This window comes from Podarcis cretensis (genome assembly GCF_951804945.1).
Source record: "Podarcis cretensis genome assembly, chromosome: 9".
In the NCBI taxonomy this organism is placed as follows: Eukaryota; Metazoa; Chordata; class Lepidosauria; order Squamata; family Lacertidae; genus Podarcis; species Podarcis cretensis.
The window spans coordinates 23,963,646-24,107,824 of record NC_137178.1 but is presented as its reverse complement, the minus strand read 5'-3'; the positions used below and the strand labels follow the sequence as shown (position 1 = coordinate 24,107,824).

General features: G+C 41.4%; 3 protein-coding genes across 8 annotated transcripts; 2 read left to right on the top strand and 1 right to left on the bottom strand.

The window, feature by feature from the left end:
- Positions 1 to 6,841: 6,841 nt before the first annotated feature.
- GIMD1 (GIMAP family P-loop NTPase domain containing 1) lies at positions 6,842 to 17,138 on the top strand. 2 transcript variants are annotated; one of them, XM_079990393.1, is made up of 3 exons: positions 6,842 to 6,911; positions 11,965 to 12,379; positions 16,851 to 17,138. In XM_079990393.1, the coding sequence occupies exons 2-3, from the start codon at positions 11,987 to 11,989 to the stop codon at positions 17,118 to 17,120; spliced, it is 663 nt and encodes a 220-aa protein (XP_079846519.1). In that variant the 5' UTR covers positions 6,842 to 6,911; positions 11,965 to 11,986; the 3' UTR covers positions 17,121 to 17,138. The 2 variants fall into 2 exon arrangements, with proteins under 2 accessions (XP_079846519.1, XP_079846518.1); XM_079990392.1 differs by lacking the exon at positions 6,842 to 6,911 and adding an exon at positions 10,685 to 10,789.
- A 2,439-nt stretch (positions 17,139 to 19,577) lies between these two features.
- AIMP1 (aminoacyl tRNA synthetase complex interacting multifunctional protein 1) lies at positions 19,578 to 56,931 on the bottom strand. 5 transcript variants are annotated; one of them, XM_079990305.1, is made up of 8 exons: positions 56,840 to 56,923; positions 54,719 to 54,817; positions 42,180 to 42,313; positions 38,775 to 38,888; positions 37,041 to 37,205; positions 35,323 to 35,531; positions 31,737 to 31,905; positions 19,578 to 19,833 (listed from the first exon to the last, which is right to left on the bottom strand). In XM_079990305.1, coding segments are annotated over exons 2-8 (960 nt in total). In that variant the 5' UTR covers positions 54,721 to 54,817; positions 56,840 to 56,923; the 3' UTR covers positions 19,578 to 19,666. The 5 variants fall into 5 exon arrangements, with proteins under 5 accessions (XP_079846431.1, XP_079846433.1, XP_079846432.1 ...); XM_079990307.1 differs by lacking the exon at positions 54,719 to 54,817 and having other exon boundaries at positions 56,840 to 56,931; XM_079990306.1 differs by lacking the exons at positions 54,719 to 54,817; positions 56,840 to 56,923 and adding an exon at positions 56,324 to 56,462.
- Positions 56,932 to 63,325: 6,394 nt separating this feature from the next.
- On the top strand, positions 63,326 to 143,359 carry TBCK (TBC1 domain containing kinase). Its single transcript, XM_079990203.1, has 25 exons — positions 63,326 to 63,547; positions 68,857 to 68,929; positions 83,994 to 84,108; positions 87,170 to 87,243; positions 87,878 to 88,019; positions 89,378 to 89,438; positions 91,545 to 91,606; positions 92,797 to 92,858; positions 95,149 to 95,297; positions 97,215 to 97,353; positions 98,736 to 98,835; positions 101,942 to 101,991; positions 102,672 to 102,801; positions 103,090 to 103,188; positions 104,082 to 104,144; positions 105,001 to 105,127; positions 105,768 to 105,818; positions 107,193 to 107,276; positions 111,145 to 111,230; positions 114,755 to 114,791; positions 118,616 to 118,777; positions 122,749 to 122,924; positions 127,338 to 127,513; positions 131,876 to 132,035; positions 142,335 to 143,359. The coding sequence occupies exons 1-25, from the start codon at positions 63,355 to 63,357 to the stop codon at positions 142,443 to 142,445; spliced, it is 2,682 nt and encodes an 893-aa protein (XP_079846329.1). The 5' UTR covers positions 63,326 to 63,354; the 3' UTR covers positions 142,446 to 143,359.
- The last annotated feature ends 820 nt before the right edge of the window (positions 143,360 to 144,179 follow it).

The window sequence follows — 144,179 nt, the reverse complement described above, 5'->3', positions numbered from 1 at the left end:
AGGTTGCCTCATCCTTAATAACAGTTCCTCGCCAGCCTGGAAAAAAGTGGGGCGCTGCAGGATTCTGTCCTGGGCCTATGGTTGTTCAACATCTTTATAAATGATTTGGATGAAGGAATTGAGGGGATGCTCGTCAAATTTGCAGATGACACCAAACTGGGAGGGGTAGCTAATGCCGCAGATGATACTCAGAATTCAAGATGACCTTAACAGATTGAAGAATTGGACCAAAACTAACAAATTGAATTTCAATAGGGACAAATGTTAGGTTCTACACTTAGGCAGGAAGCAGCAGCTGCACAAATATAAGATGGGGAACACCTGGCTTACTAGTAGTACATGTGAAAAGGATCTGGGGGTCTTAGTAGACCACAAGCTTAACACGAGTCAACGATGCAGCAGCAAAAGCAAAACAAAACCACTAATTCTATTCTAGGCTGCATCAAGGGAAGTCATAGTCCCGGTCTATTCTTCCTTGATCAGAACACGCCTAAAGCACAGTGTCCAGTTCTGGGTGCCACAATTTAAGAAGGATATTGACAAGCTGGAATGTGTGCAGAAGAAGGTGAGCAAGATGATCAAAGGTCTGGAAACCAAACCATAAGAGGAATGGTTGAAGGAGTGGGGGGTGTTTAGCCTGGAAAAGAGGAGACTGAGACAAGATATGAAAACCATCTTCAAATATCTCAAGGGCTATCACATGAAAGATGGAGCAAGCTTTCCTTCTGCTCTGGAAGCTAGAACCTGAACCAGTGGCTTCAAGTTACAAGAAAGGAGAATCTAACTAAACATTAGGAAGAACTTTCTGAGACTAAGAGCTGTTCGACAATGGAACAGACTCCTTTGGAAGGAGATGGACTCTCCTTCCTTGAGCAGAGTTTAGAGGGCCATCTGTCATGGATGCTTTAGTTGGAATTTCTGCATTGCAGGAGGTTGGATTTCTCCCCTGACCGCATTTCAGGAAAGCTTCAAGTGGACTGTAAAAACTTCAACAGTCAACAGAAAGTAGGACAATGAAGTTTAGTTTCTTCATGAACCAGAGCCATTAGTGTCGTGGCACCAGTAATTTGGAAAGCTTATTGAAATCAGACAGGCACATATCATTCTGATATTTTTGTCACCTGCTGAAAACTGTTTTGCTTCAAAAAAAGGGGGGGAGAGAAAATAGTTTTGCTTCACCAAGTGTTTTTAGTTAATTAATTGGATTCAGTCCTCGTCTTTTGTTCTGTATTTTACAATTTTAGCATTTTACGATTGTTTCATGATTTTATTGTACACCCCACTGTGTTTTTATAAGTTAAGTTTTATAAGTTAAGTATAATTATTCTTACAAATATATTAAAAATAAAAACCCTCAGCTTCCCATTAGGAGGCTTCTCAACAATAAAGAGTTCTTCCATTCACCCAAACTCTTCAAGTTTGTTTCTTGAAGCAGCAAGCTACCATGGTACTTATGACTTGAAAGATACATATTCATATAAACCAATGAAGAATGTCCCTTGGGGGCGCCAGTCCTCCCATTAGGCAGAGAGAAGAAGCAGGCAACTGATTTTCAGTGTCCTAGAAAGGCAGCACTTTAATTCATTATAACTGTATTTTTACTTCCAGGGAAAGGATTTTGAAGATTTTCTGCTTCAACTGTCAAAATAGCTGGACTGGTATTGGATAGTTACAGGTAGGTAGCCGTGTTGGTCTGCTATAGTCGAAACAAAATAAAAAATTTCCTTCCAGTAGCACCTTAGAGACCAACTAAGTTTGTTCTTGGTATGAGCTTTTATGTGCATTCATGAAGAAGTGTATCTGAAGAAGTGTGCATGCACACAAAAGCTCGTACCAATAACAAACTTAGGTGCTACTGGAAGGATTTTTTTAATGGTATTGGTATGGTCTTTGACTTGTGGGGAGCAATCTGCTGTTTCTACATTCAGCAGCAAAATATCTTCGGCCATTCCTGTTGAAGAAGTCCTCCATTGTGGCTCTCAGGGAGTAGAGTATTTTATTGTATTTAACAAAACATTTTCATCACAGACAGCACTTCCAGTTTGTCACTATTTTCAATTCAATCGCATACCAGCAAATTCAAGTTGTTTGGGAGCTCTTCCACAAGAAACCTGCTTCCATAAATGATCCAACTTTTGCAACATGGAAAATGATGGAGAAATATGGGACAATGCTTGATGCCATTTTTACCTCCCCACAAACAAATCAGAAAGGCTGCTCACATAATAGCCAATGTCACCTAGCATCCTTGCTGACGAATGCTCAATAAACAGGCCTGGAAGCCCCCACAGTATGTCACTGAGAGCACGATCCTATGCATGTTTACTAAGAAGTAAGTAACTGAGTGGCACCTACTTCAGGTTACTTGCATTTAGAATTGCAGCCCAAGTCCCTGAGGGGGGGGGGGGAAATCATCTTAGCCAGTGCTTGGAAGGTCCCTGTACTATGTTACTGCCTAGAATGATGTCTGAGCTAACTCATTCCATGGCAGAAAGTGGTCCATTGACATTTGGATGCCATTGATGGAGCCTGATGAAAAGCATCAAGTGAGGAAGAACTGTTATCCTACTCTTCATCATTAAGTAAAACAAAATGAGGAAAGCTGTCATTCCAGTGAGTCCCATCTAGAAAATCATCCCAATCAGTCTGTCTCACTGTCTCGTGAGCGGTGCCAAAAGTAGATTGGCAGATAATTTTGTTTATAAAATTATAAAAAGATTTACTTGATTTGGACTCCTTATGTCTGAACCAGGTCAAAAACTTTAGGTTTTTTTTTTAAAAAAAAATATTATTCATTCAGTTCTCTGTGTTTCAGTAATGGGAAGAAGCTCTTGGTTCTTTTCCAAATCCTGGAGTTGACAGATCAGTCAAAAGCCATACTTTTCAAGTCATGCACCTCAGAAGACTCCATGACCTTCAAAAGGCTGCAAGGGAAAAGAAGGAATGCAGGACACTGTTCCACATTCAGCGACAGAGGCAAAGAAGTCATCCTGGTTGGCTTATCTTTGGTAATTTGGGTAGAAGATGACAGACATGCTCATTGGATTTTTGGAAGTTGCTGTGCATTTGGACATCATAAAGTGCTCTTACAATGTCAGCGCCATGTGGTAAAACTATTTGAATGTGCCTTTGCATGGTGAAAAACTGTTCTGATGCTCACTGGGCTACTGGGTTTGCTTTAGAATGATGATAAATACCAGCTTCCTCTAAGGGATTTGAACAATTTATTCCCCCATGAGGAACTGAATGGTAAAGTCATCCAGTGTTGTGTATATCATGTAACACATCAGGCCTGTCCAGGCTTCAAGTTCTGATATGGTTCTGCTGAAATGGAGTAAAACAAGCATCTTGAGATTTCACTCGTAACCACAAGTGTTATTTCTGATTTTTTCAATTTCATAGCCCAAGAACAGAAGATCAACGACAGTCTATTCTTATCTCTAGCCTCAAGCTATCCCTTGAGCTCCATGGCGGAGCAGTGATTAGACCCTGGCCGTAATATCCTGTCAACTGCACCACAATACAATGGAGTTTGCATTCAGCCAAGCGGTGCTACGATTGCACAGCCCTGGATTTCAAGCTTGCCCATAGCTACATGTTGTTAAATCCAGGAATAAAACTTGTTCTGCCTTCAGGGAAACAACTATCTCAACGAATAACTTGCTGCTCAATTTATCAGCCTACCCAAACACAGAAGACCAGGTTGAACATACTGGGATTTAGACATGTGTTCTCAAGGAGTTTTGAACTCCAAAACTTGCACTTGGATCACTAATCCACCCACTCCAATTTACATGCATTGTGTAGGATTTTTACATTCCAGTTATAGCAATTGCAGGCCTTCCAAACAATTGCATTGCCAAAGAAATCCACATTGGTTTGTAAAGTAATTTCCATGTTTTATTCTTTTTCAACGTTGCATTTGCAATGGCTTGGAACTGTATAATGTATAGGGAAAACATCCTCATACTGGGGTCATTAGAAAGCTTTAAATATTTTTTTAACATATCTGGGTCAAATATTATGATCTAAACCTCCAGTGAGTATTGGAATATAGGGAAGTCAAGAATTTACAGCGGATATTAGTGTTTACTCTACATTACTGTTTATTTTGGGTGAATGTCCGCAAACATATATCCGATAGAACAACTCAATATGAACTCAAAAAGGTGATCCTAGAGCTTTAATGGACCCTTTGGTTTAAAAAAATATGCAATATACAGACTTAATACAAATAATGCTGATTCCACAGGATGTAAGCCCAGTGGCCTCATACATAAGAAAAATGGGAAACTGTCTTATATTGAGTCAGTTTACTGGTCTATCTAGTTCAGTATTTCCTATGCTGAGTGACAATGGCTCTGGAGGGTTTTTTCAGATAGGTGTCTCTCCCAGCCCTTCGAAGCAAGAGATTTTTCTAGTCTGTATCTGGAAGACAGGGAATTAAGGTGGAACATTCTACTTGCAAAGCAGCTGATCTCCCACTGAACCACAGTCCTTTCCTGCTATAACGGTCCCTCATACCAAGCGTAAAGGAAGCTGCTGGTTCATCTAACTCTAGAAGGTGTTTCCCAGACCTCCGTGAAAATGCCAGTGATTGCCCTTCTGCCTCAAAGCTGTGTCCCTTCCCTAATTGTGTATGGGCCCCTCCTTTTTATTGCACATTCATGGTGATTTGTGTTCATAATGCTATTGGGGCAGAGACATGTGATCCCGCTTTCGATGTAATTTGTGCCTGCAAAAGGTTTGGGGGGGTCACATTACTTCTCTTCTGATCAGTGCATATCCCATAACGTCCTGGTGAAATCCCATAACTTTTAATACCACAAATGTTCTGGCTTATTTTCGCCCTGCTTTTGTTGCACTATAGCCTCTCTGGACATCAATAATGTGGTAGCATCGGGGAAGCATCATGGAGCAAACTAAAGCAGAACAAAATCTACCCCATCCACCATTATTGTATCAAGGATATGCTGCGGAATACACCCACAATAAAATACAGCCCAGAAGAGCCCTGCACAAAAACTTAACAGTGAAAGAAGGGAAGGTGGCTGAGATTAGGCAGAATGGCTAGGTAGAAAGAATTCACCAAAGGGGTTCAAGTGAGATTCTTCATTGAAATCAGTGACTGCTTATTTTAAGTCATGCCAAAGGTGCTTAAGAAGAAGAGTTTGGATTTGATAACCTGCTTTATCACTACCCGAAGGAGTCTCAAAGTGGCTAACATTCTCTTTTCCCTTCCTCCCCCACAACAAACACTCTCGTGAGGTGAGTGGGGCTGAGAGACTTCAGAAAAGTGTGACTAGCCCAAGGTCACCCAGCAGCTGCATGTGGAGGAGCGGAGACGTGAACCTGGTTCCCCAGATTACGAGATTACCACTCTTAACCACTACACCACACTGGCTCTCTTAAGGTCATTGCCTGGTACAGAGTTGTTGAACTTTGGGTCTCCAAATGTTGCTAGACTACAACTTACATCATCCCCAGCTGGTAATCTAACTCCTCGGACATGAAGGGAGTTGTAGTCCAAAAACATTTGGGGACCAAAGGTTGAACAACTCTGGCCTAGCAAAGCCAGTTTGCTTGGTTGACAATCCACTTGCAACCACTAAATTCCTTTGCTCAAACTGAGCAGGGAATAAAAGAAATGGAAAAGCATAACCAGTCATTATTTTCCAGAGATCTATGGCAAAACCAGAGTGGAAGCTTCCCAGATCACACACAAGGAAGTTTAAAGAGAAACTTAGCATTGAAGATAGTAAAATAAATAAACAAAATCGCAAGGCATGTCAGAAAATAAGAAAATATACTGAGGACAAGGTGGCATTACTGGCTGCTAAACTTTGCGGTCAGCAAATATCTCAAATTTTCTGGAGGGTTAGCTACAAGGGGAAAAAACAAGATCAGTTCTCATGTAGTGTTTGTACAATTGCCTTCCATATTTGTGAACCAAAATCATGACTCACTAACCATATTACAAAGAATAATGTTTACAACTTACCTCGAACATAACACATGGAAGATGCATTGACTTCAGTAGACCCTACTTGTATATAATGGCTGGGATCAAAGGTGCTACTTTGAGTGGGCTCAAAGCCTTGGCATTGACCAGAAGAATGTTTGGTTTCTCTGTCCTCCTTATATAGCAGACCACCATGCTATGCTGCAGACTTTTTTTGGAAACTCTCCTTGGTTTGAAAAGTAATTTGCCATGTAGAATGGAGAAATGCTGATTGAAAAACACATGGTTGTAGGAAAGTAGTTGTGCAGTTCTTTTGGATCTAGGCCAATGTTTTTAGGGTATTAGATTTCTGCTCCCTTCCTCCTAGCAAGCTTTGAATTGCATTCATTTCCTATTGTGTAGCAGAAGTGGAACTTTGATTTCAAAAGGAGTGCACAGTCTACATTCTGTTTCCATTATCGGATGCTATCAGTGCTTCCCATAATTTTATGAAACAAAGGGGTAAGCATCTGCAAATGGCCCTACATCAATTGATGTCATTTTGTTTCCCACCAGAGAGTGTGAAATGCACGAGGGCACATCTTAAATTGTTTATTGTGGCATTATCTCTGGCTATATCAGAGTGCCTGTATGCAATGAAGTTCTAAAGAGCTGGAATGCATGGGAACCAAGAATCAAAGAGAGTGAAGATATGGGCGGCAACACAGCTTATCTAGAAGATATATCCCACAGTCAAAAAGGTACAGTTCTTCTGGACATATTTCTATTTCCCAATTAAACATTAACTATAACAACCATTGTGACATAGTTTCCTATATACATAGAAACGTAAGGCTGTCATCATAGTGCAGTTTGTATGGCTGCCAATAGGGGTCTATGGAAAGGCCAGCATGAGAGCAGTATGGCAGGCAGGTGCATGAGTAAATGGCACAAGTGACAGGCCACCTAGGTAAGTGTCTAACAGACATAGAAGGTGCTTCAGGGAGCAGTTTGGCAAGCCATTTTCTGAAGTGCCTTCTCCTTTAAAACAGATGGGGCTTGGGGGGAGCTGTGGGGGGGGAGCAAGCTTTAGGGTAGGTGAAGGGGTGGGTAAGATGTAAAGGGAGGGGAGTTTAGTCAGGTGTAAAGCGACGAGATGGTGACAGCAGTCACGAAATTAAAAGATGCCTGCTTCTTGGGAGAAAGCAATGAAAACCTGGACAGCATCTTAAAAAGCAGAGACATCACCTTGCCAACAAAGGTCCGTATAGTTAAAGCTATGGTTTCCCCAGTAGTGATGTATGGAAGTGAGAGCTGGACCATAAAGAAGGTTGATTGCTGAAGAATTGATGCTTTTGAATTATGGTGCTGGAGGAGACTCTTGAGAGTCCCATGGACTGCAAGAAGATCAAACCGATCCATTCTGAAGGAAATCAGCCCTGAGTGCTCACTGGAAGGACAGATCGTGAAGCTGAGGCTCCAATACTTTGGCCACCTCATGAGAAGAGAAGACTCCCTGGAAAAGACCCTGAGGTTGGGAAAGATGGAGAAGGAGAAGGGGACGACAGAGGATGAGATGGTTGGGCAGTGTTCTCGAAGCTACGAGCATGAGTTTGACCAAGCTGCGGGAGGCAGTGGAAGACAGGAGTGCCTGGCGTGCTCTGGTCCATGGGGTCACGAAGAGTCGGACACGACTAAACGGCTAAACAACAACAACAACAAAGCGACAGGGGGTTGGCCAGGTGTCGGGGAAAGTGGGTTGGCAAAGGTGGGCAGGTGGGGTTGATGAGCAGAGCAAGCAGGGGTGGCAGCCCTTAGTAATACTGTAGATATGTAAGAAAACATTTTCGAGATGTTGACTGGGTACAACTATATTAACATGCCAATCCACTCAGTGTATTTTGACTATATTCATCCTCACTTTTGACTTTCAGGCATCTCTTGAAGACTTTTTTTTTAATGCCACCAGGCCTATGCAGTTGTTTTAAGTGTTCTTGACTGGCCAGTCCTTTAAATGATTGTTTTGTACTGCTTTTATTAGTGGTTTATATTGTATTGTTCACATATTGTTGGGGGCAAGCCTTAAGTTTTTTAATATGGTGGCACACAGTGCCATATTTCTAGAAAAAGAGGTGCTGGAACTCACCATGAATGCCTCCCATGTTCTCTTATAATGGCAATGGTGCTCACCTGAGAGGCTCCAGAATTGAGTTCCTGTGAGCTCCAGCTGAAAGAAAGCCTTGGTAGCACAGAATATAAATACATTTATAAAGAAGTAAATGAAATGGAAGCAGTAGCAGTGGAGGGCAGCAATCAAGAAGATGGCTTCACTTGCTGAAGCATCAAATAAGTCCTTGGTCAGGGTGAACCCTGCCCCAAGTATCTACAAGCACTGCTAGTTGGGTTAAAGAGTTTCCCCAGTGTTTCGCTCATTTCCTTGAGCAGCCCTCTTCCCCCAATAATCAGCTGAATGTTAAAACAAAATTCTTAATTGTCCTTAACTTGCTGTGAATGGGAGAAAAGAAGTTTTCAGCTAGTTGCATCAGTACCTGTGAAACAGGCATATGCTGCCACCTTGGGGAAGACTCCTTCCCTGAAGTTGAAGAAGCCTTGAGTGTCGTCACATAAATCAACTTCAGGTTTTCCTTGTCATATCCCCACAGGAAGAAAGGTTTCTTAAATCCTTCTACTCATGCGGTCATAAGATCTTCCAGATGTCTCCCGGCATCATGCACATTACGATGCTCATTGTGGAGAACTGCCATTGTTCTGAGTTGGAGAAGCACAGTCTAATAATGCGTCATTTCACCATGCCTGCTTTTTGCATGCCTGCATTGCAAGCTAATAAAATGGAACAGTCCAAGGGTCTATGCTAACCTTCCCCAACCTGGTGCCCTCCAGATGTTTGGGGCTACAGTTGCCATCATCTCTGACTATTGGCTATACTGGCTGAGGATGATGTGAGCTTGTAGTCCAAAACACATGAAGTGCATCATAACAGGGGAGTCTGCTGTTTTCTATAAGACAGAGAACCAAATTCAAAGATTCATAGGATAGTTTTATCTAGCTTTTCTCTCTGAACTTAGCTGCTCTTGGGGGTTTCAGACCATGTTTTCTAGAAGGCATGCACAACAACCTACGGGACCACCTCTCCTGGTATGCCCCATGGAGGAACTTAAGGTCCACAAATAACAACACTTTGGAGGTCCAGAGCCGCAAGGTGGTTAGATTGGTCTCAACTAGGGCCAGGGCCTTTTCAGTACTGGCGCCGACTTGGTGGAACGCTCTGTCATAAGAGACCAGGGCCCTGCAGGATTTGACATCTTTCTGCAGGGCCTGCAAGACGGAGCTGTTCCGCCTGGCCTTTGGTTTGGACTCAGTCTGGCCCTTTTGTTTCCCTCCCCTTATGGTTTTGATTTATGGGCTACTACTAAAATGAGGCTGCATTTTACACTGTATTTTAACCTGTATTTTAACCCGTATTTTAATTAACTGTTTTTTTCTTTCTTTTATGTTTTATTGTAATTTTATTGGTGTTAGCCGCCCTGAGCCTGATTCAGGCCGGGGAGGGCGAGGTATAAATAAAATATTATTATTATTATTATTATTATTATTATTATTACACTCATGCTCATGTAACAGCGCACTGAACATCCCAATTTTGCAGAAATAACTCAACTAGGAAGGCAATAGAAATTCAGAGATTACTGTTAACTGGTAATTATTAATACACTAGCAAATGCTCATTATGATGATGGCTGGACTGCTTAGATGGAGGGTTTGAATACTGCAAATACCACAGCAGATGGTGCGAACACTCTTGTGAAAACCCTCAAAGTGAGAAACCAAGAGGTTTTTGCCTTACTGCAGCACTGGTCCCAAGTACAGTGTTTTCCTTTTAATTATAGGAATTCATGGCAGCCATTCAGTTAACCCCTCAGCTGACACAACTGGAGTTGAGCCTGCTCACTGTCCATGATGATCCCAGCCATCGAGCCAGTCCATTCCTGCATTCTCTTCCATGGTCAGAGAAGAGCCCGAAATAATTTTAGGAAAGGAAGATGAAATATTGACAAGTGACTATTGTACAGGTAGACAAAGAACAAGTAGTTAGACGAGGGTGTACAATAAAATGTTGTTGTGTGGAATACTCTTGTTGAAAGTTTCAGCAGCAAATGATCCATGGCCTTTTCTAGTATACTCCATTGCATCCTCCTTCCTCCTTAGTTTTCCATCCAATAGTCAGTGTTCTGTGGCTATCGAGCATCCTCAGTCTCTATTGAGCTGGTTTGTTATTGTAAAAACACTTTTGTGCTTCTGTAAATCTTGGAGTGCCCATCTCTGCTTCTTGTGAGTGGATGGTGTTGTTTGGGCTACATTAGGACCCACTCTTGGAAACTGAATTCACTAGAGCTTGCCACTGCATGTTTATGATGCTTAGAAACTACCCAAGGTATAATGGCAGAAAGAAAAAGGGAGATAGAGGAAGTGTAAAAGGAACAACAACCGCCTTATACAACGTAGTAGCCATTCCAAACAATAAAGCAATTGAACAAAGTATTTTTTCATGACAAACCTCTTCTTATGAGCTTTGGGTGAAAGCAAACAGAAAATTGCAATCCTACTGAACAACTAGAAGGAAGTAAAGTGCCAAGGCAGATTATTGGGGCATTTCTTATCAGCTATAAATGAGGATCATTCTGTAACCGATTAACCTGAGTAAAGAGTCGGTGTCAGTCTCACTGTGGTACAATAGCAAGATCTGCTTCAAAGTACAAGCTGCCCATCAAAGACAAAGGCTCTTAAAGAGAGAAAGTGGCCAGGGAAAGACCTTCAGGACACAGTAAGGTAAGTAAAAACTGGAGCACTGCCTGAAGCTCCGAATGTTGTTTGATGCAGTTAGATGGAGGTAGAAATTGTGCTATATATAAACAAACGCTAATATACAAGACTCAGCAACCATGGATTGCGGCAGCAATCTCCACTCACAGGTAGCTCATGCTATATTTTTGTTTTAAATCCAGGGCAGAGTACTTCTATTCTGCAGACCAAATGTGGCTTCCAGGCCCCTCTACCGAATCCCCAGGAGTTTCCCTAGGTCATGTTCCTTACCGGATCTGCTACACACCCTCACTGAGTTCTTTTGCCTGGCTGGAATGTGTATTTGAACCATAATAAGAACTTTTACCTGCTGGGATGGATAGATGTGTGTCTATGGGGAAGGGATTCAGGAACTGCAGGCTTTTAAATAATACTGGTAACAACAGTGGCGTAGCATGGGTTGTCAGCACCCAGGGCAAGGCAAGTAATTTGCGCCCCTTAACCCGTGGATTTTAGCACTCGAGTGCGAGTGCGCCCCGCACCCCCGATGGTGCGCCCAGTGCGGCCGGCCCCCCTGCACCCCCACGCTATGCCACTGGGTAACAACAATAATTTTCATGTTATTAACAAACAAAATAAGCCATAAAGAGCAACTCCTGTGCAAAACAGTTGTTGCCTATATAAAACTACGGCTGTTTTCATTCCTAACAGAAGGAGCAGTTTCTGAAAGAGACATTTCTTCTACAGGTACTTACATATGAATGTAAGAAGAACCTGCTGAATCAAGACCAACATCCTTTTCTCACAGTAGTCAAACAGATGCTTCTGAAAAATCATCAAAGCAAATTTTAGTGCAACAGCACTCTGCCCACTTGTGAGTCCCAGCAACTGAAATACCTCAAACCTTCCTTTGCCTGGCCACCTGAACTGTGCCCAGACAATACTTACAGTAGTTATTGCAGGAGAGCATTGCTGCTTTTGATGGAACAGCATTTGCCTCACATGCCCATTCAGGGATAGGAATTTGCAAGAAAGAATCCAGTCCTACAGGGTTCCATCCCTGGGATCTCCAGGAAGGGCTAGAAATGCCCCCTGTCTGAAACCAGTCAGTGTGGACAGCACTAGACGTATCAATGGTCTGGCTCACTACAAGGCAGCTTCCTATTTTGCCAAGCATTATTAATTCTCTTTCCTGTTTCCAGGGATTTGTAGGAGGAAAGCACAATGTCCGACGACAGCAAGATGACGCTCAACCTCCTCTTGCTTGGAAAGACACAGAGTGGCAAAAGTGCTACAGGAAACACCCTTCTAGGCAGCAGAGACTTTGCCAGTTTTCTTTCCCCGTCCTCCATGACCACATCTTGCAGTCTAGGCCGCAGCTGTCCCATTTTGGGCTTTGCGCGTCGCCGAGGCAGTGAGCTCACTGTGCAGGTCCAAGTGCTGGACACTCCCGGCTACCCTCACAGCAGCCTGAGCAGAGAGCAAGTGAAGACCGAGGTGAGAAGTGCTTTGGTCCGGCACTTTGGAGAGAAAGGCCTTCACTTGGCCTTGTTGGTCCTGAGGGCAGATGTTCCACTGTGTGAGGAGGAAGAGGACCCTACAATCCAGCTAGCCCAGGTAAACTGTGTACCAGTAAGCATATCCAGTAGAATGGCATATCAAGATTTAACTGAAAGAGCAACGTCACATTTCCATGCAATTCTCTGCGTTCAGGAAACATGAGCTTCAAAGTATTACCCAAATGTGCATAGTTACAGGTAGGTAGCTGTGTTGGTCTGTTGTAGTTAAAACAAACAAACAAATAAACAAAAATTCCTTCCAGTAGCACCTTAGAGACCAACTAAGTTTGTTATTGGTATGAGCTTTCGTGTGCATGCATGAAGAAGTGTATCTGAAGAAGTGTGCATGCACACTAAAGCTCATACCAATAACAAACTTAGTTGGTCTCTAAGGTGCTACTGGTGGGACGCAGGTGGCGCTGTGGGTTAAAGCCTCAGCGCCTAGCACCTCCGGGTGCAAGTAGATAAATAGGGACCGCTTACCAGCGGGAAGGTAAACGGCGTTTCCGTGTGCGGCTCTGGCTCTGGCTCTGGCCAGAGCAGCGATGTCACGCTGGCCACGTGACCCGGAAGTGTCTCCGGACAGCGCTGGCCCCTGGCCTCTTAAGTGAGATGGGCGCACAACCCCAGAGTCTGTCAAGACTGGCCCGTACGGGCAGGGGTACCTTTACCTTTACCTTTACCTTTAAGGTGCTACTGGAAGGAATTTTTGTTTGTTTGTTTGTTCCAGATGTGCATGTTAAGACACTGGGAAAGAACTTTAAACCAACAAGGTTGGTGTGCAATGATGCTTTGCTGATTCACCAGATGACAGATGGCTCAGTGACAAGTGCCCAGGCTGCAGGCTGCAGGTCTCCTTCCTGGTATCTTCAGTTAAAAGAAACAGGTAGAAGATACTGGGAAGACCTCTTCCCAAGAACCTAGTGAGCGGCTGCCAGTTAGAGACAACAACAACAACAACAATTTCTTATTTATACCCCACCCATCTGGCTGGGTTTCCGAAGCCACTCTGGGCGGCTCCCAACAGTACAAACAGTATTCTTACAGCTTTTCATGTGTTTTGTGTTGCCTGATAAGCCATTGATGGGACAATCCTATATTGGGACAATCAAGCATTCGGGTGTGAATATATGCATTCAATCCTAAATTAGGACACAGGCCAACTCATCACTTGGATGTTAAGGTGGGAGAAGCAAATAGGAAGCTAATTTTAGTAAAAAGGCAGGGAGCATTAGTGCCTTCTGTTCCTCTTCCATCATAATAATTATGGTCCATAGTTAATGTAATATTTGGCTAATTATTCATTTTCCTAAAAGTCCAGATGCTATGATTTCATTGTTCATAAAATAAATGGGGCAAGAATGCTGATGTCGTCCTAGGGAAATAAGTGTATCCCTAAGAACATTGTTTATACATCACAGTGAGTGTTCCTCAATAACCTTATAGCTATGACCGCTCAGTAACCACAGAATGGAGTTCCTGAGATATATAGAATATAGAATCCAACCACAAACTGTTCCCATTATGCCAGGATTTGATGATTAGTTAGTCCAACCCCATTGCATTGCTTGCTTTTTATTGTGTTTTATGTTGTTGGTCTTTGTAACATTATTGTTTTTCTACATGTCAGAAGCTTCCCTAATTTCGTAGAAGGATGGCACAGAAATTCATATACAGAATAAGCCACATCTTTCCTCAGTGCAGGACCAAGGAGGCATGCAACTACAGCATCCCTGTAGCCATTCAGCCTCTGCGTAAATACCTCCGGGGGCTGAAAACCAGCATTCAGTCAATGCACAGTTAATTTAAAATTGCACCCAAAACATCAGGGCTAAAAATCATATTCCTTGGAAACGGCTATTTAAATGCACTGCATGCTGTTGTTCTTCTCCCTTCCTCCTGTTTCTCTAAGGGCTCTTTCAGACATCCCTTGCATTGTGCATTCCCGATGATTTGTGCTCCTAATGCCATCATTGGGACAAGCCAGCTTTAATACAGTTTTCCACTTGCAAAGGTTTTGGGGTGGCCACATTGCTTCACTTCCAGTCAATGCATAGCCTATAAAACCCTGCAACTCCTTAAAGATCACAAATGTTCTGGGTTTCATCCCAATATTGTTCCACTCTAGCAGCTGATAGCAATAACATGGGCGCATTGGGTCAGCATTGCAGAACAAAGTAAAGCTGAATAAATCCACCACTGATGCACTATTATGGTGAAATGTACAGGGAGAAATGTAAAGTATTGCACTTGGGCAAAAAAAATGAGAGGCACAAATACAAGATGGGTGACACCTGGCTTGAGAGCAGTACATGTGAAAAGGATCTAGGAGTCTTGGTTGACCACAAACTTGACATGAGCCAACAGTGTGACGCGGCAGCTAAAAAAGCCAATGCAATTCTGGGCTGCATCAATAGGAGTATAGCATCTAGATCAAGGGAAGTAATAGTGCCACTGTATTCTGCTCTGGTCAGACCTCACCTGGAGTACTGTGTCCAGTTCTGGGCACCACAGTTCAAGAAGGACACTGACAAACTGGAACGTGTCCAGAGGAGGGCAACCAAAATGGTCAAAGGCCTGGAAACGATGCCTTATGAGGAACGGCTAAAGGAGCTGGGCATGTTTAGCCTGGAGAAGAGGAGGTTAAGGGGCGATATGATAGCCATGTTCAAATATATAAAAGGATGTCACATAGAGGAGGGAGAAAGGTTGTTTTCTGCTGCTCCAGAGAAGCGGACACGGAGCAATGGTTCCAAACCACAAGAAAAAAGATTCCACCTAAACATTAGAAGGAACTTCCTGACAGTGAGAGCTGTTCGACAGTGGAATTTGCTGCCAAGGAGTGTGGTGGAGTCTCCTTCTTTGGAGGTCTTTAAGCAGAGGCTTGACAACCATATGTCAGGAGTTCTCTGATGGTGTTTCCTGCTTGGCAGGGGGTTGGACTCGATGGCCCTTGTGGTCTCTTCCAACTCTATGATTCTATGATTCTATGATTCTATGACAATGCTGCAGAATACACCCAAAAGAATCTCGAGGAACACCACGACAAGATCTCCCCCCTCCTATGGCCATGGGTTGCCCAAGCAAGTTAAAGGATGTTCAAAGCAGGAGACTGTCTGCAGAACGAGGCAGTTGTAAAAGTTGTTCGGGATGCATTTAAATCATGTTTACTAGGCTTGCAAATCTGTTCAGAACTGGGTATGGGGCCCCAGCAAGGCACCTGCAGAAAAAGAAATTTATGGTACCCAGCCTGTCTCTGATTCTGGGTACTACACACGTTGACCTTGGGACAGTGCCACTTAGGAACAGGACCGCCTCTCCTGGTATGTCCCATGGAGGACCTTATGGTCTTCAAATAAAAACATCTTGGAGATCCTGGGCCACAGGGAGGTTAGGCTGGCCTCGACCAGGGCCTGGGCTTTTTTGGCCGTGGCCCCGATCTGGTGGAACGCTCTGTCACAAGAACTAGGGCCTAGGACTTGACATCTTTCTGCAGGGCCTGTAAGACGGAGCTGTTCCGCCAGGCCTTTGGCCAAGGCACAGTCTGACCCCCTCTCTCCTTCTGTAATCCTCATAGAACTCTAGCCCAATTGTTGCCATTAATTTGATTCTGAATTGATTTTAGAATGTATTTTAATTAATTGACTGTGTGATTTTATGTACACTATGCTATTTTTACTTGTTGTTAGCCGCTCTGAGCCCGGCTTTGGTCGGGGAGGGTGGGATATAAATAAAATTATTATTATTATTATTATTATTATTATTATTATTATTATTATTATAGCATCAAGGAGTTTCATTAATTCAGGCTCTGAAAGTTTTAAAACCTTTGGGCATCATCTTCCAATTAGGTCCAGTCATGACAGACTCTGGGGTTGCGGCGCTTATCTCGCTCTATGGGCCGAGGGAGCCGGCGTTTGTCCGCAGCTTCCGGGTCATGTGGCCAGCATGACTAAGCTGCTTCTGGTGAACCAGAGCAGCACACGGAAACGCCGTTTACCTTCCCGCCGGAAGTATTTATCTACTTGCACTATGACGTGCTTTCGAACTGCTAGGTTGGCAGGATGGTGAGCTCTAGGAGCTGACAATTCTAACACGGTACACAGTCCTTGAGCTGGGATGATTCTGGCAATTGTTACTGAATTGCAACCTTCAATTCAGCCACAAGATGGCAAATTGACTGCCACTCCTCAGCAGGTCCTGTTGTAAAAGGACAAGATGGATGCCATTGAAACAAGTGATTCCCCCAAAGTCTATGCATCATATTTATTCATTTATTCCAAGGAGCTCAAGCCTACCCTTCTCAACATTTAAGCCATTCAGGCAACTGGCAACCCACTATAAATTCATCTTTTATATAGACCGAATGAACTGAAGTTAACTTCCAAAGGAAGATTGCTCATAAGGACTTCCCAACTATAGGAAAGAAAAGCCTCATTGCAGAGCCAAGCCAATGCATTGCTGTTTGATGAAATAATGTATGAAATAAATGTATTAAGGAACTTTCTCTCTCTCTCTCTCTCTTTTAGGAACTCTTGGGTCCTAACTGGAAAAGTTATACTGTCATCTGTCTTACTCATTCTGACCAGATTGAAAAGGCCAGATTCACTACAGAACAGTATTTGCATTCTGCCACAGACACACTTCATAAACTCCTGCAGTCAGTGGAGCAAAAGTACATTTTTGTAGGCAATCACGAGCAGCCTCTGAAACAGGAACACCTAGAAGTTTTAAGGAAAATTATGGAGTTTTTGAAGCAAAACAGTTACCAGACCCTTGTATTTAAACAAATGATATAAACTTAAGCAGCTGATTTACTTTCAGCTTGCTTTTGTGTCTTGTCTTTTAACTTTAAAGCTCATTAGGCATCTCGTGAACTGCCCTGAGACCTGAGGGAATAGGGCGGTATACAGATTTAATAAATAATAAATATTACTTTTTGTATCTTTATTTTTAGATCTTATTTTGATTTATGTGGAAATTGTTTCAGTTTGTGTGCTTTTTGATGCATTTTATTAGGTTTGTAATTATGTAAATCTTGCCGAGCTGTAAACCAGCTTGAGCATGGGTTTTAACTATGGAAAGGAAGAATACAAATAAAATTATGCTGCTGCTTGTATAACTACTCAGAAACTTCCATGCTGCTCCTTACCCACTCCTGCTGTACCAGTCAAAACAAGCCAGAGTAGCTCTTGACATACTTTTTGTTTCATCCCAAAAAAACCATGAGTAATATTCCCAGAACTAACCATAGGGTAGAATTCAACACTATACCTACTCAGAGTAGACCCGCTGAAATTATTGAACATGACTAATTTGTCGCTTAATTTTAGAGGGTCTACTCTGAGTAATAGTTGAATTCCACTCATAGCTACTGCTCACAATTTGGCCCAAATCTGGATGAAATGGCATGAATAGCCAATTTGTTTGTGGTGGTGACAGGAACAGTAAAGGACCATCATGGGAACTTTTGAGCAGCGTGCACTAGTGCGCTGATCAATCAGATTAAGTGTCTGTTTTAAATGATGTTTTAATGTGATGTCTAAACAGACCAATGTCTCGATTTACCGATTAAGGATAGTTTACAACGAAGTAGCTAGCGCATCAAACTAGAGGCCTCTTTTCAACTGTGTATCAGCTTCTCCCAACTCAGTTGGCTCCAGCTCCTCCTCAAGTAGCCAGGGAGAAGAGGCCTGCCAGACAATCTGGTCATCGTTTGCTAACCCATCAGCATTTACATAAATTGTGTTATAAAGTAATTAGTAATGGTGCACAACCTCAGTGAAAATGCCACTGAATCCAAAGAAATGGTTGAACTCAGTAACACTGCTGAGAAAGAAGATGTAGGGAAAGGTAGCTATGCCTAAGCAAGCATACTGTTAAATACTTAAATCTTGTTCATCCAAAGGAACTTTGGGACACTTAATCTCTCTAGATTTTGACCAGTAACTTTAATACTAGACTACTTAAGCCTATGGGGGAAAAAAAACAGGGCTTGTTTCCACACCATATGTCCAGGATCAAATCAGTCTCCTGCACTCAACCCAAGAATTTTCTTAACCGCTCATTTTCACCTCTCTCATTGGCTGAACACTTCCTATGAATGCTCTACTTCCCTGACTCACAGGGAAGTAAATCATTAGCTTGGTTTGCACACATTAAAGTCAGAGTTTAAAACAAACAGTGGTCTGCTCCTGATTCTGCCAGAACTCAGAGTCTGGCTTCTATGCAAACCTCTGGTGCACTCTAAACCATTGTTTAGTTCAAGCTATCAGGTATATGGACCAGGCTTTAAGTTATAGGGCCTTCTCCCTCCCATCACAGACACCCCCAACCTTCTCCCAGCCCATTTGTAATTAATTTAGATTAACCAGCCCTGCTCTTTTAGTTAAATTGCAATGCAAAATTCCATAATTTCCACATCTGTGCTCCATTCCGTCTCTTGTTCATAAATGCATTTATACCATTTTGGAAGAAACAGAACTGTTATCTTCAATACCCCGTGAAAGAATGCCAGATATAATTTTACAGCACAATGGTATGATATATACAAGTCAGTTTTATTATTATTTTGTTTTAGCTTTAAATTACTTACTGGGATTGCTTGTGATGAAAGGCTAGAAATGTTTTTAAAAATAAAAAAAATATGCAATGTGTGACATAAAATTTCATTACAGCATTTTTTATTTTATTTTTTTAAAACCAGCTTTTAGATTTCCTGGTATCAGGTCATATCTAATTGAGTCATATCTAGTCTTCATCTTAGCCTACTTCTCAAATTCAATTTAGGCAGGAACTTGTAGGTAAAATTTGTATGCCAAATTTAACTCAACTGGTGATTTCGGTTATTAAGTGATCAGTAACTACAGCTGTAGTTTTTCCAATATGATTTAATATAAAGTAATTATAGTATGGCACAGTCACCAGCCTTAGCATGCAAAGTCAACTTGCACATCCATCCAAACACACATACCATTTATCTACCAACTGTTGTTGTTTAGATGTTTCCGACCCTTCCTCCACCAAATAATAATTATCCCAGTTCCTCTGACTTAAACTATTTCCCACTTCACAAATATTGAACCTCCTTTTGCCCTTTTAGAAGCCATTTGCCCTGAAAGCAAGAGTTACGCTCCACCTAATGAATGCCTATATTCAGATTCCAGAAAGCAGGAAGCGATGAAAGAGAAATATGAAGTTGTTAGCCATGGAAACTCATTATTTGGTAACAGGTGTACAAAAATGAATGAGAATAGTTTCGGGTGAGGCAATTATTTGTTTTTAATTGTGTTTGCATTCCTTTCCATTAAAAATGACCTAAAGCGCTTGCAGAACCGATAAATGTTTATTTGATTCCACTGTTGGCCATGGTAGCAGCTCTGCAGACTCCTTTCCCCCTCACTTCAAATGGTACTCCTTTGTATGTAGCAACACACTGGCCATCAGTATGAAGGTCAGGCTGGATCTGCTCCCATATTTTCTTCTTAGGGTTAAGTTCTCGTTCAGGGTCACCTATAAAACAGACAGACATGAAAGCAGGATAAATCATTTTAAAGACTGTTTCTTTTCAAAATGTATTGGAAATGGCATGAGCTGCTAGAAATCAACGTATTAAGTACATTTTTTTTTGGGGGGGGGAGTTCTTTTTCTGATCCATATAAAATAGTTTACCCGCCAAGTAAAGGGTTTAACTGTAACAGATCTAGCGGGCTAAAAGGAAGAACTCTTGGCTGCCACAGTCATAAGAACCTTTATTTTAAACCGAAGGTTAAGGAAAGTGTGCCATGAAATTGCAAATTCCCCTCCCTCATCCATCTTCCCTCCCACATGCCAATTCCTTTCACCCTGCACCATGGTTAGCTATGCACCATGGTTAGACTGCATCATTACTATTAGCCATCCCTAACACTCACCATATGGGACGCAGGTGGCGCTGTGGGTTAAAGCCTCAGCGCCTAGGGCTTGCCGATCGAAAGGTCGGCGGTTCGAATCCCTGCGGCGGGGTGCGCTCCCGCTGCTCGGTCCCAGCGCCTGCCAACCTAGCAGTTCGAAAGCACCTCCGGGTGCAAGTAGATAAATAGGGACCGCTTACCAGCGGGAAGGTAAACAGCGTTTCCGTGTGTGGCTCTGGCTCGCCAGATGCAGCTTTGTCACGCTGGCCACGTGACCCGGAAGTGTCTCCGGACAGCGCTGGCCCCTGGCCTCTTAAGTGAGATGGGCGCACAACCCCAGAGTCTGTCAAGACTGGCCCGTACGGGCAGGGGTACCTTTACCTTTACCTTTAACACTCACCATGGTTTGCTTCTAACCTGAATATGAAACCAGTTATAAAGCCATGACTTCAAATTCTGGTTAGAAGCAGACTCTGGTTATTAATAGCAATGCTTAACATTTGTTCCAATAGCTATCCACAAGTAGATTAGATATGAAGCAGCTCTCTGAGAGCAACTGGAATGCAAAGACAAACAAAATATTTTAAACAAAATAAAAAAAATCCTTCCAGTAGCACCTTAAAGACCAACTAAATTAGTTATTGGTAATTTAGTTGGTCTTTAAGGTGCTACTGGAAGGAATTTTTTTATTTTGTTTTGACTATGGCAGACCAACACGGCTACCTATCTGTAACTGAAAATATTTTAACTCCACTAATTATTATTATTTTTAATCACTCAGACATGTTCAAAACAAGGAAGCACACAAGGATTACCAATTCTGTGGAAAGCTGGAGCTCTTTTCCTACTACTTTTTGAAACTGCTGTGAATGGTTAAGGGAGTCACAATAGTGGAATAATGCAAAGCCCAAGAGTAAGATCATCAAAACTATTTAAGTGAGCTAGGTGTTCTGCTTCCCATCATAAACATGAGAGGCCATTCCGAGCAGCAGTAATGCTTTACTCCTTATTCCCCTAGTGCAAAATTCATACAGCAATTAGTGTCCACATTAATACATTCGCTAGGTACACGTGCTTGCTGAAAGAATTCTTGGTTTCAGAAAGCTCATGGAGCTGCTGTATTGCAAAATCAGGTACACAATATTAGGACCAACATCAAATGACACCAACCTATTCTTAAATAAAAATAATAACTAAAAACTTCAAAGGAATTCACAAGTAGAATAAAGAAAGCAAACCAAAATACATCATAGAAACCAGCTGCACGAGCAAGAAAAACAGAGCTAGAGAAAGAATTAATAATAATAATAATAATAATAATAATAATAATAATAAATAGGGTCACAACTTTGGGGAAGACTCTGCCCATAGGATCTGATGGCATAAAGAGGTGACTTTTGGCAACCCACTTTTTCCTGCAGCCCTCAGTACCATTTCCACACAGTTTAGATGAATTTAGGGGGCCTTCCAGGACAGTGTGGAAGATTATACGTTGGGGGCTGCAGGGGACGTGGGAAATCATAAAAAGTCTCACCCACCCATGCCCAAACACCACTGTCATTGCTCCTCTAGATCAAAACCCTTCTGTTCATAGAAGGTGAAGCCTGGGTCTAACCCTATATGGTTCTGAATGACGTATGCATACCAACAATGGAAAGAAAATGTGCAAAATGTATTATTTATTCCGGCTTGTAAGAACAAGCGGGTTTCAGTTCATAATTTAATGCTGATAAAACAAGGATTTAAATTGTCCCGCCAGAATGGCCTGGGATATCTTATCCTCTTTTGTACAATTCCTTCTAGTAAATACAACAAACTGTAACAATGGTGAGCCTCAATAACAATCATTTTCATTATCAGCCTTTCTGCCAACTAGGAGCCTCATTTAACATCCTAGAACGGGCTGAATAGACTTTGTATTTTGGCTACCCATTCCTTTTGATGAAGCCTTTCAAAACTCAAGCCCACAAGGCAGAAAGAACCCAAGATTATTTAAAAGGCAACAAAAGCAACTTGCAGAATTTACCCAAAGCTCCCTGGGGAGCACAGAGCTAGTTGCTTACTTATCTGGATCCCTGTCCATGACATTTCTTAAATTACCATATTTTTCCGTGTATAAGACTAGGTTTTTTTCCCTAAAAAATAATGTCAAAAATTAGGGGGCGTCTTATACATGGATAGTGTCTCCCCCATTTTCTTAAATCTGGGTCCACCAAAATAGGGGGCATCTTAAACATGGGGGCGTCTTATAGACAGAAAAATACAGTAATCCCCCCTCCAATCTGCTTTTATTTCATAATCTCATACTGAAGATTGACTTACAATTAAGATTGGAAATGGGCTCAAACCAGAGGCAACTATCAATTTATGATATTTCTGGGTGCTTGGAAATATCCAAATGCCTTATCGTTTAGCGACAGCTGTATGCCTGTCAATTCTACTCCTTTGTGGCAATAAGGGGTGTGGTGGGGACAGAAACTCTTTGCTTCCATTCAAACTCTGTGTTAACTATTGAAAGGGAACAGAAAAACAACAACCACTAACTGATTTCATCCTGAGCATACTAGATGCTTACAGGTGCAACTGCCCCATAAGCCACCTTTGATTAATTTTGGCCACAAATGTATTAATAGTACATCAGGTTTGTATGTCGGAGAAGCTGAGCGCAGAAATGGCCACAGCATTTCCTCGTGGAGCTTTCTTGAGTTTGGTGCAACCCAATTATACTACCAGATGGCTGGGGATCAGCTTTCCACCTCAGCAACAGCCATAGAGTTAATTATAATTAACCTGCTACAACTCTGTTAAATAGATTGGCTTGTGACGAAGAGAAGCTTCAGTGCATCAGCCATAGGCAGCGAGTGATTTATAGAGAAACAGTTCACCTTTTAGAGAAACAATAAGGTACCCAGAATAGGGTGGCTAACCTGTGGTCCTCCAGATGCTGCTGGTTCTTGACACCCATTAGCCCCAGCTAGCATGCCCAATGGGACGCAGGTGGCGCTGTGGGTTAAAGCCTCAGCGCCTAGGGCTTGCCGATCGAAAGGTCGGCGGTTCGAATCCCTGCGGCGGGGTGCGCTCCCGCTGCTCAGTCCCAGCGCCTGCCAACCTAGCAGTTCGAAAGCACCTCCGGGTGCAAGTAGATAAATAGGGACCGCTTACCAGCGGGAAGGTAAACGGCGTTTCCGTGTGCGGCTCTGGCTCGCCAGAGCAGCGATGTCACGCTGGCCACGTGACCCGGAAGTGTCTCCGGACAGCGCTGGCCCCTGGCCTCTTAAGTGAGATGGGGGCACAACCCCAGAGTCTGTCAAGACTGGCCCGTACAGCAGGGGTACCTTTACCTTTACCTTTAGCATGCCCAATGGTCAGTGATTATGGGGGTTGTCAAACAACATTGGGAGGACCACAGGTTAGCCGGCCCTGCCCTAGATGATCTGCCCCATAGTAAACAAACAAGCAAACAAATCATTGCCCAACCCCATCCCAACTTTTGGAGTAAGCTAGATACTTGGGGGGGGGAGGGGAGAATTCTACGCAAAGCAAAAATTATATCACCCCAAAGGTAAAGTCAATCCTTTTCAAATGCAAACATTATAAAAGCCAATTTAGTTTTCAAGAATAAATTAAAATCTGGCTTTTATTACACAAACACCTTCTGGATCTTATTAAAACTTGCTTTGGAATACCCAGGCAAGCTCCCCTGGGATCTGTGGTGGGCTTGTATTAGATTAGCACAGGCACCACTTTTAAACATTACCAGAGCACTGTGTTGTGCGTTCCACAGTAAACCTCCCCTCTGCATCCCCTTCTCGCAAGAGAAACAACCACTGTGAAGGACAGCTAAAAATAAGATGGGAGAAAACTCATGATTCCTACTCTTTGGGGAGAGCAGTTAGCTTTCTTTAAATTTGCAGAAAAGCTAACTGACAGGCGTTATACTGCTCTGCTGCGCTGGCTCGTCCAAGCACTGAAAACATAACAGAAGTTGGAACAGAACAGGCATGGGATGCTTGAGTGAAAGGCCCAAAGGTAAGTAAAGAGATATTTTCCTCCAGTAAGTGAGGAACTCGAGACCCAGAAAAGCCTCTCTTCAGAATTGTTACAGTACACTAAGGTAGTGTACACATTAATGCTTATTCTGGGTCCAGTGGGCTCCCACTGCTAGTGTTTGGCGCAGAGTACACAACGTTCGCCACAATCCACAGGTATCTTGTAGCTTCTCGATAAATACTCCCATTTGATGGGCTTTCCATCAAAGAAGTTTCCACCCGATTTGAAAACGGAAGCTGCAGTTAAGTTGAGATGTGTACATTTTAGGCAACCGTTGTGCATGCAAATGAATCAGACAATGGGCGTAGGTTGAAGACATCCCTGCCCGATCTCTGGTATGTGCAGCAACTTGAAATGCAACAGAGTGGATGAGTTCACTGGGTTTCAAGCCATTAATGTGTACATGCTTCCAAGTGAAAAAGTCCAACCAGAGATGGGGAATCTGTGGCCCCTTTTCAGATATCGTCGGGACTCCTGATTCCCATCAGATCCAACAAACATGGTCAATGGTCAAGGATGTTGGGAGTTGCAGTCCAGCTATCTCTATAGACACATTCCCCATCCCCAGTCTAAACTGAGTATTAAATAAAGCTACAGTAAGTTCGTATTTAATTAGAATTTTGAAATTTGCTGTTGAGTAAACTATCCTGTTCATGTTAAAGGAAGATGAGAAAGATAGTATCTTTAAATGTGCTTTTCCAGAGAGGCCCTATGTGATCAGAATTCGAAACCTGTGAAAGCAGTGACGACTCATATGACTCATTACTGCCTCCAAGAGGCATCCACACATCAATTACTTGGGGCAAATGACCTTGAAGGACAATGAGCTCCTAGGTGCCAAAATCCCAAGGAAGCAGAAAAGACTATGTATGAGACCACAGCTGCACGCATGTTACAGAGATGGAAAGAAGATAAAGTTCCTACCAGATAAGAATGGCAGATGAAGTTGATGGACTATGCCAAAATGGCTAAAATGACCAGAAGAATCAGAAATCAGGAAGACCAACATTTTAATAAAAAATGGGGAAAATTTATATCTTAAAAGACCATTGCAAACAGTTAAACTCGTTAGTGGGATTGGAATATCACTTGTAGTTTAAGGGTGAATTCTGGACACAATGGAGATGTAAAAGATTTGAATCATCATAAATGATGCGAGGAGGAAATGATTAATAATAGGACCCACAAAGAGGAGGATGGAAGTCCAGGAGATTTCTCAGAACCTTGTTTTTATTATTTATGTATGATATATCTCTGTAAAATGTTAATTTGAAAAACCAAATAAATTATTATTATTATTTTTAAAAAGACAATGAGCTCCCAAACTGAATCCAGAGATTGCTGCGCACAGCTCCTGTCTTTGCATGAATGCAAGTAAATGATATGCGCAAATATGTCAGAGCAAATTTCCTGGGAGAACTACTTCTAGGCTGCCATGTGGCAAAGCAGAGCGCTACACTTGAGTATTTCTGCTCCTCTGGTAAAAGCAAGTGGCTGGACCCAAATTCACTGGGAATTAACAACAGGGCTTCACAGGCCCTGGATCACGTTTAAGCTTCAGCAGCGCGAGCCACTAATGGCTAAACCAGCAGGTTGTGGTTTCAGAAGGAATTTTACAGAATGCGATGTGTCCTTACTCAAACTTTCCAGATGTCGTGGGTTATTATGTAAATAAAAGTATGTTCCAATCGCCAGCGAGGAGCCATGGTATACACCAACGGTTAAAAAGAGAAAGCGATCCAATGTGCAGTTCGAAAATATAAACTGCACTTCCTTGCTTTGGACATCAAAGTTGCTTTTGCAGTTGATGCCCCCTTTCCCTCTTCAAGATAGCTAAGACCAATTGCTAGGTGGGAATTAAGAGGAGAGGGAGAGAGAGATGGAAGCAGGCAAAGACCACATCAGGCACCTGCTCCAGCTGGGTTGGTCTTGCTTAGTTTTAAGTATCTGGCTTTTCATGCATGCCTTGCATTAATTCATGATGTGAGTTGCTCTGTGGGCTTCAATCAAAAAGCACAATATAAATCTACTAATAAACAAAGAAATAAAGTTGGGACACTCTCTTTAAGCCGGTTGGTTCAATTAAAAAAGTGAGGCAGCTCCAACAGTTCTACATCATTCGTCTTTTCTCCATCACCTTTGCCTTTTTTTCTTTTTCTTTTTCTGCAAATTAGTCATCTTCCAATAGAGACCTTCCCCCCATTCATATATTTATTTACCCTATACCACAGTATCAGGAGAACTAATACAAAATAAAAATGGGCTGTGGTGTCAGAATGAGACTCTTGCACTATTCGGTACAGCATATTCTCAGAGAATATACTGCCTTTATTTTGCAGCTACCAGATTTGTGAGCAGTTCTTTTCCTTTGGTGCTTTAGGGAGCACTGTTTTATTCTGCAGCTAAGATATATAGCCTCAGAAGACCAAACTTACTTAAAATGGGTTATAAATCCTTCACTTGGAACTATTAAAACTCCTGAGTTATCTCTGGTTTCCTATCAGAAAGGAAGCAGTAGTAAAGTTCACAAAGTCTTCTCTCACGCAACACTGGCTAGTTCCTCAGTGCAACCTTTGAATCATGTATGTAATACGGATTGGGGTGGGGAAAGACGAGACTCTTTCATAATCAATTTATATGGGGGGGGGGAGAGAGAGTTTACTCCAACTCTCCTTTCCTTGAGAAAGTAAGATGGGACTGCAGAATCAGGCCAATGACCCATCTAGTTCAGCATCCTGTTATCTTGGTTGGGAAGCCCACAAAGCAGGACCTGAGCACTCTGCCCGCCTGCAATTTCCAGCAACTGGTATCCAGAGGCATATTCAATTCTTCTCTTAATGATCTGAAGCAGGGAATTCGTTTTTTTCAAAGCTGACGCATGTTGGGTCAATATCTCCATCCAGCTGTCTACTGTGACCTCAAGGTTCCTGGGTTTGTTCACAGCCCATGACAATATATGTAAAACTAAGATGTTTTTGCCTCAATGTGCATCACTTGACACTTGCTTCAATTCGCTTAATTTGCCATTTTATTGCCCATGCACTTGGTTTGGAGAGGTCCTTCTGGAGCTCTTCAGAATCTATTCGTTTTAATGACCCTGAACAATTTAGTACAGTAAGCCTGCAACTTGCGCTCACTTTACTTATGCGATCACCTTATATGGGTGTGTGTGTGGGGGGGGGAATAAATAAATGGAGAGTCAGGGAGAACTGACCCAGTAGTGATGTATGGAAGTGAGAGCTGGACCATAAAGAAGGCTGATCGCCGAAGAATTGATGCTTTTGAATTATGGTGCTGGAGGAGACTCTTGAGAGTCCCATGGACCGCAAGAAGATCAAACTGATCCATTCTGAAGGAAATCAGCCCTGAGTGCTCACTGGAAGGACAGATCGTGAAGCTGAGGCACCAGTACTTTGGCCACCTCATGAGAAGAGAAGACTCCCTGGAAAAGATCCTGAGGTTGGGAAAGATGGAGGGCACAAGGAGAAGGGGACGACAGAGGACGAGATGGTTGGGCAGTGTTCTTGAAGCTACCAGCATGAGTTTGACCAAGCTGCGAGAGGCAGTGGAAGACAGGAGTGCCTGGCGTGCTCTGGTCCATGGGGTCACGAAGAGTCGGACACGACTAAACGGCTAAACAACAACAACAACAACAAAGCGACAGGGGGTTGGCCAGGTGTCAGGGAAAGTGGGCTGGCAAAGGTGGGCAGGTGGGGTTGATGAGCAGAGCAAGCAGGGCTGGCAGCCCTTAGTAATACTGTAGATATGTAAGCTGCGGGAGGCAGTGGAAGACAGGAGTGCCTGGAGTGCTCTGGTCCATGGGGTCACGAAGAGTCGAGCACGACTAAACAACAACAACAACAGGGAGAACCACCACTCTCAGCTTTCCATTTACTTATCGTTTCGCCACCCATGCTTCCAGCGAGCTTTTTCCTCGCTTACTGGGCTTTGGGAAGGCAGTGCAAGGTCTCTGCCAGCAAACAGGCTCCCGGAACCAAACCCTTGCATAAGGGGGGGGGGGGGCACTTTCTCATCATTGGCTCACCCCCAGTTCTAGATCTTTTATGAACAAGCTAAAAAGCACAGGTCCCAATACCATTCCTTGGGGGACTCCACTTTCTATATCTCTCCATTCGGAGAACTGTTCATTTATTCCTACTCCCTGCTTCCTGCAACTTTACCAATTCCTGATCCAAAAGAGGACCTCTGCTCTTCTTATATGACTGCAAAGTTTACACAGAGGTCTTTGGTGAAGTACTTTGTCAAAAGCAGACTATAAATCAATAAGATGCAACAATAAAATCCAGTTAAAAATAAAACTACAACCCACAATAAAGCCATATCCAGTTACAACTGGACCCTAAGCATCCCCAAAAGGAAACAACAACTGGAGCTTCAACGGCTTTTCTCAAAGTGTAATGGGGTTATTTTTAATACGGACAAAAGCACATTAAAATAAAAACTCTCATTTAACAATGATTTAGAACACTTGTAGGGGCATGTTTTTTGTTTTGTTTTGTTTTACTTTTTTTGGGGGGGGGGGGTGATGGCAATTGAACATTCCTTTGCTTTCCGAATACAAAGTTCTAAACGGAAATAGATGAGCAGTAAGCTTTTAACAGAATCATTTACAAGCATTTAGGCAAGTGTGAGAGAAGGAAATGATGTTAGGATTAAGAAGACAGTCAACTCACAAGAATACATGCAATGATGCTCTTTCAGAAGTACTACTATGGTTTATGCCAGGCTTCCCCAACCTGCTGTCCTCCAGATGTTTTAGCCTACAACTCCCATGATCCCTAGCTAACAGGACCAGTGATCAGGGATGATGGGAATTGTAGTCCAAAACATCTGGAGGGCCTGGTTTATGCTATAGTTTGATATGCAGGTCAAAGTAGAAAAATGTTTCCACTGACACTTTAAAAAGGCATATATTTATGGATCATGCCCCTGTTTTGTTTAGAAATAACAGACAACAACTCTTAATTTATCAGAACTAGGTAGAAAATAAATTAAACTATGACTGATGACACTTCTCTCCTTTAAAAAATAAACGTCATATTGGAAACTTTAAAAGGACTTGTAAAAGAACAATTCATCAATCAAATACTGTTTACATGTTTAGTAAACTCTCTCTCTCTCTCTCACACACACACACAACTTGAAAGGAGGAACGCCCAAGAAACTATAATATGGTGGGTTATAATCATGTGATTTCCACACATAAATCTAATTTTATGCAAGCAAACAAAAAACCGTGTCTGTAGAATTTTAGAATTTAACTTCTGGGAATGAAAACATTTGTTTGGTTGACATTTAGGGATAATAGGCCCTAGGGAAAAGAAACATTAACTGCAGTTTTTCTTCCCCCAGACATTTTTATTTTAAAAGCGGTGATGTAATTTGGTATAATCTATCACTCTTTTCAATTCTGATAGCTAAATGGGCAGTGTGCACACTTTGCAATTATGCATAAACAGTACTTTTAGTGCAGTTGTTAACTGTCCTAGAAGCCACTATAGCCCTTGCTAATAAAAAAATATTTATTGCAACCATGAACCTGCATTTTAAGCCATTTGACAACATCTAAAGGCATATGCTCTCAGTTCAATAAATGTCAGAGCAGAGCCACACATGGAATCTCTACATTTAGAAGCAGTGCAAATCTAATCTAATCATCCTCTAATGTGGACAAACAGCGGACACACATATCCATTAAGCCAATTCCGCTGGGAGGCATATGGCCGTTCATTGCCGGGATACAGAATGTTTGACAAGATGTGTTTTTTGGCAACACAATTTCGGCTTCAACTGAAAAGCTGGTTTGTTATTGACTGCAGAGTCCGTTGGGCAATGCCTTCTTTGATTTTATGTTTGTGGTATTAAGCCTATCATATTATATTGCCAGATCAATGGGAAACAGCCAATTTGATTGCTCTTGGATAATATACGGGCTGGGTCCAGAAGTTGCAACTGGTGGAGAATGCTGTACTGACACTGCATGACACCTATGTACCGGTCTTGTTTTTGGCATATAAACTCTAAACTTGGCACCAGGTTACCTCCAAGAACTCCTTATTATATACCCTTGCCCAGCCTCTTAGATCCTCAGGAATGACACTTTTGGTAATGTTGTAAGCTCTGGAAGTTTGTCTTATGTCTACCAAGGGAAGAGCCTTTTTAGTGTGGTGGCAGCTGTGCTGCAGAATTCACTTCCAAAGAGCATCAGGCAGGCACAGGATTACCATTTAGGCATGGGCTCAAAACTCACCAGTTACAAATCTACAACCAATGGACCATCAACTCATGTTGTAAAGTCACTAGAAATCCAAGAAAAATTAGCCCTGGGTTGCACTAAAAGATGCCCTTGCACAAGTGGGACAAATTTATGCCCCAGCAACAGCATTTCCCCTTCCTCTCCTTTTCCCTCTGTGCCCTCCTTCAAATAAAAATAAAAATCTGGTCTGTACATTTGTGGGATTCTCCAGAGCACACAGGGGGTTAAGTGGCACAGGAGGAACACAGGAGGAAGAGAAAGTCCACTCATATCAAATAAAATAAAATAAAATAAAATAAAATAAAATAAAATAAAATAAAATAAAATAAAATAAAATAATAATAATAATAATAATAATAATAATAATAATAATAATAATTTATTTATACCCTGCCCATCTGGCTGGTTTTCCCCAGCCACTCTGGGAGGCTCCCAACAGAATATAAAAAACATGATAAAACATTAAACATTAAAAACTTCACTAAACAAGACTGCCCTCAGATGTCTTCTAAAAAATAATAATAAAAGAGTTGGATACAACTCTCTATTCTTAACATTTTATCTGAACCAAGACCATTTTATTGGAACCATTTCCTTTTCTTTCCTATGCACCAGTTCTTTCCCTACAATCTCTCAGTAAAAATATACCACTGGTACACCCTCTACGCCATCATTTACACCTCCTAATTGGTGCTGCTCTTTCATACTTTTTCAATATGAACATTTTGTACTTCATTAAAGCACTAACTTCCTGGGCAATTCTCAAGTATTCCCCAGCCTGTCTAGTTCCTTCAAATACAGGACAGCTTTATCCCTTTTTAAAAAAATAAAGTTTATCTTGTGCAAACCGATCCATTTGTCAGACACTGCTTAACAAGTTCTACTAGTCTCTGCAAGTTGATAGTGACATATTCCTCCTCCTCCTCCTCTTTGCAAGTACCAACAACCTCACACACAATTCACAAATGCATTTCAAAGTTCCTTCATGTGGGGTGTAGGTGGGTGCAGAGAAAAAGTGAAATTATTTTCAGCAAATTTTGCATGCACTGGGCTACACTCACAGGGAAGAATTATTTCATTCATTAGCGTTAATGATAAAAGTACTGGATAATGTCGTTTCTGTACATGTTGATATATATATATATTTCTTCAGCAATTTCTGCTGATATCCCCATCTCCAAGATGCTTTTGCTTACCAGGGAAACCTTCAAATGTAATTCTGTCTCCAGGAACAACCCCACTAGGAGGGATTAGAATCTCCACCTTCTCTGGCGTGCTAGCACACATCAGCATGGCTTGGGACAAAACTCCTCTCATTTTCACTGGCTTCAGGTTACAGAGAAATATCGCCATCCGGTTTTGCATCTGTACATGGGACATAAGTTAAAACAAAAATGAAATTTAGCTAGGCTTCTCTGCATTTCTTTCACAATGAGGAAACAAGGGGAAAAATTAATGCATGCAACTGCACAGTAAAACACGCAAAAACACCAAGTATGCAGATACAAATATGTTAGCAACAATTAACATTCTTTCAAGACTAATTCAGTAGTAAAAGCCAGGAAACAATTAAGGATAACTGTCTTCTAATACAGACACACAAGAGGGTGCAATAAAGACAACATTGTGTCCTGGTGCTTGGATATAATGGCTGAAAAAATGTTTTACTGACTTTCCATTCTTTGTGGTCCTGGGTTCCAACTTTTAACAGTTACTTAATGAATTTTTGTAAAAACATCCTTCTAAACTAATCAGAGAAAGCATGCCCAGGTGGTTTACCATTCAGGATGTAATTAATCCAAAGACAGGAGGACATTTTTGAAGCATATTTTATCAAAACAGTTGTCCATAATGTGCACTGCAATTCGTTTATTTAAAACTACAAATGCTTCTGGGTTTTTTCCTCCCCCCCCCCCCCACTAGGGAAGACTACAATGAATAAGCAGAACAATGAGGCCTCATTAGTGAACATTGCAACTAACAACTTGGTCAAGAAAACAGATTGTTGTTCTTTTAATAGACATAAATCAAAAAAGATCTTTGACAATAAAGTTACTGATGATATTCAAAAACCTACCAGGCATACAAACCAATGTTCGTGTTTCCACACAAATTGTAATTTAAGCAGCAGTTTTTAATTAATACATTTGCCAAGTTGAGGAGAAAGAGACTAAAAATGGTTATTAGACATTAATAAGTTTAGGTTGGAAGCTGCAGCCCATTTCTAACCACCTTATGTATTAAAATATGCAACAGTCTGCCTTAAAATCATTGGGATTTCATTGATTACAATGAACTGTTGGATAAATTTAAGGCAGTCCCAGCTGTCTTAAACTGAGGTACCAAATGGATGTTTGGAACGCCAGGAACTGTCAGAACAAGGAACAGAATTCCTTCTCCTTTCCTGAATATTATATTGGATAAATATTGCTTAAAATTCAGGATCTGGCTTATTTCAATATGTTCAGCCAGAAAGGATGTTTTCCTTACTGCAGTTCCGTATAGTGTGGGTGTCCTTCAAGCTGTCTGGGTTGTGGAGATTCCACTGTATTTTATGTAAGAGGCAAAACACAATGCCCTGGATGCTTCAAAACATATTGGGACACAGATGAAGCCAACAACAAACAGTCTCTCATATTTTTATTGCAATTGCTGGTATAATATAACTACCAAAACACACACAGAGCTGACTATGGGGGTGGAATGTCCTTTTTATATTTCTTAGGAAAGAGAAAAAGTGAGCAGTAGATCCTAATGAGTGCTCTATGCAAACACAACTATCCATGGGACTAATTATGCAGGTCTAGGGGAATTCTGCGCCCATGTTTACTGAGCTACAACCCTTGCTCATGGCAAACCTCTTCTGAAACTTAGGTGAGTGTTTCAAACATTCCTGAACTTTGGGGGGAGGCTGAAAAGGAGGACAATGCCAAAAAAGGGCAAAGAAGAAGAACTGCACTCCTCAATCTTTAGGCATGCCTTAAGAAGCTGTATTGATGCGGATGGCGCTGTGGGTTAAACCACAGAGCCTAGGGCTTGCCGATCAGAAGGTCGGCGGTTCGAATCCCCGCGACACGGTGAGCTCCTGTTGCTCGGTCCTTGCTCCTGCCAACCTAGCAGTTTGAAAGCACGCCAAAAAGTGCAAGTAGATAAGTAGGTACCGCTCCGGTGGGAAGGTAAATGGCATTTCAGTGCACTGCTCTGGTTCGCCAGAAGCGGCTTAGTCATGGCCACATGACCCAGAAGCTGTATGTCAGCTCCCCCGGCCAATAAAGTGAGATGAGCGCTGCAACCCCAAAGTCGTCTGCGACTGGACCTAATGGTCAGGGGTCCCTTTACCTTTACTAAGTAGCTGCACAGATCCTACCTAATGAGTCTGGAGATTAAGACTTGAAACAATGGATTCAAGTTGCAAGAAAGGAGATACCAACTAAACATCAGGAAGAACTTTCTGACGGTAAGAGCTGTTCGACAGTGGAATGGACTCCCTTGCGAGGTGGTGGACTCTCTTTCTTTGGAGGTTCCTAAGCAAAGGCTGGATGGCCATCTGCCATCAATGCCTTATTTGAGATTCCTGCATCGCAGGGGGTTGGACTAGATGACCCTTCTAACTCTAAAATTCTATGATTCTATAATTCAAGTGATAGTGTACATGGGCGCTTCTGATTTCCTTCAAGCTTTGTCTCCATCTTTCAAAATGGAAAAAGGACAGAACAGATGCATATGTGAAAGTTGAGCATTTTCCAGCCGTAAGTTAAGAAGAGAAGTTTACATTCAAAATATTTTTTTTTGTTTCCTCCACCAGTATTACAAGAAATAATTTCAAATTACACATTTACTCAAAATTACCCAGAACGTTAGAAGGTGTGTTTTGCTATGAAATAGCAGAATTACGGACTCAGCTACATTCACAAAGATAAAGCGCTTTATAGGGGTTATAACACTATGATCCCAGATGGCGCTGTTGAGTCCCGTTTTTTGCCAACGGGATTTCCCTGTATGAAGTTGACAATGCATTTAAGTGAATCACTTCTCTGATGTGTCTAGATCCAGCCTAAAGATCCAGCCTAGAATACTATTTCATATTTCCTCCCTGCTAGGGGCTTCTTAAATCCCAAGAGAAGAAAACTGCATATGCTTCTGAGAAATATGGCTATGCCTTACACATGGATGAAAGGCATTCATAGTGCATCCTCTGCTTGACAGACAGGCTGCAATATCTCAAGTGACATTTCTACTTGGTTAAAGATGAAGAGACATCATACCTTGACCCACCTGCTGCAGCATCCTATATTTGGCAACAAGAGCAGAAGAGCACATTCCACTGAAATATGCCTAGAACAGAGGTGGAGAGCCTGTGGTCCTGCAGATGTTGGGTTCAAACTCCCATTAGCCATAGCCACAATGATCAGGAATGATGGGAACTGTAGTCTAGCAACATCTGCTGGGCCACAGACCTCCCACCCTTGGCCAGGAAGATGCAGACGAGAAGTTATTACTGGCTACTCCAGGTGTGCTGCATACAGGAAGAGGACCACCAAGGTTCATTGAGTTGTTGTGGGAGTCAGATTCTGACACTGGCAGAAGCTAGATTTGTTTTGGCTCCCCTCTATTTAATTTGTTTCTTAAGTAATAAGTTTGTGAACTTGAGATTATTTCAGTATCCATCTGCTGCATAACTTTAAGTGCCAAAACTAAAACTAACCAATTTTAAATATTTAAAACAAACTTTATTTAGCAAAGAATAATTCAAAGGAAGTATCAAATGAATTCTTTATGTACCTCTTCTAAAGGAACATGTTTCACTAGACCACTGACGACAGTTCTAGGGTTTGTTTCTCCCACGTCAACTTCCTCAACATACAGAGTATCAGCATCTGGGTGTTTCTTTGCTGCTGTGATGCAACCAATTCGAAAATCAAGTCGGGAAACATCTAAAGGCTTTGAGTCATCATTCGCAGCTGACTGCTGCTTTTTCTCCTTCTTTTCTGCTAAAACAAAATCGGAAGCCATTTAATTACACAGGCACACACATCCCCGGGAATGCAATTCAAGCAAGTTTTCTTTTTCCCTGTCTGAAAAGAAATCCCGCGGTACTTTTTAACATTCTTTGATTTCAAAACAGAGACCCAAAATATTACAACTGTGTGACAACAGGCTTCCTTAAACATAGATAACTAGATAGAATTATGGTACCATTTCCTTTAATGTTTTGCTTAGAAGCACCTACCCAAAAATAAGCTTACAGTTTCTGCATACCTGACAGGATTCCTAGAATCACAGAAACATATTAACTTGTAAATATAGCTTTAAAAAACAAAGATTCATAATGGACCTAACCAACTTGGGTCCATTAATTTCAATCTACTGCAAGTAGGCTAGAACCTTCACAATTGGCTTGCTGAGGACTTGTTCTTCAAGGACTGTGGAATGTTGAGGACACTTAAACCACAGACCACTCCCAAGATTAAGGGTATCAGTTGTGAAAAAGGGGAACGAAGTGGCAATGAAAGGAATCTTGTCTGCTTGGGCTTATACTTAGTGAACAGTATTAGGATTAAGGAAGAAGGAAGCTGGGAAAGATATCCCCCCCCCCCCATTCCCATTGACCAGGAACTTTTCTGGATCAACTGCACCTACATGGAAATAAATCACTTAGGTTCAGGACATCCTCCACTCGATTCCCCCTGCCCGCCACCCTCGGAGTGGCTGCCGAGATCATATTAACACCTGTCCTGAAAGACCTACATTGGTTCCCAGTATGTCTCTGAGCATAATTTAAAGTGTTGGTACTGACCTTTAAAGCCTTAAACGGCCTTGGCCCAGTATACCTGAAGAAGCGTCCCCACCCCCATTGTCCGAGGGCCTTCTGGCAGTTCCCTCCCTGCAAGAAGTGAGGTTGCAGGGAACCAGGCAGAGGGCCTTCTCAGTAGTGGCGCCCACCCCATAACTATCTGAGTTTTAGAAGACACCTGAAGGCAACCCTGTTTAGGGAGGTTTTTAATGTTTGATGTTTTGTTGTGCTTTTAATTCTGTTGGGAGCCACCCAGAGTGGCTGGGCAAACCCAGCCAGATGGGCGGGGAATAAATAATATATTATTATTATTATTATTATTATTATTATTATTATTATTATTATTAACCCACCCCGGACTATATGGCTCCTGTTCCAAGATGGCTGGAGCACTGAACAAGAAGTGGGGATATCATACAACAGGTTTGTTTCGTGTCCCCACTTGTTTCCTCCAATTCTAACAATTCTCTTTTCATTTCTAAGGATATTGTATTACTTTGGAAATTTTGGAGCATTTTTAAATGGAAATCATTAGTTACTTCCGAGCTTTTATTTCACATAAGCCACACAGACATTCACTTACCACTTTGCCTAACCTAGTCCAGAATAATTTTCCTGAAAAAGTTCTACATTGATAACATTCCTTTTTGGTGTATATTAATGAAACTAAACTTCAAACATTTCCAAGTAGCATATGTAAAATCACCTTTCTTTTCCGTCTTGTCCTTTTTCTTCTTTTCTTCATTTGTTCCTTTAATTTGGTCTTTAGGACCAGATGGGGCCGCTGCAGCAGCGGCGGGCTGAGAGACTTCTTCTGAAAAGGATGCTGTTGCAGAAGGTGTTTCACTGGGCGGCAGAGAGACTTGTTTCACTACATTAAACACAAAGAAAGATTCAAAACATTGAGAAGATATATTTAATGCAGGAATATTACACATTTATTTAATAAAATGTATAAAATGCTAAAATTCAATCCATTAATCAAAAATGAGAGTTCTGTAGGTTTCAAAGGTTTTGTGAAATATTAGTAGTAATAAAATGCAGGGATAAATTTCAATATTGGGATTCTGTCATCTCCAAATGTCTGGGTTCACTTACACATATTAAATTTAATCCTTCTGGCTTTTATGGGTAAGCATCATGAGAGTTAATAGGCAATCAGACTGTTGATAGCAGCAAGAATTAATTGTGCCAATCATGTTAATTAGAATAAATTCTGATTGAACTGAGACTTGCTTCCAAGTTAGATTGCAGCCTTAGCTAAATGTGGCATTTTAGTCAGAAGATTAAAATAGATTAAAAACAATAGGGATGAAATACAATGAAATATAAAAATCAATAGGTTAAAGTTATTGCTTTGGACAATAGCTTCATACCAAGCTAGAAGACAAGCACATCATAAAATTAATATAAGATTACTAACATAGTACATAAAATGAGTATGTTACTAACGTATGCTTTTGACCTGGTTTACAGTTGAGTGTTCCCCTAACACAAGGATTGGACAGGGCTAAAATATTTATCTTCTCCACCCATTCCAATGAGACAAGTTTTTTACTTGCAGAGTGCACCACACACACTCTTTAGGTGATAACACCACCTATCCTTTGGATGATATCATCTCATTTGGCTGCATGTATACGGTAGCCAAAGTCCCAAGTATACAAAGTTCATAGTACACTATGGCAAGCATAAAATTAAGTTTGTAAGTTACAAACTTAGGCAATTTCTATGTACTTAAACTCAGAGGCTCGCAGAAAATATTTCTGTATGCACAATTTTGAAAGAAGCAAAATGTGGATAACGGCTTCCAATATCATGCAATCGGATTTCTGCTTGTGCAACAGGATTTCCTCTTCGTCTCCTGTCCCCTGGGACAGCTCCCCTCATTCTTTAGAATTAAGAAGAAAATGTCACTTATAAGGGTTGTATGTATTTTGCATGCACACACAAATAAAATTCCAGTTTATCCCTTCTTCCCCTCCACCACCAGTTTTCAACCAAAACAGCTTAGAATTTGCATATTTGAGAAAAGGAGCACCCAAGATTGATTCTCGATGCTCCAGTTTGTCTGCTGGCTCAGCCTCGCCTCTCACAACATTCCAGATCCTAAAGGCATGTAGAGTAACATTTCAGAAAGTGTAGCATGCACCTTCTGAAATGTTACTATGGTTTGCTATGATGCAGTAGAACAAAATGTATAGGTGGTGTCAGACAGGTAGTGAATACTACCCAGACAAGTAGCTTACCACCAATATTTTTCTTCATAAATCTAAGAATTGGGGTAAATATCCCTCTACACCCCAAAATACACTTTGTCCCTTCAGTGCCTCCCTAATATTTCTCTCCTTGTTATGGGAAATGAGTGTTCTGCAGACTGAAGAAGCCACACTTGCCTAAGACGACGTTGCTCTCCCACCCCCAACCCCATTTCAGTCACCTCCATTCCGAATTTCAGCCTGGATCAATTCTTGTTTCAGCACATCAATTTCTTTCTTCAGTTTGGCATTTTCTACACGAAGCTTCTTTTCTTCCCTCAGAGATGCCTGCAAGACTACAGGAGACAAATTCTCCATTAGGAATCACATACACAATAATGTCATAAAGGGAAAGCTTAATTTCACAACTATGAAATTCAGGGTTTAAGGGTTTAAAATTGACTTAAGACCCACTTATTCTTAAAACTTCAAAAAACAGAAGAATCACAATTCGTGCATTAGTGCTCTTCTTTATGCTTCCCCCTCTAAATCCTTTCCTATTAAAAAAAAACCTAGGGCAATAATCAAATTAAGACCAAAAAAAACGGGAGTACAGAGCACATTAGGAGTTTCTTGCAGTGCTCAAATTTCAGATTGATTCTGTTGTAGGGGGGAAATCGGAAACTATCAGCTTTTTTTAAAAAAGCAAACGGGGGGGGGGAGTCGTGACAACAGAGAAAGTCTCAACATAGCAACTAAAAGGAAAGATGTTTTTTCCATTAAGGTTCTGGAAATGAGAGCAGGAGATGTGAGTTCTAGCCCTTGCTTTTTCCACAGAATGCCCATATATAGCTACTTAACACCTCAGTTTTCTCAGTTATTAAAGATATTTTACCATCCCACACAAATGTCAAAATGACACACTAATATCTGTTATTACTGCTGAGCCTTAGGTATTTTTTCAATTAATTCCACGGCATAGCCAGAATTGGACTTTTTAATCACATTGGGCGCCTCCCCCCCCCCAATTCCCCTTTTCCTTGGCACCTGCTCTGAGAAACGAGCTGTTGCTCTAAGGTTCTTGCGGGAATACAATTTGGAACTGTATTGTATGCCTATTACAATGGAATGCATAGCCAAACTGTTTATTCTTTAGTTTAAAAGTCTTCCTTATAACTACATCAGGAAAGCGGGGGGGGGGGGGAGAGAGAAGATGACAGAGCATTTCTCTGTAAACTATGGTGAAATGAACTCTAGAGGCACTACCTGAGGGCAATGCAGAAACTGTTGAAAAGTTTGATCTTTTATATTTATAAGCAGAACATTTGTCTGTTGATTCTAGGCCAAAATGACTCCTTTGGAATTTTTATTTTTTAATGTGAGGCTTTGGTTCAGACACATTGAACAATATGCTGAAAACCCTGGACCTGGAGACAATATGATCAAAAAGGTGGCAGACACTTATTTTTTGCTTTGTGCTATAGTCCACAAATGTTAACACAGCCTTTGTCAGCTTGTAGTGCCCCCCCAGATGTTTTGGACTCCAAATCCCATCAGTCCCAAGCAGCATGCGGTATGTCTGGGCCTGATGGGAGTTGAAGTCCAAAAATCTTTATAGAGTGCTAGAGGTCAGTAAAGCCTGCTTTAAACCACTGGAATATATAATAGCTTTGTACACAAGTACATAAGCATAACAAAAGGTAAAAATATGCTTAAAGAGCTTCAGCTATGGCTCTAGATCATTATATAACACAGATTGGGGCTTTGTGGTTTTTTAATCTTGACCTAGTCAAAGAATTTCATAGGTATCACAACAAACTCTTGGACAAATCAATGCTGAAAGTAGACAATTAAGAATCCATGCAGACGAATTGTTGAAGGGTTATTAAAGTCACAATAAACTGCACAAAGTTATTAATCAGCACTATCACAGCATGGGCTAAAAGCTTAGTTATCAATCACATGATCTACATGTATAAAGTTGTATGTCCATTTCCAGAATCTCTTGTTAAAGGACCATGGGTTTAGGGGTGGGATAACCTATAACCAAGACCTTAGAGAGATTCTTTCAATCAAGCGTAGAGATAGATCAATCATCTGATTTCTGTAAGGTGGTTTTATATGGTGGGCTTTTAACAATGCTAGAGAAGCAAACTGTAAATTCTCCAGAGTCTGGTGGCTTACATTTACACAGCTCTCATGCAATATTTTTTCTTCAAGAGGAGGATGCCACCATTCAGTACAGTCAGCTCTAGTTATAGCAGAATTCTCTGCACCTTGAGAAGGACTGGACTTGGCCCTTTTCTGGTATCACACACATGAGGAAGAGTTTGCTATCTTGCTCTTTAAAGAGGGCTTAATATTTCTGCACCCTGTGGATTTTAACTCTCCTCTCCCCATGAACAGGAATTACATTTTTGTTCATCTAACACAGGGATGGGGGGCCAATGACCCTCAAGATGCTGTTGGATTCCAACTCCCATCAGCGCAAGCCAACATAGTGAAGAATGAGAGGAATTATAGTCCAACAAAATCCAGAGGGACACAGATCTGATTTAATAGGCCTGAACTGAGCTCTCAAGACAGTTTACACACTAATATACAAAAATTCAAACTAGCACCACAACTCTAAAACTTTAAAATTAAAATCTATGGGAACCAGCAGAATAAATAAAAACTACCCAAACACTTCTAGAAACAAGCAGATTTGAACCATGTGTCTTCACCGTATTATTAAATTGAAGGAACTGTGTATGAAAATATCCAGTGAGTGAGTATTCTCAAGATACACACATCTTTTGGAAGGCATTAAAATATACATGCTATACTTCAAATCCATTTTGTGGTTGGGAGCTACAAATGTGCACACCATCTCCTACATTTCTGCAGCACCTACTATTTAAATAAGTTCAAGATTGGGACACCTATCTTACGTTTGTTTGGAAGGAACAGGAGAAGATCAATTCCAGCATGCCACAATGCACAGAACTGTAAAAATCCTCCATTTCCAGGGTTGCTACAACGTGCTGGCATTATCTTTAAAACATTGGCATGCTTTTACTCCTGGCACTCTACCTGGATGTCCAGAAGATAATAGTTGCTAGAAATGTTTTATTAACTGAATTTTATGCACTGGCTCCTATTCCTTGTTAAATCACAAAGGTACTGGCCTCCCAGTTTAGACTACTGAATGCGCTCTACAGAGGATGTTCTTGAAAACAGCATGGACATTTGCAGTGGCTGACAATTATTTTCTCTATATAATTCAATGTGTTTATTATTGTCCATAAAGCCCGACATGGCCTGGCATACCTTTTTCCATATGCACCTTCCCTGAGAAGACCTTGTGCCATCAAGTATAAAAGTTAATTCAGGAGTTGTTCATTTTACAGCCATGACAATATTTAAGGTTGGGGGCCTGCCAAGTATCAAAACTGTTTTGACACCTGGTAATTCCTTTGCTTTTTAAAATGATAGGAAACTTAGCACGTTTATTGCTTGCTGCAGGGAAGGTATAACCTAAATTCTGGGGTTTACATACTGGGCTAGATTCACAGTAAGAAATTCTCAACTCTGCTCACAGATTTTGCATGCAAGTTTTATGACAAAGCACATTTAAATGATAAGGTCAAAGACTGATGCCTTACTGGCTTTTTCCTTTAAAAGAGCCACTTGCTGCTTAAGGTATTCGATAACTTGATCTGCTTCTGCGCCCTTCTGCTCCAGCCTGTTCAAAACTGCGTTGTTGGCTGCCATTTTCATCAAGGAACGGACGAAAAACCTAAATAAAAGGAAACAGGATGATGTGAATGTTTTATTAATGCAATTATCTGCAGCTCTGTTTTGAATTGACTAAGAACCAGTCACTGCCAGCGCCGTAGAACATCTAACAATAGAGCCTATTGGGTTTGCCCTGTCTAACTTAAAACACTCAGATTAAAAGGAATTGTCAAGCTGATTTTGCTGTGTGACATTATTTTCCAGTATTCTTGAAGAAAAGTGATTATGGTCTACCATCTGTAACAAACATATTTCTTAATTCTACTTTTTATATAATGCAAGGCTGAGTCTGCTAAAGTTAGGTCGTTTTAACCACTACTGATTTCCAAAAGAGCATTGAGGTGTAGGGCAGGGGTGGGAAACCTGTGCTCCTCCTGAGATAGCTGGACTCCAGCTCCCATCATCCCTGACCATTGGGCCATGATGGCTGGAGCTGATGGGAGTTGGGTGTCCAACCACATCTGGAGGCCCATGGGTATAAGGGTTTTGTGTGGCACTGCCAACTTATAAATAAAAAAACAACCCTTTGCTAACTGTCAACACTGGAAGGGCTATGGAAGTTAAAGGGCAACATCCAGTGATCTTCACCCATGTGTTCATGGATATCAATTTCTGCTATAGAACTTTCTCTCTCCCCCCCCCCTTGCCTCGACCCTGACACACCTCCAATATTTGCTCTGGAAGGTTCTCTAACCCCTCCGGAACATATTTGGGAGCAGGAGGTAGAGGGGGAAGGAAGATGTAAAAGTGCCATTACACAAGCAGACGTTTGCTCTTGCTACTTTGGGTTTTACCCAGTGTAGTTATTCATAATATTTTTTTTTGAAAATATATTATACAATGATATTATACCTTTTAAAAAAAAGAGCACATAGTTAATAATGATCTCTACTTCTGAACAAACCTAAAACAGCAAGCCTAAAACAGCAGCAGCATGTATCCAGGAAGTGATATAAAGGAAGAATTTTGTATAATCAAAATTGACTGAAGCCGCCATATATAAGAGGAAAATTCACAGCGCAAGTATAAACTTCAAGGCAGTAAGCTGTAGTTTATTTCTATGAGCATGAAGATCCAGAGCAAAAAGACAAAGAAACATCTTGTGTAATCTGCACAAAAAAGCAATTCACCTTGTGCATCGTGCAATTCCTGGTTTTTAAAAATTCCCCTGTTTCTTTTCGTACCAAAAGAACCTAGCAATTAAAGCTTAAGGACTGATGTTCAAAGAAAAAAGGCCTCAAGTAGGTTTTAGATTCCAGTCCTGATTCCAGGGAGATTTTTAAATTAATGCAGGATTAAATGTATGTTCTATGTTACTAGACAAACACAGCCAAATGTTGTTTTCTATTCTTCCCTCTGTTTGCTACAGCAGCACTAGAAATGAGAAGGGTAGAGTACTTTTCCTGAAGTACTCTACGAAATCTAGAATGCTGTAGACAGCAGAAAATGTATGACTGCTGAAACATGGATCTACAGCATAGCTGCCTTGTCTGAAATATCAAATTCTAAATTGTGTCCTTTGCTATTGCCCCATTCATCAGATCACTTCAATTGTACTTTATATAAAAAAACTAGTTTCTGAAAAATACATTGTCTAAGAATACTATTCAGAATACTTATGGGCTATCCAAGTCACTATATACAAAACATGCTACCATACAACATAATTATAAAAGCAATAAAATATCCAGTTTTCATTGGGATAAAGACTTCTCAACTTCTTATAATTTGTAGAAGATAAAATTGGAGGATTATTACAGGGATTATTCTAATTATTCTAATACATTGTAATTACAGGAATGTCATGGAAAAAACCACAGCTATAAATCAAACTAATTTCTGATGCAGATTGGAGGGCAATAACTTGCTTCAGTGACACGATTATCTGGTTATTTCCTTAATGCTGAGAGAAACACTGGGTTCTTTTTGCTAATCTGAGAACAATTCTAGCTGATAAAATAATTATGAACCAAGAGATCTCACAACAAAGAAGACATTGTGATATTCACAAGTTGTGCTTTTGGTTCTATCTAGCCTAGTATTATTCTTTAAATTTGTTTCTGAAGCATCTGCTTTCAATATACAAGTCTTAACACTTTAGACACAGCATTTAAACAAAGAAATAGAGGCTTCTTACTAGCAAACTGTGTTTTAAGGATCCAAAAATATACCCTGACAATTTAAGAAAGCATGCAAGTTACATAAAATCAGTATTAAATGCAATCCTGGGCTTTATAGACCAAAATAATGAGGACAGTAACAATAAAGGAATCCCCCAAATGACTGCACTTAATTATGTGTCAAAGAAACAGAAAACATAATCACTTTACCCAGTGTCATTCTTTTACACCCGCAGTTCACTATGCCATGCACTGTTAAATCAAGTAGAAAGAAAAGAAATCTATCTTATTAAGCCCAAATAACTGGAATGGTTAAAAAAGAGGGGACAACCCTTATTATTCTGCTAGTTTCTGTATTACCTGAATATTAATATTTGGTCCAGTGCTGAAACTGAAAGCATAAACCAGATTCAAAAGCACCCAGCCACACTGTGTGGCAGCAACTGGTCCTGGTCAGCTATTTATAAACACACCACTTCAACAAGATATTAGGATGGTATTTCAGTCATATATTTGGACCAGTGCTTAGGTTTAGAAAATATTCTGCAGATGATATGCATGTAGAAATGTACTAGTTTCAGAGTTATCATACTGAAAGCCTGGAAAGACCACTTGAATTTGGCCACAGTAAGTGCTGGATTGATGAGTTTTATGGCTACACGGCAGAATTTTTGAAACTAACACCTCTGGCTTTCCCCCTTTTTCACTTGGGAAGCTCTCTGGTCATTCAAGATAATAGATTTTCTATTTTCTATTCAAATAATAACTTATGGGTTCATCTATAAGACAATTACTGCTTCAAAGCTGCAGTGATTGAAAAGTAACCTATCTGTGCTTTACAAATATTTCACAATTTGTTTAATTTGTGTTCCGAAACAACAGTGAGAGAGCCTAGCAGTGTAACAGTATAGATTGTCATTTTCTGCCAGAGTGACACTAGTACAGGACTGTGGAATGGCACAAATATAGTTAACCATGGTTTAATGATCAAGCAGGAATGGCCCAGTTCACATGTATCACTAAGCCAAACCATGGCTTAGTGAGAATGCGTGAGGGTTCCTAGACAAGAGATGACAGGTGCTGAGAATAGCCACAGTTTCACACAGGGTGTCATCCAAACCCAAGTTTGCAGTTTGTCCTCTCCAGACAAATCACAAGCCGTGGACACTGTTTCATAGCTTGTGGTTTATCTGGAGTGCAACAACCCACAAGCTCAGGTTCACATGGCAGGTTCAGCCAAACCAAGGTCAGCTCATGGCAGGGCAACAGCAGGAGTAACAAGGGAGGAATGTAGTGGCCGTGATCTCTACTCTGGAACCAGCACACTCACGATTTCACATTGAGCCATAGTTTGGCTTAGAGCTACATGCAAGCCAGGTCACAGTGTGTGATATCCTACAGCCGATGACTTAATTATTCCATAAATCACAAATGCTTTTTTAAAAAAGAGAGAGAGAATGCAAGCAAAAGTCCTTAGATTTTGTATTCCAGCCACACTGACACAAGGCAGATCAAGCATTTTCCCCCCTGTTTGGATTAAGCAAGGGAAACAAATGTCAGCATTTAAACAAACATACAGAAATATAAACTTTGCTGCAAACTGTTTTTTCAAAAAACCTAACACAGCTGTTTTGGTAGAACATGGGAACTTCAGTAGGTTAAGTTCAGCTGCGGGACTCTTGAACGAGTCAAATCATGATCCTACTCAATTCACACTGCGGAAGCTTAGTTGAGAGCTCTTTAGTAGCACTTAGCAGATTTCAGTTGAATCACTTCATAAACTTTTTACTGCTGCTTAAACCTACCAATTTCAGCCTACCTGTGCAACAGCTTTCTTAAATAAATAAATAAATGTGTGATCTGTAAGATAGTATACTTCCACTTAAACTTTCTTGTATTAAACTGCACTTACTGGGAGTAAGCCCCACAAAACTCACAAGAAATTTACTTCTGAGTAAGCATGTACAGGACAGCGATGTTACTCAAAGAAAGCAATGAAACTAAGAGTACAAGGTTAAGCACTTCCTCAGTAGCACTATATGTAAGATAATACCGATAACAGCTGAAAATAGATCACCAGGGAATTTTTTTAACAGGCTCTGTTACAACAGAGAAGTCTCCCTATGACTAGTGTATCTATTTTGAACTGCTAGGATTTCAATCTCTGTTGTCTAGTTCAGGCAGTGCACTGATATTCTACACAATTTCTACACTGAGCAGAATACAGCCATAAAAGGTAAAGGTAAAGGTACCCCTGCCCGTACGGGCCAGTCTTGACAGACTCTGGGGTTGTGCGCCCATCTCACTTAAGAGGCCAGGGGCCAGCGCTGTCCGGAGACACTTCCGGGTCACGTGGCCAGCGTGACATCGCTGCTCTGGCCAGAGCCAGAGCCAGAGCCAGAGCCGCACACGGAAACACCGTTTACCTTCCCGCTGGTAAGCGGTCCCTATTTATCTACTTGCACCCGGGGGTGCTTTTGAACTGCTAGGTTGGCAGGCGCTGGGACCGAGCAGCGGGAGCGCACCCCGCCGCAGGGATTCGAACCGCCGACCTTTCGATCAGCAAGTCCTAGGCGCTGAGGCTTTAACCCACAGCACCACCTGCGTCCCAATACAGCCATACAAGAACCCTAAGTAAAACTGCTCAACATCTACAATTCTAAAGATAGTCATTGCACAAGAAGTATGCCAACAGCGGTACGGAGACAGATTTTACCACTGCCAAACAGGCAAGTTGCATTTCTATTTAAAACCAGAATGCCTTTTCAGCTACAGATTTTTTTATTCTTTTTAATCTCTGGATACACTCTTCTCTTTTGCCTGTGCTGTAGCTGTTTAGGACAGTAGCCCTAGTTTCTAACTCTCAGAGTCCCACATCTCTTTGTCATTTTGGCAGAACATTTTACTGTATGGTAATTGGAATAATTAAGCCATCCCAAGTACATTTTTAATATCATTCTAATAGGAATACAAACCCATTCAGACCACAAAGTCGTCCCCCCTCTAAATACAGTCTATAAAGTATGTTGAGTTATGTGGGAACAATCACACTTGCTGGTTTAGCAAATGTTTCTGGCCACCCATTCAAGACTGAGCTAACGATTCCACTTCTGCTCTCTGGATACTAAAATAAGGATGCTATAACAAAGATGTGTACAATAACTTCTCTTTCTCACAGGCTACAATGGTGCATTTGCCAGCTAGCTAATCTTATCACAAACATACCCACACCATGTTATACAGTGGTGCCTTGCAAGACGAAAAGAATCCGTTCCGCGAGTCTCTTCATCTTGCGGTTTTTTCTTCTTGCGAAGCAACCCTATTATCGGCTTAGCGGCTATTAGCGGCAAAGCGGCTATTAGCGGCTTAGGAAAAGGGGGGGGGAGCGAAAAAAATCGCAAGACTCGCAAGACGTTTTCGTCTTGCGAAGCAAGCCCATAGGGAAATTCGTCTTGTGAAGCGCCTCGAAAAACGGAAAACCCTTTCGTCTAGCGGGTTTTTCGTCTTGCGAGGCATTCGTCTAGCGGGGCACCACTGTATATTGATTTGAGTTCTAAGCAGCGTTCAAAATTTGCAGCTGCATTTTGTACCTGGCTACTGGCCACAAGCCTGGGAACCCTTGGATCTTGACTGTTTTCACACACTAGTAACACATTCTGTAGAATTCTATCCGTTCTATTTTATCTATGCAATCAGAATGAATTTCAGAAACCAAAAAGTCATACAGTCGTACCTTGGTTCTCGAATGGGATCCATTCTGGAAGTCCATTCACCTTCCGAAAATGTTCAAAAACCAAGGTGCACCTTCCGATTGGCTGCAGGAGCTTCCTGCATTCAATCAGAAGCTGCAGAAGCCGTGTCGGACGCTTGGCTTCCAAAAAAAGTAAACAAAAAACACTTCCGGGTTTGCGGCGTTCGGGAGCCAAAACGTTCGAGTCACAAGGCGTTTGAGAACCAAGGTACAACTGTATTCAAAATATGACTTTCCAGACGTCTGCCCCCAAAATGGCAACTAGGCATTCTGTTTTGGTGACTGTAACCCTGGTTTAAGAAGCGATTTGGTGCCTAGCTTATATAGCTGAGTTTTTAATACTGGTTCTAAGCTACCACGCACCCATGTTACTCGCCCTTACAAGTTCTCTGTGGAAGCTTTCATGTTTTACAAAAATAGAAAGATAAAAGTATTATGCCTAACTGTGGAAGTAAAAAAAAAAAAAATACAACAAAAGCCTGAATATGAATTTGTACAGAAGCATTACCTTTGGAAAAAAATGGGAAAATGCAATATTTTTCTTTTAAAAAATCTTATTACATTGGTTCACCGACACATAATCATATAGTTAATTCTACAGCCCTGAATGGGCAAGGGAGTTAGCTTTCTTAAAATTGAAGTCACACAGGAGAACAATTTAAATTGCAAATTGGCTCTGCTTGGCAAGCAGGTCTTTTCTCCTTCCAGGTGCTGAACAAAGATGATCCCACAGCAGTCTCGACCAAAATAAAGCCTCAACCAACACTTCTACCTCTTTTCTCATCTTCATACAACTGTTCTTAGTCTAACTTGGGTGGAATGGAACAGTCACTTGAATTTAGACTCCCAAATGACAGCTGCACTGACAAGATAGAAATCACATTCCTTGATCATCTGCCTATTTACTCAGAATCAAGTCTCCCTAAGTACAAAGTATGGTATCCAATGAAGTAATTTGCTTAGTGCAAGGACTTCTGGCTGTGCAACATAACTTCCGGTTCCACTGATTGCACCCCACTAGATCTGTTCTGGAGGTTCCTCCAACCCTGTGGAGCAAATCTCGGGAAGAAGGGGGGCGGGCAAGGAAGTTCCATTGCACATACAGAAATATATGTGCTAAATGGAACTACTTCATTGGACACTATCTAGTGAAACTAAGGATCCCCGGGCTGCAATGGATGCCTAGGATTGCAGCGTAAACAATTTCAGCTAAAACTGCAGGCTGTTATCAGCATGGATATACAGTGGTGCCCCGCAAGACGAATGCCTCGCAAGACGGAAAACTCGCTAGACGAAAGAGTTTTCCGTTTTGGAGGTGCTTCGCAAAACGAATTTCCTATGGGCTTGCTTCGCAAGACGAAAATGTCTTGCGAGTTCCTGCGGGGTTTTTTTCCCTCCCCCCCCCTTTTTCTAAGCCGCTAAGACGCTTATCCGCTTAGCCGATAAGCCGCTAAAAGCCGCTAAACCGCTAATAGCGCTAGTCCGCTAAGCCGTCAATGGGCTTGCTTCGCAAGACGAAAAAACCGCTAGGCGAAGAGACTCGCGGAACGGATTCTTTTCGTCTTGCGAGGCACCACTGTAGTTCACTTCAATCCAAATGAACCCAATTCCTTCGCAAAAAAAAAAAAAGTAGTAAGCAGTGAAGTTGAGAGAATTAATCAGCAAATTTTCAATTAACTTTAGTACATACTGAAAAATAGGTATTTGGTCTATTTAGACTGGGATCTTAGGTGTTTGCTGACAGAAGGGGTTTTTAACAAGGAAGGGTTCCTCCCATGAAGGAATTCTTCCTCCGTGAACAGAAGCTTCTCCTGATCACAAATAAAAACTTAGGACCCAAGCCACTAATAATTTATTTTTCGAACACCTTATGCCTGAATGGCTTGAACCTCCTCCTATAGCTAATGGCAATCTTCCTGCTACACAAGGGATAGTTTGAAGTCCCATATACAGTACTGTTGGATATACATGAAACGCTGTCTGGTGTTCCACCCAGAAACAACACTTACACAATAGACATGTTTAATAGCCTCCACATGGCTCTGGTACAGCCACAGTTTTCTGATCCATTACCTGCTTCTGGCCTTTTAAATTCCAGACCAGAGCTGCAACTAGCAAATTATCAACCACTGACCAGAGGATTGGCTGTATGCATAAGAGCCAATTTACACTCCTACTCAGCCAAAGCTCACTGGAGGGCCATGGGCGGTCACCCTCTCTCATTCCTTAGGCCAAGCCTGCTTTGAGATCATCTGCATTCAGCACCTGGAGGGAGAAGGGACCTGCTTGCCAAGCAGAGCCAATTTGCAGTTTAAATTGTTTTCATGTGTGACTTGAATTTTAAGAAAGCATGCTATCCAAGCAGTTGCTAAGTTCCACTTAAACATTTGCACAAATAAAATCTCAAGGAAAGCGCAGAGCATTGGAATGCTTTTGGAAAGGCAAGGCTTAATGTGTGACTGAAGAAAGCATCATTGGATGAGGAAATCTCAGTACGGGTTCAGAACGGGACCAGTGTGGAAACAGAAGGCAAGATGGCGCAACTTTCATGTTAAGGAGAAAGGGTTGGGAAGAAAGAAGGTCTATGGATAGCCATCTCCTTTCACAAAACCCAAAATTATCTTCATTGTTGGGAAGTTATTGCTAGTTACAATACTATGATGATCTGGATAAGAGTTAACAAAATTGAATGCTGGCAAGACAAAAAAAATTATGATTAGCAAGCTGGAGCTGGGGAAAGTGTGCATCTTGGGTGTGCTCCAACACATGACTTTGATGCTTGACTCCTAAAGCCACAGCTCTGGTTAGAAATACATTTTACCAGATTTAGATGGTCAAAGAGGCAGCTATAACTTGTCCTCTAGCCAAGTTCTCACCACTGTTATTCATCCAATGGCAAGGTCTTACTTAGATTACAAAAACATGCTCGACGTTGGGCTCTCCTTAGAAAGTTAGTAAGCTTAACCAGTTTAAAATGCAGTGGCCCGCTTTTTGGAAATAGTTCCAATCCGGAGTCCATTTTAACTGGCTGATATCCTATGGAATATTCTCCCTAGAGAACTTCTGAGGACTTCCTTTTGCATCCACCATCAGCAGCTTAAGATACTTCCCCCACCCAAGCATTTATGTTGAATAGATTTATGGTTGATCTGTTATTAGTCTTGTTTTGAGCAGCTGTTTCAGCTGTTGTCTGATATTTTCATGGGCTTTTAAATTCATTAATGGTTTTTAAAAAAACTTTTTACATGTTGGTTTGAATGCCCATTTGGCTGGAAAGGTGATTAAGTAGTTGTATAAATAAACTTGCACCACAGGCCATATTACTATGGCACAAACATACAATTATTCCTTTCATTTATGTTACTACCCACAATTAAATTTACATTCTCCTCTCCCAGGTTCCAAAATGCCTAGTCCCTGCACTCATTTTAAAGCACAGTTACCAGAGCTTCATACGAAAGCTTCTGCTATGGGCCAAAGAGTGCAATCCTATACATGTTTTATTGCTGGTTTGGAAACAAGTGTTATGTTGTCATAGTGAACTGCATTTTATTATAAATTCTTTTTTGGCTATTTTTTAACAGATGGGCTTTCTGCTGGAATGAGATATACTTCCAGGTAAGTGACTAGGGAACAAGCCCCACTGAAGACAATAAAATTAATTTCATCGATCATAGAATTTTAAACTTGGAATGCACCACAAGGTCATCTAGTCCAACTCTCCTGCAATGCAGGAATGTTTCACCCAATGTGGAACTCAAACCTATGATCCTGAGATTAAGAGCTGAGATTAAGAGTCTCATGTTCTTCTGACTGAGCTATCTCAGTAAACGAGCAGACAACCAAGCTGTGAAGCACATTAATTCTAAGTGATATATTTAATGAGTTAAATATTTTTGAAGTGATATATTGGACAATAGCACAAAATGCATTTTGAAGATCCACGTTTCATTGCATGCAGATATTTCCACTTAAACATATGCAAGCAGGGAACAAAACTTAACAGAAGTTTTCAATTGAGATCTTAATGCTTATACATTTTATCTTTTCCATGCAAGGCATTTTAACCGAATTATACGGAAACATCCATTGTTGATATTCATCTGATATCTTTTCGAGCTAATCATTGTGCTATGTTTTAAAGAGCGTTTCCATTATAACTGTAACCTGTGCTATATATGCAAACACTGAGTAAATACATTATGTGTGAAGCAGCATAGAAGCTGCCAGAGTTGAAAATAACTCCAGTACTAAAAGAAGAAAAAAATCTCTTAACTATCTCTTGGGAGGCCACGATGAAATATGGAAACAGATGTTCAGTTTATTTAAGACATTTATATCCCACCTTTTGCATAAGCCTCAAGGCAGTTAACAAAACCACATATAAACAATAAAACACAAAAGACATAAAATAAAGTCATGGTGAGCTAGTACAAAAACTATTAAACAGCAACCTATACAATTTTAAAAGGGGTGATCAGATAATATGTAAAAATAAAAGGCTTGGGATTGGGGTGGACTTTACCTGCTGCCTAAAGAACAGTAAAAAAAAGGGGGGGTACTAAGTGAACATACTTATGGAATAAATTTATCCATAGAGAAGGTCCTCCAGTTCTTTAGATCAGCATGATCACTGTTCTGTATTACAGTAATAAATGCTATTAAAAATAAAGGATACCACATTAGACATTTTAATAAAAGGTCACAGCTAAATAAATGGTTGGAAATATGGTCTGTATTTGAAGATGTCAACCACAATATATTTACAGAATTATTTGGCAACACCACTCAAAGATGTAACAAAATGCCCTGGTATATCTTGTAGCATTTAACTTATTTAATTTGTATCATTTAACTTATTTAACTTACTGCAGTCATTTGCAGGTTTTTCCATACTCCTCAAAGATCAAGGCACTCTGACTATACACTCTTGTTGTTTATTGGGCAATCACTGCAGCTAAACAAGTTAGGTGGACTCAACATCAGTTACATATTTGAAAGTCAATGTCAGCTTGTCTCCTTGGAAGTGAGAAAATCTGCAGCAGAGAAAGCTCCAGCTGCACACTTGTTTCAATTATTGTGCAAGACAAAAAGATCTCCACTTTTAGCATTGCCTGGATATGTATAACGCTCAAAACCTAAACAGGACTGCTTCTTCAGCAATATTCTTTGATTCCTGGTTATTGTAACGGGAGTCTCAAAACTTTCCTCCTCACCTCTACAAATGTATAGAAAAATCATGCCTTGAAAACCAATTCAAAACATTTTTACTATGTTTGTCCTTCATGCCTGAGACATAGGTTGCAGTATTCCCAAATGTAGAAAGGCACTCACTTTTACGGTAGCTTGCCTAATCTCAGAGAACAATGCATTACAGAAAATTAGTCAACATATATAATGAGGGAGTCTGGTTTTTATAAAGGGAGAGGTAGTCTCAGACAACTTACAGTGAAATCCTATAACGTCTATTCAGAGGTAAATCCAACTGAGTTCACTGGGATTTACTACTAGGTAGGAGAGAAAAGGACTTCAGCCTAAGAAGCAAACAGAACACCCCAACAGGCACTGAGTGCCGTGTAACAATAAGATTTTTAAAAATTCAGGGGTATAAGCCACAAAACATGTGGGATTTCAGCAGCATCACAATGCAGGAAATAAGCAAAGTTTTAATTAGGAAGAAGTTAAGGAAAAGTGAAGTGAGAGAAGGAAAAAGGGAGATTGAATGGGCAAGAAGAGACTCAAACTGCAGGAGGAGATATCAAAGAAAACAGTTTCTGGTGAATTTCCTCCACTTTGAAGAAAGTTTACAACTTTAGCGGCTCAGAAAAAAGTCAAGTGGGGAAACTGAGTAAGAAATGCACACACACATTGAAGCTAGAGGGTTGGAGACTCAAGACAGAAGAAAGCAAGTACTTGCTCACAAAGTGCTAGTGCAATTTGCTCCCACTATATGCAATGGCGGATGCCAACTTGACCAGCTTTAAAATATCAAATTTGTGGAGGATAAGGCCATTGAGAGAAGGCCAGATGGCAAACCTTGCCTAACCAATGACAGAATTAAGAGTCCCCACCACCCTCTTCACTGCAGCAGGTTGTTCAACTCTCATAGCAAGCAAGATTAGGGAGAGCCTAGACAACTGGGCTACTGAGGGGATTCTAAGCAACTGGAAGAGTGATTTGCCAACTGTGAGCCAGCTGCCATTTCAAAATGCTTTTTGCCAATGTGCACAGAGCAGAAGCATAAAAGAATAAAGGAATGGAAGCTACTTGAGGCCTCAGGACAAGCTTATAGGAAGAACTGTACCTGCCAGTTCTCTCACACAAACAATCCCTCAATCCTCAACTACAGAATAAAAATGTCCTCTTCTCGTTCCTAGTCTAAGGAAAAGCAGTTTTAAAAATGAAGCGCTATGGGGGCAGAACACAAGACTCAGAACCCCACTTTTGCTCTTTAACATGATCCACTCACTGCCAATGCCTACATTTTGCTTCCCCTTAATTCAATGTTACATAAATAGATGTTAGCACAACTCACATTTAACAAGCACAGTCAGCGCAGAGATCCACGCTGCAAAATTCAGCAGAAGACAGGACCGCAAATCTGCTTCCTCTTCCCTGCCAAATCTGTAAGCACCTGATATCAGGAGAGGCAGTATTAAGCACACAAATATCTCTGGAGAAAAGTCGTGTAAATTTAAGAAAGCACTGTGCTCTCAGGACATTGCACAAACAATATTAATCACCATTAGGTATTATACAGCTCACCATAGGGATTAGTAATTTTTGCACTGTGTTAAGCCACCATGATAATTTAAGAGGCACATGGCAGGAGGAGTTACAATATATTTCAGAAAGTGAGGGGGAATATAAGAATATGATGGAGAGTTACCAACAGAAACACGCACTGAGGAGAAATGAGGAGTGACAGAGTTAGCTGAGATGAGTAACCACCAACTCACTTCTTATGAAGCAGATACACCCATAGTTTGGGAGACTAGCTGCAGGCTAATTTTGTCCTTCCCATAATTCAGAGATTTAACCTGGCCACAACCCATCCAGCATTGATAGTTTCTCTCTACATTCGTCCCCACACCCTTCACTATCATATCTCACCAAGAGCCGTTCTCAGAAATTGTTCTTTACATTCTCACGCTGCACCTTTCAGCACTATGCTTAGCGATAATTGCTTCAGGGCAATCTAGTAAACATCTGATAAAGCTAATAATTGGAACCAAGGTTGGTGGAACTTAAATCTAGAATCTGCATCCATTTCCAAGGTTCAGTCTTGCGAAGATAAAGTACCTGTGAACATGTACCAAGCACTCTTTCCCATCCTGTCAAGTAATAACCACAACTAACTTTCAGGAGCCAAGAATGAAGATGAAGTTGGCATGCAAAGGAAATAGGAGGAATGTTTTCTTAGCTCCAACATTTCAGAAGCTAAACACAGACTGCAAACCTATTACTGTATATGCTTCCAGAGGGATAGCTTTGTTAGTGTGTTGAAGCAATCTTTTGTGACATCTTAAAAGATGGATAAATTCATTTGTACACTAGAGTTACATACATGATGTGTTAGCACTTGACAGGAATGTAAAAAGCTACCTTGTATCGGGTTTATCTAGCCAAGTACTGTGCCCTCTGATGGGCAGTTCTCTCCATCACCTGGTGCTGGTTTCTTTTAACTGTTGATGCCAGGGACTGAACTTTGGACCAAGCATAAGCTGACAGTATGTACTTGTACCTCCCTACTGAGAAAAATGGGACCAAATAGTCCCAAAATTCTAGATAAGACAAACTAGTTTAAAAGAACAACAGCGGCATCAGCTTTGGAACAAGCTTTCACCCAAACAAGACCAACGAGTGCCCACGCAGCCACCCAAGTTCACGACCTTCCAGTCCTTACATCCTCACTGTGTCCACAGGATACTTCTCTCCCCTCCCCCAATTGCTACTCTTTGCCCTCCCTTCACTTTTTCTTCCAAAATGCCTTTGAGCACTCTTTTACCCGGCTCCTCCTGTGCAAGTAAGGAAAAAAAATATGACAAGACAATAAGAGGATTATGACTGTGCATAGGGTCTCTTTCCCCCACCTCCATTAGTGTGGCCTCTACAAATAGGCACTGTCACTATTACTTACATTTCATTTGCCACACTGACTCTACGACCACTTGCCTATACGAAATCCCAGTTGTTGTTGTTGTTGTTGTTGTGTGTGTGTGTGTGTGTGTGTGAGAGAGAGAGAGAGAGAGAGAGAGAGAGAGAAATCACCTATCTTTTAGTCCACGAATGCTTATGCCAGAATAAAAACGCATTCGTCTTTTGAGATGGTAGGAGACCATCTCTTATTTTCTTTTTTTGGTGGTTCTTTCCTGCTGCAAGAGACCGACCCCTCTACAGAATATTGCCATTAGGGCAGCAGTTTTTCCAATTCCTTTATCTCCAACCCCCCCCCCCTCCAGCAACGAGGGGCTCCTATGAAGCTTTATGCCATTTACAGGCCTTACCCTAAGAGCTCGCCCACCCCTTCAGCGAAAGGTAGGCCAGCGAAAGGTAACCCACCCCCCACCCCTTATAACCACGAAGGGCATGAGAAAGAGAAGCGACCCCACTCAGCCTCTCGCCGCTCCCCAGTTTAACTGCCCCCAAAACTTACCCGCTCAGGATTCACGGGCAGCGGAAACGTGCGCGTTCTACGCATGCGCGAGCACGTCGCACGCCCTGCGGGAGGGGGATAGGTCGGGGAGCAAAAAAAAAAAAAAAAAAAGCGGCGTGCGCGTTTGCGTCAACGCATTCTCTGGCCAATCGGGCGCGGAGGGAAGCGAGGTGGGCGGAGCCGCCGGAGGAAGGAGTACCGGCGAAGGGTGTGTGTATGCGCGCGCGCTTGTCTGTGCGTATTACAGGTGGTGCTCATGAGGGCTAGAAACTTGACGGGCAGGGGGAGGTGGATTTAACAGCCCGGGTAAGGAGAGTCCGGGCGGCGGGCGCTGGGTGTCATTGTAGGGCAGGCCGGCGGCTTGTTCCCTGTTAGGTGCTTTGCGTTTCCTATAAGGCCTGGTTCAGGGCCGGATTTACGTTTGATGAGGCCCTAAGCTGCTGAAGGTAATGGGGCCCTTTATATGTCCAGCTGTCCTTTGTCAACAACAAATTGTCGCTGTTTTGTGTGTTGAATATATGGTAATTTATGGACCTAATAGGTATCTAAAGCCATTTGCACATAACAGAATGTGTATTTTATCACAGTAATTGTTGAACTGAAAAACAATATATTAACATTAATATTTTTCCTTTAATTTTTTTGGGCCCCCCCAAGAGAGTGGGGCCCTAAGCTATAGCTTGTTTAGCTTATACGTAAATCCGACACTGGCCTGGTTCTAGGACCGTGTTGTTATTTCATGTATCAAAAGGTACTTTTGAAAATGGGCTGGGGCGGAGATGCTGTCTGCTTTTAATGCTCCCCAAGAATCCTGAAAGGGTTGCTTTTCCAGTAGGTTTCAGTGTAGCTTAATCCTCCTTAAGGCTCCTGCGTGGCTTACTTTGAAAGGAAGTTATCGTTTTGTGGTTTTTCACTTGCCCTCAGAGATAGGTAAGTTGATGTTCTCCAGATGTTGGGCTGGGTGAAAGGAGTAGGGGTGTTTACTTACTTAGGCTATAGTCACAAAGCCCAATTCCCACTCCATTAGTTTTCCCTAAACCTGTGCCGCTGCTGCTACCATTCAGCCTGCCGCCTTATTCCCTCTGTAACCTTAACTTGACGTTTACATGGTAACTGTGGGGGTACAGGTGCAGTACAAAGCCAGTCAGATGCAAATATTGTATCGGGATGTATTTGAGTAGACCTGAGTTGGCCATGGGACGCAGGTGGCACTGTGGGTTAAACCACAGAGCCTAGGGCTTGCCGTTCAGAAGGTCAATGGTTCGAATCCCCGCGACAGGGTGAGCTTCCGTTGCTCAGTCACTGCTCCTGCCAACCTAGCAGTTCAAAAGCACATCAAAGTGCAAGTAGATAAATAGGTACCGCTCCGGCGGGTAGGTAAACGGCATTTCCGAGCGCTGCTCTAGTTCTCCAGAAGCGACTTAGTCATGCCGGCCACATGACCCGGAAGCTGTACGCCAGCTTCCTCAGCCAATAAAGCGAGAGAAGTGCCGCAACCCCAGAGTCGGCCACGACTGGACCTAATGGTCAGGGGTCCCTTTAAGTTGGTCATGCCCTCTGACTTCAATGGATCTGCCCTGAGTTGGGCCTGGAATGATGATCGCTCAATATATTTAGCAAATGTTTCACGGAATTGTAGAGTTGGAAGGCACCTCGAGGGTCATCTAGTCCAAACCCTTGTGGGTGGGTTGGGAAGCCGTCCCACATCCCTCATGTCACCCAGTGGTGTTGGGTGAAGTAAGAATCTGGTCATCTGGAGCTAGTTTCCCAATATATAAACATATTAAAATAGCAGTCCTATATGTGTTTACCTGGGAATATGTTCCACTGAATCCAGTGGGACTCATGAGTAGCTTTGCATAGGATTCTACCGCTAGTTGTTTTTTTAAAGTAAAAGGTAAAGGTACCCCTGCCCGTACGGGCCAGTCTTGACAGACTCTGGGGTTGTGCGCCCATCTCACTTAAGAGGCCAGGGGCCAGCGCTGTCCGGAGACACTTCCGGGTCACGTGGCCAGCGTGACATCGCTGCTCTGGCCAGAGCCAGAGCCAGAGCCAGAGCCGCACACGGAAACGCCGTTTACCTTCCCGCTGGTAAGCGGTCCCTATTTATCTACTTGCACCCGGAGGTGCTTTCAAACTGCTAGGTTGGCAGGCGTTGGGACCGAGCAGCGGGAGCGCACCCCGCCGCAGGGATTCGAACCGCCAACCTTTCGATCGGCAAGTCCTAGGCGCTGAGGCTTTAACCCACAGCGCCACCTGCGTCCACCTACTTTTTTAAAGTAGAGTGTCTTTATTACAGTCGTTTGGAGAGTGAAAATGTAAACCACAGGGTATGGGCTGGGTCAGAAAGGTAGATATATGTATTTAGCATCTCCATGCTAGATCAGAGGTCAACATTATTATTATTAATAATAAACAAGTTTTGTATTCTGCCCTTATGAAGATGGTAGCACCCTCTCAATGTGAAAATGCATCTTAGATCCAGTTACAGATAGGTAGCCGTGTTGGTCTGCCATAGTCAAAACAAAAAAAATTCCTTCCAGTAGCACCTTAAAGATCAACTAAGTTAGTTCTTGGTATGAGCTTTCGTGTGCATGCACACTTCTTCAGATACACTGAAATAGAAGTTTCCAGACCCTTCTATATAGTGAGAAGGTGGGGAGGGGTATTACTCAGAAGGGTGGTGGGAATGGGTGATTGGCAGATAGCTGTGATGAGCCTGTTGACGACTCTTAACGACTGCAATAGGTCTTACAGGAAAAAGCAAGGGGTGAGAAGGTGAAAAATGGCTTTGTCATGTATAATGAGATAAGAATCCAAGGTCTTTGTTCAGACCAGGACTCTCCATGGTTTTAAGTTTGGTGATAAGTTGCAATTCAGCAGCTTCTCTTTCCAGTCTATTTCTGAAATTCCTTTGTAGTAAAACAGCTACTTTGAGATCTTGTATAGAATGTCCTGGGAGATTGAAGTGTTCTCCTACTGGTTTCTCTGTCTTGTGATTCCTGATGTCTGATTTATGTCCGTTTATTCTTTGGCGTAAGGTCTGGCCTGTTTGTCCAATATAGAGAGCTGAAGGACACTGTTGGCATTTGATTGCATACACAATGTTAGACGATGAGCAATTAAATAGTCCCGAGATGGTATGTGTGATGTTGTTGGGGCCAGTAATGGTGTTGTCCGGGTGTATGTGGCAGCAAAGTTGGCATCTGGGTTTATTGCAGGCTCTGGTGCCAGTGTCCGTGTTAGGTCTGGTTGTAGTATTATTGTGGGTTAGGAGTTGTTTAAGATTGGGTGGCTGTCTGTAGGCAATGAAAGGTCTTCCTCCCAGAGCTTGAGAAAGAGAACTGTCATTGTCCAGGAGAGGTTGTAGATCTCTGATGATGCGTTGTACTGTTTTAACTTGGGAGCTGTATGTGATGACTAGAGGTGTTCTGTTATTTTCTTTTTTGGGTCTGTCTTGCAGCAAGTTCTCTCTGGGTATCAGTCTGGCTCTGTTGATCTGTTGTCTAACTTCATCTGCTGGGTATTTTAGTTCTAAAAAGGTTTGCTGTAGATCTCTTAGGTGAGAGTCTCTGTCTGTAGAATTGGAACAGATGCGGCTGTAACGTAGTGCCTGGCTATATACAATGGACTGTTTGGTATGTTTGGGGTGGTAGCTAGAGGCATGTAGATATGTTTGTCGGTCAGTTGGTTTACGGTATAAGGTGGTGTCTATGCGCCCATCCTGTATTTTTATAGTAGTGTCCAAAAAATGTATTTCTTGCATAGATTGATTCATTGTTAGGTTGATTGTGGGGTGAAAATCATTGAATTTCTGGTGGAAGGTGTCCAGGGTCTGTTGACCATGAATGTCCCAGGCCAGACCTTACGCCAAAGAATAAACGGACATAAATCAGACATCAGGAATCACAAGACAGAGAATGAATGTCCCAGGCCAGACCTTACGCCAAAGAATAAACGGAGATAAATCAGACATCAGGAATCACAAGACAGAGAAACCAGTAGGAGAACACTTCAATCTCCCAGGACATTCTATACAAGATCTCAAAGTAGCTGTTTTACTACAAAGGAATTTCAGAAATAGACTGGAAAGAGAAGCTGCTGAATTGCAACTTATCACCAAACTTAAAACCATGGAGAGTCCTGGTCTGAACAAAGACCTTGGATTCTTATCTCATTATACATGACAAAGCCATTTTTCACCTTCTCACCCCTTGCTTTTTCCTGTAAGACCTATTGCAGTCGTTAAGAGTCGTCAACAGGCTCATCACAGCTATCTGCCAATCACCCATTCCCACCACCCTTCTGAGTAATACCCCTCCCCACCTTCTCACTATATAGAAGGGTCTGGAAACTTCTATTTCAGTGTATCTGAAGAAGTGTGCATGCACACGAAAGCTCATACCAAGAACTAACTTAGTTGGTCTTTAAGGTGCTACTGGAAGGAATTTTTTATGCATCTTAGAGTGAGGGTTATGGCTGCAACCACCTTCACCAACCAGGTTATTCTGGACTGCAAGTCTCACTATCCCTGACCATTGACTGTGCTCGCTGTGGCTATTGGGATTTGCATTCCAACATCATCTGGAGGACCTCAAATTGAGGAAGGTTGGTCTGCATTATGCACAGGAATTATTCTCTACAGCTGTAGATTGTCTTGCGTAAAAGTCTTCAAACTATATGTACTCTTTAAAAGTACCCCGGCCATTCCAAAATACAATATTTAATAAATGGCTTTTTGTTCAAATGTTTCCAATTGAAAAACTGTGGGGTGGAGGGAAACCAAGCCCCCTCTGATCCCCCTGGGCCTTCACATCTCACTACCTTTCCCCTAGGTGATTTAGAGCAGATCCTCCAGATGTCATTGGACTCTATGAGCCCTAGCCAGCTTGGTTAATGGTCATTGAAGATGGGAGTTGCAGTCCACCAAGAACTGGAGGGCCATAGGTACCCCACCCCCACTTCAGAGCTTCAGAGGTCACAGGTAGCACCTTAAATGGATCCCTGCAAAAAAATTGTTTACCTGCAGGGTTGACCCTGAACTGGATTAATACAATCTATGTTGATTGCTATGGTCAGCAGTTGGGCTGCCACATTTGTACAGCCCTGCTGCAAAATGAGGTACATGAAGTATACCCCCAAACGGCTAAGTGACTAGTTTAAAAGTTCAAATTTGGTTCATAGGTTGCTAAAGATGCTCATTACTAGGGAATTCTGAAAATGGAACTTTTTGACTGAAATTCTTTGCTGATTTAAGTGGAATTAAGCCCTTTTGAATTCAGTGAAATATACTTTTTGAATAAGTGTGCCTATGATTGCACTGTTGGTTTCTAAGCATCACATTCTGGAACAAAAAGATGCCAGCAGAACAGAGTAAGCTGGGTAGCAAGTGGACCTGTGACAGATACTGTGCCTGCTTACACTCTTGAAGCATTGTAAATTGCCAGCTGCCTTTTCTGGTTTCATATTTGCTCCGGGTGGTATTTTACACTGCCTTTAGGCACGGGAAAGCCACCTTGAAATATCACACCTACATCCATGGGGGCAAGGACTGATAAAGGCCAGTGTGGGCTTTGATGCAGAGGAAAGTGCATTGTGTGGGCCAGGAGGGCAGAAGAGAGCAGTCAGAATTTGGCCAACAATCTGTGGGCCCCCCTGGCAAAAGGGGCCTCAAGCATGTTGCTCCTAATTTGGGGACTGACACTGCTCTGATGCTATATTTTATTTCCATGGTGCGCAACTGATCATTTAGCCTGTGTTATTTAGTCAGCAGCGGGTGGGAGTTCTGTTTCCCCACAACAGCAACTCTATATAATGCCAAAAAGTGTTTGCAGTTCAGGGCTCCTACTGATTACCTGCTTATGGAGCGTTCATTCTGATTTGCATGAGTGTTCATTCAGATTGGTTCATGGGGATGTTATAGGACATTAAACATGCATCCTGATTTGTCTGCAGGTTGCTTTAAAAACTTCCCAAACTTTTCAGTGCATTTCCCCATCATATTCTTAATATAAAATCCATTGTTGGTTGCTATATTTTTAAGTGGATATGGTGGTCCAGGGCAAGAGGGCATTATAATCTGCTTTAATTGTATGGACATAATTTCTACTATGTACTTGACTCCCTCCTGCAAAATAGTGACTGTCTGCTGCTGCTGCTCAAATATGGATGGATGCACAGGCTTTCTAGATTGTATCCTTACTCACTAGACTTAAATAAATAGCATGATTCCTTTGCAGAGTTCAGGCTATAAACCTCTAAATATTCTGTTGACTTGCAGTTTATTGCTTTATACATTTTCAGATGCTAAAAACAGCTTTCATTACTCTGTTATAACCAGCAGTAATATCAATGGCATCCGTTTGCTTGACTAGCCTTAAAATTAAACCTGTAGGCTTTTTTTTCTATAGGCAGCCTGTTTACTGGTTTGGAGCATTGCAGCCTGGTTTTATTGTTCTTCTTTCTTTCTTTCTTTCTTTCTTTCAGGGGAACACTACTTACAAGGAACTCCTAAGATGTTTCCCTTAAAGGATGCGGAATTGGGAGCCTTTACCTTCTTTGCTTCTGCTCTTCCGAATGATGTTTGTGGGAGCAACGGCCTGCCCTTGACACCAAACTCCATAAAGATCCTGGGACGCTTTCAGATTCTTAAGACAATTACGCATCCTAGGCTCTGCCAGTATGTGGACATTTCCCGTGGAAAGCATGGTGAGTGTGCTTTCTCCCCCCTCCCTGCCCCATAACTTTGGGGTGTGCATGTAGGAGTGTTACAGTAATTATTCTGTGCGTGTGTTTCAGAGCATTAGACTTCAAAGCAGCCGTCATCATTTTTTCCCCCCAAGACGGCAGTTTGCTTTTCCCCAGACTGACTCTGTAGCAGCATTTTTCAGGCTTGTCTCTGTTGTTGCACATAACAGACACAGATGTATGCTGCTGGGCTGCAGGCCTTTGTTATCCTGTAGTTCAGATCACATTGATAATTTTTAGGTATTTCCTTTTCTTTTTCACACTCTGCTTATCTCTCTTTACTCCATTCCCCCCTCCACCCTCTGTTCCTTCACATGCTTTTTGGGGGGTTTTGTTCTTGAAAACTGCAGGCTTCTTTCAGTCCATTTGTTCCTTAGGTTCCTGCAATTCATCAATCTGTCTTTCTTTTTATTTAATTCTTCAAATCTCTCTTTTGAAGTTCAGAGTTTAAAAGAAATGTGCTCCACAGAAGGCGGCCTCGACAGTTCTCTCCCAGTCCTCACATTTTGGAACTTATCAGTGTGCCATATATCATGCTGAAGATGAAATATAAGCTGTAATTTACTTATTCTGTTATTTCTGTTTGTATACTGCCCTTCATCCAAAGATCACAGGGTAGTTCACAACATAGAAATACAAAATAAGAACACAAAAATACATTTTAAAAATAAAAATAAACCCATAATCTCCTACCAAAAACACATTTTAAAAGGCCAAAGGCCTCGTTATAGAGAAATATTTTCACATGGTACGTAAAGATATGTAATGAAGGCACCAGGCGAGTCTCTCTGAAGAGAGCATTCCACAAATGGGGAGTCACTCATTCTCATGTTGCCACCCTGCGGACCTCATGTAGAGGAGGCACACGGAGAAGGGCCTCAGGTGATGATCACAGGGTCTGGGTCAGTTCATATGGAAAGAGGTGGTCCTTGAGGTATTGTGGTCCATTTAAGGCCTTCTGGATCAAAAGTTGGGGCACAGGTGGTGCTGTGGTCTAAACCACTGAGCCTCTTGGGCTTGCCGATCAGAAGGTCGGCGGTTCAAATCCCTGCAACAGGGTGAGTTCCCGTTGCTCTGTCCCAGCTCCTGCCAACATAGCAGTTTGAAAGCATGCCAAAAAGTGCAAGTAGATAAATAGGTACCGCTCTGGTGGGAAGGTAAACGGCGATTCCATGCGCTGCTCTGGTTCACCAGAAACGGCTTAGTCATGCTGGCCACATGACCCGGAAAAACTGTCTGCGGACAAACGCCGGCTCCCTTGGGCTGTAAAGCGAGATGAGCGCAGCAAACCCCAGAGTCGTCTGTGACTGGACTTAGCTGTCAGATGTCCTTTACATTTTTAGGTCAAAACCAGCCCTTCAAATTGGGCCTGGAAACTTAATTGGCAGCCGGTACAGTCAGGCCAGGATTGGTGTAATATGCTCAAACCATCTTACCCTAGTGAGTTGCGTGACTGCCAAATTCTGCACCCTAGTGAGTTGCGTGACTGCCAAATTCTGCACCAGCTAAAGTTTTCGAACTGTCCTCAGAGGCAGCCCTACACATAATGTGTTGCAGTAATCTTACTAAGAGGTTACTGGAGCATAGATGACAAAAGTTAGGTTATCCTTATCCCGATAGGGGCACAGCTGGGTCCATAGCCGAAAAGGCGATTTTCGGGTTGAACTATGCCCATTTTAGCAGGCTATTTCCCTTGCAAAATGTCATCTCTTAAGTGCATCTTTTTAATCTTACACATTCCTCCTGTGAGGAGAACTGCAATGCTATGTGTGCAGCCTGTCTCTGTATGCACACAGAGGGCTCCTTAAAAGATACAAAGCATTCCTCACAACTTGCCTGGCATGCTGCTCTATGTGCTTCTTATAATTGGCTGTTCAGTTTTTCACTTGACTTTATTTGTTCTATTTACATTTTTTTATTTTCCCATTCTCATGCTGGATATCACGTGTGACCTGTCCTTTAAAGGGCATTGTATTTTCCGAAAAATCTTACATATCGCTTAGGAAGACAGGCGAACTAATATCAGTGTACTGGATGAAGCAAAGATCACCAGTGTTGAAGCAATGATTCTTCAACACAACTTTGTTGGACTGGTCATGTTGTGCAGATGCCTGATTATCACCTTCCAAAGCAACTACTCTATTCCAAACTTAAAAATGGAAAGTGTAATATTAGCTGGTGGCCAACAAAAGAGGTTAAAAGTCTGTCTCAAGGCAAAGCTAAAAAAATGTATAAACAGCGACAACTGGGAAACACTGGCCTGTGAGCGCTCTAGTTGGAGAACAGCCTTTACCAAAGGTGTCATGGGCTTTGAAGACACTTGAACGCAGGATGAAAGGGAGAAACGTGCTAAGAGGAAGGCACACTTGGCAAATCCACACCATGATCAACTCCCACCCGGAAACCAATGTCCCCACTGTGGAAGGACGCGTGGGTCCAGAATTGGCCTCCACAGTCACTTACAGACTCATTGTTAAAACCGTGTTTATGGAAGACAATCTTACTCGGCTACGAGTGATCGCCAAAGAATAAAAGTTAGTTCAGAAGTCAGGGTTTTCCTGTCTTCTATAAACTGTTCCAAACTTATTCAATATGATCGTGCTTTCTTGGTATCTTGGCAGGGGTGGAGGGTGACAGTTACACCTGGGATCAGTTTTATTACTTTTAAGTGAAGTTTCTTTTCTTTTACATGGTGAATTTTATTTAACTGTAGCTTTTGCTGTATAGCTAAGCAGAATGTCTGGCAAAGCAGAGGAGAAGCTTCACATTGTAAATCTGTTTTAAAGGAGAGGTGGTTGTACATAGAATGACAATATTCTTACAGCTATACAAGAATAATGTATTATGAGGCAGCCCAGAGAGGAAAATCCAAAAATAGTCTTAGCTGGCGGTGCATTTTATAACAAAATTAGTGCAGCAGAATGGATGTGCCTGTCACGATCTCTTTTTATTTGTTTGAATTTCCATGGAATTCAAATTGTAATACCATAAAATACAATACAAGATATAAAAGAAACACTACAAATGCATTTAAAAACCAATGTGGATATTTAATGGGATGGATATACCATCCTCTACCAAAATCCACAGACCACCCAAATGAAGCTCAGGGAGCACAGTTTAGGAAATCCTGCCTTAAATAATGCTGTTGTCGGGAACCATGTTGACAATTACTAAGATTTTGGTGGCTGTCACAGCATCATGTTCAGGGTAACTGTTCCCCATGCTCATCCACGCACCTCAGTTGTGGATAATAGTAAGGCATTCGATACCCCTGTGTGAATGGAGTTGGTGAGGGCAGGAGAGGTTTCAGCATGAGGCACTGTTTTCCTTCAGTTGATCTCTGAATTCCTATTCCTTTTTCACCATTACAGTCCATTCCTAAATAACACAGTTTATATATTTCAGTTGTTTAAAAGAGAAATCTTACTGGGTTGGGAGAGGCGGTACTTGCGGTGGATGAGCTGTCAAATCGAAAGCTGGTGTCCGGCAGGGCACTAGGTGGAGTGGGCGGGGTAGGGTTTTCTCTTGGCCCCCTTCCATTGGCTGTCTTGAGGTATTCTTTAAATAATGTATTCCCTCTCATTCGATCCAGCCCCAGGGCACACATGCCATATTGAGGGCATATTGTGGGAATGGAAGGATTGAACAGATCTGAAGCCTCCCCCTATCAACTCCCAACATGCTACTGAAATGCCAAACCCCCCCCCCCCCATTTTGACCAGAGCCAGTGTGGTGTAGTGGTTAAGAGCGGTGGACTCGTAATCTGGGGAACCGGGTTCGCGTCTCCGCTCCTCCACATGCAGCTGCTGGGTGACCTTGGGCCAGTCACACTTCTCTGAAGTCTCTCAGCCCCACTCACCTCACAGAGTGTTTGTTGTGGTGGAGGAAGGGAAAGGACAATGTTAGCCACTTTGAGACTCCTTAAAAAGGGAGTGAAAGGCGGGATATCAAATCCAAACTCTTCTTCTCTCCACCATCAGTGCACTGATGTCAGAAGAGCAATGGCAATGGATCTTTCCAGGGCTGGTGCACAATTCTTATAAGTATGGGCCTCTAAAATTATGTCTTGTTGGGGACCTGCAACTGAAATACCCCCCTATTTTGGGGGACTCAAATTTAAGAAAATGGAGGGAAATGGCTCCATGTATAATACGATCCACACTTTTTAGAATCATTTTTAAAGAAAAAAACCTAGTCTTATACACGGAAAAGTATGGTACTTTCTTGCATTAAAAATAAATAAATTGTAAACTAAGCATTATGTGGGGGAAATGGTGTGATTAATGTTTGTAAATGTACAAAAGGAGCGAGTGCTATGCCTTAAAAATTGCTCTCCTTCACAGTAATGGAGAAATGTTCCTTTTCAAAAACAGTGGTCTATCTCCTCAATGTGGTAAATAAAAGAAATGGAGAAAATAACAAGCGAGTAGGTTAACCCATATGTACTCGTAGCAACTGAAACAATTTGTATATTTTGCTATTATTTTACTAGCCCTATTCCAAAACAAATGGTACCCACTTATCTGTTTTTTTCTTTCTTGTCTTCCTTCACTTACACAAAAAATTTGGTAATTTCGATACTGAAAGAGTGGCGAATATAATACTAGAAGTTTCTAATACATTTCCAAATGCATTTAGAAAAAGTAGAAAATTGGAAGTACTGACCGTAAAACTGACAAAGAAACTTTCAAAAAATGGCAATAGTTGCTAAAAAAAAATCTTAGTTACCTTTTACAAAAATGACCCAAGGCAACATGGAGAGATATAAAATGTATACAATATTCAAACTTTATAACCAAAACAATAATTACAAAATCTTTACCATGCTAAAAGCACACACTCCATAAAAAGTGCCAAATCAGAAACTGGTGGAATACAGCCAAAAACAAATAAAAAATATTGATCAGTAAAAACAGCCCATCACAGAAATTTTCTATTTACTCTATTCTCTCCCCCCCCCCCCCACCATGGTTGTTGTTGTATAATGAGGAAAAAAATGCTCATATGTTCTTAACACTGAAATTACTCTAGACAGTTGTTGGCTGCAAATAATTGCCATCTACGTGTTAATTTGGTTATATTCTGTGTAACGTATACTCAGTATGATTTTCTATCCCCCTAAAATAAGTAGACATCCTCTTTGTATTACGAGATGCAGCGTTACCATAATATGGTTTTCATTTCAGTGGGATGCAAGAGTGAAAGTGTTTTTGTGCCTGTGTGCACTGAGATACTAAATCTGTCTCTCTGTGTATATTTTTCATCAGAGAGGCTAGTGGTTGTTGCGGAACACTGTGGAAAGAGTCTGGAAGATTTGCTTCGAGACAGGAAACCAGTGAGGTATGCTATCAAGAAAAACATTGCAAGGGAACATGCAAACTGAAAGGTTTATCTACTTTAAGTTACAAAGTCCAGATGCACTTTTTCTTTTAAAACGTTAACTACCTTTGCAGGTCTAACAGATTCAAAGCTGACATCTTCCAGTACTTTATCCTTCTGGCAGCCAGATAAACACATGCTTAGGATGAAACATATATTTACTTCTTCACAAAAGTTTTACGATTTTACGATGAAAGTACTGGAACCTGCCAGCCATTTCTTCCAATATGCTTTGCTTGTGTTTTAAGTTATGTTTCAGATAATGAGTTTTTGGGGTTTTTTAAAGCCAACCTGAAACGTATTGAGGAATTGTGTGTACATGACAGTGTTTGTACATTAGTTGTGCAGGGTTTTAAGCTTCTAAATGATGAATGTTAGTTTCATTTCTATAGGAAAAGAAAATGAAAGTATATATCTTGATGTTTCCCTGCAGCTTCTGTATTGCTATATGATATAAAGTGCAGCATCAGGTTCAGGAAATTTGATATTGCTGTGCAATGTAAAATGCAGAACAGAGATTACAACATTATTTTCTTCCAGCGAACAAAGGAGTACATTCTACCCAGGTGAGGGGATCAGGAAGCCTCAGCCATACCTCTGCTCATATAGCATGGCAACCCTGTCTGCTTCTGGCCTTAGACTGGTAGCATAGCACAGTATCCCTGTTGATATGGTGGCACATACAGAGAAATGATTGTGTGGATACAGGAAGTGCCTTTTGCTTCCTGTTTGCACAGTTATCTGAAGCTGTAAATGGAGCCTACAAACTGTTTGCACATAAAGTCTGCATGCATGGAGCTGCTTTGCGTAATTTGCACCCTCTTTGGGGTACAGATTGTGCAGGTAGATTGTGCATGTGTACATTTTTAGAATCTTTAGGGAATGGGGCTGGATTTTGGCACAGGAATAGTGCTTAGGAGGATTTCCTCTGAGAACACTGCATCCCTGGGATCAGGCTCTTACAGTGGTGTCTGCGTTTTGATAAATATGAAAATAGGGAGAGAGAGAGAGAAACTTTTATTGCACTAGCCAAAAGCCATAGCATCATCCAAAGAAGGGGGGAAAAAAACCAGTTGATACATATGCAGTAAAACCATGATCAAATCTACCAAAATTTCTTATTACATAGAATAAAAAGTAATTTTCAAATAAAATGTGCAAATTAGATCTCAGAGTCCCCTTTGCACTCACCCCATAAATGAGACCAAACTTGTGCTGTGGCTGAATTCTCCAGCCTTGGCCTTACCTGGCTTAGTGTTAATATTTCCATTTCACTTTTGTTGAATTTAGATTCTTTCCTACTGATTTAGTTAGCTGGATTGAAGACTTGAGGGGCAACTTAACACATTTTGAAATGGATTGGAAATAATGTATCTCAGAAATTATTTTACCACCAGGTCATTAAGTGCCAACTCCTGCAGAATAATCCCCAATTGTCCCCTTGGCTATAGAGCAGAAACTGAGAGTGCTTCTATTTGCCATTTGTGCTTGGCATATGGATGGAGTGAGCTCTAAATTTTATCTTCATTGCATGTTGACAGATATTGGTTTATAGATTATACCCAATGAGAGGGTGCATGTCTGTTCAGTGGATATCAGAGATATATAGCAGATTGCTTAACAATTAACAGTTTGCTGTGATGGAAGACTTCTAAGCCCCTGTCACCAAAGATCATAGATACCACATTTCCTAATGGTAAATTAAAACTAGGATATTCCTTTACATAATTTACATCCTGTGCCTTCAGAATTAATTTATGTTCCTAGGTGATTTAGAAGGGAGTAAGGAACAAAAGCACAATAATAAATTGAGGGTATTTTTGTCAATTAAGTGGTATTTAAATCTTGCCGAATAAAATAAGAACTCAGTAAAATAAAAAAATACTCTGTATTTTAAACTTTCAAATCATTTCACAAACTCTTTTCATTGCCTTTTGTAATTCTAGCAACCCTGTAATGTAAGTCAGTATTGTTTTCTCCTTTTGCTGGGTGAGGGGGTGTTGAAGCTGAGAGATAGTGGCAGAAGCAACATTTGAATTGGGGATTTGTAGCTTTGTCACTTACCTGGGAGTAAACTCTATTGAACTTCATAGCACTTGCTTCTTAGTTTCATATACAGGGTTTCACTTTTAGACACTGAGTTATGTCAGCTCTCGGGGATGCTACTAAGTCCAAAATAATGTTTTCGCCCAACCTATATCAAAATGTTGTATTGTCTATTTAAAGTATCTCCAAAGTGAGTTTAATGTTAGCAGTTTGCCTTCATACTTTTTTCCTGAAGCATTATTTGAATGTCCAGTCCTTTAATTCCCCCTTTGCCCAGCAAGGTAAAAGACTGAAAGCTTTTTCTCACCTATCTTAAGAGAAATGCCCAGCCAGTGGCAATTTTTTATGGAAGCATAATTTCTAAAAAAAAAAAAAATTAAAGCCCAAATCAGAAATGCGCCTCCCTCAAGGCTTTTTGTGTGTGTGTTTCTCAAGCCAGCATATGCAGCAAAATTTTGAGTTCATACTATGCAAAAGAGAAGCTGTTTCACCTCAGGGATACTTTCACTGAGACCAACTGAAACATTTCCCATTGTTTTTCAGTTAATTAAAATTGACATCTTTTTGTTTCTGTCATAAGACCTTTCAATAGCCAGAAATAATTTAAGAAAGAGCAATTCCCAGTTATGCTATTCAATCCATCTCCGTCAATTAGCTTTGTAGGGAACTATTTGGGGTCCTCCCCCCTACTTGTTTTGATTATATTAGCTCATGATAGAACAGGTTTTATACCCAAAGTTGATATGCATGCTATTGCAATTAATTTCACAAACTGTTATGGAATGGGAGAAGCTGTCCTTATGGTTTATAGATTAATTCTTCTTGCACTTGCCAGGAAATAAGTCCTTTGCACCTGTACCACAAGCTGATGTCAAGTCAGCAGGAAATCTTCTATTAGGCTATTGCTGAAACTGAAGATATACCATGGGTGGACGGTCCATCTTTCCATGCATATTGCAAAACAGCAGGCTATACAGCTGTCTGATAGTTATTTGCAGTTAATCTTATGAAGTCATGCATCATTATACCGATTACATATGAGGTAACGGTTTGCATAGGTGTTTCGGCACAGTTCTGTTTTTGAGTCCACAAGAACCGTCCTCCTTTTTCTCCCCCTTTTCCATAAGGTGGTGATATTCCACTAGGACACTACTGTACTTTAGAAGAGCTTATCAGAATTTCTAACTCCAAAGTTAGATATCTGAAATAGTTACGCTACATTTGGCTTCTCTTGTAACTCAGTCAGGAAGCTAAACATTCCACAGAAACATTGCAGCACGCTTTTCTGTTATGATCTCTGTGTATCCCCAGATGGATACATTTTGGATAATGGAAACCTTTTGTTAACCGTAATGATCTTCAAAGCCTCTTGAGAGTATATTATTACCTCTACCATACGTTCTCGGCAACCTTGTTGAAATAACCTGGGCAACAGTATAGGTATAGTTGTAGAAGGTGAAATGTTAGCAGAACCCTCAGCCCCACGAACACTGGGAAACTGATATAACCACTTCTCAGTAGGTGTCAGGATCTGAAACATTTGGTTTAGAATAAAGAACTTCAAGAATTAGACCAAGGCTGTAAGCCCATGCATGCTTACAAGAGAGTAAGCCCCAGTGAACACTGTGGGTAAGCATGCATTGCATTTCACAGTATATCATGGACAGCTTGGTTTTCTTCTTTCTGCATCTCGAATGAACTTATGGCACATCTGAGCAGATAGGATTCCTGATAGTACTATAGCCTCTTAAATGTGTTCATTGGAGGCGGCTTATTGGTTTCTTAGTCTGTTAGTTTTTTTGTTATATATTTTGTGTTCTCATTTCGTATTTTTTTGTTGAAAAGCTCCATGTGATCTTCGAATGAAAAGCTCCTTGTGATCTTTGAATGAAAGGCGGTATACAAATTTCATGAATGCAATGCAATAATAAAAAAATAATAATGACTGCAGCTGTAATTGCATTTTGCAAAATGTTGTGGCTTGAGAAATTTTTCCCGTCTGGATATTGACTCTAAATCTGACTCTGGAATTTAAATATTGGAACAACAACTCGATATCAATAAAATTGCAGTATACAATCTTGGAAAGGAATGTGCTATGTTTGTAGCCTGCCAGTAGAATGGCAATCTTGTTCATAAGAGTAACTGCCATATATGTCTGTCTGTCTACATAGCAAAAGACTTTCATTTAACATTTATTTGTTCAAAGTACAAGCAAATAATCAAACTGGATTTTTCATTCTAATTAGAATATTGGTTTCAATTGAAATTCAACAACCTTATTAAGTTCTAGCTAGTGTCATGCAACACAACCCTGTTTCTGTTTACTCAGAAGTCTGACTAGGCTCCATGAGGCTTGCTTTCTAGTAAGTTTGTCGAAGATTGTAGCCTTAGTGGTTTTACAACTTTGTAAATTGCCTGCCTTTGAATTCCAGTTTTTCTAGTCAGAGGTGCAGAGTCCTACAAGCTACCTTTTAAAGCTGTTAGTTGAGAAATGTTTTCTTCTGAACACTGAAAATAAGCACACATACCATTCTGTTATTATTTTTTCACATTATACTTTAAAATGCCCTACTTTCCTTTTTGAAGAATTTTGCAATTTTACAATCACAAAAGCCAACAGATGGAGTATTTAGATGGTTTTTGGCACCTGCATTATGCATTTTGAATTGTTCTGAATTCGTGAGCAGAGTGGTCATAGTATGTCTTCAATAAAATATAGTTGTCATATGTTTCAGAGGTTATGGTTTTGAAAAATTACCAGTGAACCATCAGAGAGATACAAAGGTATAATATGTTATACATAGACCCTTTGATCGGAAGCAGACTCTGTCTGCAGCTGTTTACTAGCTTGGTGGAAAACATGATCCGACTCGGATGAGTAGGTTTTATTTGCTCTTATTAAACTATTGTCTACTCCATGTATTAGATGTCTTTGTTCCATCCTCTGCTATAAATGCATTACCGTTTGTATTGTGTTCTAAAATCAAACGGGAGGTAGGCTTTATATGAAAAAGGTTCTCCAAAGGGTAAACATGTAGCTTATAAAAAAAACAAAATAAGATGAGGAAAGGGCTAAGAGGAAGGCAAATGTTTTCCAGCAACTGAACACTCATATGATTCCAATTCAGAAGCAGCCATTGATACAGCTTCAAGGGTTGTGTGTGTGGTGCTTTCATTTGGAACACTGAAGAGGCCTTTGGCCCTTTAAATGATGTTGTGTCTTCAGGTCCGCGGTTGACCCTAACCATTGGTTACGCTGACTGGTGCTGATGGGAGCTGGACTCCAGAAACATCTTGAGAGTGACAGGTTCTCCTACTCTGTTTTAGCTAATGAGATGAATATGTTTAGGTTGGATTAGGAGATTGGAGTCTGTGGAAAGTGAGCTCGTTTTGAGTAAAATCAAGTTTTGGAGGTGACACAGTTGAGTAGCTATTTCTAAGATAATTCTTTTGAAAATACTGTATGTCTCAGTAAAATAAGGATTAAGGAGAAAGGGGCATAGCTCAAAATGCAGTCTTTCTGGGTTAAAATACCTTTCTACAACACCTTTCTGGAACTAATTATTATGTTTTCATTCTTACAATATAAACATGATTTAAGTGTTGCTGCTACGGATGTAGAAAAGTGCAACCAGTCTGAGCAAATAAGCTGAAGAGCAAGGGAATATTAAAATAATGGGAAAGTATGGAAGTAGGTAATCAAGAAACTTCTTTTAAAAAACACACAACTATTTGTCACAATCAAGTATAACAACATATATATAGTTAGGTATTTGTTTATTTCCATTTTAATCCTTTCCCAGTAATTCATTTCCAAAATAGCATTTATTGGTGTGAAGTCATGAAGCAAAATAAATCCATTAGTCATGTCTTGTTTATGCACTATCCAATACTGCTTTTCTTAATTAGTTTGAATTTTTAGTAAATATAAAATGGGAGCTGAAGCTGGTATGCAAAGTAATTCAATCTATAGCAGAAGGTGTTAATGTAACAATAAACGTTACCACTTGCTCTGAGCCAGCCTGGAGGTCATGTAAAATCACATTTTGTTTTGCTGAACCAGAATTCTCACGCCCAAACCTGAGCCAGCTAACAGGTTTTGTGACTAGGATCTGAAACCACAGTTTTAAGTTGGTTTACAAAGCATGCAGTAAGCCTCTGAATGCCAGTTATTGGGAATCAGAGGTAGGGAGAGTTGTTGTTAGGCTCATTCTTCCTGAATACTCATTTCCATCTCTCCCTGCCCCCAATAAAAAAACAGCATTCTGAGTCCCCTATCTTTTCAGTCCTCATTGATTTTGGGAGGGTATTTTTTCGGTATTTCTGCAAATATTGGGGTTCCCGCACACCTGTTTATACTACCCTCTGTTTGTGGATGGTGCCATTTTGGTTATATAAGTAAGGATCCTCACTCAGAGAATGAGTTTGCTGTTGGAATATGTGATGGTGATTCTTCAGAGCCTTGACAAACCTCTTGGAAGACTGTTGCGCCATGAAAATGGAAGCGAGCTTGATGTTGAATGCTGAGCAGGCAGGAAACAAAAGCAAGCAGAGAATGGAGACTATTCAAAGAATATATAAGATTATATTGTAAAAATGACGTTATCCTAGCAGAACTGAATGATACTTGCATATAATAAACAAATGGAATAAATATACTAGAAAAATATACAGGAAAAGTTATAAAACAAACTGTGCGATAAAATTTAAGACAATAGAAAAAGTACAACGAGAATGATTGGAAGTTTCAGAAGACTTTATTAGAAAAGACAGGGTATTATAACCAATATTCATTTCTCATTGTTAACTCTCTTTTATTTTTTATTTTTATTTTCTTTATCTTTTTTCTCTTATATTTTCGTGTTTAATTTTGCTGTAACTATTTGTAACATATATGTAAGATGGTATTTTAAATCAATAAAGACAAATTTTAAAAAAGGAAACAAAAAGGGGGGGGAAAGCAAGCAGATCTAGACCCCAGCTGGCCTGCTGCACACTTGGAAGCTTAAGCTACTCTGTGGAATTTAAACTACAGTTACATATCACAAACCATGATTTCACAGAGTATCTGAGTCCAGCCATTATGCCCCTTATCATAAAGGACATCATTAATTTCTTCATAGTGAAGAAGAATTAGGATAATTTGCAGCATGTTCATTTGCAAACATTGATCCAGATGATTTTGCTCACATCTTCACATACACTTTTGTAGCATGCCTGATCAGCTACTTCTTTTGCTTGAATACAGATGTCGTCTGTATTCTAAAGTTCAACATTCCTTGCCAGTTTAAGTGAGCCCAAGAATGTTCCTAAATATATACTTTGAGAACCAGTTTAAGAGTGCCTCATGTTGGCATGTAAATGTTTACACTAATGCCAATCCAAGAAAGGGCAGGGAAGAAATAGAGGTTTTCCACAACATAAAAATCAGTTTAAGAACAGCCAAAAAGATTACATTTCAAAGACCTTCCTTAATAATAATTATTCTTTAAGTTTACAGCCAGTGAAAGGAAGAGGAGCCTGTTAGATCTCACCAGGCAGGAGAGCTCCCCTTTTAGAAAGTCCTGTTCCTAGTTTCTGCCACCATATTTCCAGTAGAGATGGGCCAAAGAATCTATTTGATCTGTAAGGCCACCGGTCACTCACCTGACTTTGTATCAGATGCCTTAGAGTGTGCTTTGATTTTTTCCCTCTTTGCAACTGTGGCTTGCATTCGGCACTGTTGGTACCACATGTCAAGCGATGCTGCTGGGGTCAGATCCATGCTTGAGCTTCCAGTTGGAGCTCTTGAATGAATCCAGTGTCTGTTGAAAGCATTTGGCGCCAGATTTACAGAGTGTCAAATGCAAGCCATGTTTGTAAAACGACTGTTTGGCAGATTTAACTTCAATTCACTGTTCTGGCAGGGTGTCAGATCCACCTGATATGATAAATAGATGCTTAGAAGGCTTACAATAAGGAATGCACCTACTTTCTTCCATGTTCACACACAGACGTGCACATAACATTCCCTTGGGCACAAATCACTTTTTCCGTCCTCCATCAGCATTCGCTTGCTTGGGAGCTGATCAGAGCAACTCTGCCGCTGAGAGTTTGATATATGTGTGTCCGTGTGCATTTGTGTGCATATGTCTGGGAAAGGAACTGGAAGCTCCCCCTTTGCCATATTTCTTTCATCTCTTTTTGGTAACAGATAATGTGCTGCCTCTGTGCTTTGACCAGAACTCTTAACTTCTGATTGTGATTGTCTGATGACATTCTGTCTTGCAGTGCTAACCATGACAATTACAGATAGAACTTTCATGGTCATTCTCTGCAAGTCTTTCTCTCCCCCACCTCCCAACCAATATTTCTGTGCTTTTGACTGATAGGGCCTTTGGAGTAGGGGACAACGGGAAGGGAAGGATTTCTAAATAGCTGAATAATTGAGATACTGTGAAAGATGAGATAGGAGAAAGATGGAGGTTAGTTTTGCCTATGGAACTGGCTTTTGAACTGGGCTTTATAATAGTGAGAAAATCCATTATCTCATCTTTGAAATCACTTTTTGTTTTGTTTTTTCCTGTGGAAGTCCTACACTAGATGTTCCTTTTCTCCATTTCATTTTACTATGCATATCAAATTGAATTTGACTTGCTAAAAAGAGGGGGGAGGACTTAAAGTATTTTAATAAGTTTCTACTCAGTTATTGTCATCTGTTGAAATGGTGGAGTGAAACCCAGTGCATAAACCTGGTGGCCTGCTATGTCAGCATTTTTTCATGGCTTTACATTTTATTAAATCAATATATTTCTTTTGGCCTTGCTATCAAGGAGGAGGCTGTAAGACAGATTTTGTGATTTGCACAAACTTAAGCTGGAAAACAGTATACAAGGTCACTATGCAATATTATTTATATTTTTAAGGAAAGAAAAATAATGATGAAATTAATTAGTAATTTCCTGTCAGGAACTCTTTAGGGGGGGAAATACATCAAGAGGATAATGCTAATAATATGAATGACTTGGTTTTTTAAAAGAATTGCAGCTGAAAAAGCACAAAGAAACCCAAAGACTTGCTTCCAAATATTTTAAATATGTGAAAGTGGCTCTAGAGGGCAATTTGTATTCTCCAAAGGTCTTTACTCTCCTGCATGAAAAAGGTGTGGGTTTTTGGTAACAGTTCTTGATAAATATCATTGTTGGTTTTAATGGGAAGATTGTATTACTTCTATGGTTGTTGGTTTTGTACAAAGCATGATCAGGATCCAAAGGGTTGTGAGCCAAACACCTTGCACAATTTCACATGTGTGAGAATCGAAGCAAGAAACTTACCTTAACGTTAAGCAATGGAACGAATAATTAGCATGTTCGATCATTAAGCTTGTGTATAAAAATTGGACCAAAATCTTTTCGTGAACCTCAGTTTTCCTTTCATGGGCCTGTATGTATTAATTACATTTAAATAGAAATTTTAAATTACTGTAGCTCAGAAGTAGGCCTCGGGGTCAATCCTTGACAACTCTAGGTAAAGGTAAAGGTACCCCTGCCTGTACGGGCCAGTCTTGACAGACTCTGGGGTTGTGCGCCCATCTCACTTAAGAGGCCAGGGGCCAGCGCTGTCCGGAGACACTTCCGGGTCACGTGGCCAGCGTGACAAAGCTGCTCTGGCCAGAGCCAGAGCCAGAGCCGCACACGGAAACGACGTTTACCTTCCTGCTGGTAAGCGGTCCCTATTTATCTACTTGCACCCGGAGGTGCTTTCGAACTGCTAGGTTGGCAGGCGCTGGGACCGAGCAGCGGGAGCGCACCCCGCCGCAGGGATTCGAACCGTCGACCTTTCGATCGGCAAGCCCTAGGCGCTGAGGCTTTAACCAGACTTATTATGAAGGACCCCCAACTAAAACCCTGGATAACAACTGCAAGTCGTGGCCAACAGTACCGAGCAAGATGGATCAGTGTTCTATCTCCAAATATAAGGCAGCTTCTTCATGCGCCAATGCCACCCAGCCATGGAGGCAGGGATGGGGTTGGATTTTGGAGCAATGGAAGCAACTGCTACCTTTGTACAGTATGCCACATTCCAACCACACAAAAGTCCCATTCCTTACCCACAAATCATAATAACAGTTGGTGGATTTATCATCTGTGAATTTGCTTAGTCCTAATTTTATCTATCCTAGTTTTTTTAATTTTCACCCCACTTTCTCCCCTGTCATTTCCATTAATTGTTTGTTTTAAACAAAATAACAAAGGAGCATGTGGCATCTTGAAAGGCTAACAAAGGTTACGTCATAATAAAATTTGCTGCTGCAAGGCTCTTGGCTCTTTTTGCTGCAAAAGTCCCAGGTTCAATCTTTGGCAAGGGCTTGGGAGAAAAAACCACAATTTTCTCAGTGTAAGCAGTAATGAGCTAGATGGACCAGTGCTCAGACTCATATACAGTGGTACCTTGGGTTACAGACGCTTCAGGTTACAGACACTTCAGGTTACAGACTCCGCTAACCCAGAAATAGTACCCCAGGTTCAGAACTTTGCTTCAGGATAAAAACAGAAATCACGCAGCAGCAGCAGCAGCGGGAGGCCCCATTAGCTAAAGTGGTACCTCAGGTTAAGAACAGTTTCAGGTTGAGAACGGACCTCCAGAACGAATTAAGTTCTTAACCTGAGGTACCACACTATATGATCCTCATCAAATTCCTTTCACAGTTTCCAAATGCCATAAAAAGACCATAAAAAGATTTCTTCTGGATCTGACCAAAGACCCATTCAGCCCAGCATCCTGATCTCTTAGTGGCTAACCAGTTTCTTGTGGGTAGCCTGCAAGCAGAACCTGAGCCCAAGAGGATTCTCCCAATTTTTGATTGCCAGCAACAAATTGGAAACAGGAGAATATATACAAAAGGCATCAAATTCTGTATGAATGGTTTAAAAACCTTTTCTAAAAACTCATCAGGCAAGATGAAAATGAATGCGAAAGGCCCGAAAAAAATAAAAAAGGTATTTGCCTAGCTCCGAAATTGACACCCACGTTTCGAATCTACATTGTGATGCCTTAAAATCTGGCTTTAGTGTGAGTTGTGAAAGTGAATAGGTCTGGTAGTCAGTTGCGGCTGCATGCAAATGAAGTGAGACTCTGCAGTCTGGGAGTGTTTTCTTCCATATTATATATATTAACCACAGTCTCCTTGATAAAACATTCTATTTATGATGGCTAATAAAAATATTGAGGAAAATTATGCAGTGTTTGCTTGTGGTATGTAATCAAATCAGGATGGGGTACATAACAGCTAGGCTAACCCTAAAGAATGTGCACTTAATAGAACAACTCCTGTTTTATTATCAGTGTGTTCATCAGTGGCAGAAGCTGCTGAAGCCTTAAGGTCAGGTAGAGCATCTCTGCTGAACTGTGCAAAGTGTTCCGTTCTAATAATTCCTGCAACCTGAAGAGGAGATTATGGTGTGCTGGATACGCTAATGGTCATCCTTACCAGACTTCCTTTCACTGTAAGAGATGCAACTTCTTTATTTTTTATGAACATCTTCTGCAGACTCAAAGATATTTGCATTATGTGGTATTCCACTAGTTCCAGTAGCTGGTTATATTTTGAAAAACCTCTTTTCCCACACTTCCCAAGCAGATAGAATTCTTTTTTTTTAAATGGATCTGTTTCAGTAACAGTGAATGAACAGACTACCATGCCACCAATAAAGGAGAGTCACACCTGAAAAACTTGGCAGAATCAAACTGAGAAAATAATACACCTATCTTTTTAATTTGCCACCTTGATTATCATAAAAAAATTAATTCATCTATAAATAGAAATTGAATTGAAATGAAAGCCATGGTCCAACAGGAGCCTCCAAGGCGCTGGAGGCTGGACACATAGCTGGCCAGCACTGCATTACACAGTTTATTCCCGATTTAACGAGGTTTCACCCTTGCAAATCTCCAGCTTAAAATTCTGTTTGGATGCACGTTTGGTTTGGCCTTGGTTTAGCCAAAAAGCTGGAAACGGAATCCGAAGAATAGATAAACACACAAGTGAGAAAGCTGTGCTTGTCTCTACAGCCTTTTCCACAGCCAAACCCAACAAGTGGTTCAAGAGAAAGAGAGGAAAGTGAATGTGAAGTTCTGGCTGTGTACGCTTGTCCCTCTCACACACACCCATTTTTTGGAAACTGGTCAGAACTTGGAAAAAAAAATGTACATTCTGGCAAAGCAAAACAGACCGTTACAAGTTTACCGCACACTTACTGCATGGAGGGAGAGGGTGTTTTTTTGTGGGGGTTTTTTTTTAAGACCCACCATTTTTTATGGAGAGCTCACTTGCCACAGTTCAGTATCCATCACCACCTCCTTTGGACCCTTTCATCTTTGAAGCTAATTCCAAGCCTCTTACCCTTTCCTTTTTCACAACCCCCTGTGCACTCACATTTCCCCTTTTCCCTTCCACCCTCCTCTGCACTTTTCTCAACTCTTCCTTGTACTCTAATTTCCATGCCTTATCCTCTCCCCTATTGTGGAACCCACTTCGCGCGCGCACACACATGCCATTATCCCCTTCGCTCCCTTTTTGTATGCATCTGCTCTGCAGTATTTGTTATTTATTTATCTAACAGAATTAGTATACTGATTAATCATCCATTACCTCTAAACGGTCTGCACTGAACCTGAAAAATACAAAGCACTCAATCCCAAGGTTAGATTCTTATGAGGTAAGTGTAAGGTCACTTTCTTGTCTCTTGGTTAGGAATGGAGCAGAAATTTGATTTAGGTCACATTTACCTAATCTGCAGGCTCTGAAATTGTATGCAAACCAAAACGCAGCAATCCCTTGAAATTCCCGCTTCTCTGAACTTTGCAATGCAGTTCTCAGCCCTCGTGATGTGTACAAAAAAATGCATATGCTAGTGTAAATTGTTAATAAAGGTGCATATGTTTGTGAGAATAACATACCAAAAGGCACTCTTTTAGGGAAAATTGCTTTGCAAGATAATGTGCGTATTAGGCAAAACTGTGTGCATATAATATATTAGAACTCCACATTAAAATATTGGCGGATTTTCATCAGGACTTTAAAAAAACACACCCAAAAATGATGTGGAAATCTGGGGAATTGAATTTAAGAATGGGGAAATGAGAAAGGGAGAGGTTTGTTCATCCTCCCTTGTAGCCCCTGCCACTCTTAATGGGCTTCTATTTGCGTGCGCTGAGAGAAAAAATGTGGGCTATCCTTTGGTATGAATTTTGAATGGTCAGAAGCATTAGGGATTCATTTAGCATTTCAGACTAAAAAGCATTTTCCAAACAGCTGAGGGTCCCTGTTAAAGAAGATGAAAGCAAATTATATCCCTGCTGCTTCATTATGTAAATTTGCAGGAGGATTTTTTAAAAAAATAATTCTTCTGACCACCAGCTGCATCCAACATCACCAGCTTAGATTCTTCTTACAAGTTCGGTCTATATTAGTATTGTCTTGGGGCTGGAAGGAGAGGAGGGTCTTTTTCTTTAGTGTGTTCATCCAGTGGGCGTAATTATGAACTCTGAGGGGGATAATTAAAAAGTCCACATTTTTTAAGTACTCTCATCCAGTAAAGCGTCCATTGATGTATATGGGGCATTTTGTTCCAGAAGTAGTATGACTCTGCAGACATTTCTGCATTCAATTAGGGTTGTTTCATGTTTTGGAGTCTTGTGCAAACAAAAACAGTTAGACACATTTTTAAAAAAGGAAACTTCAGAGTCGTCCTGTCTGCTTATGTCATCCCATATTTTCCTCACAGTAATTACTGATAGAATTCTAAACTTAAGTATTCACAGGGAGCGGAATAGTATAAAAACGATGGTTTCTATTCCTGAGTTTGCAGAGGTCTTAGCATGCATTAATTTTCACCTGTCCACTGAGGACTTTGTTGCAAACCTAAGAGAGATGGTCATATTGCCTTCCCCATAGCACAAGGAGATCCTCATGTAATGTGTTTATTACATGCTTTACTTTAATAGTTAAAGCAATTGTTACAATTTAAACTGTGGGAGTATAGAGTTGGCTCTGTATAGGGTTTAGCATTTAATCCTGAATTTCTGCTTTCGGGTGCTCTGACTTTTATAGTGCAAAGATAATCAGAGGAGGCCCTCTAGTGTTTCAGTGAATTACAGCTTCTCACATTCACATTTTTCTGATTCTCCACTCTGGAGACTGCACAAAAAATCCAGTGGATTTAAGACCCCTGGACCATATGACCCAACACCTACACTTAAGTGTGTTTTGTTAAATATAACTCAGGCTGCAGTCCCATATACAATTATTTGAGTTTAAGCTACATTGAACTTTTACTTCTAAGAAGAAACATATAGTATTATACTGCCAGTGGCACTCCAACTGATAATTTTAAGTTGGGTAAGGAGACCAGGAGAGCAAGTTAACCTAATATTTATCAAAAGATAGATAAATGACAAACTATGCAAATTTTGTATGCATTTGATTTGAAAAAAAAACACATTTCTGTGATCATATTGATATATTCTTTAAGCTGAGGGTTGTATCGCAACCTATGGAGAAGTGCAAGAACTAAAGAATATGTTCTGATCTGTGTATTAGTCTGGGAAGTACGAACCAGATCTACTCACTTAAAAATGCAGAACAAACAAAATCCTTGTGAATCTTTAGCTCTAACTAGTTTCACTTCTGATACTGATGCCTGCAGGAAGTTTCCAGGCCTGTGAGAATCCTCCATATGGTTGACCTCCTATGACACATCTTCTTAAAGGATACGAAACTCGTTTGAACCTATAAATAGCACCATTCTCTTGTGAACCCAGCAAACTCGCCTCTAGGCTTTTATTATGCTTTCCCGTCTACCTCTATCCGGTCTGCTTAATTTGGATAGTAACCTTTGATTATGTGGGGAGAATTATGAGTGGCTAAGATCAGCTGAAAATATTGCTTCAGGCCAAAATAACTGAAACAAGCTATTTTCTTACTATTTCGCTGCAGCCCTTTTAGGATTTCATGTATCGCCTATGAAGTGCTGCAGGGCTTGCAGTACATGAACAAGCATGGAATAGTCCACCGTGCACTTTCACCTCACAACGTCCTCATGGATCAAGAGGTAAGGCTAGAAGATTTTGTTTTTGCTGTTGGTCTGCATCCTTTGTCAACATCAATGTAATAAGAACTTCGTTTGAAATCTTTTCGAAAGATACGTCTCTTATAAAAGCAACATTTTGCATTTAAATGCAAGGTAAATTCTTACTTTCATATTTTGCACAGTTTTGTCTATATGGCACTCTTCCCCCATGTAAATGGAAGATGCACATCTACCTTTATCTAAAATGGAACCCCTTTCCTAGACACGAATGCAGTGACTTCATTTGGATGTCATGAACCATTGTTTATTGTGACGGTAACAAACTTAGGTGAAATTCAGTTTTGCTTAGCAGATCATCTAAATCCAGATGCATGGTTTAGCTCTTCCAGACAAACCCAAGCCATAAACCATCGTGCAAACCTTAGTTGTTTTGCTGAAACTGTTTTATTGCTAATAGAATATTTTTAGACATTTTAGCATTTTAAAGATTTGTGGTTTTATGGTTTGTAATTATCCAGTGAATGAATTTTATGTTTGTAATACTTTGTGGGTCTTCTCGAGATTTAATCTCTGGAAGTTGGCTTATAAATTCTGGGATAAATACACACATAAATAAATGGGAATATAATTAGGCAGGCTTCCTGAAAAATATTTTGATTTCACAAATTTGAGACTGCCTTTCACACGTATCCTAGCGTTCAACAGAAATAAATGTCTTCAGCTACACAGCTGGGAAACTTTTTCAAGAACGACAGCTCTTACGTTTTCATCTTACAATGGTGTTCATTGAAAATCTTCTGCATGGGACATAAAAGTTTTGTCTATAAATGTTGGCAATTTGGGTAGAGGGAAAGCTGAAGCAAGACTGAGCAATGTTCTGAAATACCACACTTAGGTCCACTTTGCACATAACACTGAGCCACACCACAACTTATCAAAAGCAAAAAAACGTGCTGGTTCCTGGACCAAAGATTGCAGCTGCACTATGGTTCTGCACTATGCAGAGCTAAGCCATGGTCTGTCTTAGTGCTACATCCTAACTTGATTTTGTGGTTTGCCTGTGGGTTTGGATATAATGCTCAGCCAGCGGTGGGGAACATTGGGTCCAGGAGCTGAGGGCCACTTATCTGGACCGAGACACACCATAAGCCCGGGTTTGAATGCAACGCTAAGCATGGGTGGGGAATATTATCTCCAGGGACCAAATATGGTCCTCTAGACTTCTCTTTTTGACCTTTGGGACTCTTCAAATGCATGCTCCCACACCAGCCATGCTCTAAATCCACCTCAAGTGGTTTTCCTTGGCAAATGTGTCCTTACCCCATGAAAATGCTTTCTACTTGCCTGCATGGAGAGAAGTGTGTGTGTGTGTGTGTGTGTGTGCGTGTGTAACCCCGTCCCCAATCTTTGCATGACTATACCTAGTAGGCTACTAGGTATTGTAGGAATATGCCAGGGGGTCCACGCAGCCCCCGAGATGAGACAAACCTCTCCGGGTGTCATCCTGAAGTTGCGCAGCTACGGGACGCCCATAATTCATCAGTCCAGGTATGCTCCAGTAACACATAGCAGATGCCTATGTGCACACACACTCAGCAGAGCTTAGCGGAAACAAAGTGGATATTGGTGTGCTCATTCTAAGCTTTTATTAAGCAGTATATACAGGACTAGGGACGCAGGTGGCGCTGTGGGTTAAAGCCTCAGCGCCTAGGACTTGCCGATCGAAAGGTCGGCGGTTCGAATCCCTGCAGCGGGGTGCGCTCCCGCTGCTCGGTCCCAGCGCCTGCCAACCTAGCAGTTCGAAAGCACCTCCGGGTGCAAGTAGATAAATAGGGACCGCTTACCAGCGGGAAGGTAAACGGCGTTTCCGTGTGCGGCTCTGGCTCGCCAGATGCAGCTTTGTCACGCTGGCCACGTGACCCGGAAGTGTCTCCGGACAGCGCTGGCCCCTGGCCTCTTAAGTGAGATGGGCGCACAACCCCAGAGTCTGTCAAGACTGGCCTGTACGGGCAGGGGTACCTTTACCTTTATCTTTATATACAGGACTATATACTTTTATGAAGCAGTATATACAGAATTGATGCTTTTTAATTATGGTGCTGGAGGAGACTCTTGAGAGTCCCATGGACTGCAAGAAGATCAAACCGATCTATTCTGAAGGAAATCAGCCCTGAGTGCTCACTGGAAGGACAGATCATGAAGCTGAGGCTCCAGTACTTTGGCCACCTCATGAGAAGAGAAGACTCCCTGGAAAAGACCCTGATGTTGGGAAAGATGGAGGGCACAAGGAGAAGAGGGCAAGATGGTTGGACAGTCTTCTCGAAGCTACAAACATGAGTTTGACCAAACTGCGGGAGGCAGTGGAAGACAGGAGTGCCTGGTGTGCTCTGGTCCATGGGGTCACGAAGAGTCGGACACGACTAAACGACTAAACAACAACATATACAGGACAAAGTGATCATGGGATTCTCTTACTTCAGCTCCAAGAGAGAACAGAAAGTAAAAAGTACAAAAACACAACAAAGCAGAAGAGATAAGGCTAGCTTTCGTTCTCAGGCTTTCCAAGCCTAGAAAGGAAACACAGACATGTGATTGTAACACATCCAGCAACAGAGGAGTGAAATGCTAACAGGTATAACCTGTATTTGTCAGACCAATAGAGTTTGGGTGATAGTGATTGTAGTCTCCTGAACAAAGGTAAGAGTCATACGTATTGTTCACCCACTTTTGCGTCTGGCCCTTCTTGGCATGCACTGACTGCCCTTCCCTGGTTGCCCACAAGGCAATGTGGGCCTAGGGCTGAAAGAGGTTCCCCCAGGCTTAGGTCCAGGTAGGAAAGGAGCTTGCAGCCGTAATCTTTGGTCTGGGAACCTCTTTGCCCTTCCATGCTAAGTCGTGATTTGGCCTAGGGCTACATGCAGACAGAGTAATCACATCTGGTAGTTTCTCACCCTCAGATTTTTGGCCATGGAAATTGTGAATCCAAACATGAATGTCAATGCATTTTCAAACACAAAGCTTCCTGCAAGGTAGAAAGCCTCATTAGGTTGATAATCAGTACATTTCTTCCTCTTTTTAATAGGGTCATGCTAAACTGGCTAAATTCGGCCTTTACTACATGACAGCTTATGGTGCCGATGTTGATTTTCCTATAGGGTAAGTTTTACATTGTGACATTCTAGGAATCATACGTTGTGTGTGAACTTTTTTTTTTTTTTTTAAGAATATCTCCTCACACCTGACAAAGAATAATGCTTGATTCTATTATTCTAAGCCTGGTTGCCATGAGAAATGTAAAACTTGACTTTGGTTACCAGACAGTATTCTGGTTAGAATTAGGAGAATCTCATCTTAGCAGCGTTCTAGGGGCTCATCTAGAGCTCATGTAATTGACAAGCGACTGTACACTCAAATCACCCTCGCACATTTACCCCTGATGTTCCCAGTGAAGCAGCAGGAGAACAATCAGCATTTACACTGCAGATAATTGCAATGCTGTTAAACCAGGATTTGAAAGCAGGCTATTCATTTATTCATTCATTAAATTTCTATACCACTTTCCCCTCAAAGAGCTTAAGGTTCTTTTCACCCCTGTCTTTTATCCTCACAACAATCCTGTGAAGTAGGTTAGGCTGACACCTTTTATTTCTACTGTGTCAAGGGTTTTTTAAGCTATAAAAGATGACATGCAGTTTAATGAGACAGGTGTCCATTATGAAAATTCAATGGATTTGTCCTGCAGGCCTTTTGAAATATGCTTTTGCTTTTATTATTGTACCATTGCTTATAGGTATCCATCATACCTGGCACCGGAGGTAATTGCACAGGGAATTATCAAAAACAGTGATCATATGCAAAGTGAAAAGCATCTCCCTTCGGGCCCTAAATCAGACGTGTGGTCCCTTGGTGTTATATTATTTGAGCTTTGTATGGTATGTATCTGACATTATTCTATGTATTTGAGTTATCAGGTTGCTGCTGTGCAAAACATATTCTGTATATGTTTATTTTTTGTTGAGTGACCTTGTTTTTAAGAGAAAGGTGAGGATTAAAAATATTGAAACAAATTCAAAACAGCAAGAACAGTATGAACGTCATCTTACCAGAAATATATTATTCATAGGAAAAAATGATTTCACCTTTACCTCAATAATCTTGTAAATAGAGATGTTATATCAGGGAGGGCTAATGTAGTCCTCCAGATGCAGCTGGACTCCAACAACCATCAGTTTCAGCCATAATAGTCAATGGTCAGGAATGATGGTAGTTGTAGTCCAGCAGTGTCTGGTGGGCTACAGGTTCCTAACCCCAGTTATTTTACTGAGGGGCTTAATTTATTTTACTGCTTACTTGAAAGGGAATGAAACAGCATGTGGCATTTTTAGAAAAATTTGCATAAATTCTGAAATTTATTTATTTATATTTAGACACTTGGGCCGTGATTTTGTAAACTTCTCCTTCAGATTGCACCATTTGGTTCTGCCAAATGTTGAGGCTTTATAGCAAAATAATATGCTCTTGACATACCCTTATTGGAAAAATAAGGGTTATGTTGGATCTGTGACTTGATCTAGAATTCTCTAGGTTTAAGCAATGTCTAACAGTTTAAAAGCATTGTGGCACGCAACTTTCATTCATCTGATAAAATTTAGAGCGTAATTTGTTGCAAGGATAAAACTCTGCATATTTTGTTGACAGTTTCCTTCAGATAAAAGAAACAATGACCTATGACCTTTGTAAAATTAACCACCTTTTTACCTTAGGGCAGTGCTTCTCATGAAGCCAGAGCTGATTTTCTTTTTCACTACTCAAAATGCAACAACTGTAGTAATTAACGTGGTTACTGAAGAACAACCATACAAAAACAACAAAACCCTATATTATAATGATTTATATTCTATTAATTTATATTATAATTTATATTATATAATTATATCCCTGCATCATTGATTATTTTACCACATCTTTTATTTGAATAATATAATCAAATGTTAATTGATGATCTTCAAAATTTAGCATAACAGTTTCTAATGGGTATCCATCGGTTACTTACATCTGTGACCCCCAACCCTGTTTCCTCCTTTAAAAGTCCTATTGAATTCAGTGTTAGGTAGGCAGTAGGGCTAGGATTGCAGCCTAAGTCAGCAAACATGATTATGTAGAACAAAAACATTATCCCCACATATTTTTCTTTTAATGCAAACTTCAAGAGCATATAATGGCTGTGTGTTTTGTCATGAGCTTTTCATAATGACCTTTCTTTAACCACATACCTTACTGTTGCCTTTAGGGCAGAAAGCTGTTCCAGAGTTTGGATATAGCCGAAAGACTAAAACTTATACTTAATCTTGGTGAGTAATGTGAAAACAGCTGTGGGGCACAAAGACTTCATAAAATCTCAGATGAGCCCAGAAGTCGTGATACTGAGTTTGGGGGTGTAAATGCGTTCAGTGCATTGGAAAGTTAAACAGAACAGCACTACCATCGAGAAGGGGATAGTTACTGTTGAAGAGAATTTAACGATACGGCAAAAGTAGGAGCTGCTGCTTATCATGGTGATCTTGACTTCCTTTATTGCACCATTTGTAAAGATCAAGGAAGGGATCATTGCTGCCCCAAACAGGCACAAGTCCTAACATACTGCTTGCCTCTGCAGGATAACTTTTACAGATAATCAGCAAGAGACAAAAAATAGTGCGGCCTGTACCTGTGTGACTGCAACCAGGTTCTGCTCCTGCCCTTGCTACAGTGTGCCAAGTAGTTGACAACTTCTCTTCTAGTCTTGTGCAGGGAATGCAAGGCACAGTGGACAATAGTTGCCAAGGTTGACCAGTCCTTCACGCAGTGATTGGTTTGAAACGGAATAGGGCCTGACCACCTTTGACCCACCTCTTCCCTGCTTCTTGGGGCTGTTCTGACGTCTAGGCCATGGCAGATGTCTGGCCATGCCAATCCCCAATGCTGAACAGGTCTAGAAAATCCAGCTGTTGTCTGGAAAGCTGTAGCTGGGACACTTCTAACGGAATAAAACTGAATTTGTCGGTAGTGCCCTTATGTAATCTTCTCTCGTGTTAATCAGTGCATATTTACATTGATTACAAAACTTCACAGTGTTGTTTGATAGAGTAAATTTATTACAGGATTTACCGTATTTTTCGCCCTATATGGCGCACCTCGTTTTTTTCGGGGGAAATAAATTGCAAAAATATATATCCCCCCCCCCCGCCATGGGGCGGGGGAAGACCGAGCTTCCCCCGACCCCAGCCCCCAGAACAGGCTGCTATCCGCAAGCCTTGCGGATAGCAGCCGGGCTCGCAAGGCTTGCAGACATCTGCCCGAAGCACAGGGTGCGCTCCGGAGGACGCCCTGTGCTTCGGGCTGCAGGCTGCCGCCCGCAAGCATTGGGAGCCCGGCGGGAACTCCTGCCGGGCTCCCAAGGCTTGCGGATAGCTTCTGACGCCTCTCGCTCTCCAGGCTTCAGCGAAAGCCTGCATTCGCCCCATACATTTCCCCTTCTTTTTTGGAGGGGGAAAAGTGCGTCCTATAGGGCGAAAAATACGGTAGGTGCACGGACCTTTCTCTTACATACATGGCATGTTGTATGTTAACAGAGCTTAATTGTTAGAAGTGTATAAGAAGAAAATATTGCTATTGGTGGGTGGGTGTCTGTTTTTGTGTCTGCAACAGTCTGCTTTCCTGTTTCAGGAGTATATGGTTTGGTGTTGAGCCCCTAAATCAGTGATAGGCAATCAGTGGCCCTCTAGATGTTGCTGGACTGCATGTCCCATCTTCCTTTACCATCGGCCATGCTGGCTGGATCTGATGGGAGTTGGAGTCCTGCAAGGGCCACAGGTTGCCCACTCCTGCTCTAAGGAGGTGAAATATATTTATGGTTTACCGTATTTTTCGCCCCATAGGGCACACTGGCCCATAGGGCACACCTAGTTTTTTTTTTTGGGGGGGGGGAATAAAGAAAAAAAATTATTCCCCCCCAGGGGCGGGGGAAGCCCGAGCTTCCCCCGACCCCAGCCCCCAGAACAGACTGCTATCTGCAAGCCTAGGGAGCCCGGCGGAAAGACGCACCGGTCTCCCCAGGCTTGTGGCTTGTGGATATCTGCCCGAAGTCGCGCAGCTCTCCCACGGCTTGCTCAGCGCGCCCCAGGCTTCAGGATGCAGGCAGTTCTCCGCAAGCCTTGGGAGAGCTGTGCGACTTCGCGCCAGGCTCCCACGGCTTGCAGATAGCTTCCTGAAGCCTGGAGAGCAAGAGGGGTAGGTGCGCACTGACCCATCTCACTCTCCAGGCTTCAGCGAAAGCCTGCATTCGCCCCATAGGACACACACACATTTCCCCTTCATTTTTGGAGGGGGAAAAGTGCATCCTACAGGACGAAAAATACGGTATCTTTGAATAGTGTTACATTGCCAACATTTGTTCCTCCTCCTCTTCTTACTTACAGGATGTGTGGATGATATCATAACAGTCCTAGCTGAAGAACATGGTTGTCTTGACATCATTAAGGTTTGAATATATCCAGCACTCCCTCTTGCTTAAATTATAACTTTACTGTTTGTCACATTATTGGATTTCTTCCCTTGAAATGTTTTTTTGTTCTAAAATTCATTTCTCTTGCTCTGGCAGTCTTTCATGTTTTAATATTGTGTGTGTGTGTGTGTGTTATTGAAATCTCATCTTACTTGATAAGCTTGATATTTACCTGAGATTATACAACTTCAAAATAATAATTATACAAGTTTTACAATAAACCTGATCAGGCATATGTGGACCATACACAAATCCCACTCTTAGTGTTGTTGATTTTATTTGTTGAACTGGCACACTATAGTGAAGTGATAGCAAATTAGATGCTGTTAAGAGTTCAACTCCCATCAGCCCCCAACATGCATGGCCAGTGTTTAGTTGGAGTTGAAGTCCAAAAACACCTGGAAGGGACCTTGTTGGCTGCCCCTACTGCTACAAATCTACTATTTGGTCAGAGTTCAGCAAAAAAAAAAGAAAAAGAAAAGGTATAGTGGGACTGGGGACGCGGATAGCGCTGTGGGTTAAACCACAGAGCCTAGGACTTGCTGATCAGAAGGTTGGCGGTTCAAATCCCCACAATGGGGTGAGGTCCCGTTGCTCGATCCCTGCTCCTGCCAACCTAGCAGTTCGAAAGCACGTCAAAGTGCAAGTAGATAAATAGGTACCGCTCCGGCGGGAAGGTAAACGGCGTTTCCGTACACTGCTCTGGTTTGCCAGAAGCGGCTTAGTCATGCTGGCCACATGCTGTACGCCGGCTCCCTTGGCCAATAAAGCGAGATGAGTGCCGCAACCCCAGAGTCAGTCATGACTGGACCTAATGGTCAGGGGTCCCTTTATCTTTACCTTTATAGTGGGACTATTGATTTCAAAGTGATTGCTGAGTCTAAATACTCAGGTTGATATCTGCAAAGCTAATGTATGTTCATCATTAATGTGTGTCCGATAAATGAAAGTCCTTCTCTCTTGTCAAAATTAGTATATGATGAAAATCAGTTTGTCCACAAATTATATCCAACCCAGAAGATATAGGTTGAACCCTTGGCTCTTAGAATTCAAGAAAATCAAACTCCTGATTGCTTCATTTTGAACTGAAATGCATGCCTGTTTAAATGCTGCACTGAAGGGCATACGCTTGCTTCAACAACGATATCTATACGTTTCTCAACCAGGAACTTCCTGAAAATACTTTAACGCTACTGAAGAAGTGCCTTACATTCCACCCTTCTAAGCGGTGAGTGCACTTTTAAAGTACAGTGAATAATGATGCTTAAAATAAGGGAAATGCAACTGCCATGCTGCAGCCATCTGCTCCTACTTACCTAAAAATGAGAGCCATATATGCCGGTCTATTTTTACGTCTTCTTGCTAATTTTGCAGTTTGTGTCTATTAACAAAGACTCCAGTCCTGTTTATGTTTGTGTAGAGATGACAGTGCCTGGTTAATGTTGGCACAGCCACATCTATGAATCAATTATTTCACAAATTCTGCAAATCCCTATTTGCCACCAAGTCATCTGCAGCCAATCATGGATTCCCAAAAGCCATACCTCTGTGAAAACATTTGTTTGCAAACTTTATGAATATACTTGTTCTTGTTTTTTCATTCACACCTTATACAGTGGTACCTCGGGTTAAGTACTTACTTCGTTCCGGAGGTCCGTTCTTAACCTGAAACTGTTCTTAACCTGAAGACCACTTTAGCTAATGGGGCCTCCTGCTGCCGCCGAACTGCCGGAGCACGATTTCTGTTCTCATCCTGAAGCAAAGTTCTTAACCTGAAGCACTATTTCTGGGTTAGCAGAGTCTGTAACCTGAAGCGTATGTAACCTGAAGTGTATGTAACCTGAGGCACCACTGTAGATGAGTTTCTAGAGATAGAATGTGTGGTCTGCAAACTATCAGTGACAGCACCAGGCATCTGTTCCAGCGGTAGGGTAAGAATGCAGGGTTTAGATTCGATCACGTTCCCTTCCCCTCTTTGCTTAAATAAATGTTCAGTGCTCTTGTCGATAATCATACCCAAGGCATGTGCCCATCAGGCGTTAAAAGGTGTAGTTCTACAAGTAGGTAAAAAACAGCAGGCAGAAGCTTGTGTGTGTTTGGCATAAACTGGATGAGGAGGTAAGAAAGTTATGGAGAATTTAAAATATAATTTGCTGTAGCAATTTACGGTATGCTTAATTGTTTTTCTTCCAAGCGTTTTAGACATAAGCTTAATTCACGGGCCACTTCACATGCTACGATTAGCACTATTTCACAGCTCATAAGAGTGATCGCATAAGCAATGTTGTATGCTAGGAGGAAAGACATTCAGTATCTCAGGAGCGACTCCAGTAAATTGGAGGCGCTGAAACAGAAATTCATGTTCATGGAAATTGCTGTTGTGGGGCATAACTTCACCTAAGTAGTTAAATGCACAAACAAGCAACTGATTATAGCTTGAGGGCTGGCTGTATTTTTAGAAGGTAACACAGTTGCAAAACATTGTGGTTGGTAATTATTTTTATAACCTAGCTACAAAAAAAGAAAAGAATACAATGGAGACATTAAACGGCTAATTGGGAGAAAAACAAAAGAAATAATGCATCCATGGATTAGGCCTCATTGAACGCACTGAGGTGCCTGGACCTGCCTGCAGCTGCTGTCTGGGGACTTCCATCTGCCTGGACTTTAGGCTGCTGAGAGTAGCTTAGGGACGAGGACCTTATGAAGGCAGGCAGCATTGGTAACACCTGCTGCCCCAGCTTCTGGGCCAGCTCTATAAAGCCTGTCTTGGGGGCGAGGCCACCGTCCAAAGGGAGACACCAAAGGGTTTGTCCCTTGAGGGGGGGCAGCACTTCAGGGGTGGAATGAGGGCATGGGCCAGCCTCTTCGTGGTAAGAGCAGGGGTCAGCAAACTTTTTCAGCAGGGGGCCGGTCCACTGTCCCTCAGACCTTGTGGGGGGCCAGACTGTATTTTGAAAAAAATATATGATCAAATTCCTATGCCCCACAAATAACCCAGAGATGCATTTTAAATAAATGGACACATTCTACTCATGTAAAAACACGTTGATTCCTGGACTGTCCGCGGGCTGGATTTAGAAGGCGATTGGGCCGGATCCAGCTCCTGGCCCTTAGTTTGCCTACCCATGGGTAAGATCAATGTTTTTGAAGGGAATGTTTAAAATTGTTGTTTCAATTGTTAAGTGTGTTAGTATTAGTTTGCATACGTTAGCATTGTTAATGGTTTTAATTATTTGTTTTATGTATTTTGTGGATTTTTTATATTGTAATTTTATGTTGTGAACTGCCCTGAGAACCTACAGATAGGGTGGTATGCAAATTTAATAAATAATAATAATAGTAATAGTAATAAGGAAACACAGTAGGAAAGCTGCACAAGTTCTTAAATAAAGCAAAAAATGCACATTGTACCACATCTAATTTTACATTTGGATTTTCAAGAGTGTGTTTTCGAAACAGCTGATTTCCAAAAGAGATTTGATTCCCCCTCCTCCTTCCTTTTTCTTTTTCCTTAGACTTACTCCTGACAGGTTACTGAATGACCCTGTGTTTAGTGAAATCTCATCTTTATACCCAGCCTTCCACAAACCTTCCAGCCTTTTCTCACCCACTTTAAGATGTGCTAACTTAACTCTTCCTGAGGATATTAGCCAGCTGTTTAAAGGTAAAAATGAGGTAACAGATTTAAAGTCTAGGATTAATCATGATCTAATATATAATTTGTCATCATGGGCAAATTTTCAGTTTGCAAGCTGTCGACATAATGTGTATTTCTGTGTGAATATTTTCTGGTTGTTGAGGAATATTGTGAGCATGTACAGTATGTTTAGGCACCATTGGTTTGGTGGCGGAATATATCTTGCAAAGTGGTAGGTGAATTTGGACAATTGTATCAAAATCTTGGGTTTCCTTCAACAACATGCGTTAGATGACCCCCAATTTAATTCTACAACAATCCTGTGAGGCAAGTCAGATCACAAATTAGCAATTTGTTCAAAGCCACCCTGTTCAAAGCTCTCTGTCCAGCAGTCTTCAATTGCAGGATTCTCCAATAAATAAAAAAAATGGGTTGGATCCAGATGTCATTTCTTCCAACAGGAGCATCCTTGTCAGCAGAAGGGGAGGAGGAAACATTTGCTGATTTTCCTTTTACATCTCCCAGAAGCACTTCCCACACTCTTCTGGAGGGTTGGGGCGGACCCCCAGGAACAATATGGGAAGGAGAGAAATCAGCTAAGGTTGTCTTCCCCGTGCCAGGGAGGGACTTTCACTAAATCAGGAGCCTCATATAGACAGGAGAAGCCTTTTAGTGTATGAAGGGAGATGACATCCAGAAAAAGAATTTCTTTGGTTCATAATACTATGTAGTCTTAAAGTGAAGAAGTGTGCAAAGCTATCTGGGTAGGGTTTTTTTGTTTTTGGCTTAAAACTGCTTTCCCTTTTGATGTCTGGTATTTCCAAGCTTCTTTGCACTGATCTTTTGTCTTCTCTGGTCCACGTGATCCCAAATCCTTCCACTCCTCAGACATGCCCCGCAACAGTGGAGTAATAATAATAATAATAATGATGATGATGATGATGATGATGTTTATACCACACCCATCTGGCTGGGTCTCCCCAGCCACTCTGGGAGGCTTCCAACAGAATATAAAAACACGATAAAACATCAAACTTTAAAAACTTTCCTAAACAGTGCTACCTTCAGATGTCTTCTAAAAGTCCGATAGTTGTTTATTTCCTTGACATCTGATGGGAGGGTTTTCCACAGGGCAGGTGCTACTACCAAGAAGGCCCTCTGTCTGGTTCCCTGTAACCTCACGTCTCACAGTGAGGGAACCACCAGAAGGCCCTTGGCGCTGGATCTCAGTGTCCGGGCTGAACGATGGGGGTGGAGACGCTCCTTTGGGTATCATGGGCTGAGGCTGTTTAGGGCTTTAAAGGTTAGCACCAACACTTTGAATTGTGCTTGGAAACGTGCTGGAGGTGAAATATCCAAGCTGTGGAGCTAGCGTGCTTATTTTCCCCTCCAACAGTGTTCCTTCCCTTTCTGCTGTAGCCATTCAGCTTGAGCAGGACTTTGGATCTGGCAGTTCTGTTGCTCCAAATTCTCCCTCTGTTTGCCCCAATAGGATTGTTCTGCCCAGCTATCTTTCAGTCAGAGATTGTTGTTAAATTGAAACACACACAAATTTCGGAGGAACTCAGTGAACATTAAGCGTTCTGTTCTTTACTGTCACTGCATCCCATTAAACCAGAGGAGAGAAGCCTTTTTTTAAGTAACGAAGCATTTAATAAATGTTTCCCTGGTGTATATCATTTCTGCTATCAGATAAAGATGGAGATATTCTGTCACTGCCCGCCCAAGCGACTCCATAGTTTGTCCAGCTGCTTTTGTTTTCCCAGGGATTTTCCATCTAGCACTTCCAAAGGGAAGATCATTTATCTCTAATAACATGGTCTGAAGAATTGCTCCTCAGACCTATTACTCTGTTTCTAGCAGCAACAGCAACAGTGTTTTCAGTGCTGGGGGAAGGAGGACTGGAAAGTTTATAACGCTGTCTTTGTTGGCTTCTGTTAATAGAGGAAAACTCTGATTACCTAGCAGAAAGGTCGATAGAAGAAGTTTATTATCTCTGGTGCTTGGCTGGAGGAGACTTGGAGAAAGAGCTTGTCAACAAGGAAATCATTCATTCGAAACCACCCATCTGCACTCTTCCCATGTAAGAAACAAAAAAACCCCCCGGATTTTAGGAATGGAAGCATGAAGTAAAAAAGTTAAACAATACAGTGAAGTGAAAGTGGCTTTAAAGGGGAAAATAGAAGTCCAGAGTCTGAAAAACAGTTGCGGTGTCAAGCACCATGCAATCCTTTAGAACCATAGCTTGAAAGCAGAGCCACACTTTGCCTGCACAAAATCCCAGTGTTCAATTCCTAGTATCTCCAGGTGGACAGGGCTGGATTAACCATTAAGCAAAATAAGCACGCGCTTAGGGCATCAAGGAAAGGGGGGGCACCACATAAATTTTTCATTGTCAGTTTTTTAACATGAATGGTCACAAATTGCTCAGCTGAGCATCATTTTTTCAGTTGAAGTGTATTCAAAACCCCAACAGGAAAGCTGTGCTGTTGCAACAAGCCAGGCTGCATGCCTTATCTCTACCAAGTGTAGAAGTAGATGTGTTATGTAAGATTAGTCTTGAGGCTTTGATGAAAGGTTTTGCAATTAGAAAATGCGGGAGGAAACTTTTCCAAATATAAATAAAATGGAAGTGTACGGAAATAAACATTAGTTTCCATCTTGTTGCAGGTTGTGTTTTGTTTCAAAAAATAAAATGTTATTTTACAGTTTTTATTTTGAATTGAATATATATGGAGGCGCCATATATGTTTTAGGCCTCCAAAGGTCTCAATCTGGCCCTACAGGCAGGACAAGGAAATAGTTCTCTGCGAATCCCTGGAGAGCCGCCAGTCAATGTATACAATACTTTAATATGTCTCCAAACCAGTGTTGGCTCTAGATGATATGGAACCTGAAGGGGGGATTTTTTTTTTGGGGGGGGGACGGAATTGGCAATTCCTGCCTGCCATTCAATGGCTGGTCTCCAAATCCTGGGGTTGGGCACATGATTTCATTGTTTTTAAAGGCTCATTTAAATGAAGGCTTGCTCATCAGTGACTTGCATCCCAATTTTAGATTGCAGAATTTGCTCTGTTCCTGTTTAAACTTCTGCTTTAAATTCCCAGCTCAGCTCAAATAAACTTCATTTAGGTGCAAGCTTCCCTAAATCTGAAGGCGAGCAAAATGCAATCTATATCAAATGCCAGTGGAAATAAAACAGAAGCACCCCCATTCAAAACAAGACAAGGATTGGAGTTGGGAGAAATTGCCCTTTCCCCCAAAAAAACCAGCAAGGGTTCATGTAAACTAGATGTAGTAATTTTGGGGTTTGATTCACTATTTTATTCACCATTATTCAGCCCCTCTAGTGCCTATATAAATATATACCTTTAGATATAAAATAGGACCTATATAAAGATGTCTTCATGAAAATCTATCTTCTCAAATCATTTTGATCTGTGACTTTTTTCCCTTTCTTCCTAGTTTTCTGTTTGAGGATGGGGAGAGCTTTGGACAAGGGCGGGATAGAAGCTTCCTTTTCGACGACACAACTGTGACTCTCTCCCTCTGCCAGCTCAGAAACGTAAGAATAATAGAATCACAGAACTGTAGAATTGGAAGGGAACCAGAGGATCATCTAGTCCAACCCCCTTTCATTACAGGAATATGCAGCTGTCCCACATGGCAACCTGCAACCTTGGTATTATTACCACGCTCTAACCAGCTGAGCTATCCATGTGCTGAAATATTTGCAGTTTATATATTTTCCTGACCAAGAATGTAAATGGTTGCAGGAAAAGGGGTGTCTCAAACTGAGCCAGTGGTCTTAAGTTAGTCATGTCTGTTGATTTCAGTGCATCTTCTCTGACTAGGACTTAGTGGATGCTACCCCCAGAGCTTTCAAAATACTTGAGCACATCTCATTTTTCTCCTCACTTTTCCCCATTCAATTTTCATTATTTAATTACAAATTCACTTACTCATTTGCTTTTGTTGGAATGCAGTAACTTAGTCATCTTGTCATAGCGGTTTAAGACTGAACTCAGGCTTAGAACTTTTCTTTATTTTGGTCTTAAAAGGTAAAGGTACCCCTGCCCATACGGGCCAGTCTTGACAGACTCTGGGGTTGTGCGCCCATCTCACTTAAGAGGCCAGGGGCCAGCGCTGTCCAGAGACACTTCTGGGTCACGTGGCCAGCGTGACATCGCTGCTCTGGCCAGAGCCAGAGCCAGAGCCGCACACGGAAACGCCGTTTACCTTCCCGCTGGTAAGCGGTCCCTATTTATCTACTTGCACCCGGAGGTGCTTTCAAACTGCTAGGTTGGCAGGCGCTGGGACCGAGCAGCGGGAGCGCACCCCGCCGCAGGGATTCGAACCGCCGACCTTTCGATCGGCAAGCCCTAGGCGCTGAGGCTTTAACCCACAGCGCCACCTGGTCTTAAGTTTTTATAAAATGTGTTTGCCATGTTTAGGAATCAGATGGAGTATTCTTAACATTGCTGGCAAAAGTTTGACATTTGCGGGGTTCTGAATCATTACTAGCTGAGGGGGTATGGAGAGAATTAGGAGATTCATGAAGATATTTAAATCTGTGTGCTATTTTTTGTTAGTCTGTTTGACAATGTTCATAATTCATCTGCATAAACTGCGTGATAGGGTATTCCAGACCCTGACTGGGAGGTCCATTTTGATGGTTTTTCACAATTTCTTGAAAGAATTTCGCTCCCAACAGCCATTTGATATCAATCTGATGATTTTGAACTCTTGACTTCGTAGAGCTGAGCTTTGTGGTGTTCAGTTTTATTGTGAACGTCTTCTACTTCTTGGTCTTTTTATTTTTAAGTTCCCTTATGCATTTTTTTTAAACAAACAGGGTGGGATAGAAGTGTTTACATAAATCCATATGTAACTTGAACAAAAAATTAAAAGCAGTCATTTTATGAACAACAAAAGGAAACATGAAAACATTCGTTTAGTGTATTAACAGGCATTCTGTGTTTTTCATCAACACATAAAAATCTGAACAAATAAAAGACTTTTGTTATTTCACCGAGCTTTTCCTCACATTGAAATGCCAGTAGAAATTGATATATATGCTAAATACAGAGAACTTTCTCTTTGGGGAAGATCTGGTCTGACTCTCACTAATCTCCTAGCCAAACTTTGCAGTATTAGCTGAACGATTTTCTTTAGCAATTGGAATTCTCCAAGCCCTGCTGCTGGAATAGACTGTAATCAAAAGAGGATCAGTGCTGCATGATGTAAAGAGTTTTAAACTGCACTGCAAATCCCAAGAGAAGATTGTGCTGCAGTTTCTGACTAGGGCATGAATTGTATAAGAACATAGTCCAAAAGGTGATATTAAACTTAATCACGCTGCACCCCAGACTAAAGTTAATTTAACACCTGATCTTTGGGGCTATAGGCAGCAGAGCCCTGGCAGCTTCAAAAGACCATCATCACCTCAGTAGTTTTATTAATTTGATTTATTTTATTTCAGTGTATGTTTTTCAGGTTGCATCAGAACATTTTCTAATGCCCGAGCGAGTGATCTAATTTAGCATGTTTATTTTCCTTGTGTTTAGTAAACAAAGCTAAATATGTTAAAAGTACCAGACTTAACCAGGCTTATATTTGCAGTTGGCATCCATCCATGCTTCCTAAGGAACTTAGGAAATGGATTCTTCTTCCTCTCTCTCTTTGTTTGTGTGTGTGTGTGTTTGTGTGTGTGTGTGTGTGTGTGTGTGTTGTTTCCTAGTAATCGGCATTCAGATGCATGCCAGCTGAAAGTAACATATTCATCATGACTTGAATATAATAACTTGCAGCCTTTGGTAGGCAAATCCATAGAGGATAAGGCTAATATCCTTTTAGAGGGATTTCACAATCTCACAGCCCAGGTCCAAGCCTTAGTTGTGGTTAAGGGATAGCTAGTACTATGCCTTCACCTGTTTAAATAGCTAATTTTGTTTCTTTTGACCCTTTTTTGAGGGCTAAATGAGCAAGAATTGTTTCTGAAGGCTCAAACAAGCAAGATAGTATTTTGAATTCATGTCCAAGATAAACACAGAGTAGATTAGGCTTCTCAGATCTGGTGCCCTCCAAATGTTTTTGAGCTTTCATCCATCATCCCTGATCATGCTGGCTTGGGCTGTTGGGAGTTGTAGGTCTCAACATCTGAACAACGCCAAGTTAGGGAAGGCTGGAATAGATAACTGACTTGACAAAACGGTCATTGTTGCTGTTGGCATTTTTCGGTGGTCGAGATGCCAGCTGGCTAGCCCCCAGCTGGATCATGCCCTTCCAGCCATGACGAACCCCCGACCTCTGGTGCGACGTAAATCAGCAACTCAGACTTCAAAGCCTGAGCACACTATATCAGCAGAGCATACTGCTCAAACAGAAGAGGCATGAGGCTTGTGGAAACATACTAACAAGCTACGGATTTATTAAACATAAATCAGGACAAAAGAAACATGTCGTCTCACTTTCCATCTCCTCAGAGAGAGAGTCAAAAGCAAAAGCAATACACCACGGAAGTTCCCAGCAAACTGTGCTGGAATGTAAACAGACATGTGACACGCAACAGTTCCATGTCAGCAACTAAAGGTAGAATGGAAATTTCCAACAATTGTTTGCTTACATTAAATGCAGAATGTAATTTTGAGTGTTTTTGTGACCTTCCACAGAGGCTGAAAGATGTCAGTGGAGAAGCGTTTTATCCATTGCTTGAAGATGAGTAAGTACATAGAATAAGCCATTTTCTTTGAGATCTTAGACTAGGGGTGGCTAACATCTCGTGTGGGAATATGTGTGAGTCTGGAATACAGCCCCCAAGGGGTTGACCAATGATGAATGTGGCCCTCGAGTCAAAAAAGGGTAGCATCCATTGGGCTATGGTATTCCTGTCCACTCTGCCTATTTCTTGGTGATCTGTGTGACTGGCATATCAGAAGGAAAATACTAGTTTAAATTAGAGGTCAGTGCTCTAAACAATTTGTTTACTGTTGGATCATTGAGATTTTTGGAATGTTTCCCGCTGGTCAGGATTGTGAAGCAGCAGAAGTCATTGATCCATTTTTGGTTCTGTTGTGGGAACAGAAACCCTTGCTTTCATTAGATTAGCCCCCAGCTTTAAATAAAACTGCTGAGTAAACAGGTATGATGTTCAGAGCTGGTAATATATTTCTATCTAGCATGTTATTTATTGATCATTGCAAAAAAAAGTATTCTGACTTATAAATTATGAGATTGTCTCCATTTAGAATAAGAGAGGAAGAGAATTGATTTCACTTCTGAGTGTGTGTGATGATGATCTTAATTGCTTCAGCTTTTCCCAATTTCTTCTATAGTTAATTCAGTGTATTGGGGCAAAAGAAATAAAATAAATCACAACCACATCCTCTATTATCTTTTCAGCCAGTCAAATATACCCCATTCAAACAGTAATAATGAATTATCTGCTGCTGCTAATCTTCCTCTTATTATCCGAGAGCGGGATACAGAATACCAGCTAAACAGAATTGTCCTTTTTGACAGGCTGCTGAAGGTGCGTAGCACTAACAAAATTTGTATACAATTTCCCTCATATACTGTGTTTATATCTTCATTTTGACCTCAATGCTTCCTGCAGTGAGATATGATATATGTCTCATTCATTTCTCTTTAGACATCAACACCAGGTGTGTTTCTTAAGAATCTGTATGTGGATGTACATGTTTGTGTGTATATTATTATTATTATTATTATTATTAAAGATATAGATTCAAACAGTATAGAAATACAAGATGCAGTTTGAAAGTATTTCCAGTCCTGTAAAATGATATGTTGTCTCCAGGCCTATCCATACAAAAAGAATCAAATTTGGAAAGAAGCCAGAGTCGACATTCCTCCACTAATGAGAGGTCTAACGTGGGCTGCCTTACTTGGAGTAGAGGTAAGAAAGAGAGAGAGAGAGAGAGAGAGAGAGAGAGAGAGAGAGATTCTTAATTGCAAACTGCAGAGGCTGCTGATAATAACTGTGCAATGATTGCAGTTTCCCTGAGAGATAGCTGAATAATGTTTTGCCCAACTTCCCTACTCCTACAGAGATACAGGAGCAGGCTTAGTTGGGGGAAAGGAAAACAATTCAGTGGGATTATGGTGCGTGCATGCGGGCATGAACATATATGCAAGATACGGCTTGATGAGGAAATAGCCCTTCCTTACTCTTGAATCCTATTTTTGGGGAGAGGCAGAGCATTTATTATTCCAGTTTTTATACCGCATTGTCACAGAAATGTGCCCAAAACAGCTCCCAATATGGTTGCATCATTTAATTCAGAATGCACCCCCCCCCATTCTCTCCCCAACACCACCAGTCCCATCCAAGTGTAATCTTTCCTTTCTCCCACTCCACTTCTCAGCATTCAGTCTCTTTGTGTGTTTGGAGTGGGGTAAAGTTCAGGATCAAAAGATACTTTGCCCCAGTTCCAGGCAATATGTATGGGGGAAGCATACCCATATGGCGTGCTTGTCCTAGTTTTGACATCCACACAGGGTCACAAGTGTCCGAAAACAGCCTGTGGCCATGAAATTGTAGAGTTTGTTACTGTATTTTAGTAAAGGAATTGTGCATTGTTCTGAGAGAAGGGTTTGGGTGATGGGCGGGGAGAGCCCTCCATCTGATCCAGAGAATAATTTGGACCACTTGCCAAAACTCCCATCAGAACCCTGCATGAATGAGTTTTGCTGGCATTTCTGTTAGTGCCGCATTTGTAGCATTAATTCTAGCAATGAGTTCAGTTGCACATGTATGTTCTTACCGCTTTGATGTCTTATGGGTTTTAGGGTGACATTCAAGCAAAGTATGACGCTATTGACAAGGACACTCCAATTCCTACAGATAGACAAGTAAGAGTCTTCTTTTCATATGATCACCTGTGAAATTATGAAAATACATTCAAGTACAACTTAATTATTGGACAGGTAATAAAATAAACTTTCTGGCACACAAAACCCTTCACAATGTATAGTGGTACCTCGGGTTAAGTACTTAATTTGTTCCAGAGGTCCGTTCTTAACCTGAAACTGTTCTTAACCTGAAGCACTACTGTAGCTAATGGGGCCTCCTGCTGCCGCCGCACTGCTGGATCACGATTTCTGTTCTCATCCTGAAGCAAAGTTCTTAACCCAAGGTACTAGTTCTGGCTTAGCGGAGTCTGTAACCTGATGCGTATGTAACCTGAAGCGTATGTAACCCGAGGTACCACTGTACTTCAAAAGAGTAATGGAACAATAAAATCTATCAGAATCCTTCATCTGTATGGTTCTGCTGAAGAGGGAGACTCTGTTTGTGCTGGTGTGCATTTGCGCAAGAACATGTATGCGCCTGAGTGTGAGGTGGCCCCTATTGACAAGAGTTTTGGGATGCCAGTGGAAAAATGTTACCCTCAACAACACCAAGATACCCTATGGGTTTGTGGCATAATCGACCTATTGTGCTCTCTTAGGTGGCTTTTGCACAAAACTTTCCTTATTTCCCATGACTTCTTCCATTCTCCCATTCAGTGATATGCAAAGAACAGCAGTTTTGGGAGGACATATTCTCAGATCCACCCTGGAACTAGTATGGGAGACTAAAACAGATGGAAACAGATGCCTGCTTTGAACTCTATGAACCCAGAGCAGAATTGAGCATACATTCCACTTTGGAGCTTTGTTATAGTACTTCTCTCACCCTCCTTTTCTGTGCTTGCCTATATCGTAGATTGAAGTTGACATTCCTCGCTGCCATCAGTATGATGAATTGCTGTCATCGCCGGAGGGTCACGCAAAATTTAGACGGGTACTGAAAGCATGGGTAGTTTCGCATCCCGGTCTTGTATATTGGCAAGGTTAGTTCAGCTGACTTACTATGCTGAGGAATTATTAATTTTTTAATCTTAAATTTACTTAAGCAATCAGGACCATATTTTATGTTTTCTTTCTATGCTGTAGAATAAACCACAACAACATATATATATATATATTTAGCTTTAGATATAAGAAATGCAGTAATTCAATCTGTTGGCTTTAAAAAAACAAACCCGAGTTTTGTGAATTTTCATGGAATTAAGAATTGTTGACTCTTCTGTTGTTTTCATGCTGTGCTTTAAAATATCAGTTAGATTATTTCCACATAGTGAATAAATTGTAGCTAAACAGAGTAATGATCAACATCTCAATTACCACCTTTAAGTAATGATTTATAGAATGTAATATACCTGGAGTTTTTCTGCAGTTGGTGGACATTACAGAAGTGGGGGGGGGGGACAGACAAGTAAAATAAATTTTACTTCAGGATCGCTTCACACATTATGCTTTTTCAGGCAAATACATATTGCTGCATGCGTGAAACACTTGAAAAAATATACACATTCTCTATACAGAGCATATGGCTGTGTTGGGGTGAGTGAAGTAAAACTGAGGACTGCGTAATATCTGGCAAATCACATTAACATCATTGGTGCATTCATTTGTTTTCATCCCTTGTAGGTCTTGACTCCCTTTGTGCGCCGTTCTTATACTTGAATTTCAACAATGAAGGTAAGCATTTTCCACTCTTAGTTAGTTGTTCTCTCCAGACGAGATGTCTGCTATTTCCCATCTCTCATCTCTCCTCATCCTGTAAATAGTTCCTGCATGCGCTGAACTCCAGAACCTACATAGACAGGATGTCTCATATAATATTGTCACAACTGCTCCCTCATATCTGGCTTTCGTGGTTCACCGGTAATGTAGGGATTTCAGCAACATGAGAACCAGCTGGTTCATTGCATACTAGCATAACTTTTCCACTTGGATTGCTGTTGCAAACATGAGAATACGCACATGATTTCTGCTGTACTTCTAATGCTTTGTTATGCCATTGTTGCTTATTCTTTTTAAGCCGCTTTGGTATTCATTACATAGAAAGCAGCATAAAAATACAGTCAACCAGTCATTCACCATCAAAAGAATGTGTAGATGCATTGTACAGAGATCATACGACTCGGGAACTTTGCTAATTGCTTCCACCACATCCTGTGTTGATCTGATGCGAAATTCATTACGGAACATAGTTGGGTGTTTTATGTACGTGAAGAAGGCTATTATATGTGTTATATGTATGTTAATGAGGATGCGGGTGGCGCTGTGGGTTAAACCACAGAGCCTAGGACTTGCCGATCAGAAGGTCGGCGGTTCGAATCCCTGTTGCTCGGTCCCTGCTCCTGCCAACCTAGCAGTTCGAAAGCATGTCAAAGTGCAAGTAGATAAATAGGTATCGCTCTGGCGGGAAGGTAAACGGTGTTTCCGTGCGCTGATTTGGTTCGCCAGAAGCGGCTTAGTCATGCTGGCCACATGACATGGAAGCTGTACACCGGCTCCCTCGGCCAATAAAGCGAGATGAGCGCCACAACCCCAGAATTGGCCACGACTGGACCTAATGGTCAGGGGTCCCTTTACCTTTATATGTGTTAATATAGGTGCCCCTTTGTCAGGTCCCTGATACACTTGCTGGTGCCCTGGCTTGGAAAAATGCAGGGAAATGTTCTAGCAGAAACCGATTGCCCACCTACTTCTGGCATCTCCCCTTTGTAAGCCTTCTCACTTCTGACTGGGGTGGGTTATGGGAGTGTGGTATAGGTGGGGAGGGTCTCTGAAAATCAGAGGAGGTGCTGTACACAAGCAGAGGTCTTACCTTTGGAAGAGAATTTTCAGGGGTTTGCTGGGGAAAGGGGAGGGTGGGAAAGTGACTTCTGCATGCTTTACGCAAGACCCAACCCTCTTTTTTTCATGGGTAGTTGTTAATTTTTGCAAATGTTTTTTAAATTACAGGAGCCTTTCGCATTCACAATGTAGCTTATGAAATAAAGTGTAATTTTACTGTAACAATAATAATGTTATCTTTGCCTAATTATCTCCTCTTCTTTTTTAAAGCCCTGGCCTATGCCTGTATGTCTGCCTTTATTCCAAAATACCTGTATAACTTCTTTCTGAAAGACAATTCTCATGTGATTCAAGGTAGGTTTTCTGTTGAACCTCCTTTTTAGAAGTCTGCCTTGATAGGTCTTATATAGCTTCACATGTATAGGGAGGTATTCAACTAAATTTTAACTGAGAGTAGACCATTGAAATTAATGGACCTAACTTAGTCATGTTCATTAATTTTAGTGGGTCCGCTCTGTCTCCACACTGTACATCATCTTCAACGCCTCTCTTGTTAATATAGTATAACAGTATAGGGTGATTGTTAGATGTTAGCCATACTTAAATTAGATCAATTGAAATCAATCAAGAAGTAACTTAAATCCACTTATTTCAATGGTTTTGCTCCAAGTATGACTTAGAGCAGGGCTGTCCAACAGGTCGGTCGCAATCTACTGGTCGATTGTGGGATGCCCCTGCTCAATCCTGCTCAATCGCTGGAGCCTCCCTCTAAAAAACTTGGACAGCCCTGACTTAGAGGATATGTTGGGTAATATGCGACTGATATTTGTTAGTATGGTTTTGATCATCTCCATCAGATTCTGGGTGGTATTCAACCACGTTCTCTTCAGAACAGACCCACTAAAAGCTTATACCGTGGGGAAAGCTTTACTTCCTCTCTCATACCACTAGAGCTCAAGGATGTCCACTGAGGCTGAATGTTCAAAGACTCGGGACAGACAAAAGAACATAATTCTTCACGCATCACATAATTAAATTGTGGAACTCACTCCTACATGAAACAGTGATGGTCACGCAACTTGGATGGCTTTAAAAGAGGATGAGATACAAGAGTTTGTTAAAATTTAGGCTTAGCAGCTTGTTAGATCAACGCAAATTTAATTAATGCACTTTTTATTATTTCCAATTTCATTTATAACAATTTTAACTGCTATTGTGCATGTAGTATCTTCATTACTCTTCCTTAGGCAGAGCTTCTTTTCTAACATGGATACCTTGTGACCCTTTTAACTGGCGATTGAACCTGACTCCTAGTGTGTGCAAAATACATACAGTACTCTGGTGCTGACGTTTCCTCAAAGGTAGAGCCTTCTCCCTCCCCAGCAGCTTGTGCTTCTTTCCTGCATATGAAATAAATTGGATAAAATATAGAAATGGCACATGTAGCAGATCCAAACGACTTCTTTTAAAGTCAGACGCTTATGGTGCCTTTTGAAAATTCCTGAAAAATATATCTGTAGCTCAGTCTGGAACAAAACAGAAATACCCTCATGGCTCTTGGCACTTAGAAGCTGTTGAAACTGTAATGCAAATAGCAAGACAAGATGAGGTGTGGTCACGGACTACACAGGGTGACAAGAAAAAACCTTCAGTGCAAACACAATCTATGTCTCATTTCTAGAAGGAAAATAGACCTGTATGTGTTTAAGTATTCTACAAAGGAATAAAGTTGATGGGACTAGTATTTTTTTAAAAAAAACAGAAGCGGAAATAACAGAAGATAAAAAAAAACCCTGTTTAGTTTGGAAATAGCATGCTTTAAGGTTAGATAATAGAACTGTAATTTAATTGTACAGGGTAAACAACTTAAGAACTTCCTGCTCTGTACGCTTTCATAAAAGCTTAGAGATGTTTAAAGGATGAAAGAAACTAGTTTTGTAAATGGAAAACTTTATATTTGGAAGTGTCCCTCCTCCCAGACATTTAGTCTACTCATGGTACAGTGGTACCTTGGGTTAAGTACTTAATTTGTTCCGGAGGTCCATTCTTAACCTGAAACTGTTCTTAACCTGAAGCACCACTTTAGCTAATGGGGCCTCCTGCTGCTGCCGCGCTGCCGGAACACAATTTCTGTTCTCATCCTGAAGCAAAGTACTTAACCCGAGGTAATATTTCTGGGTTAGCAGAGTCTGTAACCTGAAGTGTATGTAACCTGACGCGTATGTAACCCGAGGTACCACTGTATTTGCACCACTTGAAATAAAAAATGGCAGTCTTTTATGAGTCTTTTACAATATATAGAAATCGATACAGGTTTCAGGAGGCCACAGTGGTGCTTTGTTAGAAAACCCGTGAGTAACTGTTCCTAAACCCCTGAATATTCAAGGGGTGGTTCGTAAAGGCATCAGCCCCACACAGTGGCCTTCAAAGTAAATTTGGGCTATTGATAGGTTCACAATCCAGCCAGCGTCACATGGGGACGCTGATTGTATGAACCACCAGTACTTCTTGTGGCTAAACATATGTGATTACAGTAGTTCTTAGAAGTGTGACTTGTTATTGCACAAAATTGTGACTGCTGCGTATATGCATCCCACAATGAAGCATGAGTTTAGAAATCAGTGCCTCCATGTGCTTTTGGTTGCAAGTCTTTGACAGCCCCTAACTCTTAAGGTGTCTGTAGTATGGGAACTGTCAGCCTTAAGATGAGGGGTACGCATAGAATCACCACTTTCTTGTCGATGTGTCGCACACAGCCTTGGTATAGGCTTTTTCAGATTTTGAGAATGCAAAACCTGTTGAAAGTTTACAGCTAAAATATACTGAAGGAATAATTTGTATCATCTAAGCTAATGCTTTTTTGGCTGATCCCAGCCAATAGATTTTCATGGAAAGACGTGTGCCTTCAATAGACACTTAATTAACCATGTAATCCCGCAAAGCAATTATATTTTATGAGCCTTGCTGTTCAAATAAAGATGGTATTTAACAAGGTATAGCATATCCATCTAGAACCACTGAAGGCACGAATCCCTTGTTTGAAAAGAAATGTGTTTTTAGGAAACTAATTGTACATTTGTTTTCATCAGCACATAGCCGAGTTTATGCGATTAGTCGCTTTAAATACTTTACCTGTGGTTGGTGAATTCATTAGGAACGTAAATATGTTAACACTACATTCGGAGAAAGGTATATAAATTAAGGATCGTTTCAGGGGCTTAGAGATAATGCAGTACTGAAGGATCACGTGGGTTTTCATACCAAAATAAAAGTACTCCCCAAAGCTCTGAGGCAAAAATAGAAGTAAGAATGCATTTTATTTATTAAATTTCTTTACAGTACTCCTTTTCACCCGAGGATCACAGGCTGGTTACTGTATAAAAACACAAAAATACATAATGGTGACAAGCAAAAACAGTAACTCCCTACAGTTTAAAAGGCCATGGATTATTTAATTAGCTATAAGTAGCAGGGTGCTATTGTGGTCACATCCAGCTTATGGACTTCCCATTGGCATCTGGTGGACCACTGAGAGAACAGGATGCTGGACTAGGTAGACCTTTGATCTGGTCCAGTATGGCTCCTACAACTGATGGACTGAGCGTCAATTGACTGTAGCAACAAACGCAAAACCTGCTTTGTAAAAAACACTGATCTTATGAGAAGATACACTAATATTTTATTGGAAGTGCTACATAGAAACCAGGAGATCAAAATATCAAGCACCATAAATATGTTCAATGATCCTTTATGTATTATGATTGGTATAAAACAGATGGCCATAAACTGCTGCTCGCTACCGTTACAAATACTATCATAATCACACACCTGGCAAGCACAGATTAAAAGTAAATTATTTTTAACACCTGAAGTAAACTTTCTAACAGCATGTCAAAGTGTTTAATGTTGTCCTATTAAAGAGGATGTAAAATGTATGCATACGGAAATCATGTACATACAAACTGCACATATGTACAAAATCTACTTCAATGTTTGTGTTCCCCCCCCCCCTTTTCCCCTTCTTTTAAGGGAAGGGAATAAATACTGAAACATAATATTGATGTGATTGCAGGCCACTTATAGTAAATATTTTGAGCTTGTTTCCTTGTGTTCTCTTTGTAATAGGGGATTCCACCAAGCAGACTTAGTTTCTGATCCCTAAGGCCTAAATTCCGAGTGAAAGGTTTTCTAATATGTCTTTCCTTTTCTATCGCTCTTCCAGAATACCTGACAGTTTTCTCCCAGATGATTGCATTCCATGACCCCGAGCTGAGTAACCATCTCAACGAAATTGGCTTCATTCCAGATGTAAGTGGAAATGCTTCTTGTGCGTTTTTAATAAATAGCAGTAGGGAAAGGGAAAGTGGGGTCAGTCTCAAAGGTTTGTTTCTGCATATCACAACCCAAAACAAATTTGATGCAAGAAAGCTTCAGAACCTGATAGGAGCTGCCGGTGCAATTAGTTGGTGTTGTACCACTTAACATGCTATCACTGTCAAATCAGTATAGTGTGGTGGAATTCAGCTAAATTTTAATCAGAGTAATTAATGGCTCTGACTTAGCCACGTTCATTGATTTAAGTGGCTCTACTCTGAGTAGTGTTGATGTCTATGTAGAAGCATTTGAATTGCAGTTATGTTCAAAGTCTGCAAGCAGAATTTCCTGGGAGTTCACCTTCCCATGTCTCAGTCCTTGATGCAAGGAGGTTTACAGTCTGAAGAAGAGTATATGGGGAGAGTATATAATTACATGGAAAACAAGCTATCTGCAAAACTGTATTTTCCATACAAATGGGTTTGCTATCCTACAATAAGCCTAATAGGAGCTGTGTGTCTCACTTGGAAAATAAAATTGATACCGGCGACTCATCAGGATCTATCTAGGTTGAAGCATATGCACTTCAGCAGTGATCTGAACCAGATTTTCATGCTTGAGTACTAATCCTATCAAATTGAACACTGATAAATCTTCCAGGTTCCTGCTGTGCAAGAGATTATTTCTTGCCACTCTGCCATTTGTTTTTATATTATAGAGCTCTTGAATAGAGTCTTGAACACTACTGAGCAGCAAGTATTGTTATTGGTCACAATGTCTGCCTGAAGTATTATGTGGCGAAAAGTGAGCAGGGTTTCTTAAAAACAACAACACCGAACAATAACTATTGTATACATTTTATAAAATCTTACACTGTGTTATGAAAATGTCCATATTTCCTGTGTAATTCTGACATGAAAACAATAATCTCTTAACCTAAAGGATCCTTACTACCAAAACATGAACTTGTATGTTTAAATTATTCAGTCACAGTTTTGATTTGCCATTAATTATAGGTTCTGGCTGTGTCTACTTGGTAACCACTTAAGAAAGTGGCTACCAAAAGCTTTGATTTTATTCGCCTGCAAGTAACTTAGCACCTAGCTAATTACAGGTGCTTAACAAAAAAATATTGCTGTTAAGTTTGTGTAATGATGGTACAGCTAATTGTTATTTGAGAGGACACTAGTGTCAAATTTTTGTCCTTTAATCAAGCTTTTGGGCCACTTTTTAAAATTACAGATGTGCCGTAAATACCATCAAAACACACAAATACATCAAAGGATTAGGGTTTTGCATATTACAATGGCGTCCACACCACATTTACTTTATATGGAAGCAGCAAGAGAGCAAGGTTGAGTGAAACACATGTCTTGATCCGCTTCCAAGTCTGCTGCAAAGGAGTGGAATATGTAACCCACCCATGTAAAACCCAGCAGTAAGAGAAAAAGGGTGTGCTGGTTAATCATGCCTTCTCTCCCACCAGTAACATAGAACATGTAAAGGAGGGCAACTGATTTAGCAGTGATGAGTTACATTACATTTGACTTGGTATCGGGTAGACCTACTTACTTATATTCTAAGATTTATACACTACTTGATTGTAAAAAAACAAAAAAAAACCTCAAAGCGGTTTACAGAAAGATAAGAAAGTCAAGAAAATTTCACAACCATACCTTAAAATGCTCAAAAGTTAAAATACTAAAACAGTATAGACCTAGAACAAGATTCAAGTGCAACTCAAATGTCAGTGGTGTTTCCCCCCAATTTTAACCTCTCTTTTTTTGCCAGGTCATAGGCTCATGGGAAGCCTGCAAGCAGTTAGAGATCAATTCAATTCCCTGTTCACAAATTATTTTGAGCTGGGGGGGAGGGGAAATCTATAAAAATATTTGCTTCGCAGGATTGTTGTGAGGGTTAAACTTTGAAAGATCTGGGAACCTACTGTATTGACTGTTAGTTGTACTTTATTATTGGCATGCTCTGTTTGACAAACAGTATTTGTAAGTCCATCTTAAAGATAAAACTTTGGGGGGATATTGCAGTAAGAATTTGTAGCAGTATCTGCCGCTTGGTTATACTTGAGTGAGGTTGGTAGGGGGCACTGTGTACTAAGAACAATGCATCTCAACTAATAGAAGCTCATTGTTGCCGCTGTTCTTAAATGCAAATTTGGGAAGCAAGTATTGAATCAGATATTTTGGTGTATTTTTCTTTCTATTTTCATGTTTCTCCTTTTGTCTCCCTAAGGCACAACTAGACACACAACTGATTATAGTGCCATTTGTGAAAGGAATGTTGATAACTTGTTGTTTTTCCTTTGCTTTTCCTAGAATATTACATTGAGGGGGGTGCATTTCACCCTCAGATAGTGAAATGAAATACTAATTTACTACTTTTTCAGTGTATTGACTAGTTGTCAGTAAGGTCTGATACATCTCTGAGACCATCCCTCTACGTCAGTGTGTTAGGCCTCAGTCATTTGAATTTATACAATTTCCACTAACACAATTTCAGTTAATCAGTGCGGTCTAATAGAAGCTAAATATTTGAGAACTGGTATTTTGTCACAGCGGGTCTGCTACCAAAGAGACAAATGGCCATTAAATGAACTGTGAATTGTCTCTTCTGTATACTGTACTCAGTTTCGCCACCTTGACTTACTGGGCACAAAAGCTTCCTTTGTATTGCTTAGAACAGTGACCTAGGCCAGCTTGAGTGCAAATAGAGCATTTTACACACACATAGACACATGCACACACATGAGACAGACAGAGTCTGATAGAATCAGAAAGAACATCTGCTTCAGTGCCATGCAATTTCATATGACCTTAGCCTCGCCATAAGATGGTTGCTTGTTACTTTCCAGAGAGAAATCTCAGCCTAGTACAAACCTAAAGGGCATACACCACTCCCACCCATTTTGTAGAAAATGTAATAGGTAAACTGAGCTGCACAACAATTATATGAATCTGGAATTAACGATAACTCAGTAGAAAGCAGCAGTTATTTCCAGGGACGGTTATGTAACCCATTTTTCTTAATCATGGAAAAATGGCTTCCCTCACCTCTTTATCATACTTCCACACTTCCTCCCTTCTGTGAACAGATTATTTTATAGATCAAGACTTCTCAGCTTCAGCATAGGAGAGGTGGGAGAGAGGAAGCTCCCATTTTGATTCCGAAGAGGAAATTTCATATATAGAAAAACCACGTGCAAATTTTGTAATGAGAGAAAACAAAATGATGGAGCGCTTGTTGAAATCCCCCTACATGACGCCTGGATTACAGTTATTATACAGAGCCATGAAATAGTGGAGTGCAGGTTCTAGGGGTTTAAATTGCAGCGTTGGTAACATGCTACTGCGATACAGATTTTAAACTGCAATCCTGACTTTAAGTTGCTCACACTTGTTACAGTCAGAGGCTGCAAAACACTAAGGTGATAGAAAATTTACAAGGCTGTGCTTTAACACATGTATTCTTTTCTCCCCACCCTCTTCCTGTGGTTTTTGTAGCTGTATGCTATCCCTTGGTTTCTCACAATGTTTACACGTGAGTATGACCCTTTGTCATTTTTTTTCTGTGCTAAGCATGCCCTTTATATTGCATTTTTCACTTTGATCTGGGTTAACTATCTGGGGAACCTGTGAGTTTCCAGATGTTGTATTCCAACTCCCACGCCCACCAGTATGGTCAGTGGTCAGGAATGAAGGGAGTTGAAATCCAGCAACATCTGGAAAGGCACCGGTTCCCTAGGCCTGATATAGGACCTACAGAGGATGGCTAGGATTTCATGCCAATGTTTCAGAAGATTTGGGAGTCTGTAATGCACTCATGCAGTGGAACTCCCCCTTACTCTCCTAACTCCATGCGCCCCCCCAAAATCTCCTTCAACCCTATGGAGCAATTTTTTAGGGGGCTGCAGGAGAGAGAAGGGAGATGCTCTGTTTTTCAAGCAGAATGGGAGTGTTGGATACAACCCCAAAGCAGCAACATTTTTGTTTCTGGTTGTCCGATTATAGTATTGAATGATCATAGTTCACTCAATTAATATATGTACTGTGGCACATTTTCACTTAGAAATATCCTCCTGCTGTTTTGTCTTGTCTTTTATGACATGCTCTAGCTTTGAGCAACTCTTACACATCCCCATCAGAAGGACCGTGCTCTTTCAGGGATAATTCCACGTTGTCCTTTCAAAGCAGTGGTGTCATTTCATTTTTAATTTGTACTCTATCTTCCTGAATTACTGCACTCAAGGTAGTTTGCAACCTATAAAAACGACAAAATACACAACAAAAATCGCATTGTGATCCTATAACCATCGCAATCCAAAATCAATTAACAAAATTCAAGGACCCAATTCACATATATAGACCCAGTTCCCACATAATGCTAAGCTATGGTATGACTTAGTGTTATGTCGAAACTCCCAGGCTCCAGGCAAACCATGAGCTGTAACTCAGGTTTCCTCTTCATTTGCCACTTATGGTTTAGCCAGAGTAGCATGGCAGCAGCAGAAACAGTGGTAGAGCACAGTGGCTGCAATCTTCTCATGCATTCACTTGTTCACACTAAACCATGGTTTGGCTTAGCATTATGTGAGTAGTGGGTCATACATAGTATTACAATATGATGCTTTAAAAAAAATTTAGCAAATTTAGCAAATGATAATAAAATAAAATAAAAAAGCGGGTGGCGCTGTGGGTAAAACCTCAGTGCCTAGGACTTGCCGATCGCATGGTCGGCGGTTCGAATCCCTGCGGCGGGGTGAGCTCCCGTCTTTTGGTCCCAGCTCCTGCCCACCTAGCAGTTCGAAAGCACCCCCAAGTGCAAGTAGATAAATAGGTACCGCTTTATAGCGGGAAGGTAAACGGCGTTTCCATGTGCTGCGCTAGTGCTGGCTCGCCAGAGCAGCTTCGTCACGCTGGCCACGTGACCCGGAAGTGTCTTCGGACAGCGCTGGCCCCCGGCCTCTTAAGTGAAATGGGCGCACAACCCTAGAGTCGGACACGACTGGCCCGTACGGGCAGGGGTACCTTTACCTTTTTACCTAATAAAATAAAATCACCCTGGTCAATTGCAACAATTATTTAAAAATCGCAAACAACCCAGAAGATATATGTAAAAATACAATGCATAAAATGCCTCAATCCTACTGGTTTCTTAGAAGCACAGTAGGGTTACGGTTTGTTTGCACATACAGCAACACATTTTAAAAGTAGACCTAAAAGTTGTTACAACAGTAACCATGTCTATATTATTGTGAAATTGTGTGATACAGTAAGACATGTCCTTAATTCACAGGGGATTTTCCTACAAGCACCTACAAGTGTGTGGCATAATCCATATACTTAACATAAGATTTGCAGTATATCTAAGAATTGCCTTCTAAGCATTTTTCAAAAAATTCTTTTTTACTAGCATTTTATATCCATTTTTGTTGGGACACAACAAGACAGTGCTGTGGTTTAAAAAGCTCAGTTTTGGTAACGGGTATATCTGATGAGGTTTTAAATTTGTTTTATAAATTAACTAGTATCCAAGTACATAATGGCTGTCAGATAAAGTCAAAGATTAACTATGATACTGATTCAGATGAGTTAATGTGAAGGGAAATCATTCAACTGCTTCTGTCCTTTGGAGAATTATATACCTCACATACAATTATAGTATTGTACATAAAGTTTGACTGATATTTAGTAAGCATGAGGAATAGTTTGTCTAAAAATGGGTGCCTGCATTAAAATGTGTTGCTCTCCTGGGTGCAAAAACTTCAGGGTTTATTTGTAACACTGTCACAGAAAGCTGAAGTCATGTTGTAGCTAAAAAGCTGCTCTAAATCAGGAAGTCTCCTGGTTCAAATGTTCTGCAATGAACTATTTTGGTGGCTTTAGTTTGTAAAAATAGATACTCCTCCTCACTCAGAAAAAAATCCCCTTGGCCATCTCATCACTCTATAAACAAGACCAAAACCTCTCTCCCTCCCCCAAAACATTCCCCCCCCCCGAAATTTATCCCACCTCTGTTCAATTTTGGGGGTGCCTCCAGATGTTTTGTACTAAAACTCCCACCCGACCTATGGAGGGGTTATGGAGTTGTGGCCCAAAACATCTGGAAACAACCAGATTGGTAAACATGGATGTGTTAAGTCCGTCCTTACCCCTCCTCACTTTTCACAGTTAAATACTGAGCACTGCTGGCCTATTTATTGAAATATTTTGTGCTGCCTATGAAGTTCACCTAAAAATTATGACATTTGCAAGTGACTACATTTTATTAGTACCAAATCTGCCTGTAAATATGTCTTCCCCATGGACAACCACCTGTTGTCCTTCTGCCAACTCCTTCTCAATATTGCCAACTATTTTAGCATGCTGAGCAATAGCTATCTGTGCACATTTCTTGATTAGTTTGTACATACAATGTCTCTAGTAAATGTTTATTATAACAAGAAGATCGAAAATGTACTTATGGGAGAAAAGGGTCCCATTGAAACAGTTAGCTGGGAATTCAATGTCTATGCAGATCATGCATCTCTTTCCTTTTGCTTCAGTAATAAATACAGAGTGTTTCAACAAAAGAGAAAAGTCCTTGAAGTGTTTTTTTTAAGCAGAATATATCATTCTCTTAATTAGGCATTTAATAACACTGAAATGAGTTATTGATTACCTTTGGGAGTGATCTACAGATGAAGATAAATCTTTCTAAACAAGGTTGGGTATTCTTTGTTCTAAAATTAAAGCAATAACCTTCAAGTTGTGGTAATTTATCTAGAAAAATGGCTGTATATCTGTGACAGAAAATCATAGGCCTCTTTCACTATCCTACTCAATTTATCAATGAATCTATTGAATTAATAACATAACACTATTTGTGTTTCTCCAAATGGCTCTTCCACCACTTGGTTGCATGCATGCTATTAGGTCACCTGCTATTTAGGGCCTTTTCCTGTGTTGAATCTTATTTATAAACCCTTTGCATACTGAGTTTGTGTTATCAGTTACATCATTGTTGTTCAACTTCAGCTCCCACCAGATGCAGCCAGCATGGCCAATGACCAGGGGTAATAGGAATTGTAGTCCAGCAACATCTGGAAGACCACAGGTTCCCCACTTTCGTTCTGCAGCAAAAGAAGCTGCCCTCCAACTCCCATCAGTCCCAGCCAGCATGGCTAATGGTCAAGGATGATGGGAGCTGTAGTCCAGCAACACCACCACATTGACTACTCCTGTCAACAGTTCCAGGTCAACACAACCTTTTCTAAACATAATGATCAACAAACTAGTTCGGTTTGATCTACTGATGGGCCATGCGAGGTTTCTAGTCTCTCAAGATAATTAAACATAATTTTCCTGTCTTTCCCCACCTTGCAGATGTCTTTCCTTTGCACAAAATATTTCATCTGTGGGATACATTACTACTTGGGAATTCTTCTTTCCCTTTCTGTATTGGAGTGGCTATTCTGCAGCAGCTGAGGGACAGACTTCTCTCTAATGGATTCAACGAATGCATTTTGCTGTTTTCTGATTTGCCAGGTATTGCAAGTTTCTATGTTGGATGTCTTCCATTACGGTTCATGAAGTTTCTGTTGATAATTTTGGGTTTTGAGTGTAAGATCTTAGAAGGGTGATGGAAAATATTAATATAGATGGGTCCTTGCATTTCACTGAGCAGAGTTTGAATTAATTGTAGGACATATTTTGAGATGGAAAAAGCAAAATTGGATAGCTAAGTTGTAGGAGTGTAATATGAGAGAAGAAGAAGAAGAAGAGTTTGGATTTGATATCCCGCCTTTCACTCCCCTTAAGGAGTCTCAAAGCGGCTAACATTCTCCTTTCCCTTCCTCCCCCCACAACAAACACTCTGTGAGGTGAGTGAGGCTGAGAGACTTCAAAGAAGTGCGACTGGCCCAAGGTCACCCAGCAGCTGCATGTGGAGGAGCGGAGATGCGAACCCAGATTACGTGACTACCGCTCTTAACTACTACACCACACTGGCTCTCAGTCTTTTTCTTGAATTAAATTAACTGGGCATGCCATAGTATGAAGCCACACCCCTTACCTAAAAGATCTTCCAGTAATATGTGTTGCAGTTTCATTTGCTGTGGTGAGTAACCAGTTCCATTCTGACAGGTACAATGAGCCACAGACTTCCCGCAGACCTTGAAGTTGTGGCATCATTCCTACAGTTGCATGACGTTTCTGAAGGGCCCTAACTGCCTCACAAGCGAGTTCATGTCCCAGCTCTCCTCTTGAGCTTGGGACTCCAGTATTATGTTTTCCTTTTAAATCTTAGCAACCAATTTTGTCTTGATTTCATTTTTTTCCACACAGTTGATTAACTAGGGTGAAAGCACCTCCGGGTGCAAGTAGATAAATAGGGACCGCTTACCAGCGGGAAGGTAAACGGCGTTTCCGTGTGCGGCTCTGGCTCGCCAGAGCAGCGATGTCACGCTGGCCACGTGACCCGGAAGTGTCTCCGGACAGCGCTGGCCCCTGGCCTCTTAAGTGAGATGGGCGCACAACCCCAGAGTCTGTCAAGACTGGCCCGTACGGGCAGGGGTACCTTTACCTTTACCTTTATTTGGCCTTCTCCAGAGCAGAACGTTACAATCTCATTTGATGCAATCTCATTACCTTTTGATAGACTAGCAAACCACTCCATGCGCTGCTCTGGTTTGCCAGAAGCGGCTTAGTCATGCTGGCCACATGACCCGGAAGCTGTCTGTGGACAAATGCCGGCTCCCTCAGCCTATAGAGTGAGATGAGCATGCAACCCCAGAGTCAGGGGTACCATTACCTTTTACCATAGGTTCTAATGGAACTGGAGAGCAACAGTTGCCTTAGAAAATATCTACAAGTGTGCATCACATTGAAAGCAGCTCTGGAATCCGAAGCCTCCCTTTACGAGGAGGCAGGAGCTGACCTCCTTATACGTTGTTCACATGGCAAGCAGCATGTTTGACAGCTTCTCCAGAAGCTGTCCCTGCAGACAGAGAAGGCTGGAGGAGAAGTGTCACATGCTTGACTTCCCTCTCGCCATTCCTCCCAGGAAGGTGTATTCGTTGCTGTTTCACTTTCAAGAAAAAGACACAAGAGCCGTTTGTTTATGAAAGGGTTTTTTTTTGTTTTGTTCTTTTACCCCTACGTATTCTTGAATCACCTGTGTTTGATGCCTTTGTCAAGAGAGCAAGAGGCAGATGTGTTTATAAAACAGTTCTAAAAATTCATCAAAGGTGAATAATGGTATTTGAGAACAGAAGCTATGCCTACGTGCCAATATTTAATAGCTTCCAGCCAAGTATGGGGTAGTGAAGCTGGCTTTGGTACAGATAGAAAGTGATTTGTTAGCACACACCTGCTTGCTGAAGTTGTTCTGTAATGTTGAGGCCTGCAAGATTGATGCCATTTTACCTAAAGCTCTGAATCCTTTAATTATACCCATTTTCCACTGGTATATATGTGATGCTCACATATTCAAGCCTCTCAATCCTAGTTTTTAGCTCTAAGGATGAAGAAACCCCAAACAATTTCTCGTTCGCTCTTTCTTATCAGCTCCCTGGCTGTTGTATACTTGGTCATATTGTATATAGACTAATTACCTGGCATTTAATATCTCTTACGAGCTTCTATACAGATACATTTATCAGCATCTTCATATTTGGCTTCTCCATACATACAAAGCCTCCAGGCTTTATGAATAGCTACTGTTAACTATGTGTGTGTTTATGTGTATGTACATGCATGTGTATATAGATAACGCAGGATTTGGGGTATGAAAGTTTAGACAAGATCCATTTGTATCAGATTTTCAAAAGATCTGCAGCTTCATTTGCACATAATACATTTATTTTATTTTATTTTATTTTATTTTATTTTATTTTATTTTATTTTATTTTATTTTATTTTATTTTATTTTATTTTATTTTATTTTTATTTAATATAATTTGTATATATCAGTTGATTGTAAGGGGGGGACCTCCAAGGGGTTTAGAATAGGAGTGGCAAACCTCAGGGCACTGCTGTTGGCCTGCCAGGCCCAAGCCAAATTGTCTCCATACTCCTCCTCTGCAGTGTGAGGATGGGTCATGGGGGCAAAAGATGCATGCCTATTTGGCTTACCAATTGTGCAAATGCAGCCAAAGACATACGATTGGACCTGGCAAGAATTCAGAACTTAATATTTTACCTAACTACTTTTTAAAAAAGGAAATCGCTACGGTGCAACACAGTGCAGCATTGCAGTGTGATCGTGTGCCATGTTCAACCAATAGAAAACATGGAGGATTTTCAAGTAAATAGTAACATCAGTTAGTGAAAATGTTTTCGTGTCAGATGGAAAGCAATGCAGTATCTAATAGGCAGAGCCCTACCAAGCTATAAGATGTGTGTTCACAGGAAAACTATGTGAAAAGGAAAGGCTTCAGCAAGCAAGCAGACCTCTTGATATCTTACTTTCTCCTCCCAAAGTGTTGTCTGTGTGCCTGGGGCAAGTTTTGTAGGACATTAAATAAAATGCTTGGGACTCAAAGGCCAGGCCAATGCTGTTAACATGCATTCTTTGTAAGAGTGACAAGCAATTTATCTTTTCTAAATTTCCTCTTCGCATGCAGGGTCGCCAGAAAGAAGCAGGTTTCTGGAATGGATTTAATGATATGCAAAAGAAACGCTCTGTCACATTTATATATACTATTTGCCACACTTTTAATGAAACATTTTCTGTGTCAATAATCCCTTGTTTAGCGCTCTGTTTTTCCAGTGATCTGTCTTTGCATAAAAGCACTCAAGTGCTTTGCTGCGAAATTCCTCTCTTGTCACCTGTGTTCCTTCTTAACTTTGTGCTCTGTGTGCTCTGCCGTCCCTGTGAAATACAGACTGAAAGTTTAAAATGACTGCTGGAGATTATGGCATCTTTCAGAAGGCTGTAGGGCTTTGCTATTTATCAGTTATCATATGATAACACTTTACGGAAGTGTAATATGTGATTGTGAGTTGCAGCGTGGAATATAAGCTGCTGCAGCCTCAAATGTCTCTCCAGCCAGGTGTGACAGTTTTATCAAATCAAGGGAGATTAATGACTTGCTTCGTTTTGACAAAATACAGCTGCTAAATTTCCACTAAGAATTAGGCAACAGATTTTTTTCTCCATGTCATTAAACCTACAGGAAATAAGTCCATTAACGAGGCTCGTTTAATTTTGCTGAGTAGCCTTTAGATGATTTCTAGGCTAGATGTCAGTGATTTAAGAAGTAGCGGGATTCTTAAAAGTAGTTTAGGTTTTAGGCCGCATCCGCCAGAGCAAAATGTGTGCACTTGGCTCTTCCTTGATCATGCCAGGAGCAAAACGAACCACAATCCCTGGCTTCCCGTTATTTCTGAACCAGGGAATGTGGTTTGATTTGCTCCCACCAAAAAAGGTTTGTTCTTGGCTTTCCAGAACTCTTTTGATCTCACCAAGGTTCACTTTCCACTATGTCAGCCATTACACCTTGCGGTCCTCTTTTCAGAAATCGACATAGAACGTTGTGTCCGTGAATCAATCAATCTTTTCTGCTGGACCCCTAAGAGTGCCACATACAGACAATACGCACAGCATCCCAAGCAAGCCGGAGAGGGCAACTGTTCAAGAAGTTTAATGTCTTGTTTCTCATCCGACTATCAGGATGCTCCCAGGAGTGATCTGGTGAGTTTTTATACTTTCAACTTACATTGATTTTTGGGTATATAGAACAGAATATTAAGGCTAAACATACTCTTATTCTCTTATTTTTTAAAAAAAAAAAATGGTATTCACTGAGACCATTCTGCAGAAAGGATATATTTCTTTTTAAAATCAATAAAATAAACCTAAAAACAAACAAAAAATCCAGTTGTTGATGTCAACATTCCTTGTTGATGTCTCTTCCTTCATTTTACAGTTAACAGCTATGTACAGATGTTTTCTCATTGTGACATTGCTTGACTAAACCACGTCAGCTATTTATTGTTTGGAGTTTGAAGTGTATATCTTTGTTCTTCATGAGCACACTAATTTGGGTTTCTAACTTCCCTGACTCCCTAAACTTTTTGAACTTCTGAGCTGTTTTGTGGTTTGATGGCCATGTGACCTTTTATTTATGTTCCAGTACCATCTTGATCCTAGAACTGCTCTGAAGAATGTGCCAATGGAAGTATTTCATCTTGTGCCAGGGCTTCTCCCTGCTCCTGTAATCATACTGTTTCTGTTGTGCACGGGCTTTTATTCCTGTAACAGAGATTATTGAGGCCTAGTCACAGAATTTCTGAGTAAGCCTTCTCTTCACGGAGGAAGAATAGCAAAAAAGAATCCATTTCCCTCTCCCGTGGAATTTGTGGAATGTGCTATTTTAAAAGGCCCTACTTTCTGATGGCTTACTCACTGTATCCAACGTGCTGATTGCTGATTCAACAAGCAGATAGCTTCTCTCTTAGCAATTATGAAAATGTAACCTTTGTCTTAATTTAAATACAGAAACATTTCTTTGCAATGGAAATGGCCTTTGGTGGTGGCCTGGGGAGTGGGGTGATCTCAGATAAACCTTTGGAACTCGCCTGGGAATATTTTATTTTGTTTGCTCTTTAATTTAGGAAATACATTTTTTGTCTCTTTGAATTTCATTTTTATTTTTATTTTTACTTTACAGAGGGAGAAATACCTAGAGCATAATTACTCAGTTATTAGTGTGGTGGTTTAGGGGCAGATAAAAGGGACGCGGGTGGCACTGTGGGTTAAACCACAGAGCCTAGGGCTTGCCAATCAGAAGGTCGGTGGTTCAAATCCCCGCGACGGGGTGAGATCCCATTGCTCAGTCCCTACTCCTGCCAACCTAGCAGTTCAAAAGCACATCAAAGTGCAAGTAGATAAATAGGTACCGCTCCGGCGGGAAGGTAAACAGCGTTTCCGTACGCTGCTCTGGTTCGCCAGAAACAGCTTAGTCATGCTGACCACATGACCAGCTTAGTCATGCTGTACGCTGCCTCCTTCAGCCAATAAAGCGAGATGAGCGCCGCAACCCCAGAGTTGGCCACGACTGGACCTAATGGTCAGGGGTCCCTTTACCTTTACCTTTCTTCTTCGGAAGAAGAAAAAACTAAGGAGTAAACCCTACACAAATCCAGAGTGGAGTCCCCAAGACTGTTGGATGGTGCTTTTCAGCAACTCCCGCAGCCCAGCTGATGCCAAACATATTGCTCTGCTTTCCTTTGGACCGCATCAGCCAGGCTGTGAGGGGGGTCTTGTTGTCTGGGCAACCCAAGACCTCCATGCACATTGGCCAGACTTACATCCTTGGAAGGTCAATTTGGTGCTGATAGTGCAGTCGTTTGACTTCACCCCTGGAGGTGCACTCCAATGTCTCTCAAGACAGATGGATGCCAACAAGTGTGGTGTTTTCAGCCCTCCTCCAATAGCTTGGTACTGAAGCAGATAGATTTTAGATAGATTAATTTAGATTATTGACAAGTCCCTGTCCTATGCTGTCTTTGGAAAGCTTGCCTTGCTTATTTGGAGTGATGTGTGTATGTGTGTGATCCTGAAACATGCAATATTCACATTTTATAAAACACACCATATATTTTGTGGCTAGGGAAAAAAACCCTGAACTATCCTATTGGCTGCACCTTGCAACTAATTGTTGCTTGCCCTCTCAAGGAGTTCCAAAGCATAAGAAATGCACGGAATTGACAAACAAGGCCAAGAGACGTTGCCTGGGAAAGGTGTTTGCGCTTTCGGAGCCAAGTGATAGCCTTATCGGCAGAACTCCTTTGATGGTTTTCCACAGTTCCCTTTGCACCCCAACACTCTCCGAACAGCTTGACACTAGGTGCCTCCTTTATGAAATTGCAATTCCTTTCATGCCATGAGCAGCATTTCTCCTCCGAGGTGTGCTGATCACTTCCTAAAGTAAACTCCCAAAGACCATTATCGCGGAGCAGAGCAAATGTTGATGGTATGTTATACAAAAGAAAAAACAAATACTTGGTCAGCAGTGGGACTCTCCCTTGTTTTCTTTTTCTTCGCTTTTTTTGTCTTTCTCTGTCCTAGCACATGCCGTACCTCACTTCAAAAGTGCTTGAAGTGGCTTCATTTCTTCTGAAGTGGGGGGGGAGAGAACTGGGGCTGCACTGAGGCAGCACAGCAGCTTATCAGTTTACTATTGCAAAATTTGACCATATAGAGAGGGAGGGAGAGAAAACAGGTTTTGTTGTTTTTGAGTTGTGAGGTTCTATGTTATAGGGATAACAGTCCCAAAGAGAGCACTGTTCATAGTTCTACCCCTTGTCCACATTTGTATTCTTTACTGAAGTTTTATAGCAGATGAGAGGCCGCTTCAGAAAATAGGGTACAGTCATCCGGCCAGAGTTTTATGTCTCATTCATTTCAGCAGGTGGGGGGGGGGTAGTTAAGCAGACACTTAACTCTCACTCATTAAAATGAATGTGATTTCAGAGCACTTAAGGCTGGCTGTATCAGACCCATTGCATTTGAGTGTACACCTAAATTGCAACACATTAGTAAGGCACATGTGTGTTTTAGTGTGGAAGGGAACAGCTGCAAGTTCATGTCTGCAAGTAAGGAACCTGGAAAAATGTGTTTGTATTGCCGTGTGTGCACTCACAAATCAAGGAGTTGCTACTTTGTACTAGGCTAGACTGTGTGTCCATATAGCCCAGAACTGTGTACTTGGACTGGTAGCAGTTGTCTAGGACATACACATGCGTGCGCGCACACACACACATACACACACAGCGAGAGAGAGTATATATTTGAATAGAATTTAACCACTGAAATAGAGGGAAGGAAGGAGCAAATACACTTGCCTCCAAGAAGCTATGCAACAATAATGGTGAGATGTTGCCACCATGCAGGTTGGGGGACTCAATATGTGACCAACCCAGTAACACTCTGGGTTGCAGCCCACAGTTTGCAATGCAGAACACAGGCATGCTTTATGGACTAGAATACTGTGGTGTTCAAATGTCCTGAATTTGTTTGCTTACAGTAAGAGCCAAAGTAATGCTTTTGGCAAGCTTAGCCCTAGCAGAGTTTTATTTCTTCATATGTATTTGAGTAATTTTAGGTATAAAAAGATGTGGCTAGTGGATGCAGACTTTTTGGCAGCAAATACAGTGCAGCATAGTGCTGTTTGTGGAGTGTTACTGTTTTATGTCATGGTTTAGTAAAGAAGCTGTATATTTTATCACGAAAATAGTATTCTTCATCTTAAAAAAAGAATGAAAATAGCCCTACAGTGAGTATTAAATTTCATGTCTAGTAGAGAAATAATCCTCTAGGGTTAGTCCATTGGGCAGATATATTAGACATAGATGGTGTCATCATTATAGAGGAAGTAAAGCTCTAAAATAGATGCTGTCTGTCTTCCCTTATTCCCCCCTATGTTATGTTTAACTGTTGTACCCAAAGGATGCAGTATCAATCAAACTGAAGAGGGTAGCCGCATATATAAGCTGCGATTGCCTTGTGGTGCTATTTGCTTTGTTCCTATCTCCTTGGTTGCCACATGTATATGCTCTTTTTCTTAGCTTGTGTAAGATATGGGTACGTAAGATTGCTATCTGCTGTGAAGCTTTGCAGCTGAGATTTCTTTCCTTCAGTAGTAGAAGAGATGAGGCTAACCTTTCTACTGAGTCAAGGAGGAAGCTGTAAATGAGGCTTTGGATGGTAGTTTCCCTGTGTGATTTGCATTAAGTTGCCATATTTCAAGTAGAAGGGATATGTGCTTTGATTACACAAAACATCTCAGGCAACCAGTAGCACCAATTCTGCATAGTCTAGCATCTAGTTGTTCATTGAAAAATGGTGGATGATATGTGGATTCTGCATTGAGTAATATCTCAGAGATACCAAAATGCTTGTCACCGCGATGAATGGAATGTGTGTGTTGGGAGAGAGCTTGTATTATTTGTGGCCCCATGGGAGTCAGAGCATAAAATAGCTTGGAGTTTGTCAGAGAAACAATGTTTACTCTTAATGGAAATGGGAGATTGCGCATAATGCTGCATGAAGGCATTGTATTGCTAAATCTATATTGTCTTGTTTCTTGTCTCCATTTAAAAGTCCAGGGATTCTATCAAGTTGAATGATCTGAAATCAGAAGTGTCACCGAGGATCTCAGCTGAAGATTTGATTGACTTGTGTGAATTGACAGGACCTGGTCATTTCAAGACTCCAACAAAGAAAACAAAATCTAGCAAGCCCAAGCTGCTTATCGTTGACATCCGTAACAGTGAGGAGTATCCTTCTAAATGGAAAAGTCATAGATTGATCGCTACTATATACTTTGCCAATTTCAACCGAAAGTGCTACATTGCTGCAGCAGGGAGTTTTAACTGGTCTGGTGAGTTCGGGAGAATATTTTTGGCCTGGCTTCTTTCTCCCTGACATCTAATGTTGTAAACCCTGTAAATCTGTAAACCCTACGTTTTCAGATTATTTGACTTGGTGGAGCATTTGCTCACGTGAGTCTCCTGCCTGCAGTCTGAAGCTGTAAAGCCTAAGTGCAGGTTGACCATCTCAATGAGGACTAGGCTATAATATACATGGTAAAGGTAAAGGGACCCCTGACCATAAGGTCCAGTCGTGGCCGACTCTGGGGTTGCGGTGCTCATCTCGCTTTATTGGCCGAGGGAGCCGGCGTACAGCTTCCAGGTCATGTGGCCAGCATGACTAAGCCGCTTCTGGCGAACCAGAGCAGTTCACGGAAACGCTGTTTACCTATTTATCTACTTGCACTTTGACGTGCTTTTGAACTGCTAGGTTGGCAGGAGCAGGGACCGAGCAACGGGAGCTCACCCTGTCGCGGGGATTTGAACCACCAACCTTCTGATCGGCAAGTCCTATGCTCTGTGGTTTAACCCACAGCGCCACCCACATCAATATACATGATAGAGAGAAGCATAATGGACTTCAAGGAGAATTACTTCCGCATCTTATTGAGGATGTAGAAAGTGAATTCAGGAGATGCACTCAGCATCTGTCAGGAGGTGTGCAGCAGCATTCTGCCCCACTCAAAATTTCTAGGTTATATTCAAGGACAGTCCCATTCAGAGAGAGTGCATTAGCCAAGTCTGGAAATTGCAGAAGATCAGCATTGCATGGTCTGACTTGTCCAGAAATGGGGGGAAAGCAACCTTATTAGGTAAAGATGGAAAAATGCACTCCTAGCAGCAACTCTGACCTGCTTCTCAAGAGCTAGTGCTGCATCAATGAGGCTTCCATGTGTTTTACTTGATCAGAAAGGGTCCCCCAAAAAACATTAATCACAGCCAAGCTAAGCACTTCTAAACTGCAGCCGCTGTCTACCAACATCACCTCCAGCTTGTCTAGATTCGATTTATTCTGGTCTCCCTCGTGCACTTGAACACAGACTCTGAAAACTGGTTCAGGACCTGTGACAGCTCTTGAGTGCCACAATAAATATATATGTTATCAACATATTTAAAGACACTCAACCCGAAGTTACAGATGATCACTGTGAATATTAGTGCTATAAGACATATAAATATTAGATAGCATTGGTGATAGCACTTGAAATCTTGCAGAAGCCTTCCTAGTAGTCACCTGTTGAGTCATATCAGACAGAAATAAGTTACCCTTGATTATATCCTGAAAGTTATCCTTTCATCTTAGCTTGGTAGAGACTGTTCTACATCACAACTTTATATAAGCAAAATGGAACAGTTATAGCTTGAAAATATGCCAAAACCCTACCTTCAGAGAAGCATGAAAGTATATTTATTTCTTCTGTATGTTTATTAATTTCATACACCAGTAGAAATTTCCTGTCAGTCATAGGCTTCAGTATCAAAAGCTCTTTCTTGTTTAGTCTTCTGAGGTTTTTCTCCTGAAAGAGTTTAATATTTAAGCCGAATGCATTCATAGCAAAGCTGTTTAATTTTGCCTTCCCTTTTCCCTGGCATGTTGAGGAAAAAACCAGAAATGTGAGCAGGTTTGCTAGTAATAACTATTCATTGTAATTTAATGCACCTATTCAATTCAAGGCAAGGCAGATAAACTTTTTAAAACTAGGCCCCCCAGATGGTGTGATTAAATGTTTATTAATAAAGTTGAGTTTTAGTGCAAGAAATAAACAGGAAGCAACATTTTCCAGAAGAGGCTAAACATTGCACGTTTAGATTTGTTCAGATAGGATGAGCTACAGGTCTAGAGTGGATAACTGCATTGCATGTTTAATTGCACATTACTGAACATAAAGGGCACTCCTACTCCTTTCTGTACTTTCTGCTCCATGGCAAACACAGTTTGTTGTGTCATTGAAATGGAGAAACTTGTTCAACCTAACTATAGTTCACATCCAAGCCATAACTGGAAACCACTGTTTGAATGCTATGAGCATAGAGCACTTTCCTGATGGCCAGTCAGTGTTACTGAGTTGTGTTGCCAGCCTATAGCTGTCCTAGTTGTTGCACCCCTCTGCATACCCATGTAATTCCTGCTAGCTGGTTCCCAGGACTTTGCCATACCCCTCCAAGCACTTCAGGAAAAGAGAAGGCAGATGGCAGCTTAGTGCATTTTCCTTTACATAATTTAATGGAAAACATGCGCTCTGCAGGGTCTAGCAACAGGTGCCCTATTTCTTTTAGCAGCGTTTTCCATGTAACACTGCACTTGGAAGCTAAGGAGTTACTGAAATACAATCTGGTGGCTGTTGTAAGTTTGAGAGGCTTTTCTTTTTTCCAGTTTTATAAGGTGAAGCTTCCTGGTAAAAGGATAATGTTGTCTGGGCTATGCTTGGGGTTTTTTTGGGGGGGGGGGCTTAAGGTAACATCTAGGTGATATTTTTATTTCTATAGAAATTGTCTACAATTCATTTCATTAAGCACATTACAAAAACATGAGTCCATTCATTTCATGAAGTTCCCAGCAAAATTTCTTTATGGTCCTATAACCTCCTTTGCATAAATTTCTAGCTTTTGTAATCATCTCAGCAATGGAGTGGTTAAGATAACCAGCTAAGATGAGAAAGAATCCAAAAGACTTTTTGAACTGTGCATAGTGAGTAATGCAACTACTTTAATAAAAAAAAAAGTAACTGTATTTGACCTTCTTAAGGTTAAAGGCATTTTTCTCCTTGTCATGTCTTACAATTACCATGTCATATTGAAATATATACATTGACTCCATAGATTTATGGGTCTGTAAATTTTGGAATGCAAGAAATAGCTATTCCTTCGAGTTAGAAATTAATGAACTGTGCTAACTAAGTGGGATGGTTTAGTTTATTGGTGATCTTACAAACTTCATACTTCTGCAGTATAAATTTTACGGTCATCCAGATGGAACTGTTCAAATGTATTATTTTTAAAGGAATCTCTTAATCTTAGATTAATTCTAAGCCTTTCCAAGGCAATTCATGCTAGATTCAGGAATAAAAAGTAGCATTCTTTGGCACCCGGTACTCTTGAAGACATAACGTGAGCGCGAGTTGAAAAACCATGACTATTTGACCACAACAAATCACACTTGAAAATGTTTTCTGTAAAATGCGTATTGAATGCATATCACTTGCATGAATTCAGAAGCTAACTTTTTTGCACTTAAAATGAATGAAAAGGTAACCAATAACTTTAAAAATGTCTTAACATGGGGGTAACCAACTTGTGGCCCAGGACCATATTCCAGCTCCTAGAGCAGGCATAGGCAGACTCGGCCCTCCAGATGTTTTGGGACTATAATTCCCATCATCCCTGACCACTGGTCCTGTTAGTTAGGGATGATGGGAGTTGTAGTCCCAAAACATCTGGAGGGCCGAGTTTGCCTATGCCTGTCCTAGAGGCTTCACATCTGGCCCCATCATGGTCCCAGATCCCAAGGATCTCTTTATCTTACTATGGCATTGATTGTGTACAATCTCATCTTTTTAGCACCCAAACTTCAATGTTTGTTACCTCCCCATCAGGTAACAACTTTTGTTCTTGCAAATGCAACATATCTAGGTGTGTATGGGCTTTGCAAGTACATGGTCTCAATCCCTAGCATGTCAATCCCTAGCATGTCTACCTAGGGCTGGGAAAGATCCCTGCCAGTCAAAAGCCCTGGAGAACTGTTTCAGATTGGTATGGACAATTCTAAGCTCGATGGACTAATGGCCTGACTCAATATAAGGCCACTTTCTATTACTTGCTTGGGGCTTTTTAAACTCTCATCCCATGTGAACAGTCAACATTTGCAGAGCGCTCTCCTTTTGCACTTCAGGCACTCATTCAGAGGTGCAGCAAAAGGCTCTATCTGTATTACTGTCTAGGGAATGGTGGTCCAGGAGAGGGCATTCTCTGTGACAGACCCCCAAGTTGTGGAATTCCTTCCCCAAAGAGGTGTGTCTGGCGTTTCCATGATGCAGTTTATGGTTGTGTGTTGAAGACACCTCTGTATCCTGGTCTTTCACACCTGAAACAAGTGTTTTCAGGACCCACCTTATTCCTGTGGTTTTTAATATAAATTTTAAGTTGCTATAACCACCCCAGAGACCTTACGGTGAAGGTCGGGTACTAAATTGAATAAAGGACGATGATATTCAGAGCTTGGTTTTCCTCTCTTCCTCCTTGATTTCCTTAATGGACCTACTTCTTGCACAGCTTTAATCGAGGGCATATATCTGGCAGTATCAACATCCCATTTGGATCGGCATTCACTGCTGAAGGAGACCTCATCCAGTGCCCTGCTACTTCCACTCTTCAGAGCTTTAAAGGGAGAGTTGTCGTTGTTGTAGGACACGTGGCAAAGAATGCAGCACTGGTAAGTTTTCTATGATGGCATCAATGTTATCAAGGTTGAAAAGGTTTAACAGTAACAGCTAGTTAGTGGTACGGTAGTGTGTAATTTTCTGGACAGAGTTCTACAGAAATACAGATTAATATCCCAGTAATCTAAAAAGTCTTTATCTCATGTACGAAACCAGTTCCATGATAGACATGGAAGAGTGTCGCTGAAATTTATTCACTTATGTATTTGTGTGTGGTTTTGCTATGGTTGCTTTTGTGTTTCTTCTGCGGTTTTGGCTATTAAATGTTCTACTGATTTCATTGTAGCTTTTATTCATTGTGTTTTATGAGCTGTTGTAAACTGCCCTGAAAAAAATTAATTGGAGGGGGGTATTGCAGTGTTTTGAATATGTTAATGCATAATGGATTGGCAGCAGTAACTCACAACAACAACAGACGGAGTCTTGAGGTGGTGGTAAGGGTTTAATTTAGTTCCTGGGGTGTTTCAACACTGGTGTTACAATTCTGTCAGTTTTTACTTGATTTGTGTGTTAAGGGTAACTGCACACATTCGCTTAAAATCAGAGCAGGTCTGATTTTATGAATGTCTCAAAGCACTTGCTTATTGACAGTCTTCAGATAGCTAGATTTTGTCTGTGAGCAGGTGCCCCCCATCTCTTTCTTGTGTGACACAAACTCTCTATTTGAAAGACCCTGTTTACTTGGGCAATGGAATTCACATGGTTTCCAGCGTCACTAAAGTAGCTCACAGAATGTGAGTGTGGCCTCTTTGCCTGGTCAACAAACAAGGAAACCAGCAAAACAACTTGCCCAAGATGAGTGAACAGAAACATCTCTGCTTTCTTTCTTTTGGTGGGGGGAAGAATATTGCAATGGCTGGTATGGTAAACAACACCTTTTCTGAAACTGATCACATTACTGAATGCATAGTGAGTTAATTTCATCTACTAAGAGCACTAATTCTGAAGAATTGTCATATTTCTATTAATACACTTAGACGTGCAAGCCGACTCTCTGTGATCTGAAATGACAGGGTTGTCCTTTTGCAGTGCAGAAGTAATCCTCTTAATGTGAAAAAGAAGCTCAAGCTTAACATTATTAATCTGTTGACAATAATAATTAGCCATTCTTGTCTCTGTTACTCTGGGAACAGCATTTTCTTGGACACAACTTTGGAAGCTCAGGCCAGGAGAGGGTGATTATGAAGCTAAATGAACTTTTTACCCTACAGTGTTTTTATAGCTGTCTGTGGTTATGGCACATGAACTTTTGATCATCACAGCCATTTGTTTTTGGCCTGAAAAGTTACCAAAATGTTACTATCTCATTTTCTGGGACAATTTTTAAATGCCTTGCTCCAAATACCAAAATATCACAATTCTTGCTAGCACAGAGAAATATTTGCCATTAGGGAGAGATGGGCAACCAACTCCAAACAAAAAGTCAAAGTCGGAGTCATGATTTTGCACGAGGTTTTGTTGGCATATTATAGAGCATAAGGAAACAGACACATTCTTGGCAAATGTCTCTTTCCCTTATGAAACTGACGTGTTTCCAAATGTGCCTGGTGACCCTTCCATGTGGGAACTGTTCCTTTGGCTGACAGCAAAAGAAAGTATCTTGGTTCACATCACAATGATCATTGTAGAGTATTTTCGGGGCTTACTAATTACTGAATCTATGCACCCATCATTGCACAGTGGATGCATGAAATAGTTTTCCAACAGGTTTGGGGGATCCCCTCCCCATGAAAGGCGTCTCTGGGAGGCTGAGCCAAGAGTGGAGGACCAACAGGGACTGTTTAAGCTTTTCCCAATGGACCATGGTTTCATGCTTTTCTCCACATTGTTTCTCATGCCTGGAACTTGAGGGTGCACAGCAGTGCAGCTGGAAAGGGTTAAGCTCCCTCTCCTTCCTGCACTCCCAACTGCAGACAGCCACAAACAATTTTAAGGCATCGTATTTTTGCGTTAAATCACACAAAGTGGGGTGAAATGAGGGAGCAACGATGAGCAAACTTAACTCCACCTCCCATCACTGTTGCCCTCCACAGGTTGGAGGAATAACATCTTTGGTGGAGAGCCTGGTCTGCTTTTGTAGGCTACCTAGGAAGATTTAAAACCCTGTTGCATCATGTGGGGAGCCAACATAGGTAGAGCAGTCCGTCCGTCCCCCCCACACACGCTACACCTCAAACCCATGGAGGGCAACAGGAGACAGAGCCAGCATTTGCATCCTTGCTTTCCCCCTTCATACATTGATTCAGCACAGAAGTAGGATGCCTGAATAAGACTGTAGTTTTGTGTCATTTTAAAACAGGCATCAGGAAAAGGTTACACATCTGCCATATGATGTCTAGTTTGGACCCAGAGGCGTTCCATTTTGCTCCCCTTTGCCCTCAGAACCAAGAACAGTGTTGAATGAGAAGTACATAGAAACCTTGTTGTTTTCCAAATGGCTTTGAATGTTTTGCTGTTTGATTCCTTTAGCGCATTTGTTGATTCTGCTTCCTTTTTAGAAAACCTGTAGTATTCTTGCAGTTGTATCAACAGATGCTTCACCAAGTATATTGTCCCTTGTAAAGTTCAAGGTGGTGGGAAGGCGGGACAGGCTGTATAAATAAGGTTAGGATTATTTTGCAGCTTAGGTAAGAAGACCCTGTGAACTGCTTCCTTCCACCCGAGCTGACTGTGTTGATTTTATGCAAACACAACATAAATTGTTACAGCAAGTTACTAACTAAGCAGTCTTTGGTGGTGGCGAGATCTTTCCACTTTGAAAAGTTGGAAGAACTGTTTAATAAATACTTGTACATTTTTAAGTAAACAGTTTGATCTGCGGTGTGGTCAAATTTAAAGTAGTTAAGCTAGAAATGTTCTCTTTTGGCGTATGCTGGCCTGTGGTAGCCTTATCTCTTATCATATTTTTCCATCTGTGCAGATGAATGGGAACTTTAAACTCCTTGTGTGTTAGACTCTTATACCTGTCAGTTTATACTTGAAATTATGGAGTGGAAAGTGTACATTCCTCACCAGTTGAGCATGCAAGGAATTCTTCCTTGATCTTGAGTGAAAAGTGCATTTTTACCATACTCTGTTCCTCACTACTTATCTCCCTCATTACCATCATATTTCAGGGTTGGTACAGCTGCAAACCACATCTAAGAAACATGTTTCCAGTGTCATTGATCACCAGAGGATCTTTACTGTTTGACTTTGTTAAATAAGTAGTCACATACAAAACTAATAGGGATCTAAGAGTGTGCACCATGGTGTGTGGAATCAATGCAGAACAGCCAGTAGCTTAATATGTTTAGGTGGCCCCATGCATATCAGATTTTCTACCCACGTATACATGGTCCCCACACTGATGACTTCTGAACAGGTTTTCTGGACCTTTCTGGTCCAAAGTGATTTTACCAGATAATTTAGTAATTGGTGTTTAACTGCTGTTGTTTTTAACTTGTGATGTTACTGCTGCTTTGTGCGTTTGAGCTGTTTGAGTCTGTTGATACTGGATTGTATCCAACATTAGTCATGCTCGAGAGCAGACACATGAACTAAACTAGGTCCATTCATGTGACTAGGTCTACTTAGTAAATTTTGTTGAATGCCACCCATTGTTTTTAATTCTGCTGCTATAGTGGGCTGTGGTCAAATAATTTTTACTCAAAGTAGACCCACTGAAATCAGTGGGTCCAAATCAGACATGGCCATTAATTTTTGCTGGGTCTACTCTGAGTAAATATTAGTTGACTTCAGCTCTATATTTTTAGATGTCTTGGTGGTTTTAGGGTATTATGGTATTATATATTTTTAAATGTTTAAAGTTAGCTAATTGAATTAAAGCCGCCTGCATTTTATAAGTGTCTGGTAATCATGATCTCAGTGAAATATTGTGAATTCATAAAATGGGGTTGTGTGCTGATAAAGCATTGAAGGATTGCTTTACCTCATTCTGGATTTCTTGTATAAGAACATATTGGACCATAGTTACTTAAACATTATCATTGAATTAAATCATTTAACAATATGCTCCCAAAAAAACGCAAGATCCAATGCATGATGTAGAAAAGTACCAATGTTTGCTTCTACTGCATTTTTTAGCCAACCCGCCTGTAATGGGTTAAGGGGCTGCTTGTGCGTAAATGGTTGAGTTCTCAAACTCATGCAATCAGTTTCTAAACTCTCCCAGTCTGCGGAGCCATGGATGCATGGCTACCTCAATCGCTGGCAGAATCCGTCAGTGGGCGCTTCCGGAATTTACGCCAACATAAGAGTTCCTTAACGGAAACTCTCCTTCTGGATTCTCTGCGTGACAGTTTCCTGCGCGGAGTAGGCGTCCCCAACGGAGGTCCTGAGACTTCTCCGCTGTTCTCACTGGAAGTATCTTGGAGCCCTCCCTCCGACTGAGTTTCTGCAGGAACTCTCTCTCTCCCCCTGCTGGTTCCTTCCTCAGCATCCGAGGGTCTCCTAGCCTCCTGGAGCCCTTCCACCACCTGACTCTCCGATGGCAGTTCCCTGACACCGCCTTCACAAATCTTCCATTTTTTTTCCCCTTACACTTGTCTGTAAGAGAAATGAAGTGCCAGGATTTGGCCTTAGTCCAGTTACTGCTCAACAGTTTTCACCTCCCTTAATGGAATCTCCATTGTATACACTTTGAGTGCATGAAGTGTCTAACGTACCAACATACATGAAAGATGTTAAGTTTTACTGCTCTCAGTAGTCTGGACATAAACATAATTTGACCCTACCTTCTATTGAGGAACGTGATAGTTGACAGTAGAACTGTAAACACAAGATTTTAGCTTCTGATGCATGAGTATAACAAGAAGTTGGAGCTATACATTCTAAAGCAGATAAATGTATTCGGGAGAAAAGGTTTAAAAATGAGTAGCGATCAGTGGTTAGCCTTAAAGGGGCTTTGATGGTATCCAGGCTGCCCTGGGTATTCCTCCCCAAGCAATGAGAGAAGAGGTGGGAAAAGCAGTCAAGGCAGCCCCTGCCTTCCGGGGAACAACAAGTGGGCAGGACTGTTTGGGGAGGGGGGTCAGCCAGCCATTATCATTAGCACAAGGACCAAGGAACTGGATGGAGACCAAGAAGGCTTGAATAGCTGCTACGTTGCCAAGGTGATGTTGCCGCACCTGACACCATTTGAGGCCCTGGATGTCTCCCAGCTTGCCTCTGGAAGCTTGCAGCACTTTAAGAAACAGGGAAGGGGCTAGGGAGGAGACCAACCTTCTGACTCTTGTCTTTACCAGTGGCAAAATGTGGGGTAGCACTACCCATCTCTCCATATCTGAGGCTCAAGAAGGAGGTGAACTCATTGCATTGCAGGAGGTTGCACAAGGTGACCCTCGGGTCGCTTCCAACTCTACAATTCTTTGATTCTATGATTTTGTGATTTTAACCTCTGCAGCCACAGCCATGTTTGTTGCCAAGAGTTAAAGCGCTAGACTGCAGGGGTGATCATCATTTAGCATCATTAGTAGGGCGGGGGGGGAGCATTTAGCACTAACCCCCTAGTTATACTGATAATTATAGCAGGGGTAATTGGATATTCTTGAACGCTGAACTCCCATCAGCTTTGCTGGCTGCTAGTGGTGGCATTTGGAGACCAACAAAATGAAGAGGGCACCACATTGGCTATACCTGGTCCTGCACTTAGTTTTCCAGAGCTAAGTTCCAAGTACATGTAAGTGAAATAATTGCACATTCTTCGACTCCTTAGCCGGGTTGGCACTCTGTAAAGTGCCATGCACACCGATGGAACTGTATAAAGGAAATTAGCAATAACCGACAATGCTCCTCTAGCAGTGTTTTACTTTGCAGAAAGCACAGGTGGAGAAGATGTCATGTCTTTCTAGCAACTAGCCAGTGTGGCATCGCCATCTGACTTTTTCTTGGTGCAAGTGAGACATGAGTATGAAACATGGCCTCAGCCATTTATTTGGTGCTGTTGGATAGTAACCTAGATGGAGCCTAGACATAATCCAATACAGCGGACGCTCGGGTTGCAAACGTGATCCAGGCGGGATGCACGTTTGCAACCCGCAGCGTTCGCAACCCATGTCTGTGCATGTGCAGGTTGCGATTCGGCAATTCGGTGCATGTGCAAAGCGCGATTTAGTGCTTCTGCGCATTCGTGACTGCCGAAACCCGGAAGTAATCCGTTCCGGTACTGTTTTTTAATTGGGTGGAGAGCGGGGCTGCTTTCATTGTTATTTATTGTGATTTGTCGCCTTTTCAAATTGCATCCATGGATGTCTTTCTCTGGTGAAAATGATGCATGCAAGCACACGCTGTCCTCCATCCCATCAATAAATATCTTCCCGAATTCTATTTACAAGACCACCTAGTTCCATGTCACATTTTACATTCTGTCCCTTTCCACTCAAGCTCTTTGCCATTTCTTTTCTCTGCAGTATTCCTCATCCTTTGGACCACCCAGCTAGCAAAAGGCACTACATTTTCTTCTGCAGTATTCTGCTGATCTCTCTCTCTCTTAGGGCTGATATTTCAGCAGTTGTCACAGATCCGCTCCAGCCTGGTTGCTAAGGGTCTCCCAGCATGAGGGTAGTAATAGCCCTTTGTCCCGTTGGGAGGTTTAAAAGGTCATTTGTCAAAGTTTCAGTGAAATCCTTGTTTTACTACATCATGATTACTTGGGCATTACGGAAGAATAGCACAGCGCAAGATTTATCAGCTCTGAGCGAGAAGCAAATCTTCAGGACACACAGTTGCCTTTTGGATAAGCGGAAGCCAAAGGCACAGCCGTAAAATACATAACTGGAGTTCTGTTGGCTTTTCACTTGAAATTATGAATAGATCTCAAGGGTTGTAGTTCTGTATTCATGGCCCCTTCATATGCAGCTGCAACCACTTGGGAGCAGGTTCCCTTTGGTGCTCAGATGCATCTCTCAGGTATGCGTGGGAATACCATAGTGTAGGGTGACCTAGGGGTCCTTCCAAACCACTGACAATGAGGTAGAAAAGACTGACTTCATCAGCCCAGTTTTTTGTTTGTATACGGGTTGATGCATAATGAAAAAAGCTTAATAACAGGGTAGGGTCAAGCTACATAGGAATCGTAATGGAGACCTTCTGCTATATATTGATAAGGAAATGTGCACAATTCCTTCTTCATGGAAGGTTAATATGCACCTTCTCCGTGAGGCCCTGTGAATGTGCACAATGGCTGGTTTTTCTGCACAATAACTTACATTCCCCTTAACAGCTATGCCACCATCAACGTGCATTACAAGAGTTGAACATGATAGGGTGCTGCCTCAAGGAGTTTACAGTCTAAAATTCAACCTAGAAAGAATAGGGGGAGATTATTGGGGGGGGGGTTATTTCAGTTGCTTTGGCTTATTTATAATTGGGCCTTGGGATATTGAAAATATAAGGTGGATGAATGGATGATTTGGCATTTCAAGGAAAATATTAGCTTTGAGACCGAATGAGAGCTGATATCCTGTAGGTGTTCTGAAAGGCATAGGAGGCAGAAAGGAAATAAGGGGCATAGTCAACTGTCAGATGACCGGGGGGGGGGGGGTAGGGTGGAACTGGGAAAGGTTGCATGTAGGAGTGCATTGGGACTTAAGAGTGAAGAAATTGCAAGGGCGAGACTATGGAGGGTTTTTTCCAGTAAGGGCAATTGGTTTTCATTCAGAGTGGGCTGAATGAATGCACGACAGAGAAGAGATTTAAGAAGACATGCCATGCTCTCACAGGCTACAGAAAGCTGAGGGCTGAAATGCACCAATGGAAAGTCCGTAAAGGTAGCCAAAGCAGCACAACTCGGGTTCTTGGCAAAGGCAGCAAAGAGCTGTATTTTCTGGTCTACCCACATTGTTGCCGTGTCGTCCCCTGGGTAACAGTAAATAATAATAATAATAATAATAATAATAATAATAATAATAATAATAATAATTTATTATTTGTACCCCGCCCATCTGGCTGGGTCTCCCCAGCCACTCTGGGCGGCTTCCATAAAAACCAAAAATACACTAAAATATCACAGATTAAAAACTTCCCTGAACAGGGCTGCCTTAAGATGTCTTCTGAATGTCAGGTAGTTATTTATTGCTTTGACATCTGCTGGAAGGGCGTTCCACAGGGCAGGCGCCACTACCGAGAAGGCCCTCTGCCTGGTTCCCTGTAGCTCTGCTTCTCGCAATGAAGGAACCGCCAGAAGGCCCTCGGCGCTGGACCTCAGCGTCCGGGCAGAACGATGGGGGTGGAGACGCTCCTTCAGGTATACTGGGCCGAGGCCGTTTAGGGCTTTAAAGGTCAAAGTAAAGCCAATGTTTCACTGGGTTTTCCCCTTCTCCTGACCACAGACAGCGCCCTTCTGTCGATCTGGCAGCAACCTGAATGGAGACACAGACGCCAAGGTTGTTTGGCCTTGGTCTTTGCTAAAGTGGTTTGTTTAGCAGCAGCTACACTCAGTACTCTACATCTGTGTGATCAGCTGTATCTCTGTTTGCATAGGTATACAGTGTACTTTGATTGTTCACCAAACTCTGCAGGTGGTTCAAGCCCAACATGAGAAGCTGTGGCATACAAAAAGATCATCTGCAGCCAACGGGAGAGGTTTTAACACCGGGACTGGAAACCTGTGACGCTGCAGTTGCTTCTGGACAATAGCTCCCATCATTCCTGCCCATTGGCTGTTCTGGTTAGGACTCATGGAAGCTGGAGTTCAGGATACAGCAGGTTCCCCATTTGTTTCTTAGGGCACGTCCAGAAGGCACATGACAGGCAGAAATACGGAGGGTGTGTGTGAAGAGACAAAGTATGCTTGGAATCATAGAACTGTAGAGTTGGCAGGGACACCAGGGGTCACCCAGTCCAGCCCCTGCAATGCAGGAATCTCGGACAAGTGGCCATCCAACCTCTACTTAAAGCAGTTTAATTATGCAGCATAAACACAAGGATGGTTGTTTTTCTTTAAACCCAATGAACCCCTCTTTTACTACTTCGCCTACTAAAGGTAAAGGTAAAGGTACCCCTGCCCGTACGGGCCAGTCTTGACAGACTCTGGGGTTGTGTGCCCATCTCACTCAAGAGGCCGGGGGCCAGCGCTGTCCGGAGACACTTCCGGGTCACGTGGCCAGCGTGACATCGCTGCTCTGGCCAGAGCCAGAGCCAGAGCCGCACACGGAAACGCCGTTTACCTTCCCGCTGGTAAGCGGTCCCTATTTATCTACTTGCACCCGGAGGTGCTTTCGAACTGCTAGGTTGGCAGGCGCTGGGACCAAGCAGCGGGAGCGCACCCCGCCGCAGGGATTTGAACCGCCGACCTTTCGATCGGCAAGCCCTAGGCGCTGAGGCTTTAACCCACAGCACCACCTTCGCCTACTATTTGTATACTAATTATTATCATTATCATTATTATTTTATCATTTATATGCCCCAGCCACCCTGGGCAGCTTCCGGCAATAAAACATCACAATAAAACATCAAACACTAAAAACGTTGTTGTACAAAGTTCCCTTCTGGCGTCTTCTGAATGTCCTGTAGTTGTTTCTCTGTTGTTTCTAAGTTAATCCATTACTCCACAGTGGCTGGTAGGGTGGAAGGCAGGGAGCCCAACAGTTGGCAGATCCCAGAACTAATCACAAGCATAGCCAACAAATTCTAGTTTCCTCCCCATCATCCTGACTGCAGAACTGAGACAAAGGAGGAAGGCGGCAGCCACAACCTGGACTGGTTGTAAGAAGGCAGGTGGGGACTGACAGAAGGCAGACTGAGGTTGCTGGGACAGTGCCCCATTTGCCCTAATGGACTAGCCTCCACTGCCAATGCCTGATTTGTATTACTTTGCCTTTTCATTGGGCATCTATTGTCATTTGGGCAAGAGTCTTCTTCATTTTTGGTGCACATATCTAGCCTGGTGTTGTCTCTTCCCCCTTGCCTAAGATTCCTATCACCTGTTATCCAATCTGTCTTCCTGCCTTCCTTTTCTTTTTTGCCCAGGATGGAACATGGATCCTTCAGCACATGTTTCACCACTGATCTGTTACCCCTTGCCTTAAGAAAGCAACAACTTTTAATCTTTTATCAGCACAGTACGGTTTGTTTGTTTGTTTGTTTGTTTGTTTGTTTGTTTGTTTGTTTGTTTGTTTGTTTTTATAGAGAACAGGCAAACCATCAAAATACCTTGAAATAATTTCGTAAAGCAATACTGTGGTTTGATTGATAGGATGATGCAGGTATCCCAGCAAGCCACCTTGCTGCTTTGTGCTAATGTGTATGTGCACATTCAGAAATCTTCCTGACATTGGGTCTTTCTGCTTCAGTTTGCAGCTCACCTGGTGAAAGTCAAATATCCAAGGGTTTGCATTTTGGATGGAGGCATCAACAAAATCAAGCCAACTGGTCTGCTGACTGTTCCTTCTCCACAAATATGAGTGAGAAGCTTGCATTTTTATCAACAATACGAGAAGATTCTTTATGGGCATTACAGCACCTGCATTGCAATAGCAACACATATTTTTTATGGTTTTCCGTTGTGATTTTGCAGGAAATACTGTAGTATTCTTCCCTTTCACCCTTTTGCTGGATGAAAAAGTGGAGCTTTGGAATGTTTGATGTCACCCCAAGTCGTCTAAGATCATCATGGCAATGAACATCAACTGTGCTATTTTAAAAATGCACACACATTCTCTCAAAAAGTATTCATGCAAAAATAAGTGAATTGTTTTAAAGTAAATGTTTCAGAGAGCAAACACTTTAAATTAATGGGATGCAATCAACTCATGCAGATCCGATAAATGTTGGGCTCTTGCACATTTCCCTTTCAAAGAGTTCTGTTGTCTTATATCTCTTGTTTTTCTATTTCTAGTGCTCTTTCTTTTTTAAAAGATATTGGTATCAATAAAATAGCATGCCTCTACTCTTGGCAACATTTAAAAAACCATTTTGTTCTATCAAATACTTCATTTAAGCCATGTTTAACCTTCCTTTCTTTGAAAAATTGCAAATGTCTGAATATTAATTTTGCTACAAATGAACTTTACAAATGACGTCTGTGTAAAAAGTATAGCCTTGTGCACAAACCTCACAGATAACATCCTCAGGCTTTATGTTTTAATTTGTAATGTAATTTAAATTTGCTTTTTGCAAATTATAAAACTCCGAAGAAATATCTCTACTTCAACAACTTACAGACAGAGTCAAAAGGAAAACAGTTGTGTGTGGAGAGCTTAAGGTGGAGAACACCCTGGCGGTCTTCACCTTTATGTTTTTCAGCATTATAAGACCTATTGCTTTCAGTGTCTGCATCAATAGACTAAATAAAGTCCTGAGTTTGTTTTTACCGTAATCAGAGCCTGGCATGATAACAATTTTTTCCTTTTTTTTAGAGAGGAGCCCTTGAAATGTGAAGATTAACAATAACATCTCAAGTGCACAAGAGAGGTTGCCTAATCTGGGTTTCAGACCACAGTGATTTTTTTTTTTTATGTTTCTAGACACAGTATTGCAGCACATTTTACTTTCAAATGAAGACATTAGATAAAGGGCACACACTCAGGAGCGCATCTCGACGCCGTCCGCTCACCAGTGTTGACGAGCAGTAGCCGCTCCATCAACCCATCCCCATGGAGCCCCCAGGCAGTGTGCACCACACACTGCGGCCAGGTCAGCAGGCAGGCCACGCATGCGGCGTGCAACTCGTCCTCTAGCTGCTGCAGCACAGCCACCAAGCATGCCACTACCAGCAGCGCCGGGGCCAGCAAGCCCGCCAAGCTCTGGCTGAAGTCCTGTGACGCGCCCGTCATGATGCCCATGGCGCAGCCCAGGCCTGCCTGCCTGCCTCTCTGTCCATGGCCGTGCCGGGTTTACCTCAGCTGCGGGTGGTGAGGCTTCGGATTGGCTGCAGTAACTTCCTGCAGCCAATCCGAAGCCACGCCAGCGTCGCTGCCTGTCCAAAGGTGTCCACACTTCAGATTGGCTACAGGAACTTCCTGCAGCCAATCCAAAGCCTTGCCAACGTTTCCGCCCACCCAGAAGCCATGCCAGTGTCGCAGAAGTCAGCCCCCGCACAGCGCACAGGGACTGACCGAGCAGGTGGCAGGGTCCGTGGGCCGGATTTACGAGCCTAGGGACCTCATCTGGCCCTGGGCCTTAGTTTGCCAACCCCT

Excerpts from the sequence above, each read along its gene's own strand:
- TBCK (XM_079990203.1), top strand. The coding sequence starts at position 63,355 with ATGTTTCCCTTAAAGGATGCGGAATTGGGAGCCTTTACCTTCTTTGCT. Across the intron at positions 122,925-127,337 it reads ATGCTCCCAGGAGTGATCTG|TCCAGGGATTCTATCAAGTT; the intron begins GTGAGTTTTTAT and ends TCCATTTAAAAG. Across the intron at positions 132,036-142,334 it reads TGGCAAAGAATGCAGCACTG|TTTGCAGCTCACCTGGTGAA; the intron begins GTAAGTTTTCTA and ends TTTCTGCTTCAG.
- AIMP1 (XM_079990303.1), bottom strand. The coding sequence starts at position 44,833 with ATGCTTTCAGTTTCAGCACTGGACCAAATATTAATATTCAG. Across the intron at positions 42,314-44,792 it reads GACCAAATATTAATATTCAG|GTTTTTCGTCCGTTCCTTGA; the intron begins GTAATACAGAAA and ends CCTTTTATTTAG. Across the intron at positions 19,834-31,736 it reads TACATTTGAAGGTTTCCCTG|GTGACCCTGAACGAGAACTT; the intron begins GTAAGCAAAAGC and ends TCTGTTTTATAG.
- GIMD1 (XM_079990393.1), top strand. The coding sequence starts at position 11,987 with ATGTCCGACGACAGCAAGATGACGCTCAACCTCCTCTTGCTTGGAAAG. Across the intron at positions 12,380-16,850 it reads CTACAATCCAGCTAGCCCAG|GAACTCTTGGGTCCTAACTG; the intron begins GTAAACTGTGTA and ends TCTCTCTTTTAG.